This window comes from Carex rostrata, chromosome 33 (assembly GCF_964058835.1).
Source record: "Carex rostrata chromosome 33, lpCarRost1.2, whole genome shotgun sequence".
In the NCBI taxonomy this organism is placed as follows: Eukaryota; Viridiplantae; Streptophyta; class Magnoliopsida; order Poales; family Cyperaceae; genus Carex; species Carex rostrata.
The window spans coordinates 4,885,373-5,004,448 of record NC_135950.1 but is presented as its reverse complement, the minus strand read 5'-3'; the positions used below and the strand labels follow the sequence as shown (position 1 = coordinate 5,004,448).

At 33.1% G+C, this 119,076-nt stretch overlaps 5 protein-coding genes, 2 long non-coding RNA genes and 1 pseudogene across 14 annotated transcripts in view; 2 read left to right on the top strand and 6 right to left on the bottom strand.

Annotated features, from left to right (window-relative positions):
• The window catches only part of LOC144548732 (uncharacterized), a 2,075-nt gene extending 574 nt beyond the window's left edge, over positions 1 to 1,501 (bottom strand). Inside the window, exons 1-2 of one of the 2 annotated variants that reach the window (XR_013509440.1) lie at positions 1,188 to 1,501; positions 22 to 920 (exon numbers count right to left, since the gene is read on the bottom strand). This is a non-coding gene — a long non-coding RNA (uncharacterized LOC144548732). The remainder of the gene's footprint in view (positions 1 to 21; positions 921 to 1,187) is intronic. The other variant, XR_013509439.1, reaches the window with a different exon arrangement.
• The window catches only part of LOC144548404 (uncharacterized), a 5,572-nt pseudogene extending 1,929 nt beyond the window's left edge, over positions 1 to 3,643 (bottom strand). Inside the window, exons 1-2 of the transcript XR_013509345.1 lie at positions 3,022 to 3,643; positions 1,609 to 1,621 (exon numbers count right to left, since the gene is read on the bottom strand). The product of XR_013509345.1 is annotated as an uncharacterized LOC144548404 (transcript). The remainder of the gene's footprint in view (positions 1 to 1,608; positions 1,622 to 3,021) is intronic.
• A 19,498-nt stretch (positions 3,644 to 23,141) lies between these two features.
• LOC144548403 (uncharacterized) lies at positions 23,142 to 26,589 on the bottom strand (the record flags this gene model as incomplete). The annotated part of the gene is made up of 6 exons (XM_078297064.1): positions 23,142 to 23,425; positions 23,511 to 23,602; positions 23,682 to 23,767; positions 24,209 to 24,368; positions 25,031 to 25,215; positions 26,536 to 26,589. Coding segments are annotated over 6 exons (831 nt in total), but the record flags the coding sequence as incomplete, so codon positions are not given.
• A 4,054-nt stretch (positions 26,590 to 30,643) lies between these two features.
• On the top strand, positions 30,644 to 35,055 carry LOC144548587 (putative protein phosphatase 2C 3). The gene is made up of 8 exons (XM_078297290.1): positions 30,644 to 31,098; positions 31,323 to 31,494; positions 32,037 to 32,190; positions 32,743 to 32,806; positions 33,406 to 33,513; positions 33,613 to 33,738; positions 33,859 to 34,094; positions 34,651 to 35,055. Exons 1-8 carry the CDS (start codon positions 30,913 to 30,915, stop codon positions 34,871 to 34,873), a joined length of 1,269 nt encoding a protein of 422 aa, XP_078153416.1. The 5' UTR covers positions 30,644 to 30,912; the 3' UTR covers positions 34,874 to 35,055.
• Positions 35,056 to 60,342: 25,287 nt separating this feature from the next.
• Positions 60,343 to 62,680, bottom strand: LOC144548703 (uncharacterized). The gene is made up of 2 exons (XR_013509427.1): positions 62,534 to 62,680; positions 60,343 to 60,424 (listed from the first exon to the last, which is right to left on the bottom strand). It is a non-coding gene; the product is annotated as an uncharacterized LOC144548703 (long non-coding RNA).
• Positions 62,681 to 62,685: 5 nt separating this feature from the next.
• On the top strand, positions 62,686 to 64,345 carry LOC144548702 (UPF0481 protein At3g47200-like). Its single transcript, XM_078297435.1, has one exon. The coding sequence runs from the start codon at positions 62,686 to 62,688 to the stop codon at positions 64,162 to 64,164; it is 1,479 nt and encodes a 492-aa protein (XP_078153561.1). The 3' UTR covers positions 64,165 to 64,345.
• A 17,661-nt stretch (positions 64,346 to 82,006) lies between these two features.
• On the bottom strand, positions 82,007 to 94,766 carry LOC144548627 (uncharacterized). 6 transcript variants are annotated; one of them, XM_078297342.1, is made up of 3 exons: positions 94,595 to 94,766; positions 94,100 to 94,211; positions 82,007 to 84,321 (listed from the first exon to the last, which is right to left on the bottom strand). In XM_078297342.1, exon 3 carries the CDS (start codon positions 84,189 to 84,191, stop codon positions 82,263 to 82,265), a length of 1,929 nt encoding a protein of 642 aa, XP_078153468.1. In that variant the 5' UTR covers positions 84,192 to 84,321; positions 94,100 to 94,211; positions 94,595 to 94,766; the 3' UTR covers positions 82,007 to 82,262. The 6 variants fall into 6 exon arrangements, with proteins under 6 accessions (XP_078153468.1, XP_078153461.1, XP_078153464.1 ...); XM_078297335.1 differs by lacking the exon at positions 94,595 to 94,766 and adding an exon at positions 92,460 to 93,131 and having other exon boundaries at positions 82,007 to 83,584; positions 94,105 to 94,335; XM_078297338.1 differs by lacking the exons at positions 94,100 to 94,211; positions 94,595 to 94,766 and adding an exon at positions 85,817 to 86,053 and having other exon boundaries at positions 82,007 to 85,168.
• A 14,724-nt stretch (positions 94,767 to 109,490) lies between these two features.
• Positions 109,491 to 112,358, bottom strand: LOC144548402 (uncharacterized). The gene is made up of 2 exons (XM_078297063.1): positions 109,886 to 112,358; positions 109,491 to 109,777 (listed from the first exon to the last, which is right to left on the bottom strand). Exons 1-2 carry the CDS (start codon positions 112,356 to 112,358, stop codon positions 109,491 to 109,493), a joined length of 2,760 nt encoding a protein of 919 aa, XP_078153189.1.
• Positions 112,359 to 119,076: the final 6,718 nt, after the last annotated feature.

Here is a 119,076-nt window from a genome sequence, read left to right as displayed (position 1 = left end):
GAATACGGCACTAGTTTACACCTTGTGATTGCTACTCACCATGCTCGACTCCATCAATTATCTTCTCATTGTTTCCGTCATGTTCATCGAACAAACCATCAAAACTGTGAAAAACAGTAAAACATGCCATGATATCGCCATATGACCCAATCCTTGCTCCAAAGCCAAATTCAACATAAATTGTCTCTGAACGTAGCCAAATTAGTATAATTACGTCATTCCAAACTTAATTGCAACAAAAACCAACCCAATTTCAAGAAATCCAAACCCAAACCTAAAACCGAGTTGAAACAAACACAAACCTATTCAAACACAAATAAAAAATACAAACCTATTCGATGAATAAAAAAATAAATACCTGGACTAGAAATAGAGGGAAATGAATTGGCATTTTGTTGGAAGATAAATTAAATTAAATTATTCTACATAACAGAATATAAAAGAATAACGAGAAACCATGAACAATACAAGAATGACACTGGTGCCCAACTGGACAGCTATGGCAAACTATTTTCCAAGTATGACCAAAATTAGTACAAACAATATGCTACAATTGTTCAAAGTCTAAAACTAACGCAAGCTTAATCAATTATAACTTTATAACCAAGGAATAAAATAAAATGAACAGAGGATTAGAAAATTTTCCTAATTTTTGCAAAAGCATTTTTAATTTTGAAAATTGATTACAACAAACTTGCCCATAATCTCTTGTGAAACGGTGCCGATTCAAACCCCACAAACACAGTAATAATTACCTGACTAAACCAATGGAATTCAGATCCAGTGCATTATAATACCTAGCAGTACTTAATCAACTATTCATACTCAGCAATGTTTGGAAATTAAAATCAAACACAGAAAAGTACCTTACACAACACCTCATTCTTGGTGCTGATAGGAAAAAAATAAAGGGTACCTGACTGAATTAGCAACAAAGACACAGATAAAGCATATATCAGTAAAATTCTACAATTTAGACATAACAGCAAAGTAGATTTCGTGTCTCTAAAAATTCGTGTTTCATACTATCACTAGGCATGCAACCAGGCAAATCAGTAAAGATAGAAAAAGGCAACCAGGCATGCAACCTCGAATTCAAGCTTTAAGCTTTAAGTAAGCACTAATGGCTATTTTACCCAAATCAAACAAACAAAATTTTAAAAGACAAAACGAGAGATAAAGTTCACCTGGAGGAGGCGGCGAGACAGAGAGAGAAGCCGTGCACGTGGAGGAGAAGGCGACGACGGAGGGACGAGAGAGGCGGAGATGGGGCACCCTTCAGCGGATCTGCTGTTTTTTTTTGGTTAAACCTAAAACGCGGCGAGACAGAGAGAGAAGCCGTGCACGTGGAGGAGGCGGTGGCGGCGGAGGGATGAGAGAGGCGGCGATGGGGTCCGTCTCCGACTGATCAGCCGATTTTTTTTTTTTGGCTAAACCTAAAACGCGGGAGGAAGAAGACCCTTCAGCAGAGGCGCGCAATATTTCAGGGGTCCGTCTCCGATGTTATTTTCTTTTTCTTTTTTTTTTTCGGGTTTTTGGGATTTTCAGCGACCAGCGAATGGACCGGTCTCTGATACCGGTCGCTGAAAATTAGTTTTGCTGTAGTGCCTCTGACATCCACCTGCAATTGCAATTGATTGTTCATCAAACCTACCTTTGTGTATAGTTAATAGGTAATTAAGATGCATTGGTACAGAATTAGCGGTTGATTTTTAGGCATAAAGGTCGATGTTATGAGATCTTCTAGGGGTTTTCCTATAGAAAGTGTTTGTTTTCTTTTACTGTTTCTTGAACAACTATAATTTAGCTTTGTTAATAATAAAGGGGCTATTATGCCTTCCCATTCTAAATTGTTCATCAAACCAACCTATCTAGTTAATTATCTCAGTGATAACACTCGTTAGTACTTAATTTATCACAACCCACGTCCAACCTTCTACTAGATATATAATTTGAAATATTTTATTGTTTATAAAATTTTCATATTGTCAAAATTTTGAAATGCTTTGATGAAAGTAATCAACTTTCAAATGACAGTAAGTTCGACACACACATATATAGCATATTTAAATGTTAAGAATGCATTTATTTTGATACGACCCACCGGCCTTAAATAGGCTTTTACAAATTACAATCCACCTAGTCGTGTACTATGAATATAGGTCTTAATTATCTCAAAATAATTATGGGCCTTAATTGGGCCTAAAGTGAAAGCCCACACCAAATGAATAGCTAAGTCCTAGCATTTTAAGCTTAAATAATATCAATAATAAAAGGGGAATTTCATATATCCCCTCAAAATCTTCAATATTACGTATTCTCGCCTCAAAAAATTATAATTACATATTTATCCTTCAAAATATTAGAAACTGACATATTTACCCAAATTCACTAAACTAGTCAAATTTAATACTTAAAATTATATAAACAATATTGATTAATGAAATATGAGTAAAGCTTACATACACTTAAGTGTACTGTACTCTTAAGTTTAGGCCGTTCGATTTTTTTAAAAGTCATGCAGATTCTTTAAAAGTCGTGAAAGCACGACTTTTAAAAAAATCAAACTGCCTAAACTTAAGAGTACGGTACACTTAAGTGTATATTAGCTTTACTCATGAAATATAACTAATATGCCCTCCATCCCTCCTCTCTCCTCTTTCTTTGTAGGATAGTATCAGTACCAGTATCAGATCATTCTTCTCTACCTTTTCTTTTCGATCAGCAGCAAATACATTCGCTTAATTGATATGTATCATCGATGGATATTAGTTCTTGTATCCACGTTGCTGCTTAGAATATGTTGCACAATCTCTAAGCTAAACTTAATTAAATAAATCAAACTAATTGTATATTAATTAATTATATGTTGGTGTTTGTTGAAAATCACCAGGCGCCATCTCCTTTTCTAATTATGCATGCATGCATAAGTAATGAGTATTGATAAGTTGATAACAATCAGGCATGCAATATATAGTTAGATAAGTGATACAATAATGGTACATGTAGCATGAATCATACCTGGTGGAAGCCGGGTTCGCGTGTGAGGGGAATGCCGAGCTCGGAAAGACATGACTGGACTCACTGGTCGCTGCCGTAGAAGTAGGTATACCTCTCAAGGCAGGTGTCCATGACCCCGGCCAACTCGGCTACGGCCGGGTAGCTGATGGCAAAGCCTCCTCCACCGAATGCCATCCCGTAGCTGTGCATGAGGTCTTGCTCGACGCTCTCCGATGGCATCCCCACGTAGTACATCTGCTCGTGGTCAATACTTCTGCAGCACCCCTATTGGATTCTCCACAAAAAACACCGTGTCATCATCCCCCATCACAAACCACCGAACTTTCTCCCTTTCTGGCATCGATGACACTGACACCAGCTAGTAAGCCTCGACCACGGCAGCAGCAATTCGAGATGCCGATGCCCGGTTCCCATACCAAGACATGTCACGAGATATACTGTAAGGTGGGCAAGTGTCGGGCCAGGTGCCTATCGGTGTCTGGTCCAGCCAGACGTGGCCTCTTGTGTGGTTGTGGCGCCACCAGAGCTCGGTGTAGGCGCGTCGCTGGTCCCATGTCTGGGCTGAGCCACCTATGGCAAAGACTATGTGGGAGAGGTCAGTGGGGACGGAAGAGTGTGATGGGGGGGGGGGGGGGGGGGGGGGGGGGGGGGGGGAGATGTGAATAAGTTGATTGGAATTTGGCGTCTTTAATTATTCATTTGTGACTGAGACGGGCAGTTCCCGCGCAACAAGAATGAGACACTTTTTGCGAGAATAAAAAAATGACTTTTCGCGGCAGATTACTGTTCAATTTTTTCTTTTCGCGACGGTAAACTCGAGATGCATGTAATATATGATCTTTGATAATAAAAATTATTTCTTTATAATCAATTAATTAATTGGTTGGTGCTGTAATAATTGACTTCCAAATTAATTTCATTTAGCCAATAATAATGTTATAAATTAAAAACCGTACGTAGTCGTACTAGAAATTATGATTGGCCATGCCCCATGCCCATGCATGTATATATAGTTTCTGAAAACGGCCACATGCATGGTATTTATTACAATAATTATAGCACTGAATTTATTTATTTATTTATTTTTAACTTGAACGCCCTAATTAGGCAACTTTTTATTAAGAAATTAAACAGCGCTGGAAAAAGTAAATCCTAGATAGCATTTAATATATTGTCCTAATCTAGCCGTACGTACAAATTTAATTCACATAATTAAATCCAATGATATATGAAGTTGATAATTTCCAGTCAATTAAGATAGGAAATTGATTTTGTCTGATTTGTATAAAATTTAATGGACAACATGAGCCAATTAAGATACGAAATTTAATTGCATTAAATTCTGGGGCTTTCAATAAATATGATGTGTGTGTGTATGGAAAGCATATATTAATTACAGACTAATAACTCACAATAATTCCGTCATAATTAAGTCCATGAACGTGTTGTATGTCATTTTTTTTTCTTGTTGACTCTTATGTGATATTATGTTGTTTTTGACTAATTACTTTCAATTCCACACCAAAAAAGCAGAAAAATGACAAATAAAAAATGTCTCCATTATGAAAAATGAGTCAAATTAATTTTCCAACTGTAAGAGTTGACCCAATTTGGAGTATTTGCAAGGGAAGAGAGTGTGGGTCCCATCATACTATTTGCAAGGGAAGCAGACGTGAGTCCCACCATAGTATTTGCAAGGCAAGGGAACGCGAGACCCACTAGACTATTTGCAAGAATAGATAACATGGGACCTACTTGACTTTTTGCAAGGATATATAACGTGACTATTTGCAAGGCTAGTTAACGTGGGTCCCATATGTTTATTTGCATGAGAATATGATTTTGTTATTACATGGAAAGAATATGTAGTTATTACATGGCTGACAATTTGCAAGGATATGATTTGCACTTTTTGCATGCACATAAATTATCAATATTTGCATGGAAATCCGATGTCTAAAATGAGCTACATGGAGGCAATAAAGCATAATTCAATTTTACATTCCTTCCTCCTTATACTAATATAGTACCAACCCAGTACTGTTTACCAATTTTCAGATTACCATTCAATAAGATTTACATAAAACACATATAAGAGTACATACATAAAAAACAACTAACAAAATAAGAAGAGTAATTATCGGATAGTGTTAACTTATGTTTTATTGACTTGTACTGTGAAAGGGCTTGGTATGACTTGACTGTAATATTTGTAATATCAAACAAAATAATATGAATATTTATGTTGATTTTAATATATGGTTTTATTTTATGTTTATGTGAACTTTGGAAATAAGTGTTATAAATTGAATGGGCTTATTTACATACTGCTATTATTCATGTTGTTATAAAAATAATCATTGAAAATGAGATATCAAATAAACAGAAATGAATTTGTGTTCAGTAAATAAACTATTGCATGGCTAATCTTATGCAATTGTTTGGAACTTCAGTCCAGACTATTTACATGGACCTTCAATAAAATATAATATAAACGTGGAGTTAAGGAGTTGCATGGAGATGGAGTTAAGTAATTGCATGGACCTTTAATAAAATATAATATCTACTAAGTGGTTAAGTAGTTGCATGAGAAGCGAGTTGAGTTGTTGCATGGACCTTTAATTAAATATAATATATACTAAGTTTTTAAGTAGTTGCATGGTCATGGAGTTGAGTTGTTGCATGGACCTCGAATTAATTATAATATCTGACTTTCAAAACTTATTAGTATGGCTGAACATCACACAGTTGCATGGTTGCACTTCACACAATTGCATGCGATATCTGTTACATAGGGATTCGCATGCAACAAGTTTAAAAAGTCAACAAACGTCATTTCTTTTGCATGAGCCATCTCAACCATGCAAAAAATTAGTGCTGGACATGAAAAAATTCGCCAGAGGTTAAGAATATTCATTTAATGCAATCAATAACCACATATATATAGTGCTGATGCTAGTAGTGTTTTATTATAAAATGCAGCTACATAAGATAGCTCAATTTATTCCCTAGCTACTAATCTCTCGGCAAGTACCTACCTACTACTAATACAAATTTTTCCCTTCTAAAAACTAAAAGGAACTCATCAAGAATTACAATTTCAAAAAAAAACTCATCAAGAATTTAAAAATAGAACATACTGAATTTAATTGATAAGTTCTTCAAGAATTAACGGAAACACTAATTAGCTATCACCCCCTCTTCCATTACCGTTTCCGTTGTCACCGTTGTCTCCTTTGTTACCGTTGTCACCGTTATTTCCGTTATTCTCATTGTTACCATTGTTACCGTTTCCGTTGTCTCCTTTGTCACCGTTGTCACCGTTATTTCCGTTATTCCCATTGTTACCATTGTTACTGTTTCCATTGTCACCATTGTCACCGTTGTTTCCGTTGTCTCCGTTGTCTCCATTGTCACCGTTGTCACCGTTATTTCCGTTATTGTCTCCGTTGTCTCCATTGTCACCGTTGTCACCGTTATTTCCGTTATTCCCATTGCTGCCATTGTCACCGTTTTCATTGTTGCCATTGTCACCGTTGTCACCGTTATCACCGTTATTTCCGTTATTCCCATTGTTGCCATTGTTGCAATTAGGGGCTGGAGTTGGAGCAGGGGTAAGAGATGGAGTTGGAGCTAGGGTTGGAGTATGAATTGGAGCTGGAGTTGGAGCTGGAGTAGGGGTAGGTGTTGGAGTTGGAGTTGGAGATTGGGTAGGACTTGGAGTTAGAACTGGGGGTGGAGCTGGTGTTGGAGTAGGACCAGATGGCGGTAGTGGTGGTGGAGTAGGACCAGATAGCGGTGGTGGTGTGGAAGCTGGTGGTGGAGTAGGACCAGATGGTGGTGGTGGTGTGGAAGCTGGTGGTGGAGCAGGACCCGATGGCGGTGGTGGTGTGGAAGCTGGTGGTGGAGTAGGACCAGATGGTGGTGGTGGTGTGGAAGCTGGTGGTGGAGTAGGACCAGATGGCGGTGGTGGTGTGGAAGCTGGTGGTGGTGGAGTACGACCTGATGGAGGTGGTGGTTTGGAAGCTGGTGGTGGAGTACGACCCGATGGCGGTGGTGGTTTGGAAGCTGGTGGTGGAGTGCGTCCGATGGCGGTGGTGATCTGGAAGCTGGTGGTGGGGAACATATAGGAATGGGTGATTTTCTGCGTCTAACCGAAATGGAAATAGGCAACTTCGAACAATTCGGAGGCCTGCGCACAACATTCCTCTGAGGGTGATCTGTGAAACAGAATACAAAATTCAAGACATACATAGTTTAGTTACCATATATATAGAGAGAGAAAAAAAAAAAAGGGAGGTTGGCTAAGATTAAAATGATAGTTTCTGAATTTTGATGATATATATATATACACGCATGCACGCTAAACAAATCATAGTATATCAGTTTGGCTAGCTAGGGATAATTTAGGGACTTTGTAAGTATTGTGACTTTATTTAATCATTATCTATGATGTTTTTTTCTTATTAATAAAAGTAGAGTATTTCTAATTGTTTCGTTAACGATACCAAACTATTTTTGAAAATACCAAAACACTAGTACCTGTACAAAATATAGTTGAACTAAATTAACTAAAGCCTAAGCTATATATTTCATGCAAAAATCACATATCCAAAACATTGTTTGTCAAAGACTAAATCATAAAAATAAAAAAATAAAAAATTAGTTTCATGTTAAAGTTTTCTAATGATTAAAATGATCAAAGCTGTATCCCTGCATATTTCTTCATTGCTTAATCCAGAGCCAATAAGCATTAGTCATTATCTATATATGATAGTACGCACGTAGTTTTTTCATATATTAGCAATAATCAAGTTTAGGTTAGGAATTATTACCAATTTGTGAAGCCTCCTTATCAGAAGGATTCTGTCGTGCCATTACAAAAGGAACTAGTGCAATGGCTATCAACACGAGAAAACTTTTCAAGGCCATATATATATATATATATGCTCACTTCTAGTGATCTCTCTTTTGTTTTGATCTCCAACGCTCTTGGTGGCAATGTAGCACAGACAAGTGCGCTTATATAGACTTGGAGGTATGTTGGGACGCAGGAACAACTTAATTTGTTTGAGAAATTCGTAGTTAGGTGAAATATTTAAAGAGAAATATGGTACTATATCTCTAGAGTAGTAATTTCTTTTGTCCCAAATTCCCAATGCCACGTGAAATCTTAATTATCAACCTCAAACGTTGTAAAGAGATGAAGCATATTCTGGTGGCCAGGTCCCATTTTCATGGCATAGCCACATAAATTTGCCATAAATATACATAAGCACATTATTCTCTCTCTCTCTCTCTCTCTCTCTCTCTCTCTCTCTCTCTCTATCTATCTATCTATCTATCTATCTATATATATATATATATATATATATATATATTTCATTTACCTGGCAATAAGTTTTTCATTAACCACAGTAACTTGAGTGCTAATTAATTAATTACTTGCGATGACAATATTAATTGTATATATATTTATTTAAAATTTCATATACAAGAGAATTTTTCTTGAGATGTATACGCGCGATAACTTTGCCAAGATAACTCGAAGATCATGTTGCACGAATTGGTACTCAAATTGGGCACGCCATAGTTCTGTTGCATATTAGATCCTGGACAATACAACATAAGGCCAGTAAACCACCATGAAAAAATATTTTTGGTCAGCAAATTGTCAGAACTTGAACTTGAGCGATATCGATGTTGAGCTCAAAGCTTGCTTGCACCTGATTGACCTTATTGCACTCTTTACATTGGCACTGCATCATAGAAAGGATCATAGAATATTTTATTATTTTATGAAGAATACTCCACGCTTCAAAGGGCAGGATTTCATGCCTTTCTTCAGCAAGATGTACTCATCAACACTACTAGCTATGTACAGAAACGGCCTCCACTAAATTTCATTTTCTAACAGTTTAAACCGATATAAATTTGAAACCGGTAGACTAAACATGTTTGTGGCTAGTAAATAAGTTGGAAAACTCTTCTATCGGTTGCGGACTCAGTAACCGATAAAAAAGGTAGTCAACTTTCTTCCATCGGTTAAAGTTAGGTAGGGGTGTCAATGGTACCTTTTTAGCTGTTTACCCAACCCGTATCGTATTCGATAAGGTGAATATGGGTAAGATTTTTTTTTTCGTTAGCTTATTGGGTATGGGTATGGGTAAGAATTTTTTTTCGTTAAATAAATGGGTAAGGGTATGGGTAATGACTATTTCGTACCCGTTACCCTATAGGGTAATTATAAAATTCAAATATATATTCAATTCAATTTCCAACCCACTTAAATGTATATTCGTATTTTTGAATTTTTATTCTTTATAAAAAATAATTTAGTTGGAATTGATTGCACATTTATTTTATTTTTTATTAGAAATGCAATTATATATGTGTTAAAATGAATGAGTTTTTGATGTTTAATTTGTAAAATATAATAAAACTAATTATTATACTAGTATTATCCGTTATTCACCCGCTACCGTTTCGTTACCCGATAATATTAACGGGTAAGGGTAGGGTAGGGTAAGATCAATTTTTAATGGGTATGGGTAGGGTATGGGTAAGGTCAATTTTAATGGGTATGGGTATGAAAATGTCTCCACCCGACCCGTACCGTACCCATTGACACCCCTAAAGTTAAGGAACCGATAGAAAAGGAGTTACCTTAATTATTTTATCGGTTTTAAAGAAGCAACCGATAGAAGATTCTCTGGTAGTTCTTTTTTCAGTTCCAAACTTAATTAGTACCGATATAATATCGGATATACGTAGATATATACATAGATATTTTCATTATATATATATAGAGAGAGATATAGGTTAATATACAATCGATTGTTTCTAGCTTTCTGTACAATCAAGTCGTTTTCTGATTTTTAAAGTCCAAATGATCGATCCAAACCGTTAGATGTGATATCTGACAAAATTACTTGTATAAAATTAAATAACACATAACTCCTATGAATCATCCTTCCCTCCCATATTTTATTGATCAAAGAATATTTTGTTATTTTTTACATGGCACCAACTAAGGATATTTAACATCATGATTGAATCCTATTACCTCTTCTAATTTTAGATATAAGGTTAGATAATACAACAAATCAATTCCTAAATCATCGAAGGAAGGTAAGCTAGGAAGAGGAGCTGCTGGATTGATTCTTTCCTTTGCTTAATTGATTCTTTCATTCTTTGCTTGATATCAATTTGTTTCCCCTGCTAAATATTTTGTTTCCCCTACTGAATATTTTGTTTCCATTGCTGATTATTCGGATCCCATGTGATTATTTCACAATCTCCATATTAAAATGTGCTAGGAGACCAAATTTTACATTTTTTTGAATCTTTTTACTATTTATTAAGCCACTTTAAAATCTTTGATCTAATGGTGGCTTCTAATTTTACTGTTTGGTTAAGTCACCGTTGGATCAACAATTTTCAAACTATTTATTAAAATTCAAAACTATATCCATATCTTTTGTTAACAAATTTCTTAATTAATCAAATTGTCAGCTTTTGTTGACTTTAAAAACAAATTATATCCATATCTATATCTGCATGAATATTCAGACATTCATATTTAATTTTCAAATACAAATTCGAATACGGACCGATAATATCCGGTCCGTTTACACCCCTTCTGATATGACTTTCAATAAATAGTTTGTGTGCATGGCTTCTGAGTAGGCAGTAAATTATCCAAGCTCGCCACAATTTTGGACTCTATGCATGGTTAAAGTTTGTTTAGAGTATAACGGCCCATTATTTCTAATATATATCTTCATTTTGAAGTTAAACTTGTGAACTAGCTATGTCAGCTCAAGTAATTTATCCATGATGCACGCACACACATAAAATCTATAGAGCAAAGCTCGCTTAACTTAATTTACTCTCTATTAGAGTAAACCTAGCTTAGTTTAGCTTTTAGAGTTAAAGTTTAGGATTTATATTTTTTGCATTTGTATTGTAATGTATTGTAACATCCCAGTTTTTGAATTATTGAATTTATCCAACTTAAAGTAAAAATGTGTTTGATAAAATTAGAAATTTCTAATTGTAAGGTCCTTAATTAACAATTATAGATGAATAAATTTTGTAATTTTTGAAATCAGAAAAGTTATGATAAAATAATCTGATTAGTTATTGAAAATTTAATTACTTAATTGTAAAGTCTTATAATTAATAGAAAACTTCTACTCTAGCTTGATGTATTTGAAATCTTATAACTTCATGTTAATTAAAATATTAATATTTAAAAGGTCAAGTATATTTTCTTTAAATGCAAAGGTTTAAGTGCAAATATGCTAATTATTCAATTGAGACACATGACAACCACCTTTTCTACGGTAAAATTTAACATTTTTAACCCTCACCTAACATCTCCTTTTCACCCACGTGTCATTCCCTCTTTCCTCTAGATTTTATTCCTTTTGTCTCAAAATTAATCCTCTACTTTCTCTTTTTTCATTTTTACCTCTTGGTGAGTCCGTCCAATGTACTTTCCTCAATTTTGCAACGCCACCTCACTCTTATCAATATGTTTTATCCTTGGAGAAATAAGTGACAAATTGAGAGTAAGGCATTCCAGCGCAAGCAAAGGTCCGGAAAGGACAAAATGAGTGCTTAAGACTACTTGTTGTCACTAATTATTTTACTCATGGTATTTTTCACTCTTGTTATTTTCTTTGCTAGAATTTTGGGTTGCCATTAATAGTGCCTCATTATTTTGTTGTGAATAACACATGAGTTTGTGATTATTATTTTTATTTAGTTTAGACTGATTGCCAAGAAATTTATTAAGAGTCACTAGTACAGAATAACAAATTAACCATGGTCAAAAATTAAAATTACTCACGGATTCTCTACCGTGAGTAATGTGGACGTTTGTAAAAGTGAAGGTTTAATTATAACCACGGTTGTTGAACCGTGACAAGATTAGAGCTCCAATTGATTACCCACAGATTAGCGTTTCATTTCACCTTTTTAGCCACACCCTTTATCCACAGTTAACTCATTTCACCTTTTAGCCACACTCTTTCTCCAACCTAATTAGCGTTTCATTTCACCCTCTGACATGCAGTATTTATAATAGTATTTAATTTGTTCATTTCAGTATATTTATAATAGTGTTTTTAATTGATTAACAATATCAATATTTATAGTCATTTCAAATACCAAAAATCACACAACTTTGAATTCTCACTACAACACATATATACTAAAAACATTACATTAATTTGAACAAAATATCACTACATAAATAGACTATTTAGAGTTAGACAATTCTCAGTACAACACATCATATTTGCACTTCCATAAACATTGTCCTAAATATAACCCACATACGCATTCAAAAGTAGACGGTAAGAATTACAAAGTATTTAGAACTATTAGAACTAGAACTAGAATCAAGTATTTAGAACAGATCAATTTAAGTGCTCATGCATGAACACTCTAGCTCACATACACCTGATTTCATGGAACTAATCCATCGGGAGAGGCGCAACACCTAGCACAGGAAACTGTACGCAAGATTATAAAATGTTAAATGAACTCAAGTAAATTTAGAAAAACCCTATGATTTTATTGGAAAACCTAGGTATGCACTAAAGAGGGATATTGTGCACAGTGCATATGTTCAGTAAGCTTGTACCAAAAATTATCTATTTACTGAACAAGTTCAGTTAAATAAGTTTCAATTCAAGCACAACAAAAACTGATTAATAAGCCTAAGAGGTGACATATACACAGTGCAATTTTTGTATAATTATACCCAAATATATACTTACAAAACAAGTTTGGGTACATTGGTTAAATTCAATTCAAAATATTAGTATTAAAAAAAAAAAATAGAGCAAGTAGGTTACTATAGCAAGATACCAAATCCAGAGAAGCAAGACAATGAGAACAAGTTCGGTACCAGGTGGGTTCCTCTACCAGCGTTTTATAGCACAAATATAATAACATAGAACACATGGCAATTCTGTCAAAAAAAAATAATAATGTAAATAGAACTAACATACATTCTTTGGAATGGTTTTTTGATGCCTTGTGACGAATGAGTGCATGAATTTCATCACATTATAAGGACCGCCATTGATAGCAAAATTATATTTTTTGAAAAAAAAAATGTCATCCAGCGATAAATTCAAACTTTTTAGTCAGTATTCGACAGAAATTTAAAAGAAAAATGCATTAAATTTGATATATTATTCCTGACGTTACCCATGAAAAAATGTGCATATTTTGAATTTATCTTGATGCTTATTCTTATGGTATTGCAACCTTATTTAGTCCTTTTGCGTTCCTATTTTTGCCTTCTACGTGCCTAAACAAATCCATCATAGTACCATGCAACGTATTTAACTTTCTCAATATTAACAAAAAAATAAAAAAAATTCGCTGGTGATTAATAATATTCATGTAATGCAATCAATACCCACATATATATAGTGCTGATGCTAGTAGTGTTTTATTATAATTAAAAGGCAGCTACATAAGAGCTCAATTTATTCCCTAGCTACTAATCTCTCAGCAAAGTACCTACCTACTAATACAAATATTCTCCCTTCTAAAAACTAAAATGAACTCATCAAGAATTTAAAAATAAAACATACTGAATTTAATTGATAAGTTATTCAAGAATTAATGGAACCACTAATTAACTATCCCCCTCTTCCATTACCGTTGTTGCCATTGTTACCATTTCCATTGTTGCCATTGTTGCCATTTCCGTTGTTGCAGTTGTTTCCGTTGTTACCGTTGTTACCATTGTTTCCATTGTTACCGTTATTTCCGTTATTCCCATTGTTCCCATTGTTGCAATTAGCTGGTGTTGGGGCAGGGGTAAGAGATGGAGTTGGAGCTGGGGTAGGAGTTGGGGTGGGAGAGACGGTAGAAAATGGAGTTGGAGCAGGAGTTGGAGTATGAATTGGCGTTGGTGCTGGAGCTAAGGTAGGAGTTTGGGTGGAAGATGGAGTTGGAGCTGGGGTTGGAGTATGAATTGGGGTTGGAGCTGGAGCTAAGGTAGGAGTTGGGGTTGGTGCTGGAGCTAAGGTAGGAGTTGCGGTGGGAGAGGGGGTAGGAGATGGTGTCGGGGCTGGAGTTGGAGTATGAATTAGGGTTGGTGCTGGAGCTGGAGTATGAATTGGGGTTGGAGAAGGGGTAGGGGATGGAGTTGGAGCTGGGGTAGGGGATGGAGTTGGAGATGGAGATGGGGTATGAATTGGGGTTGGTGCTGGAGATGGGGTGGGAGTTGGGGTGGGAGAGGGTGTAGGAGATGGAGTCGGAGTATGAATTGGAGTTGGAGCTGGAGATGGGATAGGAGTTAGGGTGGGAGTTGGAGCTGGGGTTGGAGTATGAATTGGAGCTAGAGTTGGAGCTGGTGTAGTGGTAGGTGTTGGAGTTGGAGATGGGGTAGGAGTTGGAGTTAGAACTGGGGGTGGAGCTGGTGGTGGAGGAGGACCAAATGGCGGTGGTGGTGTGGAAGCTGGTGGTGGAGCAGGACCAGATGGTGGTGGTGGTGTGGAAGCTGGTGGTGGAGCAGGACCTGATGGCGGTGGTGGTGGGGAACATATAGATATGGGTGATTTTATGCCTTTAACCGGAATGGGAATAGGAAACTTCAAACAATGCGACAGAGGCGGTGGAGGAGGCCTGGGCACAACATTCTTCTGAGGGAGATCTGTGAAACAAAATACAAAATCCAAGACATACATAGTTTAGTTACCATATATATATAGTTTAGTTACCATCTCTATATATATAGAGAGAGAGGAAAAAGAGAGATTGGCTATAAGATCAAAATGGTAGTTTCTGAATTTTGGTGTTATTGCACACACTTTTAACAGGCACGCTAAACAAATCATAGTATATCAGTTTGGCTAGCTTGGGATAATTTAGAGACTTTGTAAATATTGTGATTTTATTTAATCATTATCTATGATTTTTTTTTTATTAATAAAAGTAGGGTAATTCTAATGGTTTCGTTAACGATATCAAACTGTTTTTGAAAGTACCAAAACACTAGTACCTATACAAAATATAGTTGAACTGAACTAACTAAAGCCTAAGCTATATATTACATGCAAAAATCACATATCCAAACATTGTTTGTCAAAGACTAAATCATACAAAAGAAAACAATAAGTTTCATGTTACAGTTTTCTAATGATTAAAATGATCAAAGCTAGCTGTATCCCTGCATATTTCTTCATTGCTTAATCCAGACCCAATAATTAGCATTAGTCATTATCTATATATCATAGTACGCACGTAGTTTAGGTTAGTAATTATTACCAATTTGTGATTCCTCCTTGTCAGAAGGATTCTGTCGTGCCATTGCAAAAGGAACTAGTGCAATGGCAATTAGCACAAGAATGTTTCTCGAAGCCATATCTCTCTTTTGTTTTGATCTCCAACGCTCTTGGTGGCAATGTAGCACAGACAAGTGCGCTTATATAGACTTGGAGGTATGTTGGGACGCAGGAACAACTTAAGTTGTTTGAAAAATTCGTAGTTAGGTGAAAGATTTAAAGAGAAATATATATGGTACCTATCTCCATTGTCCAAGTACGTAATATATCTTTTTAGGCCCAGTGACATGTACATGAAATCTTATCAACCAGTAATGTTGTAAAGAGCTAGATGAAGCATTAATTCTGGTGGCCAAGCCCCACTTTCATGACATAAATTTGCCATAAACATAAGCACATGATTCTGTATATATTTTCATTTACCTGGCAATTATAAGTTTTACATTATAACCACAGTAACTTGAGTGCTAATTAATTACTTGTGATGACAATATTAATTGTATATATATTTCTTTAAATTTTCATATATACCCAGCACGTACATAACAATTTATAAGTTTTTGCTCTTGGTTAAGGATGCTTAACTAGCAACTTTCTTTGAAACGAATGTTGTTTCTTGGAAATGATTTACTGTGTCCTTGTCAAATGTTGTCAATTTTCAGATGTGTATTATAAACGGAGACATTACGTGTGAACTGGAGGGGAAGTACACAAGTTTTCAGTGCAATTAATATATCAAAATTAAGCAACAATTGTAGCTATGGAGATCAAAGGAAAGTAGGAGTATTTTAAGAAATTTATGTACACGTGGATGCTCAATTTCATACACCCTATTTTGAACAGGTTTTTTTTTCTAGTTTTGAAATAATGTTTGACATTGTAGTTGTAGAACATGCTTCCAGCTTTCCACAAAATTTTATATCACATTATTTGGAGCTTGTACAGAGAAGTTATGGACAAAATACTAAAGCGTGTTAAAACGAGAATAGAAATAGTAAAAGGAGAAGAAGAATTCGTGTTATTTCATTTCAACTCAAAAAATCATTACAAGGTTCTAATGGTGTATTTATAGATCAGTTATACACCATTCCTAATTCTGTTACAACAACTCATTAGTTGGTAAACTAACTAACTGCTAACTGCCATCAGTTGCTTCAACTGCCTCTTTTATGGTTATCTTATTACGTGTCAAACAATAGCGGTTTTGGATTATAACAAAGTTAATACTGGAGCCATTATGTTTTTTTTTCAAGCACATCGATGTTCTCAAGGCCTGTTAAGAGACATTCCAAAAGTTATAATGACATGTCATTAGAATAATAAGGCTCCTTGATTGAAATTTGAAAAGGCATCATAACGGTGCAATCCGGACTGTGTCATGCATTCTCCCCTAATTGAAAAGAGCTCGTCCTCAAGTTGAACTCATCTTCTTCTTTTTTTCATCCTTGTATATAGATCTCTTTCATACAGTGTGCAATTTATGATCATGGACCATTAAAATTGCAAGAAGAGAATTTTTCTTGAGATGTATACAAGAACGTTGCCAAGATAACTCGATCGAAGATCATGCGCAACACAAATTGGGTACACCATAATTCTTTTGCATTAGATCCTGGACAATATAACATAAGGCCAGCAAACCACCATGCTTCTGATGCACTACTCCTTGCTCAAACAATATTTTTGAACAGAAAATTGTCAGAAATTGAGCTCGAGTGATGTCGATGTTAAGCTCAAAGCTTGCTTGCACCTTGTTAGCCTTAATTCTTGCACTCTATACATTGGCACTCCATCCTGGAAAGGAACAGAGAAGGGTCTGGATTTCATGCCTTTGTCCAGCAAGGTGTTTTCAGTATTCACCAATACTACTACAGAAATGGCCTCTACTAACGTTCATTTTCTAACAGTTTAAATGATCTAAGTTTACCGATAGACTAAACGTGTTGCGGCAATTAGCAAATAAGTTGGAAAACGCTTTTATGGGTTGTGGACTCAGTAACCGATCGATAAAAGACGGTGGCCAACTTTCTTCTATCAGTTGAAGTTAAAGAACCGATAGAAAAGAGTTACCTTAATTATTTTATCGGTTATAAAGAAGCAACCGATAGAAGATTATCTGGGAATTCCTTTTTTGGTGTCAAACTTTGTACCGATATAATATTGGTTTTGTTTTTACTTTTTAATATTCTTTTCTTTCGATGTTGGTTATGATTTTGCACCGATATAATATAGTGTCTTTTGACACCTTTGATATTTTTCTTCTTCTTTTTTTAATTCACATCCTTCACATCAAATCAAATAAATTTATTTTTTATCTCTCTCTTCTCCTATTTTTTTTTTATCTATTCTCTCTAGTTTTGCCTGTTGTAAATCCTATAGCTAGCATTTAATGGTCTTAAAACTGTTTGCATGCTTCTATATATACTACGTACGGTTCTACCCGTACAAATTTCACAGAATCAAACAGCATATAATGTATGAATGACGTTCATGCAAATTTCGGTTATTTAAGTTACAATTTGTAAATTTTCAGATGAAACAACTAGGCCATTTATTACATCCATCCACTAGGTGAATCGATGGGGATTAAAGTTGAATTGGTGTATGCATTAATGATACGCCTAAGCTTTTCCTTGCTAGTTTCTCTCTCTCTCTCTCTTAGTATGTGAAGTGCGCCGAATGATATCGAAGAAAGAGAAGCTGGCTAAGTGGAATCCATATCCTCTGAGGTAACATAATATTCCTGTTTAGATAAATGCCATCCGATAAGAATCTGGGCCAATCCAGATTCGGATTGAACGGTCCAGATCTAAACATAAATATTATGTTACATTAGGTTATTTGAATTCGTATAAATTTCACAGAATCAAACAGCATAATGTATGAATGACGCTCATGCTTCTGTACTATTTTAATGATATGTGAACGACTACGTACTAATAATATCAAAATTATTGCTATACTGGCGGCGCCATCACTGACGTCTCAGTAACATTCAGTAAATAAGTTTTTTAGCAGTCAGTAAAGAGGTTATTTGTACTAATATATGCATGCTATATATTGATGGCTCATGAGTCCATATATGATACAAATGTCATGGTCGATTGTTAGCAAGTCTCTAATTGAAAAATAAAATGAACCTTCGTACATATATATATATATGAACAAATTAAGATCTCTCTGCTTTAATGATGATCGCTCTATGAATGAAATTCTGAAAGGGCAGAGACGATTCAACTGGCAGCATCAATATATCACATCAATGTTAAAACCTAACATATCGATCGACACAATCAATTTCACAAGCATGCAGCGTATTGATTGTTATAATTACCAACAGTTTGCACAATATAGCCTGGAAAAACAAAAGTGAATTAATGTTACAGTATGTAAACAGGTAAAATGTGAAGTTCCCAGTTACTATTACGAAAAACATCGGCCAAATAACCATAACAGTATATTTGTTCATTATTACTTAAAAGTCATAAAGACGAGGGTTCAAAGATCTCATGTCTTTCATGCCTCACCGTGCTTCACATATTTTATATCTGTTTTCAAAGTTCAAACAGTCGATCCGAATCACTCAACATAATCTCCATATTAAAATATGCTTGGAGACTAAATTTTATATTTTTTGGAAATTGTTTGCTATTTTTAGATAGGTACAAAAATATTATAATTTTGTACTTATCTAGAAAAATAGTAAAAAATTTCAAAGAAAAATATAAATTTTGGTCTCCAATTAATATGGAGAGCATGTTCATGACCTCTTCGAATGGACTACTATATTCTTAAAGATAAAAAAAAAAATATAAAACATGATGAGACATAAAAGATACAAAACATTTTAACCCTCTTCTAAAATTAATATTAAATCAACCTTCGTAAAACCGAGCTGACAAATGACAACTAAAGGATTGCAATGAAGCAATTATTAATTGCGGCGGAGATCCGAATGACTATCGAGTTTATGAAATCATCAGAGTTGGACCAAAATATTAAGATGAAATTAATGTACGAGAGACCAATTAATATATAGGCCTTCAAGTCGTCCCCATTAATTTGTTTATGTTGCACAAGTACCAATTCAAAGTTAGATCGAGGGGTAAATTTCTGGCATGTACTGAATCAATTCGAAAATGTAAATTTTTTTGCATGTAATTAAATACAACACTCATAGAATAGATCGGTTTTAACAATTTGAATTCATCGTTTAAAATAAATATGATAGATTTTAGAGTAATGTTCATCAAACTTTCTTGATAAACATAGTGCACGATAGCTTTATTCATTTATCTAACATATCCAACAATAATATAAAAAATTTGGAACATAAAAAAATATAAAATTTTAAGAAAGAAATAGAGGTCAATTCACTTTTTTTTTGCCCGTTTAATGTATCCGCTCTAGTTGACACGTTAGATAGCACTTAAAACAACAACTTGCATGAGCAAAGCTAGCGTGTATTGTGCTCGCCAAGAGGGTTTGATGAGTACAACTTCAAAAATCTATCGAATTGACTTCAAATAACAAATTTAAACAATTGAAATCAATATGCTTCATTTCATGAGTGATGCATGTACATGTAAAATGTTGAAAGTTTCGAATTCATTTTGTACAAAGTCAAGCAGTAAAAAAAATGAAAGTTTACAAGTTTTTTTATGCATTCATTTTCATCATTTTTTTTACAATTGAATTTGTACTAAATGAGTTTCAAAATTTTGCATGTACACATATCACACATGAAGTAGATTGGTTTCAACAGTTTGAATTCGTCGTTTAAAACCAATCGGATAGATTTTTGAAGTTAGAATTGTAAAATTGTGCTCACCAATCAGACTAGCTAGTCCTAGAGTTGAAAATACAAATCTGGCTCATCTTGTGAGCACTGGTACAAGTGGTAGATGTGAGATTCATTCCCTAAGATCTTACTATAAATCAATGTTGTAATTAAATAATGATATGCAGTCGTCGGACAGACAGGATACCGTCAAGTGATTAATTGGAAATAATCAGAAATAATCGGTCATAATAAAAAACAATCGGCCAAATAATTGAAAAATCTATGAAGGTTTGGTCACCGCTAACGACTAATCGGCCAATTAATTAGACTAAATAACGGACGTTTTTTACAACACGGCTATAAATAAGTTGTCTCTAAAGAGACCTGGTTCCTTTTAATGACATCCTCTACAATAATAAAATCACTACCACAGAAAGGCAGTACCGGTAAATAGTAATGCCTTGCATATCTATATAGTTGCACATGACACAATTAATACTGGGTAACGATATCATTCGTTTTGTAAAAGATGCACAAATTAAATTAAACATGTCCCTGCATGCTCTCACTAACTATAGCCTATGTGAGAGGACCCGAGAGAGAGAGAGAGAAAATATGAGAATGGCTTTAAAACACTTTATATATTTTGTCATGGCTTTAAAACACTTTAGTTTGTGCACCTTCAGTAGTACAGTTTTCCTTTTTACTGGGAAAGTCTGGACCAGCAACAGCCTAGTACTGTGAGTATTTTTTGTCTATAGAAAATATTAAAAAAAAAAGGGAAATAGAAAGAGTATACGTGATTTTTGATGAGTAAAAAGATAAGTAGGAGGGGTACCGATCCGAAAAAAAAATATAATGTTAGAATCAGTGAGGTAGACACTGTTCCTAACCCAGTTCAGTTTTCTGCTTTTAATTTTCTATATTAAATATAAAAAAAAATTTAAGAAAATATGTTAATTATCTTAAAATTTAGATATAATAGAAATACTATCTATTTTCTTAAACAAATATTTTAAAAGAGAAAATAAATAACAGAAAACAGAATTGGGTTAATTAGGATCGGTGTCTCCCCTATCAATCCTGACCTTAATTTGTTTCTTCTTCTTTTTATCGGTTTCTCCCCTACTGATGTTTCTAGTGATGAAGAATTACAGTTACTCTTTCTATATCTTTCTCTTTATTCCGTTTAATTATAGCTAGATAAATTAAGTACAAACAAAGTGCAAAGTGCAAAGTGCAAAGTGCGCTTTTTTACTTCATGTCTAACAGAGAATATACTTAATTATTGTGCTTGTGAAACAAATAACATAAATGGAATATGATTTTAACATGATGTGTCAAAATAAAATCTTTAGATATGATTTGTTTTCCTCTCTACATGCACATAAAAAAAATATCACTTTTTAATTTTATTTTTATATGAATAATAAGTTAAGAAATCAAGGTTTACAAATAATCCACATCAATGTTGTATTTAGGAGTTTTTAGTACCAATCAAAACAAGATTGAATGTCATTATCTTTTATATGTGCATAGAGAAAATAATATAGTTCATATCTAATAGTTTTATTTAGATATTTGGTGTTTAAATTTTAAGTATAATATCTTTTCAAAAGAAGGAAAAACAAAGACATAAAAATTGAAGGAATTTAGCCTCTCATTATTTATATAATAATTCAAATACTATAAATACCAAAAGAATGATATGATATTTTGAGTGAGGCTATATGGCACGTGTTATTAACTTATATTTTATTTTTAAAATTAAAATAGTGGATCCAAACTATTAAATATGATATTCATCTGAAAATGTATTTGAAAACCAAATATTTTACATTTTCTTTAGAATTTTTTACTATATTTATAGATAGGTAGAAAACCTGATTTTTTTATTAATAGAAAAATAAATAAATAAATAAATAAAATATCGAAATAGGAGTAGGTTTATGTGAAATTTCAAAATATAAGAAGAACAAGATGATTTATCATGTCCGCTGGACTAAATAAACCACCCCCTCTAGCTAATTTAATCACTAATTACACAAAATCGCTAAAAAAAAAAAAATAAAAAAAATAAAAAGAAAATCCTGGACAGGATAGTCCATCCTGTCCAGTACTGTTCATAATTTTTTTTTCTTCTTATGTTGTTCTTCTAACTCCAAAAAAGAAAAAAACAATGAACGGTACCATCTCGTGTACCTGTGAAAATTTTTAAAATAGTCAATTTCCTCATAAAAACATCTTAATATCCAATATCTTCATAAAAATTTAGCATTCTTTATTTTATCCCCTTCTATTCATTAAATGGAGATGTCCCTTTAAATTAGCAACAAGATTGAATTGAACAAGAGAGAAAAGAAAAGAGATGTTTCATCTGTTTTATGTGTTTTATCTTGGTAGCTAAACTAAAGTTAAAGCTTCTCTATCAAGAGTTTAGGCGTGAAGATGAAGCGTCCCTTTTCTCTTGTTAAATTCAATTATATTGTCAACTCAAACACCTCACAGAATCCAAGACGGTGGGCCACATGTCAGCGGTCTCGTCAATGGGCTGGATCAATCCATCCCAACGGATTCAGGCAAGTTTTTAATTTCCACCTCTCCAAGAGGAAAGAGAGCTTGTCGAAATGGAGCATGGTGGCAGTGGGTTCCCACAAAGACAAGCATATATATATATATATTGTCTGAGAAATTAAACCGCAGCATTGAATCGCCACATGTTGCCATGCACCTTGAGGTAACTCTCCACAGAGCAGGTTATTACTTCCTAGCTAGATTAATTAATTAATTAATTGATGGCTATATATGATATTGGCATTGTTGTAAAAACTGGGCACGGAGACGGATGTGAATTCATAGACGACCGAGGAGGTGGTGTACTGTGTACTGTGTACATGTCCCTGTCTCTCAAATTAATTAATATGTTTGTTTAATTTATTATCTCTTTCAAAACAGGAACAACGAATATATTAAGATTAAAATGGTTTCATTCCCATTTCTTTCAGTTCAATTTCTAATATACATTTCTTTCACCGATGCTCCCTTCCCTCTTATCTTCTAATATACTTTCTCTCTTTATCCTGCAATTTATAAATGCGGCGCCCCTTATTAACAAAGAACACCAAATCAGGGTGTGCCACCTGTTGGATGCACATGTGATTGATTGCCGCGTCTTTCATGTGGAATCGAAGCACTGTCTCCTGCTGCTGGGTCCCATACCCTGACCTCCATATAGGATGGAAGAAATCGTACTTATAGGTAGCCAGCCCGAATGCCGGAACCAAAATCTTATTTGCTGGATGCTCTAATTAAACACAAACAAAACATCAAATTAATTAGTACAAGAAATTTCCATTTAGAACAAATTTTCTTTACAAATTAATTAGTACCTCTTTTCAGGGTAGACAGAGAGTGAAATGTGAGAAAGCTAACACGCAGATCACTTAGTATGTTAGCCATGGGTATTCTATAAATGGGATACCTAAAAACAATAATGTCAAAATCAATCAAGAAAAATTAAATATTTGCAAAAAGACCAAATAAAAATCAATAAAGCATACCATGAGACAGAGAACCAACTATTCGGCAACAGGTCACAGCTTTTCAGAGTCATCAATTCAGGAAATTCATCAGCAAGTTCCATGATCTTAAATGATGCAAATTTTTGTCAGATTTATAAAATTATTAATAGTTTTTTTAAATACATAAAATGACAATCTGATGATATTTTTAATTTCACTGTTTGCTTTTTCTTGGGGATAAATATAACATGTATTTTCTTCATTGTGAATATAATTTGACAGTTGGAATTATTCTTTATAGAAGAACTCTGACAATAGTAAGAAAGCATTAAATCCTATTTATCAGATAACCAAATATGGAAAGAATACCAAGAGTTTTGTAAAACAAAAATATAATACCAGCTGATAATAAACATCTCGGGCTCTGGTTCAAGGACCTTTCAATTTTTAAATTTTTAATTTAATACCACAAAACCCCCATCATATCATAAAAGAATCCAGAAATATACAGTGAAGAAAGAAAAAGAAAATATCTAAAAGGTGATCATGTGGGTATCAGTACTTGCCTTGTCAGCAAATGGTTTACGGTTAGCGGGTTTTTCATCTTCAAGATATTGATAAAGCAAGTCAGGTTTCATCGCTTTGTTTAAGTTTCCTCCATTTCTCAGCTCGTTCTGATTCTGGCAAGAAGCTGAGCTGCTTTCAACTTCACCTTGATTCATTCTACTGCAATGAGTAAAAATATAAATTATATTAATGATATCTAAAAGCTAGAAATCTTTGATACCAGTTTTGCAGTCAAATCTGGTACTTTAAGGCATTGCAGTACACCAATTTTTTTCTTTTTATAGGTCAAGACAGTAAGGTCCAATTATACAGTATTTTTAGTTTTATCTGGAGCAAAGACTGTAAAAATTTGTAATTGCATGGCTAGGGGTAAATTGGGGTGTATATTGATTGAGAATTAATCGAGGTTAAATTGCAGTTACTATTGGACCATTAAGCCCATTTGAGGAAACTAAACCACGCTATGCCATCAGTATAAGTTACAGTAAAAGTTGGCCAAATATGAATTACTTATAAAATTATCACATAAACTTTGAGTCATTTACAAACCCACCCAACATTTTTCATATTTACAAACAGTCAAACAACAACCCACATTTCTCATATTTGTAACTTCACAACCACTATGACAAAGAAAAATCAAACACAATAACAAAAAAATATCAACATAACAGTTTAACCCAACATAAATGGACTGATTCCCATTTCATTTGATTTTAAATATATTTGGCTTCAAGAAAAAGGGCAGTCAAATGTAGTGAACTTTCTATCATATATTTGGCTTCAAGAAAATCAAAGAAAAAGAAAGAGATAGAAAGTACCCAGAGAACAGGTTCATCGTCTCGCTTGGTGCTGGTGACTGGTACAGCCCGATACCAGACAAGAAAGGGACATAATACTGCACGACCTCTGCAAGACCTTCTGGGACCAGAGTCACCCCCAACCCATAAGTGCTCCACTCCTTGTAAGCCTCCCATAATTTTTTCAATTCAAAATAAGGCAGTACCTAAAAGTTTTATTCAAACAACCAAATCATATAATGATTTTTGTACTGGTTTCACCCTTAAATCATCTGCCAAACCCAATTTCAAGCTATTACTCAAATTTCAAGCTGGTGCATAGAAAAATAAAATTAACCCAATATGCAGCAAAAACCCAAATATTGGTACGAGGAGAATGCAGCAAAAAAACAAATTAATTCAAATAGAAAATGTTTAGCATGCCAAGAAAATGTACTGGTATTTCAAGCCTTAAATCATCTGCCAAACCCAATTTCAAGCTATTACTCAAATTTCAAGCCGGTGCATAGAAAAATAAAATTCACCAAATAAGCAGCAAAAACCCAAATAGAAAATGTTTGGCATGCCAAGAAAATGTACTGGCATTGCTTTTATAGCTGCGGGTACTTACTGGACGTCACTAATAGAAAAACTAAGATTACAACCAAGCTAGCAGTGAAACTGGATTAAAAAAGAAAGGAAATAAAGAAAAAAGGGACAAACATCAGATTGGTATTGAGCGTGGATAGAAGGTGTGACATGCTTCAGAAACCGGTCGAGGTTACTTGGGTTGTATATAGGCATAACTGGTTCAAAACCCAACCCCAGATTCATGTTACTCTCAGGTCTGCAACTCCTAATTGGCCTGTTTTTCACCATACCAACCTTCCCTTTTTTCCCGAAATAAATATATTGTGCAAATCCTAATTAATTCAAGTATCTGAATATTAGACAAGTCTAAAAATTAGTTAAACCCATCATGATTTGTAACCTAACTTCTATTATAGGATAATTCACTCCTACCAAATTGTGTTTTTAACATATATTTACAAACCAAGAACTTTCCGATAAAGGTAGAGAAATTATTTTAGCCAGGCCTGTTAATTGCACTACAAGATTATTTCTTGATGTGTGATTCTGAATTTATTAAAAGAAGAAAGAACCGAGTCGAACCCAAGCTACGAAAAAGAAATTGTGTTTTGAAATTTATAGAAAGAATAAGAAGAAATAAGTGGAATATACAATGCCAGGCCTGTTAATTGCCTAGAAATTGTGTTTTGAAAGGTACTCCTACCAATTGTTAACGTTTCTTTTCAATACAACTTAAATTAAGAGTGTTTGCGTCTTCTGATATCTTAATTTCAACATATATTTACAAACCAAAAACTTTTCAATGCCAGGCCTGTTGATTACACTACGAGCTAAACTTGCGACCATATAATTCGAGTATTAATTCAAGTATTAATTTCAATAAAAAAAATAAAAGAAACAAAGATTGTACCCTCCAAGATACGAAAAAGAAAGAGAAATTGAATATCTGAGCACACCTTAGTGTTCTTAGTGTTGCTTCCGGAAGCGAATTGAGAGGGAAGAAGGAATCTTGCGAATTAGCGGCTGAGGTAACAATGAAATGAACTTCACAGAGTGGAGTGAACTATACAATTTCTTTTGGGCGTTTAGAACTTAAAACGGGGGATACGGACCCTCTCCGGTTGTATCAATCGCATATCACAGGCAGATCCCAACCGTCTATATCAGATCGGACTATCAGTAGGTATCCCGATGTACGCGAATCATGACGGGAAGTTCACAGTGAAAGAGAATCACGTAAGAGTGGAGTTCGCATCCATCTCATATTTTGCGTGCGTTTTCGGAAATCTTAACCGTTCAAATATTCTACACGAATCTCAAAGCTCAAGTAATACTGGCCCCAGCGCTATCCCCGAATAGGCACCGGACACGTCGGTCACGCAAAATATGAGATATCTCAGAGAATGCGTACTCAATCCTAACCGTCTATATCAGATGTACGCGAATCTTGAAGTGACTCCGACGAATAGCGAATCGATGTTTCCGAATTCTCAAATTAAAATCTTTGCTTTCATACTCTGTAAACTTTGGTGTTGCGAATATTTGACATCACAGCACACGGGTAAAAAGTGTTACCGTTACTTTAGTCCGTTACAGTCTCCGCAGAAAATTACACGGGTAAAAAAATGCTGACGTGTGCCGTCCAATTGCAGAGAGACAACCCATGTGGGCTTTTGTCTTTTTGTTCTTTCGGATCTTCTATGAATTTCTATGTGTCGAAACTGTGTAGGAGCATATGAATAGTTAAGTTGTTTTCCGCAACACCAAATAATATTGAATAGTTATTTATTTTAATTTATTCTCTTCGGATCCGGCTGTAAAATATTTGCACATAAGTCCCCAGAAAAATCTTTAATTTTGTATATATACATCATACAAGTACTGAAAAAGGCTGCTCAAATTCTGTGAATTTCAGATTGAGATACCTCTAATTAGGGCTGGCAAAAAAATTCGAGGTTCGTAATTCGATTCGGGTTTGATTCGGGTTTGATTCGAGTTTGATTCGAGTTTAATTCGATTCGAAATGGGTTCGAATTGAAACGAACCAAACCAGGTTCAGTTCGGAATTAATTCAAACCAAACTCAAACCTAGTCTGGTTCGATCGAAATAGGTTCGTGATTTTTTTGTGGTTCGAATCTCATAAAATCACCGGCCATCCATTTACCTGATGAAATTAAAATCCAAGATAGAGAGTCATAATTTAACTTAGCCGATACTCCCTCACTCTCAAATCTCAATAACTTAGTTCTCTCTCCACCTCTCCCTAACTCACTCTCTCTCTAGCTCTAAAATCTAGCCAACGCTCTCGGCGACTGGCTGTCTCTCCGGCTGTCACTCATCTCTCCGGCCTAGATGACTGTCTCTCCTCTCTCTTCGGTCATCTCTCATAGTTAATACCAGGGAAGCCGTCTCTGATGTATTTTTTCATGAACAATTTTTCAACTTAAAAACACTTATTTCATAGTTTATACCGGTAAAAGGAAGCCATGTGAATATTGTCCCGCGAGAAAAAATTAATGTATAAACTACCAGTATAACTAGGGCTGCTAAAAAATAATTTAGTTCGTGATTCGATTCGGGTTCGATTCGAAAAATGTGTAGTTCGCAATTAATTCGATTCGAAATGGGTTCGGTTCGAAACGAATCAAACCAGATTCGGTTTGAAATTAATTCAAACCAAACTCAAACCTAAGGTAAGTTCGGTTCGGTTCGGTTCGTTGCCACCCCTACCTCTAATTCTAACCAGTGAAATTATTCTCATATTGTTTTTTTAGAGGATGCTTCAAAATATATCCATATTATGTCTTCGTCAAACCTTTATTTTCTAATTTTATAATAACAAAGATTGTAAAATTTAAATGTCAAAACTAAAATTGTTATTTGTCGGATTTTATTTTATATGAATCAATAAATTTAAAAAAATTAACATTAACATATTATCCACATTAATATATTTTTGTAAATTCTTGATATCAGTCAAAACATAGTTAAAATATCATAATATTTTCATACGCGTAGAAAAAATGGAGTAGAACTAGGGTGTTCCTAAGTTCATCAAATCTCTTTGTGAACTCAACTCTAAAATCTATCGAATTGACTTCAAATTATGATTCCGAACCATTGAAATTTGTCTACCTTATGAGTGGTGCGTCTACATACAAAAATTTTAAATTTTCGAATTAATTTTGTATACAGTCAAGTGGTCAAAACAATGTTGAAAAGTAAATATATTAAAATTAATTTATGAACCTTCTAATTTTGACCACTTGACTTTATACTAAATTAATTCGAAAGTTGATTTTTTTTTTGCATGTATACGTATTACTCATAAAGTACATGGATTTCAACAGTTCTGATGTGTCATTTAAAATCAATCCAAGATTTTAAAGTTGAGTTCACAAAAAAGTTTGGTGAACTTAAAAACACCTTAGTTCTACTCGAAAAAAATAATATAAATCATATCTAATGATTTTATTTTAATAATTAGGTTTTAAATTTTAAGTTATTAAGGTTTTAAAAATAAAGATGTAATAAAAGCACACAAAAAAATGAAAGGTATCGGAACACTCCTCTATATTTTATACTCGGCTTTATAATTTTTTATCCTTTCTTTTTTGACATAAGAATATTAATATTTTGTAAAAATAAATTAAAATTATTACTATGTTAGAAGAATTTTGAGTAATGATAACAAAATTCTTCTCCCACATAGTAATAGAAATCGTATTAAAGTTTGTTTAATATTACTTGAAATGATATGAACAAATGAGTTATGTGAAGTAATTTTGTTATCAATAATTTTGTGGGCCGTTCAACAACACAAGTACTTTGTGTTTGATTTAATTTTAATTTGCATTAAGGAGGTCATATTCGGTTGTTGGTTGTTTTAATCTATAGATAAAAGTTAAGGAGGTTTAATTCAGCAGTAGATGTGCCTTAAGACCTGAATAGGATCAAATTAAGATTTGGAAAAAAAGAGACTAAAAGAGGAATTCTTAATTCTTGCTAACAAAATCGATGTTTAGAAGAATTAAACAGCTAATAAAACTAAAGAAGATGATATTTATGTTTTTAAAATCTAACACAGTCCATCTGAATTTGTCAACATAATTTTTACATGAAAATATACTTGCATACTAAATTTTGTATTTTGTTCGAAGTTTTTTTTCTTAGTAAATAAAAAGTCACTGTTTCTTTCAGATTATTAAAAAAATTTACATGAATTGTTTTTTATTTATTTAGAAAAAATTAAAAATTAAAAATATTGTAGAAAGTGTAAATTTGATTTTTCAAATAGATTTCATTCTGAACAGTGGAGAACTGTACGGACCGTCAGAGAAAGAATTTGGCGTAATCCAATCCGTTACGGTTTCAACCCGAGCGGAATTGGAATTCGTATCACCAAAGGCAACAGAATATTTCTGTTTGGATCAGGACCGTCCAATCATCAACTTATGCGTTCCACCTGGCCAATTCTTCTGATCGAACGGCCATGATCCAAACAGAAATATTCTGTTACCTCAGAGGATATGGATTCGCGGAATTGACCGCACAGTTTACTTACTCGGAATCAAAATCATTCTATTATAATTATAGAAACAAAAAAGATAATAATAATAAAATCGGTGGAGATAGTGGAAAATAGTAGTAGCCAGAGTGGAGAGGATACAAAACTTAATTCAACTGGGATTCATCCAAAGGCCTTTGGACAAATGTAATCCAAAACAGAATATAGACCATTTGATTTGCATTAATATTCGTGCGTATAGAATTTGATACCAATCGAACGGCTTAGACATAACTCTGGTAAGATATTGTCCAAAACCCTTTGGACAAAATCATCACCGATAATTAATTAATTAAAAAATTAATGAAATAGGGATTTGTACAATGGGCTTTGGACAAATGTAATACAAAGCATAGTATAGACCTTTTGATCTGCATTAATAATCGTGAGCATAGAATCTGATACAATCGAACGGCTTAGATCCACTTTGGATTAGATATTGTCCAAAGCCTTTTGGAGAAAAACCTCACCGAAAATTAATGAATTAAATAAAAAGGAAAGGAAAGGAAAGGAAAATAAAAAAGAGGCAGCTTACCAAGCTGGAGCGGCCATTCTTTAATGGCGACCTTGCATCAATTGGGGATAGCACCACTACTCCATTAGTACTAGTAGTTGTAGTAGATCTCTTTCTCTCTCTTTCCCTCGAAACAACCTAAACCGCGTTCTCTTCACTTTCCCTCTCTGATCTGCGACAAATTCAGAAAAAAAAAATCGACAAAAGAGGGAGCAACAAATGCTTGTTCAGATCTGTGAAAATTGGACTTGATGAATCCAGTGATGGTGCCATTAGCGGCGTTAATAAAAGAGGAAGCGAGGAGTGAGAAACTGGAGAGGCCGTTACTTAGATATGGATGCGCATCTCAGTCGAAGAAAGGAGAAGATTTCTTTCTTATGAAGACTGATTGTGTGCGTGTCACTGGAAACCCTTCTTCCACCTTTGCTGTCTTCGCTGTAAGAAAACAAACATCTCCTCTCTCTCTCTCTCTCTCTCTCTCTACAGTTATAGCTTTTTACCAGTTCATTTGATGAATTGCAAAAATACTGTTATGATTCATTGTAATGCAACCAGTAATACCAGTAAAGCAAGCACTGAGAATAACTGATAATAGTATGCATGTTTCCAAAAATGAACAAAACAAAAAACAAAATTTGTGCTAATATTATTCTTTCAACAGGTTCTTGATGGGCACAATGGGAATGCAGCGGCTATATACACGAGGGATAATTTACTCAACCATGTGTTAAGTGCGGTCCCACGTGGTCTCAGTAGGGATGAATGGTTGCATGCTCTGCCTCGGGCTTTGGTTGCCGGTTTTGTCAAGACCGATAAAGAGTTCCAAACTAAAGGTAAGATCAAATGCATTTGTTTAAGAATGAATCTCTATATGAACTTATAAACAAAATTTTTGCTAAGGTATTAAACTCTGGGCCCGTTCGGAAACACATGGAATAGTGAAAGAATAGAGGACAAGTGGAATTTTGAATAGGATTCTATTTTGTAGTATTCCAGTCATGTTCGGTTGATGGTGGAAAAGTGGAAGAGTATTGGAAAATAAGCCAATTCCCATGGAACAGAGAATTCACTCATAGAGGAATAGATAATTGGGTTCTACTTTTTTCAATTCCACTCAATTATATTCTTGTTTGGCGGGAATAGAACCTCTATTCCGCTTTTCCACCTTTTCTCTGTGGGCAACTAAGCATTGAAAAAGTTTTGGTTGCTACCAAGTTTGCTTGTTGCATCTCTGATGCTTTTTTTTATCTATAGTCATGCAATTGTGCTTCAACTCAGACAAATAATCTATAGTCCTTGTTTATCTATAGTGTGTCTATTGCATGTCTGATGCTTTTTTTGGTATCTTTTTTGTTATTTTTGGCAACTGAAATAGGGCAAACTTCAGGCACGACAGTTACATTTGTAATCATTGATGGATGGACAGTTACTGTTGCCTCAGTGGGTGACTCGCGATGCATTTTGGATTCACAAGGCGGCACGGTGTCTCTTTTAACAGTTGACCATAGACTTGAAGAAAATGTCGAAGAGTAGGTGCAATTACAGTTCAAATATCCAGTTTGCAACAGTCAACTATTTGTTTCATCGGTTGTGATTAAATTTAGCCTTAAGTTCACCTAAATTGTCAGTGTACCAAGGGGTTGCAATTTTGGCAGTACAGTAAATTTGTTTTTTTTCCCAAGTTCAATCAACTAAGCCTCACTTATGCTCCAATTGGGCAATCAAATCTTGAATTGCTTAAAATGCGAACAAGACTCAAACTGCATTTCAATCTTGGATTTGATGCCGCCGCCCTTCTCTTAAGCCTCAATTTGAAGCACATTTTGCCAGATTATCCCCGAATGGTCACTTTTAATCTCAAGAAGTATAACAAGGCCTTATATAAGCATCAAGTGTCCTTGATATTATTCAATTTGCCTCCTTCCTTATTCTAACCATTATCAAGTAGATCCTTTTCTTCCAAGTATTCAAATTTCCTAGTCAAACTTGCATTCTAACTACCAACAAAGCTTAATATTTCTTTTTTCTTTTTCATTAAAAAAAAAAGCATCTCAGCTTAACTAATTGCATTTTTTGTGTAGGAGGGAACGTGTAACAGCAAGTGGAGGTGAGGTTGGCAGACTTAGCATTGTCGGTGGTGCAGAGGTGAATTCTATTTTCTTTATTTATCATCTCCATTGCATTAATTACAGTAGGAATTATATTCTGCTGGAGTGGTTTTGCAAATGAAGCAGGTAGGTGATAAATTTTAAGGGCCAAATTGTAAGGTTCCTGAAGTCTGATACAAGTTTTAGAAAGTTTTTGGACTATATCATAAGAGGTCTTGATTGGGTAATTTAAATAAAGTGAGCAATGGAACCGGACTGGTTTTGCTTTAGTCGCACAAAGGAAGAGAAAGTTGACAGGTGCCTACCTCTCTATATAAACAAGACTGGGTTCAGGAATTCTCTACCCTTTGAACAGGTTTTTGCGAGGCAATAATTACTCTGTGGCTTTATGTGTTGCAAGCATATCTTTTACTGTATCCATAAAAAATTTAATATTTTAATATTAGATTTACCTGGTGATGTAGCTAATAGGTATTGTACCTAAACCATACGAACATCCATATTAGATATACACCTGGTACCCATGGCAACTTTTCTACCATATCTAGGCAGCATAGACATGGCAACTTTTCAAACCATCAAATAATGTAAAAAAACTTGCATGCATATCTCAATTATTACATTTTGATTTTTCAGATTGGTCCTTTACGCTGTTGGCCAGGGGGTCTATGCCTCTCAAGATCCATTGGTGACATTGATGTTGGGGAATTTATCGTTCCCATACCTTATGTCAAACAAGTAAAGGTAGATCACTTAAAAACATGTTCCATTAAATCCATCAGAACTCTTAGTAGAATATGCACCAAGACCAGGTATTTATTTTTTTGTACCTGTTTATGATAGTTGTCAAATGCTGGTGGAAGACTGATAATAGCATCTGATGGCATTTGGGATGCATTGTCTTCTGAGAGTGCCGCAAAATCATGTCACGGGTTGCCTGCTGAGCTTGCTGCTAGACAAGTTGTCAAGGTATTCATCATTTTAAATGTTTCTCTTGTAAAATGTTATTTGGTTATTTTTTTGCAAAATACATCCAATTGATACTGTAAAAGTAAAACACAACTTGTTAAATTTAACATGATATGATAGGAGGCACTAAGGACAAGAGGGCTGAAGGATGACACAACATGCATAGTTGTTGACATAATACCGCCAGATCGATCGGTGAAACCGCCCCAACCTCCACCTAAAAAGATGAACAAATTCAAGTCTTTCCTTTTAGGAAAGAGATCCAAGGAACCTGCCAATAAACTTGCCAAGAAGCTTTCTTCAGTCGGAATTGTAGAGGAGCTCTTCGAAGAAGGCTCTGCAATGCTAGCAGAAAGGTTTAATTATCAATCTCTCTCTCTTGCTAGAGGTGTTCATCGGGTCTGATTTAATCGGTTTTTAACCGAACCAAGAAAGTTCGGTTTAAGTGGTTAGGTTTTTCAGTTAAATGAATTGGTTCTGTTCATTTTTTAAAACCGGTTTAATAGATTGGTTCGGTTTAGAAAATTTAAACCTAGTTAGACCGAAGTGCCAAACTGACCGAAATTTTTAAATCCATCCCCGTCCCTGTCCAAACGAAACATTAAAAAAAATTAAAAATTATGACATAATATATATTGCTTAGTTTAGTTTAAAACCGGTTAGACCGGAACCAAACAAAAAAATTATATCCATTTTAAAAAAATTCAAAAATTAACAAAAAAAATGTTTATTTTTATTATTAATTTTGTTAATTCGATTGGTAAGTTTATTTCGGTCGGTTTGGTTGTATTTTTGAAAACTGAATAAAAGTTTAGTTTGCCTATTTTATTTCGGGTTTAATTGAACTGAACCGATGAACAACCCTATCTGTTGCCCATTATTGAGAAGTGCTAACAAGAGAAAGTTGTTCAGGCTTGGGACAGAGTCATCAGTTGGGACCACAACATCGTCAGGTCTTTTCACATGTGCAATTTGCCAGGTGGACCTTGCCCCAAGTGAGGGTGTTTCAGTGCATGCCGGTTCGATTTTCTCAACCAGCTCTAAACCATGGGAAGGTCCTTTCCTCTGCTCAGATTGTCGAGACAAGAAGGATGCAATGGAAGGGAAGCGACCTAGTGGAGTTAAAGTGCTTTAATTTTTTTTAATATTGTTAATTTCTCTGGTTACTTGTTATTAATTTTTTTCTTTTATTATTATTTTTTTTTACTCGCCGCTCAAGTTTAGAAGGAGAGTTAGGTGATTGGTAATCTATGTAAAGTAAATCTATAAAGAAACAACAAATGAGTGATCATAATATTCTAATTATTTTTTCTTGCATATTTGTTTTTGTTTCTGTATTGACTAAGAGATCTAGCAAAAGACAACAACTTAATCTATTTTTATACTTGTTGAATTGTTTTGCTGTCTATCGCTAATTAATTATTAGAAAACTATTAAATTTAGTTTGGAATTGTATGTCGTATTTGACATCTTTTAATATTGTGAAATTTACTAAATTGAGACATATATGAATGTATTATGCTCATGTTTAGTTCACCCATCTCATATGAACATAGACTTCTAACTACAAAAAAAATTGAAAGAATACTAAAAAACCCAACATGTATTTATCTCTACAAAAAACCAACAAAGATTAGTTGAACTAATAATGTTAATGTCACATGTAAATACTAGTTGAACCAACAAATGTTAATTGATAAAAGTAAATGAAGTGAAATTTGTACAAGTATCTACATAATTAGATTATATTAAAAACGATACACAAATTAAGCATAAGATTATATTAATCTCTAAAAAGGAACAGCATAGAAGACATAATACGTAGTACGGAGAAAAAATGAATTCTAAAAAAACTGATAAAAGAATCCCACGTGTCTAAAAAACTTCAGTGTTTTAATTGAAAATTGTTGATAAATAAAACTTCACCAACATTAATTAATTACAACTGTATAAAACTAATATTATAATATGCGAATTACACTGAAAAAAACCCGACAAATTAAAGAAGGTTAAAAAAAAAATTGAATTCTTGCTAATTAAAAAAGAAAGAAAAAAAAAAAACTATACAACAAACTCAATTTAACTTCTTTGAACTATAGTTGCAATCTAATTCACTAATTTGAAGTGTCAGGAGTTGAAAATATTTTGATAGAAAATCGTCGCGAGTCGACTACAACATCTAAAAAAGAACACTTATTCAAATGTTGTATTTTTAGGAAAGAATATAATTTTAATTTTATACAATAAATTATACTTTGATAAAAAATTTGAGCGTTAGCTCAAAAAAGATAAAACCGAGAAGAAAATTCACTGTTTGAATTTCTATTTCCTATTTTTATTTATTTATTTAGTGATTTTATAGGCTTTATAAATTTATTAATTTCTAACAAGAGAAACATAAGCTTCGATATTTACTCCCTCAACAGGCCAGCTTTACAAAAAAATGTTAATAACTTTTCTATTTAAGAAGTTAATGTAAGACACAAATTTGTCAAACAGGTAAAAAATATGACATTCAGAATTTATATTCTCAGTAATGTAGGCATTTTTCTTTATATGCATGCTGGCAATCCGCGTGTGTCAAACTTATTTCATCCAATATATCAAAATTTACTTGTTTTCTCATATATCATAAGAGAAAACATAAGGAATTATTTGTTGAAAATATATTTAATTCTACATTTAACTAAGAATCATTGGCTTTTGGGATATTTATCTTATGGAATTGTTTTGTTATTCATATTGGTTTTCTCAAATATCTGAAAAGTGTTAGTAACTAAATATCGTAAAAAACAAAAACAAAAACATAAATATCATATAAGAGATTATTTGTTGGACAATATATTTCTAGATTTTTGTAAGAATCATTGGTATTGGAATATTTATATAAATAAACCAACACAATATATTTATTCACTATCACGACAATCTCATATGTAATCATGAAGTTGTGATGACTAGAAAATTATTTTCGCACAATCATTACAAGTTTTGGCCCATACAATTTTGGCGATGACACTGCTTTGTTCTAACAATTTAGAAATCATAACAGTAAATGCGTCTGATTTGATCCTTCTTTGCACAACCCATTTACAAGAGTGATATATCTCTTGAATTTAATTATATATAAACGGCATGTAGTTTAATTAACTCATCACTTATTTATATTGCAATTGGTAGAAACTAGAATTTTTTTTTTGAAATTCTAAGTCCACTTCAAAATAGAAATTTAACAAATAAATTTATCTCTTTGCTTGATCAATTATTTTTAAGTCAGAAACAACCAAGTGGTTTTCCCGTGCAACCGATAGAGATAGGCTAATATACAATCGATTGCACCACGCCTCTCGTGCAGCCAAGTGGTTTTCCGATTTTTAAAGTCCAAATGATCGATCCGAACCATTAGATGTCTCCTCCTCTCCTTGGCCGCTGTCTTTTGCTCTCCAGTCGCTCTCTCTCTCACCATTGTTCTTCTTCCTCTCTGGATGTTACTATTTCACTTGAGACAGCACCTGATCTGGTTTAATGTGCCTCATCTGTGCTGATATTGTTGGAAAAATATGAACTAACCAACTAATTTTAAATCTGAATTTTTATCAATAAAATAAATAACAATTATATTAAAAATATAATCAAGAATATAATTAAAACTTTATTACCCGGAGCTGCAAAATGCGGACCTAAGGCAACTTCCCGTCCTAAGCGCAGGAATAATCGGTTAAGCTTGCCCCAAGTTACGCCGGTATTCCTCTACCTTCGGGCGCAACCGTGGTAGAGGTTGATGTAGCTTCTTTCAACAATGATAGCAGAATAATATGTTTTTTTATAAATAAAATATTTGTTTGTGGGAGAATAAAAATTGAATTTATGAAATATGGAGCTAATAGGAAGAAGAGAGTAGATCAATCATTAGATAATAGCTCTTCAAATGATATGTGTTATTTATAGGCAAAATCATAGATATCAATCAATTTGTGCATTCATGACTATTAAAAATGATATTCAATTATATTACCGTTTGAATGATTTAAAGCAAATGAACGTTGAGATTGATGGATGAAACTCAAAACGGACAAATGATTTAATTGCTTGTGCATGTTTCAATTGAGTAATTCTTCAATTGATTAAAATAAATAGTAACCGAAGAATGGTAACATAAAGGTCATGCACAGCTCAAATACCACATATATTTGATTCGATCTTTTGTGGCAATGCATTAGAGAGCTTTCGTATGGAAATTGGATCATACAACTAATTCACAAATAGCTCCATAATTCATAAAATTAAAACCATTAATATTAAAATAAATATTATTTAAAATTTTGAGTTTTAAAATAAATTTCTAACAATCCCCCACAAAATTCAAAATTTAATTTAACAAAAAAAAATAAAACTAAAAAACATATATATAAATATCTCTGCTACCATTGTTTATACTGTGCATTGGGCAAAATGTTTTGATTTCGCTTAGTGTCAATAATTTCAGTCCGAGGAGATCGGAGTGAATCAGGTCTTGAACAACGATTCCTTTGATCAGAACTTACATTATTACACACACAGTACAGAAAATTACATCGCGGGTTGTGCGTTTGAGGCCATGCACATTAACTTGATTTTTTCATGAGAATATTCTACGGGTTGCCTAAACTCAGTAGCCGCGGCCTTTTATATACGGTCATTCTCATATAGAAGAGTTCCCTCTGGGATGTGTGTAGAGTCACATCTCGCGAATTACCAACTTGGGACACTCATCTTATTACACTACACAGAAGCACTGATCACCATAGGGATGGGTTTGGAACAGAAGTTCCATATCTAAAATATTATTGTGCTTCTTGGCCAACCTATCTGCTTGTTCTTACCCATTGAACCCCCTTCAAGGGATCGCCTATCACAGAGGTTGGGTTCCCACACCAGATTGGCCCATTAGGCTAAATCCCATCCCCCTCGATGACTATAGGACTTTCGTCCTATATACACATGGACTTTAACTTTTAGTCCATCATTAACATTTTCATGTCAATGAATTATCATTTATTGCTCAAGCATGCAAGTAATTTTTTTTATTTATAAAAAAAAAACTTGCAAAATAATATTCACCAAATAATTATAATTAGAAATAATTCTTTCAAAAACATATCATTAATTTTGTAGCATCATGTGACATAAAATTAATCACACATACTTTAGAATAAAATATATGAGCTAACAATAATTGTATTTTCAATAGAATGTAAAAAACATGCATTCTAATACAATCAAAACAATTTAAGACATCAAGATAGATTAAGCATGTATTTCTCAATAAATTTTTATCACCTCATGTCATGATCATATATGATAATTTAAATTCTCACATTTGTTTGCAACATACGAGAAGACTATAAAGTAATCTCATTTAATACATATTAGCTAAAATCATAATCAATATATATATTAGTTATCATGATCAATAATTAAATGAGTACATTTTATTTCACACCCCCACATTTTGTTTTCTTATTAAACTTTATCATAATTCCTCATAAAATTAAAATCAAGGACATATATTCAATATTCATGCCATACATATCGTAGGGTTAATGTAATATTTCTTTAACATTTTAATCTCCACAATTAACTATATATAACATATTGTTAAAGCATTCTATAAACGCATAATCAATATTAAAATTTAATTTATGCATTTATAATTTCATGCCATGTATAACGTAGGGTAGGTTTATATATATTTTAATAAACATTCGAACCCTCGTATTATTATGTTATATATCAGACAATAAGATAGACATCTTATTTAACCATTTCCTAACATAACATTTCATGATTAATTGATTAAAATTGAACCTCAATCAATAAAATTGGTCATGAATTTTTTTTTTAATTATTTCTTTAATTTACACCCCCACATTTTATACTATATATGATATACAAAACAGTATCTATAATCACTTTCACTAGAGTGTAAAATATCATACATCTTAATATCTCTAAATTTAATATAAGTCATTACGACCAGCTGAACATTAAAAAAATATTTGATCATAATTATTTTCATTCAAAATTTCTTTTAATTACTTCCTCATTGTTACTTATTGACTTCATTTTGAATTTTATATAAAATATATACACAATTGATTTAGCTTGAGTTAAACAATTTACTGTTATTAATCACCATATCAATTTAGCACTTACATATTGGATATTGAACAACAGTAATTAAATAACTCTCTATATATTACTTGCGTAACCTGTGTAAACCTTTTAAGGCCGGAATTCCAGTAAGATTTATATGGGTTGGCTTTGTTTCCATGTTAATATTTTGAAATATAACTAATTCTAAAATGAAATGCCCGAATAATTATAATTTATTATTATTTCAACGTTGGGGTGTTATGACTCGATTCTCAAAATGTATTTTTTTTTTTTATAACTTATAATCAATTATCATAGACTATTAAAGTCATGTTAAGAGACTTTCAGGTCATAGTGAAACAATAAAAAAAACCCGATCATTAATGAGATGGATTTATTTATGATTTGTTTTAATAATCATAAAAGTCGTTTAACTAGCATACAATAGGAAGTTTTAAAAGTTAATAATATTAAACTGTCATTACTATTTCTCCATTCAATTTTTTATGATCATTAAAGATTAATAATTAAGATGTAATTATGGTGTTCAAAATTGAATTAAGAGAGACAGTTATATAATTCAATTATCCCGTTGTAAAGATAAACAAATAAAGAAACTGGAAACAAAATTTATTGGAAATAAATTGTAATATATATTTTTATCTTTACACTCTGATCGTATTATTAATTATGAGATCAAATTGGAAATTCAAAACATATTATTATTATTTTTTTTTTTATCGGTTGAGAGCTGAAAATAATAGAAAGAATATATATTTCTTTTTCTTCTCTTCAGATACAGAGTAACCATAAAACAAAAGATATTAATTAATTTTATTATCATTATTGTTTCGGTTACTATTAGAATTAAATAAGAGAGTCGTTATTACAATCAATAGATATCTTAATTAGTCAATTTATATTTTTCTAACGGAAATAATTTATGTGAAAAAATAACTGAAATATATTGAGTAATAGAATTTTTTCAAAAATTAAGGTTTCAACATTAAGGGGCACATACATCATAACTATAGTTTCTGATATTATTATGCTATATGTTGTTCACAATATATATTTTTATTGCAAATCAATGCAAATAATTTAAAAATTGAAAATTCCCTAACCCTTTGTACAATTTGTAAACTGAAAACAATAACTATCTATTTTATTTTTATTTTATTAGTTAATTCAATTATACATTTCATATACGAAAGAATCACTAGTAATTAGTTTAGCATTGATGTTCTTATTTTACATAAATTATTATTTTATTTGTAGTAGTTTTTCACCGATAACCTTGAGAATTTATTTGCTGGCGATCTTAAATTTGTTTTATTACAAATAAGTCTAATTACTATACAACTATTTTCGTTATTTTATTTTTATGACAAACATAATTTTTTTTTTCTCAATAAATTAATAACCAAAAAACTAACTCCTTATTCTAGAAAATAACAAATGCAAGACTTTTAAATCTGTTAATGATTTTCAGATTAACAAATATTATTTCATCAATGGACTTTGTTAATTTTTTTTTTTTATCAAATAAATGCTAACGTTTGTTAAGATTTCTGATAACAAAAAACACCTTTGTAATTAAGTATTAAATTAATCAATTTAATACTGAATTCATTCTTCGTAACTTTCTATTACGATTTCAATTATATAATATTTCATTGATCAACAACTACTTCAACTTAACTCATTTAGTTTATTATTAAAATATCCATTTACTAAAATCAAATTTATATTTTAGTAAGAAATCTAGAATCTCTAGTAAGAAATCAGATTTTGATTTTCGGTTATGATTGGAATCAAAATAATATAAACAAATCAAGACAAAGTTTTGATTTTATTATTATTTTTTTATAGCAGAAACCATTATCATACTTAGAAATTAATTAACAAATATAATTTCCTAATGCATTCAATACACAAAACATTAGTTCATATATAAGGTACTTAATTTAATTTCGTATATCGCTACATCTATTCAAACTCAAATTTATATTTCTAACTTCTCTGATTATAATTTAAATCATGATTGAATGCAATTTCACAGTAACCGTAACGGTTAAATTTATATCACAAATCTTTCATACAAAATACCATTTGAGGGAAATAGTTTTGTTATGATCGAAATTTTGATTTTGATTTTTTTTTATCTTTCATTTTGGTAAACTAATTAATTCTACAATTTATAAATAATTAAAATCAGAATTTTAATTTGATCATATTCAGATTACGGGTTATTGCCTTAGATTGTTGGAAAAATATGAACTAACCAACTAATTTTAAATCTGAATTTTTATCAATAAAATAAATAACAATTATATTAAAAATATAATCAAGAATATAATTAAAACTTTATTACCCGGAGCTGCAAAATGCGGACCTAAGGCAACTTCCCGTCCTAAGCGCAGGAATAATCGGTTAAGCTTGCCCCAAGTTACGCCGGTATTCCTCTACCTTCGGGCGCAACCGTGGTAGAGGTTGATGTAGCTTCTTTCAACAATGATAGCAGAATAATATGTTTTTTTATAAATAAAATATTTGTTTGTGGGAGAATAAAAATTGAATTTATGAAATATGGAGCTAATAGGAAGAAGAGAGTAGATCAATCATTAGATAATAGCTCTTCAAATGATATGTGTTATTTATAGGCAAAATCATAGATATCAATCAATTTGTGCATTCATGACTATTAAAAATGATATTCAATTATATTACCGTTTGAATGATTTAAAGCAAATGAACGTTGAGATTGATGGATGAAACTCAAAACGGACAAATGATTTAATTGCTTGTGCATGTTTCAATTGAGTAATTCTTCAATGAGGAGGGTTCAAATACCTCCATGTTTTTGTGCCTCCATCATGCCTCCATCTCTCTCCATCATTTTCAAAGTTCAAACAGTCGATCCGAACCGTTCAACCTAACCTCCATACTAAAATATGTTTGGAGACCAAATTTTATATTTTTAGGAATTTTTTTACTATTTTTTTAGATAGGTACAAAAATACTGTTTTTAGATGGTTCAGATTTACTGATTTTGTACCTATCTAAAAAAATAGTAAAAAAATTCCTAAAAATATAAAATTTGGTCTCCAAACATATTTTAGTATGGAGGTTCGGTTGAGCGGTTCGGATCGACTGTTTGAACTTTGAAAATGATGGAGAGAGATGGAGGCATGATGGAGGCACAAAAACATGGAGGCATTTGAACCCTCCTCTTCTTCAATTGATTAAAATAAATAGTAACCGAAGAATGGTAACATAAAGGTCATGCACAGCTCAAATACCACATATATTTGATTCGATCTTTTGTGGCAATGCATTAGAGAGCTTTCGTATGGAAATTGGATCATACAACTAATTCACAAATAGCTCCATAATTCATAAAATTAAAACCATTAATATTAAAATAAATATTATTTAAAATTTTGAGTTTTAAAATAAATTTCTAACAGATATCCCATGGTAACCAGGCTGTGCGCGAGACAGAGAGGGAAATCGTGAGACGGAGAGGGGCGACAGGTGCAACAACGGTGAGAGGGAGACCGCGCAGAAGCCCTGACGGTGGTCGGGGAGAAGGAGAAAAGAGCAACGCAGAAATCGAGATGGAAAAGATATGGAAATAAAGAGGGACTATATATATATATAAAAGTATTTTCTAATACAAGTATTCACCAGTTACACTAAATTCACAAGTATTCAGGGATATAACTAAATGGATCGGATTGACCGGAAACAACATATGCATAGAAGAATTCAGGCAAACACTATCTCATGAGAAACAAGCTAACAATATCATAAACTGCCTCGCTCTCACAGCCGGCAGCTGCATCCCTCAACAAACGCCACCTCCACTGCCTGCACCGCCTCCTCCACCACCTCCACCGCCTCCTCCAATCACGCCAGGGTTGATGCCTCCTCCAATCACGCCGCTGGCAACATGGGCATGGTGTAGATGGTGTGCATGGGCATGGTGTAGACCGCCCAAATTGTGTTGTCTACGGCCACTACTACTACCTCCACCGCGAACAGTATATATAATTATCACTAGTATACCAAAGCCTAACAAACATGCTAAAGCAATTATAAAAATTTTAAGAGCCTCTTCCATGCTGTCGTAAGTTTGTGTGTGTGCGTTCTGGGAGGACTAATTTTGTATATATATGATCTCTCTGATCTCTATATATATATAACTAGTGCACCACCGAGTTGAAATTTCCATGGTTCAATTTGCATTTCATTTCATTATGAAATTTCCAGGAACTTCCATTAGATTAATTACAAGGTGGAAAAGGTCAACAGCAAAATTACTGTTCGTATACTAACTTTGTAAGAAAAGGAGTAATAATTCATCAATTAATATGCGTCCAAGAACGATTACGGCAATTAGTAGATTTTTTTTTTCAATTAATTGACAGCATAGTTCATCTAATCATCAAATATAATTTGAATTATATGAACAATAATATTATATTTTGAATGCAATGATCGATGGATGGTTGCTATATATGATCGGCTATTGAGCTATTTGAATTAATGCATATCATTATCAAAATTTGATTGGTAAATTCCCTATAAAGGGAAAATTGGTTATTTGTCACTCCAAAACTTTAAAATTTGAAAAATACCACCTCAAAATTAGAAATCATTCTAATGCCACTCTAAACTTAGTTAATTTTTAATTTTGCCACTCCAAATAATTAATAACTAAAATACTCTCCTCATCTCTTTTCCCTCTATCTTTCTTTGAATTTTGTTTGAAACCCAACACAATCCCGTACCAGTAGGGTTTAGAAATTGAGGTCGGTGCGATTTCATGTTTGTCACGATTGTCACTGCCTGTTAATAACCCAATTAAGTTTGGGCCAATTGGGGATTTTATAGAGTTTGATTCAGATTTGCATCAATCAGGTGGCGTTGGGACACTGATTTCTAATTTTCTTCGAGCATCCAACTATAAATATTATCTAGTTTTAAAGGTTTATTGTATATAACTATTGAAAGAATTTCGTTCTATCAAATATATACAAAGAATTTTCCTATAAGTTGTATTTCGTTCTAATCCAGTTGCTCTGAATTTTAGTACTGTAGCGTTCTGTGTTTTGTTTCCTTTTCCACTTACCATAATCTTCCTCTCATTGGCAGACTTAATTAAAATATTCATCCTAGAAGTGCGAGCTTTTACTCTTGTCCTAACATATGATTTTATGACTGGTTCAATTTAATACCTAATCCCCATTTGACGCACCAAACAGTGGGTTTGAATCTGTGGTAAAAAGTCCAGCTTGGACTAAATTTGACATCTTCTTATGCTTTTGATTTTCTGTGATAGTTTCTCTTGGCTTCTCATATATGATTATAAGCTTCGTAATAGAATAGCAGTTCATATATCGTGAACTTCTTTGAACAATTTTGTTGCGGTAGTTAACAGTTTGGGTTTGTTTAGTAATTTATTTTTCATTTTGCATGTCAACAGAGATCAGGCTATGAGGTCTACTTGCTGGAAGCTCCTTACAAGGACCCAGTGGTTAGCTATTCATTTACCAGTATACTGGTAAATGAAACCTTTTATGATAAAATTAATGCTGGTACAGGATTATGTTGGGTTTCAAACAAAATTCAAAGAAAGATAGAGGGAAAAGAGATGAAGAGGATATTTTAGTCATTAATTATTTGGAGTGATAAAATTAAAAATTATCTAAGTTTAGAGTGACATTAGGATGATTTCTAATTTCGGGGTGGCATTTTTAAAATTTTAAGATTTTGAAGTGGCAAATAACCAATTTTCCCAATTATAAACTTATTTTGTTTTTATTTTCTTATGAAATGTATTGTCATCATCATCTATATTCAATTGCAGAAAGGTCTCACTTTGATTCGTTCAATGGTTTAATTTTTACTTTTTCAATGATTTATTCACCGTGAATCTTCCAGGAATAGTAATTCAAGAGGATTACGTTGATTAGTAGATTTTTCCAATTAACTGACTACATAATTCATCTAATAATTAATCAATATATAATTTGAATTATATGAACAATATTACTATATATTTTTTTACTTCAATGTTAGCTGCTAATTAGGACTAATTTGCTATATATGTTAATTAATGGATACCTAATTTGGCATGATCACCCACATTTTAGTGTGGTGAACTATAAATTATGATATTCAGTGTTATAAACTTAATTTTTTTTCTTGTGAAATGTGTTATCGTCATCATCTATATTTTATTGTAGACATGGTAATAATATATATTTAAATTTATTGTAAATACAAATATGTATATATTGATTAAAAAAAAGTCAAATTAATTGATGGCAACTTGCAAATATTATGTTGACCTTCTGACGAGAAAATTTCAAGAAAGCTTCATGGTGAAAAGATGGCATTTACGTACACGAAATAAATTTTAAGGGAAATTTCAGTGTGCCCATTCAAACTTTTAAAATAGCCAATGTTTTCATGAAAACACCATAATATCTAATATTCCCATGAAAACTTCACATTATTTCTCTTATCCCCTTTTATTCATTTAACTTCTTATTTAATTATTTTAAAAATAAAATTGACAAATATAACCTCATTTCTCCTTTCTCTTCTCTCTTTATCTTTCACTGTATACAAGCTTTTCCGTTTCTCCCTGTATACCCGTATAGAAGCCATGAATGAAAACAAAGCAATTTAGAAGAACTCGTTATTTTGAAGCAGATTGACAGGCTTAACAAAAATCTATTATTGTTCACAAATTTGCTTCTAGAAAAATAAAGCAAAGAAGAGATTGAAGTAAATTGAAAAAATAAATTAATAAAGCAAAGCAGACATTGTAGACGGTTGTAGAACTGTGTATGTATTTTCGAAAACAACGCTGATAAACATTCATACATGGTTTGACCTTTAATAAAAGCATTTGCATGCATGCCATCAATATGCATGGCTATTAATGAGACAGAATATTGATAGAGGCGGGGAGACCATTAATGAGTAACATAGAAAAGTCAATGGAAAGTGTTGCATAATTAATCGGATTCAACATCTTAGAAACTAATTGTAGACAACTATTAAAATTCTGAAACTAGACTTCACAAAGGACACTACTATACAAACATTTAAAAAAAAAAATCATATACAGTTTAGCAACCTTGTCAGCGGAAATTGTGTATAAAAGAGTTGATAAATTGTACACGGTTGAGAACTGTATATGTTTTTTTGAAAAACAATGCAATGTCGAATTTTTTCACCATTTTGAGTAGAAAATAAAAAATTGAAAATGAAAAACTTAATCGGAAACATTAAATCTGAAATGTTATACATTAATTTATATGAATCTCTCGTATTTTGGAACTAATAAGTCAATATCTGATATATTTCTGAAACTCGCAGCTTTACAATTCAACGACAGGATTCATATATATACACTCTAAATCAATTTACATAGTGAGTGTGGAACTAATTTCTGGAACTCTGCTCCGGACCGCTCCTCATTTCCATTCACGCGTGACTTGAATTGTCGCTGCTTTTTTTTTTTTTTTCTTTACATCGTTTTTCTCTTTTCTTCGATCTCCTCCATTCTGGCACATTCATTTAATTATCCCACTTAAGTTCACATAAGGGAGTTGGCACTGGATCCAGTGCAAACTGCTAAGTATATTGAATCAATATTATTGATTGAATATCCAGTGCAATACGCCAATACCTGCTTATACATTTGTTTTTATTTTATTTTTTATTTTTTTAGAAAAGTTCTACACACACACTCATGATGCAATTATCTGACAGTTATTCGTTTCATATCCGTATTTATGAATTATCCACTCCGTATCCGTTTAAAGTGGATTTGATTTTACATTTTGACATTCATTTACTATATATCCGTATCCATATTCGTATCCGCTCAATAAAACGTGAATATGAATATGGTATCAGCATTATCTGCTTCGAATTTGCTCTGTTTACACCCCTACTTATATGAAAACTGTTTATATGGTAAACAAATAATAAAAAATATATGAAAACTGTGATTTTAAAAAATCCAAAAAAATGTAAAATTCGGTATCCAAGCACATTTTAATATAGAGAATACGTTGAACACTTCAAACCGATTATTTGAACTTCGAAATCACAAAAACCCAGTTGGTATAACAAACTGCTCTACACCAACGTTAGTATATTAGCCAACCTCTCAAATTAAATTCAAATTAATCCCAACTGAAATTAAGCATGAGAAATCACCTCCAACACATTCAATAATATTTTGTCAGAATGACGAGAGCGGTATATTAAAACCATTTTCTAAAATTAAATCTGATAATGACACTCTTGAGCACAAACAAGTGTTCAACACAATGCAACAATACCAGTAACAAAATTGTTGTAAAAAAAAACAACAACCGATACTTCTAGAAATTCAGATAGTTTGATAACAATTACTAATCTTTGATCGGCACGACAATACGTAAAGAACCACACTGCACATATCAAAAAGAAACAAAAAGTTGTATGATTAAATAAACAAACAAGCAACAAGTAAATGGTTCCACAGGTAAACAAAAAAAGAGAGCAGTAGCACAAAAATAAATTCAATTACAAGGAAAGTGTCCATGTTATATTTTACAATCATTTTGTGTTCATTTCACATTGACATCAAGAGTTCAGAGAATGAATAGATCAAGTTAACTATGAAAAATAAGTTTCAGTGCATTCATATCTCAATTTCTTGATTTTTTGCAAAATGAACTCAAAATTTTTATTTTACATAAAAACATCCCTTGCGAATGATATTAGAGGGAGGTGCAAAACAAAATATGTGAAAATTGTGCGTGTAAAGTATTTAACAGTTAAATAAATCACAAAAATAGCAACGCATTTTATAAACAATAGACAAAGAGAGTATGCATGCAAGATATGGAATTAAACATCCATAATAGAAAACACAGTAGTTCGATTTGGTTTGGAATCAACGACCGGCGCTTTAACTTTCTGCGACCGATTTGGCCGGTCGCAGAAGGATGCTTTTGCTGTACTGATTGAATCTCTTGCTGTCTGTGTGTGTGCTTTTTCTCTTTGAGCGCTTCTAGCACGACTATTGGGTATCTCGTTTTATCTCAGTTCTATCTTTTTCTTCTCATTCGATGAAGACTTGAAAATATTTGAGAATTAAGTAATTAAGCAAGCTCTATAAGACTGTAAAGCGGTTAAAGATGTTTGAATAAGTAATTGAATATATATATATATATATCTTTTCCTTTTTACTTGTTTTTCTTTTAGGGTTGAACCTGTTAATCATGATTGGCTTCGTTACTAGTCACGTTTATGATACTCTACAAAGTTGATAAGGTTGATGATACAAAGGGTTCAGGGAGGAAAGACTGTGAGTGACCTTGCCAATTTCTCTACGTTATCAGGTGTGAGGTTATTGGATTAGTCTGAGATTTATGATTATGAATTAAATCGTAACTCGCTGTGCATTTTGAATATTTGATTGACTGCATTGATTGAATTGTTGCATCATGTGCATAGCCCAGCACAATTGAAACTGAATTACAGGTAAGATTGTTGACCGTCATGTTGATATTATTTATCGATTGATTGATTCTTATTGCAAATGATTGATTGAGACCACAGTGATTGAATTGATTGAATATTGAATACTGTAATCCTTAAACCTCCATATAGTGAAGAAAAATGATTAATATATTGTAAATTCTCTCTAGCTACTAGACTTTACTCCAGGACCCTTGTGCGCATATGGTGAATGGCCCAAACTGAACCCAGTACCGGTTGGGTAGGGGATACTGAGTAAATGTAAATTGTGACTTTAATACTAATAAACTGTGGTAATAACTGTCTTATCATTGATTTTCTTTCCGATAATGACAGCATTGTAATATTATTTTCGTATTGGTTCCATTAACAAATTGTTTCATATTGTTTTGTATTGTGAAAAAGGACTAATATTGAATACTGATTTCATATTATTTCTGTTAACAAATTGTCAGGATAGTTAGAACAGTATAAGTCCTGACATGACAGATACATGTTATGGTATATGTCAGTGTTACCAGACTAGAAATTGTAAAGTTAAGAATCTAAACGTTACCATACTTAGTGGTTCTAAAGATTAGGTCCCAAACGTTAATTACCTGACTTTATGGTTTAAAGGATTTAGACCCAAACTATTTATTCTAATAATATTTTGAGAGTTCTGATTTATTTATGTAATTTTTGTTGTTCAATTGGATACTGTTATTGAGCATTTGCATTCGTCATTATGAATATGAATTTCCTTCAAATCCAATAATCTGAGTGGCAGTCAACACTGAGAAATAATTTATTATTTCTCACTCGTTTCCCCTTGTGGGTTACAGGTTCATTATGCGAAGTCAGAAAAACGCTTTCGGGTTATAATTAACAGCAGGGCCACCTAAAGGTATGGGATTTGGGGTTATTTTATCTGATAGGGTGTAGAGAGTATATCTCTAGCATCATCCCCTATAAAATATAAGGTAATTCTTGTTAAATAAATTGGGATGTGACAAAAATAATGGATGCTATTGGCAATGCATAAAAATATCCATTCCTTGTGTTACATATATTGAATGGTAAATAAACGCGGTAGGTTCGTCGCACCTCCGGATTGGGGGTATGACAATAACATAGGACTGAAATGGTCCATGTTGCTGATGGGGATGGGCTCATCAGTAGGGTCATCTGCTGGTGCTGCTCTCCTAGGCCGTCCCCTAGCCATCCTACGTTGAAAAATAAATTTAAACATGCTACAATTGGCTAAAATTGGTTTACTAAAATTGGCTAAAATAAGTAAAAATATACTAAAATTGGCTAAAAAACTTGAAAATATGCTAATTACGGTAAAATATGCTTAAATACGCTAATATGCTAAAAATATGTTATTCCAATAAAATATGCTAAAACAAGCAAAAATATACTAAAATTGGCCAAAAAACTTAAAAACACGCTAATTACGGTAAAAATATATATGCTTAAATACGCTAATGTGCAAAAAATATGTTGTTCCGATAAAATATGCTAAAACAAGCAAAATATACTAAAATTGGCTAATAAACTAGCAAAAAATACGCTAATTATGCTAAAACAAGCAAAAAATATGTTAATTGTGATAAAATATGTTAATTATGCTAAAAAAATATGCTAATATGCTAAAAATATGTTATTCCGATAAAATATGCTAAAATAAGCAAAAATATACTAAAATTGTTAAACAAATTGAAAATACGCTAATTACGCTAAAAATATGCTCAAATACACTAATATGCTAAAAATATGTTATTTCAATAAATTATGCTAAAATAAGGAAAATTATAGTAAAAATGGCTAAAAAACTTGAAAATACGCTAATTATAGTAAAAATATGCTTAAATATGCTAATATGCTAATATGCTAAAAATATGTTATTCGGATAAAATATTCTAAAACAAGCAAAAATATACTAAAATTGGTTAAAAAACTTGAAAATACACTAATTGTGGTAAAATATGCTAAAATTATGTTATTCCGGTAAAATAGGCTAAAATAAGCAAAAAAAGAAATACTAAAATTGGCTAAAAAACTTGATAATACGCTAATTGCAGTAAAATTTTGCTTTGCTTAAAATGCAAAATAAAATTAAAACTAACTTTGATAACTTAATTATCACTAATTACAACTAATTTTGTTACCTACATTAACACTAATTATCACTAAATTCGGTACCTTAATTAATTAACTAACCCTGATTAACACTAATTAGCATAAATTCAACTAATTAAATATAATTAACACTAATTAAAACTAAATTATACTAATTTGGTACCTTACTAACTTAATTGGACTAATTTACAACTATTTTTATACTACAAATGAAATTTTTTAAAAATATAGAGACTTGCAAATATGGATAAGGGAGGAGAAAAATTGGCGAAATTTCAGAAGTGAGGAGAGAGAAGAGAAATTTGAGAAAATGAATTGTGAGGAGACAGAAACCGTTGTGCACCTCTTTATATAGGCCAAATCGCATGAAATATTTGCAGTTTAAGTATTTTTAAAAAAAGTTTGAAAACTTGTGTTTCATTCTGTAAAAATATGAATACAAAATTAACTATTAGATTCTGTAAAAATATGAATATGAAACTAACAAAGTTACAATTCAATGTAATATTCCAAAATTTTAAAGAATTTTAGAATTTTGTTTATCAATTAAGGAAACTTGAGGGTCAATTTATAAGAAGTGTTTTATAAAATTATTTGAAACAACCTTGGATATATTTATAAATTAAGGAAATTTGGGGGTTTTTTCTATAAAATTTCTTAAAAAGAAAAAAAAAAAAAAAACGTGGCATTTGAGCCACGCGGCTCTCATGTATTAATCGACCCCCTCTAACCGACCCCACCAATAAATCAGCTTATTTGTACCTCTATTCGATTCTCTTAAGAAAGAAAAGAAAATAAAATAATAACAGAAATAAAATCGAAAAAAAGAAAACAGAGAGAATGAGTATGAGGAAGAACATGAGAAAATGGAATAAAAGATTTACATTACTTCTAATTGGAAAATATTAGGATATCATGGTACCATATGTAATTATGAAATAGATCGGCGAGACAGACATGATAGAATTTTTCGGAGTAGCATTGCTTATGAGTTTATTGTTTTTCCTACGATATCAGGTGCATGGTTATTGGATTTGTTTGATATTTTATTTTTAAGAATTAAATTGTTATTTAATTGTCATTTTGAATGATTGTTTGTCTGCATATTTTTTAACTGGTGCATTATGTCCATAACCCAATCAAATTAATACTGAATTTAATGTGATATTGTAGATCTATTATTTTGTATGGTTTACCGTTTGTATGAATCTCCTATTCTGAATTATGGTTGAGTCACCATAATTTTATGTTTATAGAAATCTGTTGAGCTATGCAAAGTCTAGGAGCTATAGATTAGATTTTGGTTACGGAATCTTTATGTGCATATGGTGAACGGCCCTCGCTAATTCCAGTACCGGTTGGGAGGGGGAATTTGATTCTAATTCTGATTCTATTTCTGACGGTGACTGTAAAGAGACGTATGATTGATGTGATTGATGTCATATCTAGTTTGGGACTGGAATGACAGGTTTGTTTAATGTGCTCAGAATTACCGATTCTGAGTTTATTGCATACAAAATATTATCTGACTATTAACCACACTTTAATGAACGGTATAAGCCTAAGCACATTAAATGAGGGTCAGTGGAGGGTATTGAGTACCGGCAGGTGTGAATTTAGCGTGGCCACCTGTGTGACAAGTTGGTGGGTCATCTGTTTGTGTTACGAGACCTAATAATCTGAGTTTAAGTCAAATATATCTCTGTTGAGCTTCATTTGAAATTCTATGAGTTGAGATTCGATTAAATATTGTGATTGAGCATACGCATTCATTTAATATATATAAACTAAATTGTTAATATCAAGTTGCGAGGATTTAATTCTGGATATGGATTGATTGCAAGTCCAGTGGCTTGATTGTACCAAATTCGCACTGGAAGCTAATATTTATATTATTTCTCATCCCCACCCTTTGGATTATTTTCTGGTTTATTACATGAATACAGAGAGACGGTTCTAGATTGCATCTGACAACATAACCATATGAAATTGGGGATTTGGATTGTTGAAACTGACATGATGCGGGAGATTTCTAAAATATAGTTTGTCGTATTCTGTCATAAGACAAGTCGGATCGTGTTCGGGCTAGGTTTGTTTGACTTGAGTTATGACTTCAGATTGGTTCTGGTAACAAAGTAGGTACTTTTTGCGAGAGAAAAAACACATTTATAACGGAACTCCGTCGCAAAAAGTACCGCCGTGAATAGAAAAAATACGTTTATAATGGTACTCTATCGCGAAAAGTAACTTTTTGGGACTCCGTCGCAAAAAGTACCGTCGTGAATAGAAAAAATACGTTTATAATGGTACTCTATCGCGAAAAGTAACTTTTTATTCTCGTGAAAAGTGTCTGTCTTTTGTAGTGGAGTCTAGTTATACAATTTCTTAAAGATTGTATCAGAGTTTGCGACCTCTCGAGAAGTTGAAGGATCAATTTAGTATAAAATCTAAAATATTTTGTATGGAACTTTTGCATTAATTTTGAATGTTAGAAAGAGTTAGAGGCTTAGAGCGAAGAACGTAGAACAAAATTGGTAATTAATATATTAAGATGACCCATCCAGTCAAGCCTCTCTAGGAGTGTCAATGGGTACGGTACGGGTCGGGTAGAGACATTTTTATACCCATACCCATTAAAATTGACCTTACCCATACCCTACCCATACCCATTAAAAATTAATCTTACCCTATCCTACTCTTACCCGTTAATATTATCGGGTAACGAAACGGTAGCGGGTGAATAACGGATAATACTAGTATAATAATTAGTTTTATTATATTTTACAAATTAAACATCAAAAACTAATTCATTTTAACACATATATAAGTGCATTTCTAATAAAAAATAAAATAAATGTGCAATCAATTCCAACTAAATTATTTTTTATAAAGAATAAAAATTCAAAAACACGAATATACATTTAAGTGTGTTGGAAATTGAATTTAATATATATTTGGATTTTATAATTACCCTATAGGGTAACGGGTACGAAATAGTCATTACCCATACCCTTATCCATTTATTTAACGAAAAAAAAATTCTTACCCATACCCATACCCATACCCAATAAGCTAACGAAAAAAAAAACTTACCCATACCTGCCTTATCGAATACGATACGGGTCGGATAAACGGCTAAAAAGGTACCATTCACACCCCTAAGCCTCTCTTTTTCTTTTGAATTTATAAATGGGTGACGCTATATTAAAGGCACAAATTTTGCACTGATATATTTTTTAATTTATACCGAATTTGTCCTTCATTTAAAATTTTCATCTAAAAAATACAATACATCTTTTTAAGAAAGTATTTAATACACAACTAATTCGTGTATTTTTGTGGTCAGTACTATCAAGTATTAAGTAAAGTAATTTTTTATCGCTCTTCACAGTTTAGCATTTGGTAAAATTAGTTTTTTTTTTTTTTGTAAATTTTCAAACTTAATTTAATTTTTAGAATGATTATTTTCGTTCAAAATATTTAGTATGGTATTGTAAACAAATAAAAAAATTGAAATAAAATTGGATGATTAAACAAGTTGTCACAAGAAATATTTTTTTTGAAAACTGTCACAAGAAATATTAGGCTCTAAACTTCACTAATTTATCAATTTTTTATTTTTTATTTTCACGAGAAATGATCTCTTTTTCTTGTGTTTGCCTATTGATTTCAATAGCATTTTTACTGCTATGTTTTTCTGATTTTTCTTTTGCTAAATTTAAAGGGTTTTGTAATTAAAACATTTGTTGATTTATCATCTCATACGAGTTTACAAGAAATTATAAGATATACGAACTATTATCAATTAAAATTATTTTTAACAGTCTCAATATATTTTTTATACTCCATTGTAAGATGAATTTTAATGAACCAATCATTTCTCTTGAAATTTAAAAATAAAGAACTTTATAAATTAGTGAAGTAATTGGAGTCTAACATTTTTTGTGAAACTTGTTTAATCACCCAATTTTATTTCAATTTTTTTACAATACTATACTACATATTTTGAGCGAAATAATTATTCTAGAAATTAAATTAAGTTTGAAAATTTCACAAAAAAAATAATCTTACCAAATGCTAAAAATATGGAAAGCAAATGAAAATTACATGACTTATAATACTTGTCATAAAAATACGCGAATTAGTTGTGTATTAAATACCCTCTTGAAAAGATATATTGTCTTTTTTGATGGAAATTTTAAATGAAGGGCAAATTCGGTATAAATTAAAAAGATTTGCGGGTGCACTCAAAATTGTAATTTTTGTCCTGAGTATAGCATCACCCTTTATAAATATGCTTAATTATTTTAGTGTTCTCCATTTTCACATTATATTTAGAATAATATGTTTTATAATAATCATACATGTTTTAAATCCAATATGATAAAACTTTAACTAGTTTTATATAACTCTAAATTCTTAATTTATGAATATACTTCATTTTTTTTTTTGTAGGGAGATAAAACTCTAACTTATAAAAATAGATCCAACATGTTACTTATATGATTTTCACACTTTGTACATAACAATACTTCTTGCTAAGCAAATTTGCATGACTTATTATATAATGTTTATTTTCAACATTATATGACAATTAAAGATTGTGTGTGAATTGCATTTTTAAACGGGAATGAAGGAGTTAATTTTTGCTTACGGTCATCCCCTTCTGGCTACTTAATTATTTTGATATCCTCCATTATATCATTATATTTAGAATAATATATTTTAAAATAATCATACACGTTTTAAATCCAATATGATAAAACATTAAGTAGTTTTATATAACTTTAGATTTTATGAATATACTTTATTTTTTTTTGTAGGGAGATAAAACTCAATTTATAAAAATAGATCGAACATATTATACTTGTATGATTTTCACACTTTATACACAACAATACTCATTGCTAAGCAAATTTGCATGACTTATCATATAATGCTCATTTTCAACATTATTTGTGTGACAATTCAAAATTGTGTGTAAATTGCCTGTTTCAAGTTATTTCTATATGGATACGGATGAGTATAATATTAATACAGATACAATAATACAATATTTTTTAAAATACAAAGAAACAGTACATCATATATGTAAACAATTATTTTATATAGAAAATAAGCGGTTAATTAATTTCTATATATCTAATTTTTCAGTATAGACATAGGCGTTTGTATTTTTGGATTGTGCATGTTATATTTAGTATATATAAAAGGCGGCTATACACGGTTAATGGCAGGTACGTGTTTCTTGAAGGAGAGCCCATATAGACTGGGCCTTTTAAAGCTCAAATTGAAGGTGTTCCTTGTAAAATAGATAAAAGAAAAAACATCGATAAATGTTGAGCCCAATAAAGCCTTCCTACTGAAAGTGAAAAGTGGGAATGTAGGTAAAAATGACCTTATATATTTAAGTTGTAACTGTACCTTTCTTTTCCAATAATTATGGGATTAATTGAATTACCACAAAAAATTACCTCAATCAAGTTGAACAACATATATAGAAGAGAAGAGAGAAATAGCAAAAGCGTGAATGCGTGATGCGTGTGCAATGACGTCAAAGTAGATTGAAGCTTTCTTAGTTTATTCAAAGTCATCAAGCCAAGTCTTCCTCAAATCATTATTTTATTAACCCACTAATAATTGTTTTTTTTTTTTTGTCGTTTTGGTCAATTGAAAGTCTATAGTAGATACCATCAGTCTATTATCACTCACACTTGTTCAGTGAAATGAAAATCACATTAATAAAGACATACATACATATACACATATATACATATTTCTCACTTGGTGTGAAGCATTTTGAGTTGAGCTCCTACTAGATTCTATAGTAATTTTGACTTGGAAGTTGAAGCCAACAAGGAATTAATTCTATCTTCTCCCTAGTCCCTAGCATAGTGACAAATGAATTATTCGGGTTCGGTTCGGCGAGATCAAAAATTCGTGATTCGGTTATAATTCGGATATAATTCGGAAATGATTCGGAATTATCCGGATCAGAAATCTCATTCTTGCAAGGGAGCAAAAAAATAATTGTTCTTGGAAAAATTCAGGAAAAATTCGTGAATAATTCGTAAAATTCGGGAAAAGTTCGTAAAATTCGAGAATTATTCGGGTTTAATTCGGTCAAAGTTCGGTCAACCGAATAATTCGGTGTTCGGTTCGGCATCACCCCAAAAAAAAATTAAACGGGTATAATTCGGGTATCTTGTCACTATGGTCCCTAGTACTGGGAGAATCTAGATTTCTTTTTTGAAAAATTCAATTTGAAATTCACCTTTATAAGTTGGGGATATTAGTTAGAACTCGATATGAACAGATAAAATTGATTGAATTTGTAAAATAAAGAAATCCCCTTTTAAACCACTTCACTTGGCCGTACTAAAACATCATTTGGCTCCTGTTACCTTTACCACAAAAGCATAAATAAAACACATGCAAGAATATTCCCAACTAGTGGGGGCCGACACTTAATTTAGACCAATTTAACCCAACTCAACTATTCATAGATTGAACTGTATTATCCAAAACAAGATTCGTTTTGTTGGTGTCCTTTTAGTCTTTTACTTTACTATCCTCCTTTTTTTTTTTTAAATTAAACTTAACTTTTTTTCTTCCACTAGGGACCTATTTAATTTGTGCATGTTAGCCGGAGTGGTTAGGAGAATTACTTATTATAAATTTAATGATTCGAATATAGTATATCATATTGTTCACAAATATGGTTTTTGTTTATAATGCATGTAAGTGTATTAAAATTATGATGTTTTAAAGAAAAAAATATATTCTTAGAATAATTTGGATATAATTTGTCATCGACACAAAAAAAATTTAGAAAAATATATTGAAATTCATTGAATCCATCTATTTATTCAAAAAGGTACCGAAAATTAATTATTTGCAAATAATATCATTTGCTCCTAAGTCAAAGGTCTGTTCTCATATTTACTTTTGTTATTAAAGTTTAATTTTCAATTAGTTTGGTTTTTCTTTGTTTTTTTGTTTTGTTTACTATTTAAAAAGGCGATTCTCGTAGAGGTGTCAATGGCGTCCTTTTATCCGTTTATCTGATCCGTATCGTACGTATCCCAAAACATGAGTAAGGGTAGGATTTTTTTCGTTAACTTATCAAGTACGGATAAAAGTGAAGATTTATTTTTTTTCATTATCTTACCTGTTATTATATAAGATAATTTAAAAAATAAAATTATATATATAAACATATATTTGTATGAAGATGATACATGATACAATAAAGTTTTATATTTTATTAAATTTTCATAATACAAATTAGTTGTATTCATTATTCTTTTCTTTTTTTTGAAAATATATTATCGAAAATACAAATTAAGATGTTAATGACACTTTTTTATTCATTTATCTGACCCGTACCATATTAAAAAAAAAGATAAGAGTAAATATTTTTTTTCATTATCATAACGGGTACGAGTATTAAAATGCCTCTATCCAACCAGTATCATATCTGTTGACACTCCTAATTCTCAGGCTCGCATTCTATCTTATTTACTGCAAACAAACAAAAATGTATAAAATTATGTACTGTATATCAAAAGTTTAAATAGCATTTATCACGTTATAGCAGAACAGTTAAAAAAATGACGCTATATTCATATTGCATCGTTATATAGCGCTGATAGCATCATAGCTTTTATGATCTAAAAATACTATAGCATTGCTATAGCACACTATTTATAAAGTTTTGTTTTCAATGATTCAAAGATGGCTGCAACTTTTTTTTTTTGAAAGAAACAGTTATACTCATCGATTTCATTTGAAATCACAAAAATATTATTTATCTCATACAGAGATGGCCCCAATTAATAGGACATAGCACTTGGGTGCACAAAAAGCTCATGATTCGAAATTTAGTTCGGAATCAATTCAAATTCAACTCGTCAATAACTTGAGTTGAAACTGACTCAAGTCAAAATTGATTCAAGTTTATTGACTCGGTTGATTTATGAGTCGAATCCAAGTTATCTCCAACTCGGTTCGGAATCAACTCAGTTGGACTCACACCAAACCCTAATCCATATATTCCTAATTTTTGTGTCCCCGAGCCTTATACTTGTTTGTAATATTTGATAATTTGATAAACTATGTACTATTTCTTTTGTTTTGTTAATTTATTACACTCTATACTATTTTGTTAGACTTTATCTGTTTGGTAATTTTTAATTATGTACTATTTTAGTATTTTCGTAATTTTTAATTATGTATTGGTCATTGTCTCATTATGTATTATATTTAATTGTGTATTATTTTGGTAAACTATATACTATTTTTTTTTGTTAGAATTAAATTACATTGTCTCACTATGTACTATATTATGAGTTACGAGTCGACTCGCTTAGACTCGAGTTGCTCATGAGTTGATTCCAAATTGGAGTTTCTGACTCGAAACTGAATTAGAAACTTGGACTTAACTCGACTCATAAGTTCATGAGTAGAATTTCAGTTGTCCTCAACTCGGACTCAACTCGGCTCATGAGCAGCCCTACATAGCACTGAACAGGTAAAAGTATAAATATCTATTAGCAACTTAACCTGTGGTCCCATCAAAGAATATTTTGAGTGCACATGTGAACCTAAAGCTAAGAACCAATAACCATCAACTTAAACAAAACAAAAAAGACAAGGTCACTTAGCTTCCTTTACCACACTATAATTATTATTGAGCTTTGGGTCTTTGACTATTCAAACAGAGAGAGCTTATTGAGTGAGACTGTAAGAGAGAGAGAGAGAGAGAGAGAGAGAGAGAGAGATGAGGTGAAGATGAGGAGAAATAATAGATTGCTCAAGAATTCCCCAGGAGAGCTCAAACTCTAAATCCTAAAATACAGGTACACTACTACATTTATATTATTTCCTCTTAATTTTAAGTTAGAATTGCTTGGTTCTGTTTTAGTTTTCAACCTTAATTTTAAGTTACAACTGAATTCGATGACTTCCTCTCTAGAGAGAAACTACTTATTCATATTACCTAAGGTAACTCAATTTTTGAGTATGGATCCTCACCGTCGGACCTGCTTTGGCACAAATATTGGGCCCCGTGCATTCCACCTCGGGTTGGATTCGCCTGGATCTAAATTCAAAATTTCAGTTACCTCACACACAGAGCCCTTAAAAATTTTATTTGATTTGAAAAATCATCCTCTCAAGTTTGCAAAAATTGCTTAACCCTACCCCCTTTTCAACATTATTAATTACAGATAAGATCAAGAGATGAGAAATGATGTTTTATTTGTCTGAAACTTTTCATCATGTTATGTATTGAGTTTTGTTTAATTGTCAGATAAATTTAAAAAAACAAATATTGAATCGTTATTTAAGTTTGCATATATTTTATGAAACAATTTTATTTTACATATTAATACATTATACCATAAAATATAAATTTTAAAAATGGTTAAAATCCAACACTTTTAACTTCTTCTTTTTTCAAATTGGAAGTTTAGAGAGGAATTGTCCAAAGTAAGAAAGTTTGTGGTTGTTTTGTTCAATATAATAATTTAGATGATGGAGTTATTGCCCAAAAAGTGATATTTATTTTAGTGATTAGCTAAACCAAAAAAAAAATTAATTGGACTCTACTTCAATAATTATATATATGAGGAGGGACGGTTTAAATATATCATGCCTTTCATGTCTCATTGTGTCTCATATCCTATATCTCTCTTTACAAAGTCCAAATTATCGATTCAAACTGCTAGACATAATATTCAATTAAAATATGCTTGGAGACCAAATTATATATTTTTTGGAACTTTTTTACTATTTTTTAGATAAGTACAAAATAACTGTTTTTGGACCATTAAAAAATAGTGATTTTGCATATCTAAAAAATAGTAAAAAATTATAAAATTTAGTCTCCAAACATATTTTAATATGGATCTACAGTTCTAAACTTTGAAAATGAAGTATAGGATATGAAGTACAATGAGACATTAAAGACATGAGTCATTCGAACCCTCCTCTAATTATATATATACATATAGAAATATCAGTGTTCTAAATAGTGTGCTATAGCGACGGAATAGCGTTTTTGGACCTTGAACGCTAAGCTATAGGATAAAAGTGCGCTATTTCAACTACGACCGCTATAACGGTAACAGTAGTCCGCTATTTGCACTACACGCTATAGCGCACGCTATGCTACATAGGCTTTTATTTAAAGGCCCAAACTGCAATTTTTTTTCAAGGTCCAGATTGATTTTATTTTTAACTAAAAAAAGATAGAATGTTTATTTCATGATGCTTGCTTAGATTTTTTTGAATAGAAAAAAATTATAGTTTATGCCAAATGCTTAGGTTATTTTGAATGGAAAAAGATAAATAATTTATGATAATATTAAGAATATTTTGTCTAATAATTTGGACTTTGTACTGGTTCAATATGAATATTCTAATTCCTTAATCAATTTTGTGTTACTTATTGCTTTATGAGATTTTAGATAATGTTGATAATTAGTAGAAATATAAAATATAATTTTTTAAACAAAAAGATGCTATGTAGGATAGCTTCCGCTATAGCTACGCTATTCGCGATAGCTTTTTTCTTAGCATTTCCGCTATAACGCGATAATCGCTATTTTGAACCTTGAGAAATATCATATTTTCTGTTCCAATAGGAGATGCCTATTGACAGTACACTCAAAGCTACCTTTGCATCATGGAATTCAAACATAGAATGAACAAACAAAGTATTAGTACCATCTGTGGTGCTGTAAATAAGATTATTTTTCTTTTGGTACTGATGGAATTAAAAACAAACTCATAAATATTTGTTCTTGCCCACAATTTATAAATTTCCCTTGGCACTGTTATCTTGGAAAAATTATTTTCTTTGATACTACAAAAAAAGCATTACATTGATGCCAGAACACAGTAATTATAGTAGCAATTATCTAAAATAAGAGTACTGAGTTCCTTTTTTTGCTCATTTTTCTTCAGGAAGGACTTCCTTTTGCACATCCACCACAGTTTACGAATTAGCGGGTGATTAGATATAAAAATTAACTCTGTTAATAGAGGGAAGCACAACAACAACAAAAAAGAAGAAGTACCCTACAGAGATATCAGTACCTTGGTAAAATCTGTGAAGATTCAGAGATGACACAGAATCAGCACATAGCTATCCAAATAATCGGTGATCCTCTGGCTTTATCTATCCAGAAAAAACTTGATCAAGTACTGTATAAATCAACAACCGCAGAGAAAGAGATCACAATTTTTCCCGTGCCTTCTCACATTAGAGAGAGAAACAAGTACTTCTATGAGCCACGGGTGGTCTCAATCGGCCCGTACCATAGGGGACGTGAAGACCTAAAATGTATGGAAAGCGAAAAATTGCGGTACGTGAGGAAAATGCTCCATGAAAATCCTGACAAGACCCTGGAAGATTATCTTGTGGAGTTGAGAAAGTTGGAGTCAACAGCACGAAAATGCTACTATGAGAGCGTTGAGATGAAATCTGACGAGTTCATCGAGATGCTGTTGTATGATGCCTGTTTTATTGTTCAACTGATTGTGAATTGTTCTCCAGATTCTGATATTATATCTGAGATCAGCTGGAATATTCCTCTCATAAAGAGCGACCTCCTGATGCTCGAGAATCAGATCCCTTTTGTTGTGCTGCAGTGTGTGTTCGACCTTTTTTCGACCAGAGATGAGAACACCTCTAACTTAATTTCTCCGTCCAGTGACAATTCCATTACTGAGTTTGATAAGGCATCTAGCCTAAGTGAAGATAGTGAGCCTGAGAAAGCAACTCTGTTTGATTGCTTAGTTGTGTTCTTACAGTACGGAAACGAGACCTTCTTGGCACCAGAAGGAGATATCTGTTATTACCATTTGCTCGATTTCTACTACCAGTGCTACATGAACACACAAGGAATTACCACGAAGCCAAGGAATAAATTCCTAATTATGTTCAAAATTCTCGGGCAACAAAAAAAGGTGTTGCCCCTAATTTCCTCTTTTAAAAAATTAACAATGCGAAGACATCGTCTTCCCAAGCCGGCGAAGCGTAAACCGCGAATGATTCCCTGTGCAACCGAGCTTCAAGAGGCAGGGATAACTTTCAAGAAGGCCAAAGCACAGAGCATCTTCAGTGTACACTTCTCCAATGGTGTGCTCACAATCCCTTACAGCTCGGTTGAGGAAGCGAGAAGGCCACAGATAATGAATCTCATAGCTTTCGAGCAATGCAATGGTGTGAACATGAAGCCCTTGACAAGCTACGCAGTTTTCATGGATTGTATAGTGAACACGCAAAGGGATGTGACGATTCTACAACAGAATGGAATAATAGAGAATAAGTTGGCGAATGAAAAGGCGGCCGCTGAGTTTTTCAACCAGCTCAGGTATTGTTCTTACCTCGACTATGACAATCACCACCTGGCAGAGCTGTTTAAAAAAGTGAAGACCTATTGTGATTCCCCTTGGCAGAAGCACAGAGCAAAGTTGCACCGAGATTATTTCAGCAACCCGTGGTCAATTATATCATTTATTGCCGCTATTGTTCTTTTGCTCTTAACTTTTTTGCAAACTATGTATTCTGTTATGGCGTATTACCGTCCATCAAACTAACGGTTAGCGCGAGTTGAATGTGATGTGTTTTTTTTTATGGTTGAATGTGATGTGTTTGTAATACAAAATATTTAGTGGTGTTCATTGAAACTGTTATGTAGTGATGATTGATGAACACTAAATAAATTTGGAATGTAATGAGACTTTGTATTTTTCTTGTAATTTTATTTTTGACATCCAACTTGCATCTCATATATATTTGGGCATATACTTAAAGTTTGGGCATATAGAATTAATGAAAAGAAAATATCCTACTATATATATATATATATATATTTGTTTGGTGAACTAAAAGATGTCTAAGAAAAATTGATATCATGTCATTGTACTTCTTTAAGTTTAAAGATGTTGGTTTAGTTGCTATAAAGATAACAATATGGTTGAGTTTAAACTAAATATTTCACATAATACAATTCATGAGCTATTCTTGATGTTCCTAATTTGATCCGAATCTTTAGACATCTGCTAACATAGAAATACAGCATTCATCAAATGTATATGATTGTGTGCTGCAATGCACAAACTATAGAATAAAAACAACACTGTATATGATTGTGTGCTCATGAACTGCTCTGTTAAAATCGTTGCCCGGAAATTGGACCGGTTCCTTTACACCGCAACTGTAATTAAGAATGAATCCTCATAGAAGTTAGCAATAAACTTCCTGGTGAATTCAATATCTGGCAAGCAATTTCCGTTTCGATCACAAATGCGCTGGTGGCCATCCCTTTGTTGCAACAAATAGGTTATAGGAGTTAGTAATTTTCCAGGCCCTGTAAGGAAAAGATGAAGATATCAGCAAAAGACAGCAACCCAGGACCAGAAAAAGAACTCCTCAAACAACAAATAGGAGTTAATAGAGGTATTAGCTAGGTTTTATGTCTTCTGAACAGTGACAAAAACTAATCTAAATAGGGATTGCAAGCTTTATTAGCATATATTATCACTATTTATCAGGTCCAGAAGGACAATTAAGTGTGTTAAACTAGTCAATTCAACGCAAGAAAACTTCAAATCCAAATCGAATCCATGTTTAAAGGTAGGCACATAAATAGTTGGTATATATATATATTGTCACGGCTTCAATATTGCAATCTTTTGTTCCTTTAAACCAGCTGCGAACCACTAAACCTTCCTACTTTTCGTGGCGTAGAGTGAAGCCGAGCCAAGCCAAGCCAAGTCTTTGTCAAATATTATTTTGCATCCAATAAAATGATGGCCTAGGCCTACCAGATGTTGGCAGGCCGGGGATCTCAGATATATTTTTATCAGATCCCAGCAATATATCCAGTATATATACTTACTGACTCTATATATTTTTAATAATGTACAACCCCGGATTCTTCAAAATAAAAATTAATTTGCAGTGTTTGTTATAAATGATAGGTTTAGGGTTTAATATGGTACTTTGCAATGTGCGGACTATTCCGTGTATTAGATTCTTATTTTTGTCGACCTTCAAAATACAAATAGTCAATCCGAACCTCTCAATATTATTATCATATGAATATATACTTGGATACCCAATTTTATATTTTTTGGAATTTTTTTACTATTTTTTTGGTAGGTATAAAATCACTACTTTCGGCCTGAATTTTTAGATCAAGTGATGTTCTAATTGTCTCAAAAAATAGTAAAAAGTTTCAAAAAAAATATAAAATTTGATCCAAGTTAAAAAGTTGATCTTTAGACATATTTTAATTGCAGCCAATCCAGCAAATACAAATGCGCTAATCATGCTATTAATTCAAAACAAAAAATGGCGAGAAATCAGCCAAGGAGCTTAATTGTAACTGCCCTACTTTTCTTTCTTTTTAAAGATAGAAATACTGAGTGCCAAAAAATAATTATTTTGAATCGTAAAATACATAATATGTGTAAATGTATAACGTGTAGTCATTAAAATTTGAATTAAATTTCTACAATTACAAAGTAAAAATTTAATAATAACTAAGTTACGGTACAGTACATTACAAGGTTGGAAAAATAAATTATTATCTTTATGAGGTTGTATATAAAATACCTGCTAAAGTAAGACAACAATTAAATAAATTAGGGAATAAGTTTTTGTGATATAGAGATAATTATTTAAAGAAAGAAAAAATACAGTTATCCATGGTGGCATGCATGGATTCTTTTAATATTTGTGTCAAATTGAGATTGAATGGTCCGGATCCAAACTCAAATTTTAAGTTACTATAGTGCATCCTAATTCGTAAATATTTGATGGTAAATATTTTGATTTTGAATGAGGCCGCATAAAAGATCACTTTTCAAGCCGTAGTAAATGAAATTTCATGAAAATATCATTCAGGTATATATAAGGAGACAAAAGCATGATTAAAAGCTTTTGGATGATATATAAAAAATTTTGTTCCCAAAAAGTATTGTTTAATATCGCTACTAAAATTTTCATATATAAATTAATTTGCATATAGAAATTAAATAGCTATTGAAATTAATAGTATCTATTTTTATTCATAACTATTAACTAACTCAGAAATTGGAGGGAACTAATAATTTGAGAGATTGATTGTTAAAGGGTTTTAGAGAGATGGTCATGAGAGTGGTTCTGTTACACGATGCCCAAGGGTTCTGTGTCATTTGTTTCACGAGAGCTTAGCAGGTGGGCTAGTGTTGTGCTCTCGGGTAGGGTACGGGTATCTCGGGTAAATCCGGGACGGGTAACGGGTAGGGTGGGTACGGGTAGAACGGGTAGTTGGATAAAACGGATACGGGTAGGATGGGTATTTTTTTTAAAAACTGTACCCTACCCGTTTTATACCCGTGCCCGTCTCAGGTAACGGGTACGGGTAACGGGTACCTCGGGTAAGGTACGGTTTTTTTTTTTCTGGTTTTTTTCTGTTTTTTTTACTGTTTTTTTTTCTGTTTTTTTTTTTTACAAACCGGCAGGAAATTTTTTTTCAAATTTGAATTTCAAAATTAAACGGGTTAATGGGTACGGGTTAAACGGGTAAAGGGTGCGAGTAGAACGGGTAAAGTATGCGGGTTCGGGTTCAGATAAATTGGTGCGGGTACAGGTACAACGGGTCCGAGTAGGCGTGTTTCGGGTACGGATTGGGCGGGTTTTTTTCTCAAATATTAGTGTCCGGTCCGTCTCAAACTCGTACCCGTTTACCCGCCTATACCCGGGCACAAGTACGGATACCTCGGATAACGGGTACGGACGGACCGGGTTCGGATAACCCTAAACGGGTATTAGCAAACCTCTAAGGTGGGCTCTATAACACTTCTTTATCATGTGCCCACAGTTATTTGAACCCTTTTCAACTAATTTGCTCCATCAGATTTTATACAAACCCCCCCTCGTATAGTTTTCGTGTAGAGATTAATTGACAACCTGTGTTAACTCAATTGAGGGTTCAAGTTAGGGCTGCACAAAAAATTTGTAGTTCGTGATTCGATTCGAGTTTGATTCAAAAAAGTTTGTAAAAAATTCGATTTAAAATAGTTTGAAATTAATTCAAACCAAATTTAAACTGAACCTGATTCGTTCGAAATAGGTTTGCAAACTATTCTAGTTAGAATCTCAAAGTAAAATGAACCGTTAATTTCTGCTTATTACTTATATTCTAGTTATGACTTAAAACTTAAAAGTCATAACTCGTAAGTCGTAATCCTCGCTCTCAGTTCTAAAATTCATTTTAATTCTCTCTTTTTGTGTGAGCGAACTAATAAGAAGGCCCAATGGTAAGTTTTTTAACTCTTTTTTTTTCGAGTATACTTTTTTTTTTTAACTTTTTAATAAATCTTATTTTAATTAAAAAAGACGAATGATAACAGGAATATTTTGGATTCATTTTACTTTGTTCTGATTGTATCCTCTACTTGTGCACATTAAATAAGAGAATAAAAAAACAAAAATTGGGATTCAGAAATAAATTAGAAAGCTCAGAAAATACCAAAATGGAGAAGATTGAGTAGACCCATTTAATCATAAAGTCGCTCTTGGTTATAAGCTAAAATAAAAATTAAATTGATTTGGGTTAAAAAAGAAAAGAAAAAAAAAGAAAGAAATAGAAGAAGAGTTCGGCATGGGCTCCTGAAGTAAATTATAAAGGTCAAAATAGAAAAAAAAATGAAATCGTATTTGATGATTGAATGAGCTGAAGAAAACAAGGAAACGGGCTGGAGCTGGACCCAAATAAAAGAAGAAGGGATTCGGAAATATATTGACAAATGGGGTCCGCAAGTCTGTGTCCTATATCCTAGCGCAAATCTCCTTTTGATTTTCCAGCGCACTTCTCTCTGTACTCTTGGCTCACAAGTACCACATCGGAGCTTTCTGTTTGGTTCAAGTCAAGGCATTGCAATTTTCTCCGTTTTTTTTTTCCTACCACCCTCAAAAATCAGAATTAAATGACTACCACTCGAATAATCAGATTTCAGATTCAGCCACGTTCGCACCGTGGATCTGCGGACTGACTCGCTCGCACCGTGGATCTGCGCACCGATCCGTGGATCTGTGCACTGACACGCTCGCTTTGACCCGCTCGCGTCATGACCCGCTTGAAGGATGTGTGTTTTGAAAGTTATCTTTTAATAATAATTTATGTGTTATTCATGATTTTATTACGAATATTATTATTCTTGTTCCTTGAGATTTATATGTTATATCTTTGAAAGTATTCAAGAAGATGCTCTTGGTCTTGAATCATAGAACTCCTAAGATGAGAAACATTTAATCACTAAATAAGTTCACAATCGTGGTAATTAAGGAGGAACATTAATTACCGAGGAAGATTGTCATGTAGATTAAAGTACATTGAAGTTCTATAAATGTTGATAAAGGATTATCATTTAATTACATGAATATATAAAATATGTATTTTATATATTGAACATGACCTAAATGAATGAAACATTATATGGATTGTGTTTTGTGTCATTAATGTTTCCATTGTGTCTTTAGAATCTTAGATATGAGATGTGTAGGTTTTTCACATGAGAAGCATATAATGTGATTGCTATTTAAATACTATCTTATGATAGGAATAAAATAGCAGTTCGTTGTGTACAACTTGTGCGGGAGAAATCTATATGTTAATATTATCATTGTCCCTCAATTTGAGTTATGATATTACTGGGCCCCTTGGTAAAGTGGAATTATATCGCATGCAATATAACTGATGTAGTTATAATTATAATTCACTTGAGAGACCAAGAAAATGAATATAATGCAAAATTGACACGATCCTATTTTGCATATTATTCATAATATCATGTGACAAGGATAGACACAAAATTAGTGGATTGAGTAAATGATTACTATGTCATTTGGATAACTATAATGTAATGATAGAACCTCTTATAGTCAATAATATAAAGATTTGTATTATTGCCAAGATGACATAGATCATTTATACGGTCACACCAACTGAAGAGAAACAACAAGTATTTTACATTTCATAATAATGTATAAGATAAAATACATGTGATGAAATGCTAAAATAAAATGTCATAATATGACATGCTTAGACTAGAAATAAATTTATGAAGTTATGCAAATATTATTTGGTATAATGTTTGAATACATTATAAGAATAATATAAATATTGTATAATAGAATAATATGAATAATATTATTTGTTCATAAATTAATTTATTAAACCAACCATAAGATGAGATTAAAGAGAGCATGAGATGGCTAAACAAGGCTAGTGGCATTTGTGTAATTAATTCAAACCTTACACAAAGGGTTGCCCTAACCCTTGCCTATTTTAGGGGGCTCATTTGGGAGAAAAATATGCTAATTTTCTGCCTATAACACTTGCCAAAATCAGCCCCTTTGAGCAGCCACGTTTTTCCCTTTCTTTGGCCGAAACTTTGAAGGGGGGCTCTCATCTCTCATCTCTTCTTACTAGGTGGTTGGATCTAAGCTCTAAACTTCACATCCATCTATCTAAGAGGTGTGCTAGTTTGTTGTTTAGGTTCAAGGTGAACCAAGATGTGGAGAGGCGCTTCAATCGAAGAGGTTGTTTCCAAGAGATCTAGAAGGGAAATCGACTTCCCTCTAATCAAGAGATTTGACAATCTCTTTAGGTATAAATTATCATCTCCTCTTGTATAAGAAATGAATAAATTTATTTATTTTTTATTTAGTACACATTAGTAGGGATGGCAAAAAAGCCCAACTGACCCGGCGGCCCGGTCTTACCCGCCCAGCCTGCCCTTTACCCGGTCGGCCTGACACTGTGATGGGCCAGGTAAGGGCGGGCCTAGAGCCCTTATGTCGAAGCCCACAGGCAGCCCATGGGCCTTTGCATTAAAAAAAATAAGCAGACTAGTCGCCTTTATTTGCTATTAAACTATAAATTATTTTCTTGCTCCAATAGCAAAATCACATTGTTGTTTGTTATTAAACTATGAATTATTTTTTTTCCATTATAAAAAGCACATTATGAATTGTTTTGTTTCTTGTACAGTTCATTTGATGTGGTTGAATATGGATGGGCCAGCGGGTATGGGCGGGCCAGGTAGGCCCATGGGCTGGAACAGGCAAGGACGGGCAGGCATGGGCTTGGGGGAAAGGCCCATGGGCGGGCCGGGCATAGATTTTCAAGCCCATCAGATTGGGCCGGGCAGGCGGGCCATCAGTTTTTAACAGGCAGGCCGGGCATGGGCTTAGTAAAATACCCGTGGGCTCGGCCCATTGCCATCCCTACACATTAGGTGCTTAATGAAACTATTAAGAAGTTTCTTGTTTGCTATTGTCATATAAATAACGTCCTTTGTTCATTGAGCCAAGTGGTGATAGAAAAAATTTAAATTCTCACCACATAGGCATACACATGAAATCCCTTCACCGCTCGAGTGACCCGTTCGCACTGTGTATCTGCGCACCGACCCGTTCGCACCGTGGATCTGCGGACGGGTCAACCCGTGCGCAGATCCACGGTGCGAACGTGGCGGAATCTGAATTCCGATTTTTCGGATGGTATTCATTTAATTCTAATTTTTGAGGGTGGTAGGAAAAAAAAACGGCAATTTTCTGTTTGATTTTTTTTTTTATTTTTTTTTTTTTTAACTAAAAAAAGAGTTAAGGCATTGCAATGTTTGTGTGAAAAACATAATAAATAATCTTTTATGATATATATAGATATATATATATATATAGAGTTAGGCTGGGGTGCTATGGATAGCATAGTGGCCTCCCGTGCTACGGCTCAATATTCAAGTTTTCAAAATCCAAACGGTCGATCCGAACCGTTCATCTTATTCTCCATATTAATATCTGCTTGGAGACCAAATTTTATAATTTTCTGAATTTTTTTACTATTTATTAAGCCACTTTGAAAATCGCTAATCCAACGGTTTTACTGTTTTGTGCAGCCACCGTTGGATCAACAATTTTGTAAAATACTTAATAAATAGTAAAAAAATTCATAAAAATGTAAAATTTTGTCTCCAAGCAGATATTAATATGGTGAATAAGATGAACGGTTCGGATCGACCGTTTGGATTTTGAAAACTCGAATATTGAGCCGTAGCATAGAGGCCTCTATGCTATCCATAGCACCCCAGCCTAACTCTATATATATATCTCTATATATATCTATATATATATCTATATATATATATATATTCCAAAATATTTAATTACTAACACCTTTTATGATATTTAAGAAAACCAATATAATTTGTTGCTGCGCCACATTATTTTGATTTAAGAGATTAATATTTGAGAAATTTTAGATAAATTTTTTAAAATATTTTGCTGGTTGGACGTTAATGACATTCTCGTTTGAATTGAATAATTTAAAAATGATCTGAAAATTTATTTTTGTGTAAATGTTAACTGAATAATTAAATTTAGGGCTGAAATTGCATTAATAATAGCTATTTCATATTCTTTGGAAACAAAAATCATGAAATAAAATGAGATACAATAATATTTTACAAAAATAACTAGACAGTATTTGACACGTCACACGCTGATTTGTCAAAAAGAAAAAATATAGTAAAAAATAATATATTTTAATATTTTTTTTGTAGAGATACTTTGATTGTATTGAAAAATAGCATTTCATTTTTTTATGTTTTAGCATGTAATCAATTAGTAAATTAAATAAAATATTTTTTTCTTGGATATATTCTTTTACATTTCTTTTTATAAAAAAATGTGATTTTGCAGTAGACTGATTTTATATCCGATTAAATAAAATCGGCTCAGAAAAGGGACAAGAGATTCTAGCGTGAAATTTCATTCAATTTTATTAAATCTTGCTAGAATGCATATGCCCACAAAATATATTAAATGTATTAATTTTATGCCTACGGCCAAAGAAAATGCTAAACAGATCTTGAATAAACAAACTTTTTGATGAAAAACAAGGTGCATGTCGACATTTAATTGATAACTTAGGTTACAAAGTGTTATAATCTGAAATTTTGATATTTAGTAATTAACTACAAACCATAAATTATGACAATTTAAAATTTTGAACGATATAAAACCTTAAGAGTTAATTTGCAATGGAAATTTTACAAATCAAAATAGAATATAAAAATATTGAGGATTTCAAAATCTAAAAGTAAATGTTAAAACAATTTTAACAAAATAAAATTTTGAACAAAGACACACAGATAGCCAGCGGTTTAGTCGTACATCTTATGCCGAAATTACTTGTACAAATCCTCCTGTCTCCTGGAGAGGAGTCGAACCGTCGTCCTTCTGATGGGAGGCAACGGACGACAGGGATCGGGCCAACGAGCGCCATGGAGTGATCAAGTGCGGTTGGGCAGGAGGAATCCATTTCCTCTGAGGTAACATAATATTTCCATTTAGATCTAGACCATCCGATCAGAATTGATCGGACTGTATAAATCTAAAAAGGAAATATTTTGTTACCTTAGGTGAAATGAATTCAGGGGAGGTGCGCAAGAGCAAGCTTGGTTTCTGGCTCATGAGACAGTTTAATTGTGATCTCTGTTTTATGCAAAATATTTCCAGTAGATGGTGCAACAGAAGACTCAGAGGAAGAAAAATATCTGCGGTTGTTTTAGTTTAGTTACTTGGTCATGTTATTGGACCAGTAAAATTCATCAAATATTATTAAATATGAACATGTGTATAAGTGCAAGTTTCAAGTTGTAAAACTTGTATTATATTTCATCGTTTTTCATATGGCTCACAAGTACCACATTATATTGGAGCCTTCTGTTTGGTTCAAGTCAATTAGTCAAGACATTGCAATGTTTGTGTGAAAAAGCATTTTCTAGTCATCACAACTTCATCATTTCATTATATGTGAGATTGTTGTGATTCTCGAATAAATATGTTGTGATGTTTTATTTATATAAATATTTCAATATCAATTATTCTTACATTAATCTACAAATATATATATTGTCCAACAATTAGTTTCTTATGATATTTTTTTTGTTTAAATATTTAATAATTAGCACTTTTATGATATTTGAGAAAACCAATAAATATTCTTTCTTGAAATAATCATTGTTATTATTCTATTATTCATATTCTAATTCACGTTATTATTTTAAGCTCTCTATATTTTATCAAGGACTTAATTTATGTTATTATAAAAAGAAACATTAATAGAAACTATATTTTTTATTTTAATGTTATTTTTAGAATAAATAAATCATTATTTGTGCTACACAAACTACGAAATTACAATTCTCATAATTGCACTTACACCTCATGCCTGTAAAATAAATAGAAATGAAAATAGATAGAAAAGTTGGATCTAATTTCATATGAAATCATACATTAAATCAAACATATAGTACATAAAATTAACGCTTGTCATTAGTATAGAAAAGTTTGGTAACCATGCAAGTTCGATCGCATGTCATTAAGTATTGTTTGTTGGTATTATCATCTTTATACAAAAAACATTCATTAGCATATTCGACATACATAAATTACATATCTATAAATCAATACAAATGTTACAGTACTTTATCATTCGTCTTATGTAATTAATAATAAGATCTATTAAAAAGTTATCACATTAGAGCCTTCTGTTTAGTTCACACGCGTCAGGTTCGCTCACACGAAATAGAGTATTAAAATTTGGTGAGCATAGAGTATCATGCGGCTCACATGGTAATACCGGCTCACACGATTTAAGTTAACACAGGTTGTCAATTAATGTACACATGAAGACACCACGAGTAGGGTTTTGTATAAAATCGGATTGAGAAAATTAGTTGTGCTGAGGTTCAAATAATCTTGGTCACAGGAGAAAGAAAGTGTTAGAGAGCCCACCCCAAATCCCTTTTCATACCAATTCGCACCAATAGGAATTTTTCTAAAAAAACTATAATTAAAAAAAAAAAATTTAGAAAACCAACATGATTACGTTTTTTTTTTTTTAACAAAACCAATAAAAATTGCAATGTCATTTCGGTCCACTCTTGTTTTTTAGGCACTGAAATGACATTTCAGTCCGTCATGGTTTCACAGTTTTTCAGAAAAAAAAAAAATAGTGTAGCTGTTGGTGTAATGCCTCCGGACTGAGATGTTATTTCAGTCCAATATATCTTCTTTTTAGCTAAGACCGAATTGGCATTTCAGTTCAATGCTTTCTGTGCAGTTGTTTCGGCCTCAGTTTTGGCCTTGGCCGAACATACTGTTTTTCTGCACTTCTAGAAACTGACCGGAACTTTCTGCTTTGGCCGGAACTGTTTCTGTTTCGGCCTTCATAAAACATGTTGTTTTTTAGCACTTTGGTTTTGGTCAGGAACTGAGTCCGAAACTTCCTGGAACTGACTTTGTTTTGTCCAGGAACTATTTTTGTTTTAGTTAGGAACTGTTTCTATTGTTTTTATTAGTTTCTTTTTTAATTGTTGACTTTTGTAATGAACTAAATAAATAAGAGGACTAGCTAAATTAATATGGGATCAACAACTAAATATACTATATGAAAAAACATACATCAATTTGTTCAAACAAAACATACACTAAATAAGCTTCAAACAAAACCTACATTAGGCTGCGTTTTCTCTTATGTTTTTCTTATTTTTCTCTCAAAAATATACAAATCTATGTGATTAGAATAAAACAACAATAGAATGTTGAGACTTGAAAAAAAAAATGAGGGTTCGAGTGGAAATAAAAGAATAGAAGGTAGAAAGGAGAAAGGAGAAAGAAGGGAAAGGGAAGAGGGAGGCTATCTCAGTAAAAAAAAATAATAATAATACGGGAGTGAAATGTCATTTCAGGCTGGAGATATTTACGGATTTTCTGTGGTCGTTCGTATGAGTATCTGTGAAACTAAGATGGACTGAAATGATATTTCAGCCCGAGAAAAGAAGAAGAACGGTTAAAATTCTTATGGTTTTTGTAAAAAAAAAAAAAATCACTGGTTTCCTAAAATTAATTTTTTAATTTTGGTTAAAATTTTTTTTTTCCACCAATAGCACCATGCTACACACCAAATATGTTTGTTGATGTGTTATTTATTTATTTATTAGTATTACTAAATATATATATGTCCATGAGTGAAACTTTATTTATCAATCAATCCAACAAATGGGGACTTAATTTGATCCCTATTTTTCTTGAAAAATAAAAACAAAAAAATGTTGCATTTATTTATGACATTTTAATTTGGAAGGAAAGTGTTAATTGTTCTTTAATTATACCTCAATCTTCTGATTAATAATTAATGAACGGTTAACATTTATTTTAACTTTTCCCGGAGTTCTCCTCAAGATTAATTATGTGTCGTCACAAAATAAGCTAGAATATTGAAATAATTAAAAAAAAAATAATCAAATACATACTCCATTGAAGTTGTTGGCTTTTAAGACTTTTAGTCATACCACGTCACGTCTAATATTGACCATTTGATATGTTTTTGTTTTCGCAAGTTGAGAGATTGAATCGGATACGGGTTGATTTCGTGGTCAATAATTGACATCCCTAATTTCTAATTTCATGTGCAGCAAAAACTGTAGCATCTGGATCGATCGTTGGGAAACAATTAGCTCGTGATTTGTTCTGAAAGTTGTTCTTAAGAACAAATCGTATCCATGCAATTCAACATATATAGTTGGTTACTATGAGGTAGAATTTTAGGATAACAAATGGGCAGCTGATGTGGTGCAAATTGAAGTCTTGTAGCATATATAAATAACATTCTCGTCTAAAAGACTGTAGTGGGCAAGTGGGGTTCAAGTGCTTTGGAAATATGGGCTTCAAAACCTGTGTTAAACTCAAATTGAGGGTTCAGGTATTACCATAGAGAAGAAGAGTTCGACGTGGTCTGCTGAAGTAATTTATAAAAATCAAAAGAGAAAAAGAAAAGAAAAGAAAAGAAATTGAACCGAAACAAAAGAGGAAGGGATTCAGAAGTATACTGACAGATGGGGTCCATGAGTCAGTGTCAATATCCTAGCGCAAATCTCCTTTGATTTTCCAGCGCACTGCTCTCGGTGCTCTTGGCTCACAAGTACCACATTATTGGAGCCTTCTATTTGGTTCAAGTCAAGACATTGCAATGTTTGTGTGAAAAATATTTTCCAGTTATCACAACTTTATCGTTATATATGAGATAGTCCTCATTTTTGAATGAATATGTTGTGATGTTTTATTTATATAAATATCTCACTATCAATTATTCTTACATAAATCTAGAAATATATTGTCCAACAAATAATCTCTTATGATATTTATGTTTTTTTTTTGTTTTTCAAAATATTTAATTACTAACACTTTTAATTACTAACACTTTTAAGATATTTGAGAAAACCAATATGAACAACAAACCACTATAATTTTTGTCACGGCACATCTTTCCGGTTTATGAGGCAAACTAATAACAAGGTGAATTGCCTAAAAGGAAATCAAACCAAAAATCTCTCATCAAATTAAATCCATTTTGCAGATATCTTAATTAATTTTGGATTTCAGAAACTAAAGCGGATGTCAAAGTTTCTTTGATTTCATGATAATGAAATAGAGTACGTGTGTGTTATTTCTGTAGAGTAAGAAATTAAGAGAATAATTTTTGTATAGAATTTCATTTAATGTGAGATATTTATAAGAGGTGTATTATCGTTATTTATGTTTCTATATTCCATAATTTCACAATTTTGTTCTTAATTATCGTTATTTATTTTTTATTTTCTTATAAACTCCAACGCTCTTAGTAAATATATTTACCTCATTTAAGGTGTCAAAGACTCCAACATATATATCTGTTTTGTCTCGATTTTTGACATATCTTGTTGTTGAGAAAACTAAATTATTGGCATTGTCATATTTTGTTCAGAATTCAAAATTTTCAGATACCATAAGTTTTAATAAAATTCAGAATATTTATAAAAATGGAAATTAAATTCATAATATTTATTGACAGTGTAAGCATGCTATTTAAAAAGGTGTTAGATAAATAATAATAATAAAACAATCCAAGCAACTATTTTGTTAATTGGAGTTAATGGATTATGTCAAAATAAACGCTAATATGAATTTAAGCAAATGCGTTTACTTCATTATAAACGGCAGTAGAAAAAAAAAAGATTAGACATGTTATCTGCATCACAAATTGCATCAGACAGCGGCCTTTTCTAATAAATTACAATTTTTTTATTTTTCTATCATTTTCATCTATTTCTCTCTTCCTCTCTTTTTTTTTTTTTTTTTTTTTTTTTTAAGAGAATCGAAGAGCGGAAACTCATTAAACGAAATTAGGAAGCTCGGTTAGAGGGTGGGCTTATTGCATGAGTGCCACGTGGACCAAATGCCACGGTGTTCCATTCCATTTGTTTTGTCTTTTCTTTTTAGTTTGCATATTTTATAAGATGAACCCTCGAATTTCTTTAATCAATAATTAAATTGCAAATTATTTGAAAGAAAGTTTATTAAACACTTCTTTATAAAATAAATGTCTCTCTTTTTATGTCATTTTAAGAACTTAATCCTTAATTGGTTAACTTCATATATACTTATTATAAAACATATTTTAATCAATAACTACATTATTAATTCTTGACTTCCAAAATTCTAATTAATTTCTAAATACTTCAAAATTCCAACCTTAATTAGTATTATACTCAATTATTTTGTTTCTGCTTAATTAATTTTTTGATGATTAATTTAACTTCAATTAGCTTCAAAATAATTTAGCTATTTCACTGATCTGTTCAAGAAACAATATTACTTCTTTAAAAAAAAAACTTATTTTACTAAACCAATACAACAATACATACGTTCATTTTGTTATTTTAATTTTGTTATTAATATCATATATATATTTTGCGATAATGTTACAACGGATCAGACGGTGTTGTAGCTCATTGTACTCAAAAGACTTCGTTCTCTTGTTAGTCACCATTACAAATAATTCTATATTATTTCGGGCGAGAAAATTATATTATTATTAATTTTACTTGTACAAATATGATTGAACTGCATTTATTTTGAATTTCATACTTAATTGTCAAATAAATTATTTTGAATTTCATACATACTTATCAAATAAATTATTTAGATAATCATGATTTTGGAGTAGGTAGTTTCATAATTAAAATACCCAATTACATAATGCCATGTTGGCAATCCAGGGTTGAGGTATTACAATCACTAGATAATGTATGATTTGGTTTGGATTGCTAAAATTTGATTGTTAAAGGGCTTATGGTCATGAGAGTGGTTTTTTGACTTGAATAAGAATGTAAGATACGTGTTGATTAGACCACTTAAATTTTGTCGTGCACCACCGTGTCTGGTCAAAGGTTAATTGAAAGTTCAAAATTAAGATGTATGATTGTTTTTTGGAAATATGTATGGAGTGTTGTTAGACCCAAACCCAAAGCAAAAAATTATGATGGAGACTCAAGTTTTTCAAATTGGACCGTTTTAGTGATGACTTTAAGTGATAATTTGTTAAAAACATTAAAATTCTTTAAGTGATCCATTTTCATTATTTTTATTAAAAAAATTAGCTATCATACCTCTTTCACTGACTTTAATTTACATTTTGATATCAGTTTTCTCAAATATCCCATGATTTTAATCACTTGCGTCGTGCATTTTTAATATCATATATTTAATATCTGATTTTTTAATGTCATATATTTTATTATTGAACAATGTAAGAATTATAGATTTGAGCACATTTATATAAATAAGCCAACACAACAAATTCATTCAATGATCATGACAATATATGTATTGTCCACTAAACACATATAAACATGAAGTTTTGATGACCACAATATGTTTTTCACATAATCATTGCAATGCCTTGATTCAAAAGACATGATCACTGTGTCTATCGAAGGGGGCTCATGCATGATAATCTCTCATGTTGTTTTGATTTGTATATATAATTCATACATTGTCCATGATAAACTCTCAGAATGAATAAAATATATAGAAAGTAGACAGTAATTAATTAATAAAAAGATGCAACTTATTAATACATCAAAAGTTATTGCTATATCCCAACCCAACGCAAAAAGAAAATGCAAGTCTCCACTTGCTTCTTGCAGCTAGAACAAAAAAATTGTGGAAAAATAACATTACAAAGGAATAAGTACCAGTGACCACTGATATGACAATTTATACACATTGATATGACAATTTTAGGTTTTAAATAAAAAAGATTTGACCATTATTATTTGAACTGTAGGCACATGCAATTATTATTTCTATATCATCAGATTGCAACTGATTTATGATTTGAGAATTTATAAATCTGAAAATTAAAGTTATAAATTATTAATTCATAATTTCAAAATCTATCAAATTAGCTTCAAACGATGAATCCAAACTGTTAAAAGTTAAAACTGATCTACTTTATAAGTTACACATGCAAATACAAAATTTTGAAATTTATTTAGTATAAAGTCAAGCAGTCAGAAAAATAAAGTTTTAAAAGTTATTTTAATAGATTTATTTTTTATTGTTCTTTTTGTCGCTTGATTTGAAAAATATATTGTCAAGCTAAATTATTGTCAAACTGATCTCTCACATTATCTAAATAAGAGATATAAAATAGTTTTTTTTATGTATACAAAAAGCTAGATATTGACTGACACTTGTACAATTTCATTAAATCTTAATAAGTAACAAGTAAAGAATAGTGCGTACTATTCGAATTAGCATGTCAAAGTTACGCTAATCATGCTATTAATTGAAAACAAAAATTGTCAAGAAATCAGCCAAGGAGCATGTAACTGCACTACTTATCAGTGTTGTAAATAACGATATGTGTTTGTCGGACGAACGGTGTATCGTTAAGCAATTAATCAGTATACAACCAATTAATTGGAATTATGTAACCGATTAATCATTTTCATTCAAATAATGTGTGTATATATTCCTAATTTGTTAAAAATAATTTATTTAACTCATCAAACTTATCAAATAAACTTAATTTATCTTACTACTATTATTATAGCATGATACTACACTTATTTAATATTAACAATACATACGCACTTTACATGTGTAAGTAACACATTTATTTAAAGCAAAAATAATTTCAAAAATTAAGGTTTTTCAAATACTAATAACATATTATTTGAAAGAAATCAAATATCCTAACATAAACCACTAAATTTAGTTTATAATAACAACTAAATTTCATATTTGAACATGTTGTACTAATTGAAAAAATTATATCAATAAGTAAGAAAAATATATACTGAAGAATTATTCAATTTCAAAATCAGTAATAAAAAAATATATAAAAAATATTGAATGTATATCAAAACACAAAGCACAAATAGAATTAGATTTATGAAACTTATTATCACACAATCATAGAAAAAAAAATAATGTAAAGATAATATTTACTGGAATAAATGGATATAAGTGGGAATAAACAGATGATTAAACGAGAATAATCGACCGATTAATTGAAAAATCCTTCAACAGACTTCCGATTAGCATTTTCGTAATGGTTTGACCGTTGTTAACGATAAAGAGGCATTTAATCCTTTAACAAACAGTCAAATCAAAGCACATCCAATATATAGAAGAAAGAAAGATCTAGTATGGGGACACTATACTGGGCAATAGTTGCGGGTGACCCAAGGCCTTATTTTAGTTGTACCAGTTTTTTTATGGCACTAACCGTTTGCGGTAAAATATAATTTGTTCATACGTCATGAATTTGAACTTTGGAGAGAAATTCTACATTTTTCGGAACTTTTTTACTAGCTTTTCGAATATTTTGAAAATCAGTATTGAATTGTTTAGATCATAAAAAACCAATGATTTTCTAAAATTATGAAAATATCGATTTTTTTTTTTTTAAAACTTAAAATTTGGGCACAAAGGAAATTTTAATATGGTGATCATGTTGAATGGTTCAGACTGACATTTGGTGCGAATTTATCCATGATATCTCCTTTTATAGCATAAAACAAGTTCTGGTCATAGCTTAGAAAATCTTTCTCGTGCCTCATTCAAGTAATTGAATATCTCAGCAGTCTTATTACTGGATCAGATATAGTACAAAATAGTGATTTTGAATTAAGGGTAAAATAGTCCGTTTAAATTTGTATCACGAGTACACCCTTTCAGAATTGTTGGAACTCTAAAATTGGCCTAAATTTGCTGTTGTTGAACTTTTAGAATTTCCTTTAATTTAAATTCTTCTGTTTTACATGATCTTTTGTAATGCGAGGTTTAGGACCAGAATTTGTACATTTAATTAATTACTTTGCATCCATATGCAGCGCAGAGGTCTGAACTATTTCAATTAATGATATTATTATTTAAGTAGCTTGATATGAAATACATCATTCCTCTGCAATCAGCGATTAAAAGGAAATACAAGTAGGACAATGACTGGTACTTGTCAGTAGGAAATTAAGACATTTGGTACGAACATAAAGCCAGCTCCATCTTACATAAAAGCCCCCTGTGACAAACATACATCATCTACAAGCCCAAAACATAAAAGATAAAACAATTGAAACTTACATTAAGCCCCTTGGGAATAAGATAAAACCCATACCCCTGTGAGAAGCAAAAAGCCATGACAGTAGCTGAAAGTCTCGTCTTGGAGAATTGCAGATATACCCCCCCATCAACCCCTGATAAACATAAATATACTAAAAAAGAGCCATCTTCAACCCAATTTAACACATCAATCATGAGATCTCTTGCCACTTGTCTGCTCCATGAGATCTCTTGCATCATCATCGCGTCCCATTTTCAAAAGCAGTTCTAATACTGGTGCAGAGGCAGCCAAATCGGGTTTCACCCCTTCTTGCTTCATTCTGCTCAACACACTCATAGTCGCATCTACTTTTTTCTTCTTAGCATATGCTTTCAGCAAGGAAGTGTAAGTAGAGAGATCTGGCGCTACATGATTGAGATGCATTCTATCTAGGATATTCATCACGCCATCAATATTGCCATCATTTACATAGCCGAGAAGTAAAAATCGATATGATACAACACCTGGTTTTATACCTCCCCTTACCATTAAATCAAGCAACTTTTCAGCTTCCTTACTTTGGCCTTGTTTGCACAAAGAATCCATCATTGATCCATAAGTAACCTCATCGGGCAAAATGCCGTGATCAATCATATCCTTCAAAACTCTAATAGTCTCTTTCCAACAGCCTAGCTTAGAATATCCATTTATAACACTAGTATATGTGATAAGATTAGGTCTGACACCTTGATCAAGCATATCATACAATAGTTTCTCTGCCCTATCAGGTTCCCCCCTCTTGCAAAGTGCATCCACAATTATAGTGCAAGTTACAGTGTTAGGCAATAATCCCTTTGAAACCATTTCATTCAGCAACTTCTTTGCCTTTTCTAATTTGTCCAACTTGCAGAGCCCATCTATAAGAGTATTATAGGTACGAACATTAGGATTTGTACCTCTAGAAATCATATTACATAGCAACTCTTCTGCGTTTTCAGTTTCCCCCTCCTTGCAAATTGCATCTATGATGGTATTATAAGTCACAACATTGGGATCATGTCCATTGGAAACCATGGACTGGAGCATTTCCACTGCCTTTCCCAATTGCCCTTTCTTGCACAACCCATCCACAAGAGTAGTATAGGTCACAACATCAGGTTGAAGTCCTTGAGAAGCCATGTAGCACAACAGTTCCTCTGCCTTCTCAGTATCTCCTTCCTTGCACAGGCCATTAATCAGTGAGTTGTATGTGACTACATTTGGTGCAATATCCTCTGAAAGCATTCGCTCAAACAAACTAAATGCTTTACTAATAGCGCCTTCTTTAGAAAGGCCGTCAATCAGTGAGCTGTACGTAAATACATTTGGCGCAATACCCTCTGAAAGCATTCGCTCAAACAAACTAAATGCTTTACTAATAGCGCCTTCTTTAGAAAGGCCGTCAATCAGTGAGCTGTACGTAAATACATTTGGCGCAATACCCTCTGAAAGCATTCGCTCAAACAAACTAAATGCTTTACTAATTGTGCCTTCTTTACAAAGGCCATCAATCAGTGAGCTGTATGTGACTACACTTGGCACAATACCCGCTGAAAGCATTTGCTCAAACAACCTAGATGCATTACTAACTGGGCCTTCTTTACAAAGGCCATCAATAACAGTGTTGTAGGATATCACGTTAGGTGTGCAACGCAGCTTTGGCATTTTGTATAGCAACATGGCTACGGCCTCACTAACCCTATTCTCAGAACAGAGGCCCTTGAGTAGAGGAGTGAAGATGAAAGCATCAGCTCTCTGACCCTCCTTAATGAACCGCCCAAAGAACATCAACCCAAGTCCCAGATGATTCATACGGATACAGTAGCCGATCAAGACACTATAGGTGCAAACATCGGGTGAGGGCGAAACCCCTTTAGGTTGGGTTAACCGGTTAAAGAGTGAAAAGACTGTTGCATAATGGTTGTTCGAGTTCTTCATACGAGTTAAGGCTGTAAAGAGTTGATTAAAGGAAATGATAGATGGTGCTGGACTCTTAGCGGCCAGCAAGCGATCAAAAAATTGAAGAGCATCTTTAATAGTAAGGGTGCCCGACCGACAGCGTTCACTTACAAGTGATTCCAGCTGGCGGGTCCCCATGAGAATGTGTTGGAATTGGTCACAACTCCACTTGTAGATGATTGAGTTGAGGCTGTTGGTAGCCTCACAAAATGCAGTGACCCCCCTTGTTCAACTATAATAGTGTCCTAAGAATTTATCAATACATTCCCTACAAAACATAAATGAAAGGATGGTGAATAAATTTTGCATAACATGACTGAGGCAATTGGTACCAACATAGATAGTACTAGTTAGGCATCAATCCAGTACGTGATGTCCAGCTTTGCTTAATAGTCAAACACAAATATATGAAGTTTTCCAGGTTGGTACAGTTTCAATTTAGATCAGCTACCATTCGTTGTATTTCTTATTTGAGTAAGAAGGGCTTTATTGAGAGTAGTGAAGGTCAAGTTGGGCTCTTCCAGAAGGGCCTTTTGGTCAATTTTAGTGGTTAGGTATTTCATCAGTGAGCAAGTGATCTAAGGAATCCAGGAGCAACAGGAGACTTAATACATGGAAATCAATAAATCACAATATCATACTAAATGTAGCAAAATGCTAAATAGAGAAGCACGGTAGTGGTCAATACTCTTATACCAGTAATTACTGAGCTTGTAGTGGTCTAAATCAGACAAACTTCGACTTCATGAACCAGATTTTGTCCAATTTACAAGTTGGTGCTATTTTGAGGATACTAGATATAATTCCTACACCATACTAAAAAGGTGATGTATCCAAATCTGGTACAACTGGACAAATACTAGAGTCGATTCCTCTCACAAATTATGAATAAGAATTGTAATGTCAGCCTAATTTATGTCCCAACAAACCAATTACTCCTGGATATAATTAAACGAAAGAAATCTAAAGATCAAGATTAACCTTACAAATTGAAACTGTAGCAGTAGATAGTGTGCATGCACAGTGGTCACCAGCACATGCCAGTACCAAACTTGATCAGCTCAATAGCAAAAGAACCTGATATTGGAGTCCTTGACTGCAAATGGTACTGTAACCTGCTCATAAAGATATTATGCTTAAGTAAATACTTGATGAAATAATAAATTTCCTTTTCATGATTCAATATAATAATATGTCACCATTATGCTTGTAACCTTCAAACTAAGTTTAGATGCTGTGAGGAACCTTCACAGATCGTAAGAACTATCAGAACCCTAATTAGCTCATAAACTAGTACATATTAAAATAAATATGTTCTCTTAGTGTTCTCTCATTGTCTTATATTTTTGTATTAAACCTTACTAAACTGGTTGTTCTGGTTCATAACCTAAACCCCTACTTCCTTCTTAAAAAAATCCAGGTTCACCACTGCAATTAATTAGTTTTATTTGTTATTTATCCATTTGGGAAATGAAATCTAAATGATACTTCCCAACAGAAAGGTTAAAAAATTGAATCCATAGTGTAACGTCTGTTTGGGACATTTTATCAAGCAACTAACGTGCACGGCCAGAGGACCCCAAATTGTTCATGTGCAGTACCAAATACAGGACACAAAATTAGAGAAAAAAATAAGTCAAAATAATGCAGCAAGGTGCTAAATTTCTGGCATAAATAATTTGGCGAATCCCCATGAACGTGTATTTGAAATGGTCACAACTCCAGTTGGAGATGGTTCATTCAGGTGGCAGATCGGTGTTTACCTTAGAATTGCTTATATAAGATGGACAGTGCCAGGTTATCGCGACCAATAGTGTGGGTGCCCGACTGACAGCTTTCTTTTACAAATGATTCCAGCTGCTTGGAGAGAGTAAACTTCTCAAGAGCATTTTGACAAACAGTTGAAGTGCAAGAGAGAGTTCAGCTGCGAGCCTGAGAGTAGGGGAACTGGAGAAGTGGCGGTGTGGCGCTGTGGGTAATTTTATTGAGTGGGGGAACTGGAGAAGTAGAGTGCTACTTCTGGTCGGTGGGATTCACGGGCCGAAATTTTTAAAAATACCATTTTTTTTTAATTATTAAACCAAAACACCAATTTCGTGTGGAATTTCTATATTTCGCATGGCCGCTTCCCCTGAAAGCGGGCACCTGGAACTGGGCCGCTTCGGGGGGAAGCGGGCACTTATTTGGGTCGCTTCTGGGCTCAGCGGGCTGGGCCGCATTGGGGGCCAGCGGCCACAGTGGCCGCTTCCTGGGGGAGAAGGTACCCTGCGAAATAATTTATATTACAGAGTTGGCCTGAGTTTAGTGAGAGATTGATTTCACGTTCTTTTCACCATTCTTCTCAGCAGAACCGTAAGTTTTTTATTTTCTATCTTTTAAAAAAAAAATAGTATTTATAATTAATTTAATTAATTTTTAATTTTAGGTTTTCTTATACTCATACTAAATGGCTGTTATGGTATCTATTTACACTGGTGGTGAGATTTTAATAGGCCCTAATGGGGTTTATTACAGTATCGGGCCTGTTTCTGTGATACCGGTAATCTCGGGTACTGATTTGTTGGTTCTGAAATCGATTATTTCTCAGAACCTCGGATTGAATCAGGATCGATATGACCTTGATATTCAGGCCAAAATTAGCATGCCCACTGGTTCAGGCCAAACTTGGTTCCAACTTTTTCTTGTTCAGAATGATGGAGTCTGGCAGGTACTGTACAACCAGACAATTAGTTTTTCTGGAGGTGAATACAAGATAATTGAACTCTTTGTGGAGATTAACCGAGTCCAGCGTCCTAACCCCCTTGCAAGGTTAATCCGGGGTGTTAGTCGGGCTAATGCGTCAACCTCCTCAAGTCCAGTGGCCCAACCCCCTTTCCAGATTGACATGCCTGAAAGTAGTAATGCCCCAGTTCAGGAGGGCCGACGGTCTACTAGTCGGCCCTCCCGTCGGTCCCGAATCCCTTTGCCGATTGACATGCCTGAGAGTAGTCATGCCCCAGTTCAGAGGGACCGACCGTCTAATAGTCGGCACTCCCATCGATCCCGAGCTCAGCTTTGTGATCCGGAGGAAACTGAGGAGACGGTGGATCCGGAAATACAAGAGGCAGAGGAAAATTGGGGGGATGTTGATCCTGATTGCATGAGCGATCGTAGTGACACAGCAGATACGAGGCATGTGCTCGGGCAGACAAAAAATGAGAAATGACGTAGATTTAAGTATCACTTCTGTCATAATAGCTTGTGCACAAACGTACAACGGTCAGGTACCAGCGTACAATAAATTGTGGCGTGGAAGGGAGTTGGCAATTGCCCGCCAATTTGGTAGTTGGGAGGGGTCATATGCGCTTATAGTCCCCTTATTGGAGGCCATTAAGCGAAAAAAATCCAGGTACATTGTTTGATGTTACCTCATATCCAACTGGTGAGCCTGGACCTTACAGGTACTTTAATAGGGCGGCTTGGGCATTTGGACCATGCATAGAGGCTTTCCAACACCTCAGACCTGTCATCACTGTTGATGCCTGTTTCTTAGCAGGCCGGTACAAATGTAAAATGTTGATTGCAACCGGGTACGATGCAGAAAATCAGCTCCTCCCGTTGGTTTTTTCATTGGTAGATACAGATAATTTTGAAGATTGTGCATGGTTCATGCAATGATTGAGGCGCAATGTAATTCGCTCCAGGTTTGTGTGTGTCATCTCCAAAATGTATGCACGCAAGTGCTGATCAATGGTGGCCTGTTATTTATTTTAATTAAAATACTATTTAGAAGAAAACTGAAATTTTGTATAAGTAAATAAGATAAAATTTACATACCTGAGGGGGACGACTACTAGGAGTTGGAAACTCCTTGAAGGCGGATCTCAGCTTTGCCAAGCTGATGATACCTGGGGAGATCTGTGTTTTTGCGCCTCTCTTCTTCTCTTTCTGCAAAGCAGCGTGCGGTATCCCCAGCAGGTCCTCGCACAAGGATCTGAAATCTCCATACTCGACGCCCGTCACAGGCTCCCCGACAATGGTCATGCCCCATAGACAGCTGACATCCTGTAGGGTGACTGTCATCTCAGCGCGGGGGAGATGAAATGAGTGTGTCTCGGGACGCCATCGCTCAATGAGCCCAGAGCACAATCCCGGATCGGCAATCTCCTCGGCCATCTGGGATAGCTGGTACAATCCCATGGCACGCAACGTCCCTGCATAGGCCTTCTGGTACTTAAGCCACATTTTGTTGTGGCGTACTGTAACTGTATCTAGTCCCTAAATTAAAAATATATATTATTAATAAAATTTGAAATAAAATTATAATTTTATTAATAATATAAAACTTACTCCAGTGGCAGCCTCTAAGATACGGTGCTCCGCATTCGGGTATCAGAGAAAGTCTGATACCTGATTAGTGCGGTGCCGGATACCGAGGACCACAGATGTCAATGCCGCATCGACATACTGTGACATCTCATATGGAGTGGGTATAACTGGTGAACCTCCACTGGAAGAAGGTACATCCCTACTAGAAGACGGTCCAAATCCCATAGATGCCATGCTGTATTTTCATATTTTGGTCTTATTAGGATTTGAAATTAAATTTCAAAAAATAATTATAGTTTGGGTATTAATTATTATGGTCAATAACTAATTTTCATAATTTTGGTACAATACGATAATTATTTTAGTGAATAATCAATTTTGGTACAATACGATAATTATTTTGGTCAAATAATCAATTTTGGTACAATTTTACAATTATTTTGGTCAATAATCAATTTTCATACCATTTCATAATTATTTTGGTCAATAATTAATTTTGATACAATTCCATAATTACCTGATCCTAAACCCTAAATATTTATCTTACTCCTACTCCTACTCCTACTTTAAACTAAAATTTAAATTTAGAAAGAAGAAGAAAATTACATGATTTGAAGGGATGAAATGAGGAATGAATCGTATCAAAAAAACGAGACAGCGGCCACCTCCAAAGCGGCCAGCCCGCTTCCCTCCAATGCAGCCCAGCCCGCTTCTCCCCAATGCGGCCCAAATAAATGCCCGCTTCCCCCCGAAGCGGCCCGGTTCCAGGTGCCCGCTTCTCCGGAAAGAGGCCATGCGAAATATAACATTTCCACCCGAAATTAGTGTTTTGGTTTAATAATTATCAAAAAAATGGTATTTTTAAAAATTTCGGATTCACGGGATTGAAATGCGAGACCTAAGACCTTTACTTAGATTTTGCGCTGCAGAGCATTTATCTTTTTTTTTTTTTTTTTTTTTTACTTGATTAAAAATTTGATTACGTCTAGTTATTAATTTTTGTTGTCAATCAAGTTTTTCAATCAATGCACATAATTATTATAAGTTTTACTTCATCTTCTTAATTCAAATTAGCCCACTAAAATAATTAATTGAGATTTCACTATGTTAAACTTTACTATACTGGTTGAAGTCATCAATTTTAGTATTATGTCACTTATCAATTGACTAATTAAATACTAATTTGAACCAATATCAAAATATAAAAGAAGATTGTCAAGAAAAAAACTTAAACTTTAATTGAAGGATGTGAAATAATTGTAAATTTAGTATCATATCAAGAATGTTGAATGTGCAACAGCCAAATTGAAAAATTATATCATAAATATCCAAAAATTAAATGTGGAAATAACTGCATCTTGACTATAGTAAGATACTAAGTTAAACACATTATATGATTAATGCTTTCGAAATGAATGAACTGGTACAAATCATGACCGCTTGTGCTAAGAAAATTTCCAATGTAACACGACCGGTACGATAAATCGTCCCGATCAGTTAATTAGCCGTAAGGTCACAAACAAAAGGTGCCGGTATGAATCATATTTAAGAAGATGTAGAAAAATATAAACATGGTTCCCGGGGAAATTAATTTAGAGTTATTCGGCCATTATGATTATAAATTTATAATGGTACCATACGTCAAGACTGAGAAGATGTAGAAAAATATGCATTAATTAATTACTGTCTAAATTTGCATTTTGCAATCATCTTGTAGCAGGATGCCTCCTTTGCATTTTGCATTTTCACTGTTCATCCGCTTTTTTTGAAAAAAATCGCACCAACTTGAGAATCGGGCAAAAATCGACTCGGTCCAGTCTGATTCCGAGTTGAATCGGCCGATTTGAATCGGAATCGGCCGATTTTTCGAACTATGCCTCGTACCATACCAACTAAGACTGAAAACATCAATATTCATTCTCCTATCTTATTACAGACATCAATAACATGAATCTTAAGTAGTTTACAACTGAAACACATTACAGCCCTTCTCATCTAGCTAATAATAGTAGTACAAGTGGTATCGGGCTATCGGCGCATCCACTGGATCAAAGGCAAGTTCTGCTGAGGTAAGCACCGAAGAGAAATGGCATCCAAATCATAAGGCAACCAGTTACTCAACTGTGAAGCAGTGCAATTCTCAATTCTGAAACATAACAGCAAATTAAAAAGAAAATTAAAAAAAAAAAACCTTGCCCTCCAAAGCAAATTAAAAAAAATTAAAAAAATTGCACTTTGTACATACTTTGGAAATGTAAACCAGTGTAAAATTCATAAAGACCAAGTCCTCCAAAGAAAAAACCCAAGCCCTCCAAAGCAAATCAGATCGGATTTTTACCAGAATATGACAAGGTCATAATTATAAAGACTCTTCCCATTGTAAACACAACATTTACAAAATCAACATTTGTAATTACTAGCAACGACAACACATACCAAAGCAATATTAAACAGAAAATAATAGCTGGTTCATTCCAAGCATAATCAAGTAAATAGAAAACACACATTAATATGCAAACATTTTAAGTCAAAAGGTAACAACTAAAGTACTAATTCTCAGCAGAACAAATTAAATTGGACAAATATTTCACGAAGTCTCATTTCTACTAAAACTTGTAATAAAATGCTTCTGTAGTACATACTAAGACATCCAGTGGCATTGATAATACAACACATCATATTGACCCGCGTTTGCTTAGTTGGCAAATACCAACGTTTAATTGGAGCCCTCTTTATTATGTAAACTTGTAGGGGATCGCGCACAATGAACCGAATTTATAGAATATAAAATATAAGTTGGGAGGATGAGATACATTAACTGGTAAAATCAAATAATGGCTCAAATCACTTCACAGAGAATTAAACATCAATCAAGTAATATGCAGCAGAGCAGTACAAGCCCTTCAGTTAAATAGAATAGTAAAATGCCCAAAGTACATAAAATGATTACCTAGATTAAAAAAAACAATCTTCAACCAAACTCAGCACTTTAATCATTAGTCTTACTAATTGTCTGCTCCATGAGATTTCTCGCATCATCATCTCGTCCCATTTTCAAAAGCAGTTCTAAAACCGGTGCAGAGGCAGCCAAATCAGGTTTCACCCCTTCTTGCTTCATTCTGTTCAGCACACTCATAGTCGCATCTACTTTTTTCTTCTTAGTATATGCTTTCAGCAAGGAAGTGTAAGTAGAGAGATCTGGCGCTACATGATTGAGATGCATTCTATCTAGGATATTCATCACACCATCAATATTGCCATCATTTACATAGCCGAGAAGTAAAAATCGATATGATACAACACCTGGTTTTATACCTCCCCTTACCATTAAGTCAAGTAACTTTTCAGATTCCTTGCTTTGTCCTTGTTTGCACAAAGAATCCATCATTGATCCATAAGTAACCTCATCGGGCAAAATGCCGTGATCAATCATATCCTTCAAAACTCTAATAGTCTCTTTCCAGCAGCCTAGCTTAGAATATCCATTTATAACACTAGTATATGTGATAAGATTAGGTCTGACACCTTGATCAAGCATATCATACAATAGTTTCTCTGCCCTATCAGGTTCCCCCCTCTTGCAAAGTGCATCCACAATTATAGTGCAAGTTACAGTGTTAGGCAATAATCCCTTTGAAACCATTTCATTCAGCAACTTCTTTGCCTTTTCTAATTTGTCCAACTTGCAGAGCCCATCTATAAGAGTATTATAGGTACGAACATTAGGATTTGTACCTCTAGAAATCATATTACATAGCAACTCTTCTGCGTTTTCAGTTTCCCCCTCCTTGCAAATTGCATCTATGATGGTATTATAAGTCACAACATTGGGATCATGTCCTTTGGAAACCATGGACTGGAGCATTTCCACTGCCTTTCCCAATTGCCCTTCCTTGCACAACCCATCCACGAGAGTAGTATAGGTCACAACATTAGGTTGAAGTCCTTTAGAAACCATGTAGGACAGCAGTTCCTCTGCCTTCTCAGTATCTCCTTCCTTGCACAGGCCATTAATAAGTGAGCTGTACGTAAATACATCTGGTGTAATACCCTTTGAGAGCATTCGGTCAAACAAACTAAATGCTTTACTTACTTCACCTTCCTTACAAAGGCCATCAATAACAATGTTGTAGGAGATAACATCAGGTGTGCAGCCCAACTTAGGCATTTTATTGAATACCATGGCTATGGCCTCACTGATCTTATTCTCAAAACAAAGACCCTTGAGTAGCGAATTGAAGAAGTAAGCATCACCTCTCTGGCCCGCCCTAATAAACCGTCCAAAGAAAACCAACCCAAGTCCAGGCCGATTCATTCGAGTACAGTAGTCAATCAACATAGAATAGGTGACGACACTGGGTGAGGGGGAGAATCCTTTAGTTTGGGTCCAGCGGTTAAAAAGTGAAAAGACAGTTGCATAATGATTGTTGGAGTTCTTCATGCGAATTAAGGCCTTAAAGAGATGATTAAAGGAATAGATGGACGGTGCCGGGTTCTTAGCAGCCAGCAAGCGATCAAAAAATTGAAGAGCGTCTTTAATAGTAAGGGTGCTGGACTGACAACATTCTTTTAAAGCCAGTTCCAATTGGCGGATCCCCATGGCCATGTATTGGAAATGGTTACAATCTCCACTTGTAGAAAATAGGTTGAAACACCTGTTTGTTTTGACTTGTAAGGACAGAAATCCAGAGAACTCAGCTGTCACAGTTTGAGGAGAGAAGTTGGTTGCAAGGGCCTTTGAATGCGTGCTATAATTTAAGAATGGTTTACCTAAAAAACAAAAAAAATTGAAAGAATGGTGAATGGATTTTGCATGAAGTGCTAAAGTAATGCAGGTCAGTATATTAGGCTTCAGTATTCTGGAGCTAGCCCTTGCCCCTTCATACAGTACATGACGTGTGTTTAATGGCAATGCACAATGTAAATAGTCCTACACAATTAGGTAGTCTTGAAAGCATGATTTCAATCAGATCAGCTACCATGCTATTAGGCTACAGTTTGGTACTGCCAGATGTCTTTTTTGTGCTATACATCTTTTTTTTTTTTAAATTGTGCATAGGCAGGAGCAAAGCTCTTCCAGGAGGGCTTTTTGGTCATTTGCCAGCTAGGGATATGGTCAATGAGGACTGCTATTTACTTTATTAATGTTTTAAGTTTAATACTCCTATACTAGTCCATACTAAGCCTGAAGTAATATGTATCAAACCAAGTAAAAATTTCAAGGACCAGAGCTTAGTAGTTAATTGGGACTATTTTTTTTTTTTTGCTTTTTGTTAATTCCTAGTATCATAGTAAGAAGCTCAGGCCTCTAGAAACGATACAAGTTGACCAATAAGAGTGTTGATGCCTCTCATAATTACAAATAAACATTGGAACACCAGCCTAATTTATGGCCCAACAAATTAATTACTCTTTATTCTTTAGGAAGGGAATAAAGAAATAGCAACTAGAGGTTCGAAATTGACCCTACAAATTGAAACAAGGCCAAGAAAATTACAAGTTGTGTTTGCTTTTTGCTAAATTTACAAGTTGGTGCTATATTGAGGATCTTAAGTAATTCCTATACCATACTAAAATAGTGAGGCATATAGGTTTGATATGACTGGACAAATACCAGAGCCAATGCCTTGCACAAATTAGGAACAAGAATTATAATAACCAACCTAATTTATGTCTGACAAACCAATTACTCCTATTGGAGATAATTACACGAAAGAAATCTAAAGATCAAAATTAACCTTACAAATTGGATCTGTGGCAGCAGATAGTGTGCATGCACAGTGTTGACCAGTACATGCAGGTACAAACTTGATTAGATCAACTGTGCTTGATTGGAACTGGTATTGTAACCTGCTCATAAACAAATTTTGATTAAGATAATATTTGATCTAATAATATATTGCCTTTACATGATTCATTAAAATATAATGTCACCATTATGCTTGTAACATTCAAACTAAGTTTAGATGCTGTGAGGTAAATGTTTAATCCAAGGGGATGTGGTTCAGTAGGTCCTTTTTTAAGCATTGGGTGAGGTGAATGTTTAATCCAAGGGGATGTGGTTCAATAGGACTTGGTAGCGGTTGGTCACTTTAAAGTTTAAATATTAGTATAGAATCTGGGTAAGGGTTAGTGGCTGCTGCTTTAATACTTGGTACTCAGTAAGAGGTTTCCCTATGAATATGAAAAAAGGGAATTTGAAATGGTCATGCAGGTGCAAGATCGGTGGTTACCTTAGAAGGAATTGCTTCTAGAAGACGGACAGTGTCAGGTTCTTGCGACCAACAGGCGGAACAGCTTTCTTTTACAAGTGGTTCCTGCTGCTTAGAGCCCCAAAACTTCCCACGAGCATTTTGACAAACAGTTGAAGTGCAGAGAGAGTTGAGAGAGGAGGTGAGGTGAGCTGAGAGTTGCGTGGGAAGAAGAGAAAGAGGCGCTGGGAGTAATTTTGTTAAGTGGGGATTGGGGGAACAAGTAGACAAGTAGAGGAGAGTGGTACTTTGGGTGGGATTTTTAGAACAGTCCTTGCTCGGAAATCGGAATGAATGGAAAGCCAATTCTCAGTGTACTCATCTAAAAATTTGAAATAGCCAATATTCTCATCAAATCACCATAATATCCAAAATCTCTATAAATAAATAAATTTCTTTCTTTTATCCCCTATAGTCCTATACTCATTTTATCTTTTATTTAATTATTTTAAAATTTTAACAGACTATTATATTATACCCTTTATTTTTAAACTTTGTTTTTAAACAGAGTGTCCAGTCCAAAACATTTTTTGTTCTTCCTCTCCTTCCCGATCAAGCTGCTGATCAATGATATTTCTTACTCTCCCCTTCTCGTTCCCGTCATCGCTTTTCCCTTCTCGTTCCCGTCATCGCTCTTCCCTTCTCGTTCCCGTCATCGCTTTTCCCCTTCTCGCCTCCCTCCCTCACGGATCGAGCATGCCTCAGCCTGCGGAGATGTCTGGACAGCGGCCCAAGGCGGTGCGAGTCATGGCTGTAAGAAAAACGAAGCCGGTGTCACCACAAAATGGATCTAGCTACGCAATTTCTAGATTAACTTTCGATCTCAGAGCTTTTATCTCTTCATTTTGTATTTTTAATTTAGTTGATTGGGTCATGTTTATGCATTTCGTTATTTCTGATTGGCTGAGGTATGTGTTCTTATCAGTATTGAGCTAGATTTTGACTAAAATTAGAGTACATTTAATTGTACTTCTAAGTGTGGTAGGAGAATCGAGATTCTGTGGATGCAAAATTCAACTGAATTGAGGTACAATTGAACACTATAGCTTAAGAAAGCTCAATTGCACGATTATATTTTATCTGATGCTCGAGTGGGAGTAATTTGGGTTAAATGTGAAGTAGGTGATGCTTGTGCAAATTTTGTGCTTTTATTGCTTTACCAGGTCTGCACAGCTATGGTAAATTGATGTCTGATTATGATTAATTATAAATTTTAGACCATAAGTGAGGTGTAATCATCTAAAATTTTAAGGAACTTAGTACCACCATGTGCCAGTAGAGCACTTATAATCAACCAAAATAAATCATAGCAGTATATAAATGCAAAAACTTGTTTAAGTTGAAGTTAAAGAATGAGATCGATCTTTAGCTCAAATATTCGGGCAGAGTCCCTGAATCTTCAGGGAGATGGTTCGAATCCATCAAGATCCTTAAAAATACATAATTTGAATTATGAAATTTTACCCATAAAAATGTACTTAATTGTCTACTTGGAAGAGTATATCTCTATCACGATTGAATAAGTGCAATTACTACCCTCGATCCTAGACCTACAAGGAAAACTTTGAGTAAACAGTGATGGTAGTTCATGATTAATTTGAGCAAACTGATCAGCTTGAAGCATTTTGATTGTGTCTATCCAAAGTCCAAACATATGGTACAGGGAACCTCAAATGTCTCAGAAGCAAAAGACATTACTACTTCGATTTGCAGTACGATGATCATGAATCAAAAGAACTACGGGTATGATATATGATGGTACATATCTTCTTGTACCTACTGGTATGATATGTGATGGTACATATCCTCTTGTACTTGCATGAAAACCCATAAATATATAGTAAGTTTGAGCATGTATTTGTAAATTTTCACAATTTAAATTGTGTATTATGTAAGGATTTTAATGGATTCGAACCATCATCCCCCTGAAGATTCAGGGTCTCTGTCCTAATATTTGAGCTAAAGATCCATTTTAAGTGCGTTTAAATCTACAATCAACACATTTGTTATTGTTTGTACAGTCTTGTATTGTAAATTATTATATCATATTATATAAATATTAAACATAGGGTTTATATATAAATTTTTATTCCCTTTTAATGACTTCTTATTCTCTGGATCTGATCTCATGTGCAAGTTCAAACACTCAAACATTGCTTTGCTTGTCAAAGCCAAAATCAGAAATGAAAAGCTACTGTTAAGAGAGAAGAAAAAGAAATTTCAGTATTTTTGTGTTTTTTATATTCTAATCTAGCCTAAGTATGATTCCTTTTCATGAATAAGTTTTTTTATTAATACTACATGGCATCCAATAGGATTGATTTGCAAATCTTCCTTTAAAGAAAATGCAATAGCAAAAATGATATGACTTAGTTACAATTTTGAGCATTGATGTTCTGACAAGATGAACTGTTGCAATTTGAAATCTTTATAAATTAACCTTCAAATTCTAGTTTCTTTGAGTGATGATATTAATCCAAATTAGAAAACCCTAAGTTTTTGTTAAAAATAAAAACCAAAACTTGTTATCAATCCCAAATCTCTGTACCAGTGTAACAATGTTGTACCACCACTACACTCAGCCACAAACCAATGAAAAAATTAATGTTAAACCAAACTTGTATTAGGTCAGAGAAAAAACAGCCAACTAAATAAAAGCTCATAATTTCTAAATTTTCTTGAATTAAGCCTCAAAACTAAGATAACAAAACTAAGATAACATGTAGAGCATGATTAAACCTTAGCATTTAGGTTGAATTTTTTTTATTTTTCAATTGACAGATTAAATAAAATAGTCTAAAATATCTCATCTTTTAAAAAAACTGAAAAAGTCAATTGTTGTGTTGACTGAACCCTAAAATAAAACCCCAGAAATTTGTAAACACATATAATCACTCAATTTATACACTTTAGAATGTTTTTATTGCAAATATTATGTTCAGAACTCCAAAATTAAAAAAAATGAGAAGAAAATCTGATTTCTTATGTTCAGAACTCGTCTTTGTTCCCTTTATCCTGCCCAAAACATTAAATGAATATATAGGCGAAATAGATCAGTTCTCCAAATCTAATTTTGAAAATTGTAAGATCAGACTTTTGATTAGTTCAAATGAGATCAAAATCCCACAATGTAGAGAATAAAGATGCAGAACCTAGGCTGTGAGAGGATAACCTTTGATTATTTCAAAAGGAGCAAGGCACGAGTTAACAAAATGAAGAGGAACGGGGAGGAGGAGAGAGAGGTGGAGCAGGAGTAGCACCGGAAGGAAGAAGATGAATAAACTGGAAGGAAATATTTGGCGCTAGCTAAGGAGTTCTGCTTGGGTCCGATGCCCATTGGATGGTTCCAATGGATTCGGTAACCGTCAGATCTTCTTTAAAATCCGTACACACGAATCCTAAAGCAAATCTGAGGTTACCGAACCCATTGGAACCACTTTGGGTCCAATGGGCATCGGACCCAAGCTGCTTCCCTAGCTAAGTCTTTTTGTGATTCAACGCTCCTGTAAATTTAATCATGTTAAAAATTCAATGGACATCTCCATTAAACATTAGAGGGCAAATTGGTCAATATAATGTTAAAAATAATTAAAAAACAGGTTAATTAATTCAAAAGGGATAGAAGAAAGAAAATAATTTTTTTATGGGGATATTAGATATTATAGTGTATTCATGGGGATATTGGCTATTTTGAAATTTTACATGGATACACAGGAAATTTTCCCATTTTTTTTTATCAATCAAGTTTTTCAATTATTGCACATAATTATTATTAAGTTTTAATTAAGATTTCACTATATAAAACCTTACATTACTTGTTAAAATCGTCAATTTTAATATTATATCAATTATTAGTTGATTAATTAATATACCATTTTGAACCAATTTCAAAATATAAATAAAATGATTCTAAAACTTTGATTGAAGGATGTGAAATATATAATTGTGGGGCTTATTTTGTTCATTGTACATAATTATTTTTGGCCAATTAAATTTTTCAATAATTGCACATAATTTTTATTAAGATTTACTTGATTTTTTTAATTCAATTTTTTTAATTAAGATTTCACTATGTATAACCTTACATTACTTGTTAAAATCGTCAATTTTGATATTATGTCATTTAAAAAAAAAAAAAACCTTTGTAGAGACTACAAAAGAAATTATACCGAAATTTTTAAAAATACCATTTTATATAAAATATTAAACCAAAACACCAATTTCGTTTGGATTTATCATAATTCGCATGGCCGCTTGCCCTGGAAGCGGTCACCTGGAGTTGGGCCGCTTAGCAGGGAAGCGGGCACCTTTTACGGGCCGCTTCCTGGGGGAGAGGGCACCCTGAAATAATATATATATATTAACAGAGTTGTATTATAGAGGAGAGAGAGATTTATTTCAATTTTCACCGTTCTTCTCAGCAGAACTGTAAGTTTTTTATTTTCTATCTTTTTAAAAAAAAATTTAGTATTTATAATTAATTTAATTAATTTTTAATTTTAGGTTTTCTTATACTCATACCAAATGGCTGTTATGGTATCTATTTACACTGGTGGTGAGATTTTAACAGGCCCTAACGGGGTTTATTACAGTATCGGGCCTGTTTCTGTGATACCGGTAATCTCCGGTACTGATTTGTTGGTTCTGAAATCGATTATTTCTCAGAACCTCGGATTGAATCAGGATCGATATGACCTTGATATTCAGGCCAAAATTAGCATGCCCACTGGTTCAGGCCAAACTTGGTTCCAACTTTTTCCTGTTCAGAATGATGGAGTCTGGCAGGTACTGTACAACCAGACAATTAGTTTTTCTGGGGGTGGATACAAGATAATTGAACTCTTTGTGGAGATTAACCGAGTCCAGCGTCCTAACCCCCTTGCAAGGTTAATCCGGGGTGTTAGTCGGGCTAATGCGTCAACCTCCTCAAGTCCAGTGGCCCAACCCCCTTTCCAGATTGACATGCCTGAAAGTAGTAATACCCCAGTTCAGGAGGGCCGACGGTCTACTAGTCGGCCCTCCTGTCGGTCCCGAATCCCTTTGCTGATTGACATGCCTGAGAGTAGTCAAGCCCCAGTTCAGAGGGACCGACCGTCTAATAGTCGGCACTCCCATCGATCCCGAGCCCAGCCTTGTGATCCGGAGGAAACTGAGGAGACGGTGGATCCGGAAATACAAGAGGCAGAGGAAAATTGGGGGGATGTTGATCCTGATTGCATGAGCGATCATAGTGACATAGCAGATACGAGGCCTGTGCTCGGGCAGACAAAAAAATTCAAGGTTGATAAAGGGTTTCGGATAATGGGTCGCGGGGTTGAGCACCCGATTGCAGCTTTCAATGACCTGTCAGGTTTTCAGGAAGCAAATGTGGGGTTATTTGGTAAACTTGCAGAGTTTGAAAATGAATTGTCAGAGGGACAAACCTATGATTCAAAGGAGGAAATGAAAGCTGCAATTTACAAGTTTCACATTCTTTGTAATAAAGAGATTAAGAATACGCACAGTGACAAACAACGGATTAGGTTCAAGTGCAAGGACCCCAGATGTGGTTGGTACATTAATGCAAGGGTCACTGGTTTTGGTACACAATGGAAAGTATCAAAGTGCCCAACAAAACATGTTTGTCATGCGGATGCCACAAGAATAGATCATGCACAGTTGACCGCTGCTATGGTTGCCGATTGCATCTCGGCACACATGAGAAATGACGTAGATTTAAGTATCACTTCTGTCAGAATAGCTTGTGCACAAACGTACAACGGTCAGGTACCAGCATACAATAAATTGTGGCGTGGAAGGGAGTTGCCAATTGCCCGCCAATTTGATAGTTGGGAGGTGTCATATGCGCTTATAGTCCCCTTATTGGAGGCAATTAAGCGAAAAAATCCAGGTACATTGTTTGATGTTACCTCATATGCAACTGGTGAGCCTGGACCTTACAGGTACTTTAATAGGGCGGCTTGGGCATTTGGACCATGCATAGAGGCTTTCCAACACCTGAGACCTGTCATCACTGTTGATGCATGTTTCTTAGCAGGCCGGTACAAAGGTAAAATGTTGATTGCAACCGGGTACGATGCAGAAAATCAGCTCCTCCCGTTGGCTTTTTCATTGGTAGATACAGAGAATTTTGAAGATTGTGCATGGTTCATGCAATGGTTGAGGCGCAATGTAATTCGCTCCAGGTTTGTGTGTGTCATCACTGATAGGGGTAAGGGCATAAAAAAGGTGTTTCGACAGGATGATCTGGGATGGAATGAGGAAGATGAGGATGAGTGCGTTCACCGTCTTTGTGCTACTCACATAGCAGAAAATATGAAAAAGAATCATTGCAATGAAGAAGCAATCAAGTACTTCAGGATATGTGTGGCGAAGAGAAAGATGAGAAGATATGAGCAAGGAATGCAAGCAATGAGAGATGTATGTGATCGGGCTCTGAATTGGTTGGATGATGTAGGTAAGTATCTAGATCAAGATGAGAACGAATGTCCTAAACCATGGAAGATATTCCAAGCGTTGGATGGGGGTTTCCGTTGGGGAATTATGACGACGAACTGGTCCGAGTCGCTCAATAATATTTTTAGATCTTCTCGTAGGTTGCCGGTAGCAGCAATAATTGATGACACGTTTTACAAATGTCAACAATGGTTTACTCAAAGGATGGCAAAAGCGCAATTTGAAGCAAGCCAGGGTCAACAGTTCTCATGCCGTGTGCACGAGGTATGTTATTTTCATTAAATTATTTTATTTGTTGTAATTTTTATTAAATTGTTCTTTTTTTCGTAGTTGATTAACAAACGGTGCGAGAGGTCACAATATATGACGACGCTCGGTGGATTTGGCAACTGGAACGAGTTTGAGATAACATCCACACAAGAGAAAGTTAATGCATACATTAAAGACGCTTCTGGCCGGTTTACCAAAGCGAATTATAAATACACAGTGGTAATCACGGATGAGAACACGGTTACATGCACATGCCAGAAGCCGCAATTAAACAGAATACCATGTTCTCATGTTCTCGCAGTGTGCCGTCTCCGAAGCATTGACCCTGGAAGGTTTGTACATTACTACTACCACATACAGACACTTATCAACACATGGCTGGGTGAATGACATGTGTATGACAATCAGTCCGATTGGCCGGAAAATAAAGGCCCAGTCCTTGTTCCAAACGACAAAAATATTACCTTGGGTCGAAGGTGAGTTAATAGGATTCCGATGTGGCTTGATTTACTTCATAATAGAAGGAGAGGACATCAGACTCGCCGGGATACGCAAGAACAACAAAACAGAGCTACTCGAGATGCACGAGGTAGTTAACTCATACATTTTTGTTATTAAATTTTCAGGTTGAGAAAGAGGAGTAACAATATATTTTTGTTATTAAATTTTCAGGTTGAGAAAGAGGCAAGCAATGTATTTAGGCGCACTATTACTGTTTATTGTATTTAGGCAAGCAACAAAACAGACTGTGATTGCATTACTCGTTTGTTCTATTAACATGCAGACACTTATTAGGCGTACTATTATTGTTTGTTTTGATTTATTTGTGATTTATTTGTTGTTTTATGGTTTGTTTACTGTGACTGTCAAGTTTAGATTTACTGTGACGAAAAATGATGAAAGATAAAAACAAAGTAGTATGATAAATAACAACATGAAAGATAAGCATCATGATATAACAAATCACAGTATATGACAACACTAGAGTAAAAAAAAGTGACAAATCACCATGGAGGTGTGGCCGCTACCCCCCAAAGCGGCCCAGCCCGCTGAGCTTTAAAGAGGCTCAGAAATGTGCCCGCTTCCCTCCGAAGCGACCCAGCTCCAGGTGCCCGCTTCCCAAAGAAGCGGCCATGCGAAATATGATAATTTTAGGCAAAAATGGTGTTTTAGTTTAATATTTATTGAAAAATGGTAATTTTAAAAATTTCGGGAAATTATAGTTGACTAATTAAATACTAATTTGGTACTACGTCAAGAAAAAGGAATTCTAGATTTAGTACTACGTCAAGAATGTTAAGTGTGCAACAATTAAATTAAATTGTTTTTTAAGAAAAAAAATTAAATTAAAAAATTATATTATATATGTTCAAGGATTAAATGTGGAAATGACGCATCTTGACTATAGTAAGATGTTGTGAGGGATCAAATAAGTTAAACATATCATATGATTCATACTTTCATTTATGTGAATTCAAAAATATTTTCTTTATACTGGAAAGTTTTCAAAAAAAAAAAAAAAATTCTAATTTTTTTCAAGCTACAACTAAAAAAGTTATTCCAAAGAGGAAAAATAAGAAGCAAGTATCATTATGTGACCTCTCCCAAGAAGAATCTACAAGTGCAAAATTTTAGAAAAATAAATGCCACTGTAATGTGGGCTCCATCAACAGAATCACATGATTGTTACTCACTTCTTACTGAAGCTTTTTACAACAATGCTCATTCCTTGCTCTAGAGTATTAATTATACCCTTAACGGGTATACCCGACCATACCCGCCCGTACCCGCCGCCCGGGGTACCCGTGCTCGAGCCCGGGTATGGGTCGGGTACTCGGGTACGCGGGTACGGGCAAAAACCGGACCGGACCGGTTTTTTTGGACAAATACCCGACCATATCCTACCTGACCATACCCGTACCCGACTATACCCGTACCCGACTTTACCCTACCCGGGTACCCGTCTACCCTTACCCGTACCCGTACCCTTATACCCAACCCAAATTCAAACCCCAAATTCAAATTTCCCCCCAAACCCTTAATTTCTATTTTTAAAAATCTGTTTTTTAATTTCTGTTTTTAAAATTCTGTTTTAATTTCTGTTTTTTAATTTCTGTTTTTTAATTTCTGTTTTTTAATTTATGTTTTTAAAATTCTGTTTTTATTTCTGTTTTTTAATTTCTGTTTTTTCATTTCTGTTTTTTCATTTCTGTTTTTAAATTTCTGTTATTAAAATTCGGTTTTTATTTCTGTTTTTAAAATTCTGTTTTTTAATTTTTGTTTTTTAATTTTTGTTTTTAAAATTCTGTTTTAATTTCTGTTTTTTAATTTCTATTTTTTAATTTCTGTGTTTTAATTTCTGTTTTTTAATTTCTGTTTTTAAAATTCAGTTTTTAATTTCAGTTTATTAATTTCAGTTTTTAAAATTCTGTTTTAATTTCTATTTTTTTATAATTTATTGTTTTAAAGTAAAAGAAAACACATAACAAAAACAAACAAAAAATATCAGGAAAGAAAACGGAAAAAAATGAAAAAAAAACAGCAAAAAAAAAAAAACTCGTACCCGCCCTACCCGTACCCGGACTGCCCTACCCTTCAAGGGTACACGGGTATTGGTATAGGACGGGTAGGGTATGGTTTTTGAAAAAAATACCCGACATACCCGTACCCGTATACCCTAGTAGCCGTCATACCCGTACCCGAGACATATCCGTACCCGTGCCCCGGTATACCCGGAGTACCCGTACCCGCCCGACCATTAATACACTACCTTGCTCCAGCAGCCATCTTTACAAATTTAACATATTAGTACTTTAATATTGTTTCTGATTAGATGGTCAAAAGTTTTTCCGTCAAACATAACACAATGCATTTGGCCCTGTAGTGAGTTCATATCCAGTTGGGCACCCTACCGATCGAGCATAAATGCATTTTTCAAAAATAAAAAAGCCATGTCTTAGCTTAGTATAATCAATTTACTCGTAATGACATGATGATCATGAATAATATGTAATAACAAAATATGACAATCATGAATCGGATGGCAAGATAGTAATAACTATTGGCCAACAATTGAGTAGAAAAAGATATGACAATTATTATTTGAACTGTAGGAAAAAGTTTTGAATGAAAGAATAAAATGTTTTACAAAGAGATGATGATCTTACAATGTATATCAAGCCTCTTTATATATAGATTGATGAGAGGTCTTGTAGCCGTTAGCTAATTTCCTAAATTACAATTAATAAATTTGTCTATGCTCAAATATTCCTAGGTATAATAGTTACAAGGCTCGTGAATAATTTATTTTTTTGGTGATGACGAACCAAATGCAGAATTATTCGGTTGACCAAAATTTGACCGAATTATTCCTGATTAATTTGCGAATTTTACAAACTTTTTTTTGAATTTTCTGAATTATTCGCAAATTTTCCCAATTTTTTTTCATAACCTTTTTTTTTTTGCTTCTTTTTAAGACTGAGATCTCTGATTCGAATTATTCCGAATCATTCCCCAATTATTCCTGAGTTATTTCCAAATCACGAACTTTTGAGCTCGCCGAACCGAATCCGAATAATTCATTTGTCACTATGCTAGGAACTATAGTTAGCTTAACAGCTATTACATGATGCTAGCTTAATTTGTTCTCTAAAATGGTCAATAATGATCTTCTAAGACTTATTCTCTATTTCTCAACAAGGAGTCAGAAATCAAGGTACTCAATGTTCTTTTCAAATCTCTCTTATTACAACAATAAATTAATCGTAACATACAGAGACATGACTCAGTACGTAACATAAAAAAAAAAAAAAAGGAAACTTAATTTGTCTGGTTCAGACAATCCGCAACATTGCAACTTTGCAATTGGCTAATAAATAAACATTAATACACACACACATTTATAAAAATCAGTGATTTTTAAAAATTCTAAAAAAATAGTAAAAGATTTTGTCAGATATCAGAGCTGAATTAGGGCATGCTCCAGAACTAACGCTAGTAGAGGAAGGGAAAGGGACGGGAGGAAGAAGAAACCCCTCCGAACAGTAATTTCTACACCCCGATTCGGGGGTGACAGATCTGGCCAAAAATCAACGTTAAGGTCCTCTCTTTTCCCCTCCGAACAGTAATTTCTCCCTTCCTCTACCTCTCCGTTTCCCCTCTTCTGGAGCAGGTGAAGACGATGGGCAGCCCGAAAATCAGCGAATTTCCCCTCCCCTCCCTTTAATGAAAGGGTTCTCCCTCCTTCTGGAGCACACCCTTAGGACAATTCTGGTTAATTTTGACCTGGTCAAAGGTATTGAAGAAGGAGGGATAGAACTGGGCAGAGCGGTCAGCAAATCGGGCAGCGACAATTTAAAAGAAAGATCGCCGAGCGATGGGGTCCGCAGCAATTAAACGAAACGACCATTGAAGTAAATAAAGGTGCTGACAGGAGGGTCCCTGGGTGTCAGAAACAGTAGAGTCCGTTGAGTTCGTTTTGCCAAATAAGCGGAAGAGACACACTGGCGGCTGAGATGTTAGTTCGCTATGCATTTCACGCATCCACAAGTAGAAAGTTGTAATTTATTTTCAAGGGAAAATTTCTAGTGTACCTGTACAAAATTTCAAAATAACCAATATTCTCATAAAAACATCATAATATTCAATATCCCCATACAAATTTATAATTCTTCCTTCTATCCCTCTTTCACTTATTCAAACTATTATTTAATTATTGTAAAACTGAAATAGACAAATATACCCTTCACTCTTATCCTTCTCCTTCACAGTTCAATTGATCCCAATCAAACTGAAATAGACAAATACTTGTGCCAATTTTCCTTTTATTTCTCTTTGCTGTTGAACTGAGCTGAAACTCAGTCTGTGAAGATTCGTCCAAGTAGCTGATCTTTCGGTTCTATTACGAGTTGAGACGTGATCGTCGATCAGATCGTGTATCTGACATATTTCTAAAAATTGTAAAATTTGATCTCCAAACGCAATTTAATGTGGAGATCAACTTGAACAGTTCGGATAAATGTTTTGAACTTTGAAATTGAAGATATAGACGTGAAGAAAAACGCTCGCTTTACTTCACGAAACACTGTAGCCCAACTCTATATATATTCACACACACATACATACATTGTCTTTGATTAGGTTTCTTTCCTCTTTCATGTAACATCCCTGTTTATTTGTTTAGTTATTTTGAAGTGAGCAGTTTTGATTTTGATTTTATTTTAAAATGCTCAATTTGACCTCTTGCCTGGAGTAGAACTAGGCTGCTCTTAAGCTCATCAAAACTTTGGTGAGCTTAACTCTAAAACTCATCAAATCGATTTCAAATGACAAATCCGAATCGTTGAAATCTGCCTACCTTACATGTGATGCATCTACATGTCAAATTTTTAAACATTCGAATTAATTTAGTATAAGGTCAAGCGGTCTAGAAGGTTAATAAATTAATTTTAGTGCATTCATTTTTTGAATGTTTTTAACCTCTTGACTTTATACTAAATTAATTCGAATGTTTAAAAATTTCACATGTAGATGCATCACACATAAGGTAGGTGGGTTTCAACGGTTCGGATTCGTCATTTGAAATCGATTTGATGAGTTTTAGAGTTAAACTCACCAAAACTTTGATAAGCTTAAGAGCACCCTAGTTCTACTCTCTTGCCTGTATATCAATTTAGTTGTTCATAAGTTTTCAGGATCATAATGATTGTTCTATGGCTCTTTATTACAGATTTATAAATCCTCAATATTTTTATATTCTATTTTGATTTGTAAAATTTTCATTGCAAATTAACTCTAAGGTTTTATATGGTTGAAAATTTTAAATACATATTTAGACTAAATTTTAAATTTTCATAATTTATGATTTAGGGTTAACTATTAAATTTTAAAATTTCAGATTATAACACTTTGTAACCATAGTTATCAATTAGATATGAGCATGCGCCTTGTTTTTTCTCAAAATGATATTATTCAATATATATTTAGATTTTTTTTAGTGTAGACATAAAATTAATATATTTAATATATTTTGTGGGCATATGCATGCTAGCAAGGTTTAACAAATTGAATGAAATTTCACATTGGATCTCTTTTTCCTTTTCTGATCTGATTTTCTTCAATCGGATAGAAGCACAGTCTACAATTTATTTCATTTACTAATTGAAGAGTGTGTTAACAACTGAGTTAAAGCTCAACTTCTGGTTACGTGTCTAATCTAAGATTCTGATCGAGTCGACAAGATCTTGTTGTGCCACGTCGAGCTGCTTCAACAATGTATTAATCTATATTGGTTTTCTAATCAATTTATCCACATTGATTTTCTCAAATATCATAAAAATGTTAGTAACTAAATATTTAAAAAAAAACAAAAAAAATATATCATAAGAGATTATTTGTTGGCCAATATATTTCTAGATTTATGTAAGATGATATTGGATATTTATATAAATAAACCAACACAGCATATTTATTCAAGAATCACCAACAATCTCATTTGTAATCATGAAGTTGTGATGACTAGAAAATGATTTTCACACAATCATTGCAAGTTTTGGCGATGACTCTGCTTTGTTCTAACAATTTAGAAATTAATTATAACAGCAATTGCGCTCTGATTTTATTCTTCTTTCATAGCCCATTTACAAGAGTGACTTTACATATATATAAACTGCATGCAGTTTAATTAACTCATCACTTATTTTTATTGCAATTGGTAAAAACTAGAAACTAATATTTGAAAATCTAAATCCAGTTCAAAAGTATAAATTTTATAAATATATTTATCTCTTTATTTGATCAAGCAAAGGTAAGAAATTCTTCGGTTTGGATTTGGATAGAGCAATAAATTACAAGTAATAATTCTTATCAAATAATAAATTATATAAAGAGGAGGATTCCAATACCTCATGCCTTTTATATCTCATCATACCTTATATTTTATACCTTCGTTTTCAAAGTCTAAATTATCAATCCGAACCATTCAACATGATATTCATACTAAAATATGGTTAGGGATGAAATTTTTTTACTGTTTTTTAAGATGGGTAGAAAATCACTGTTTTTTGAACGGTCCCAAAACAGTGATTTTATATCTATCTTAAAAAATAGTAAAAAATTTCCAAAAAATATAAAATTTCATCTCCATGCATATTTTAGTATAAATATTATGTTGAGCAGTTCGATCAACAGTTTGGACTTTGAAAACAAAGATATAAAATATGAGGTATGATGAGGTATGAAAGGTATGAGACATTGGAACCCTTCTCATAAACTTAATTATATAAAATTGAAACTAAAATTGCAGAATTGCGAGAGAAATTTTTGAACTAGATTTAGATTTACTTAAGCATTGATTGTTCGCTCCAAATACAATTTCAATCAGATTTTAATACAAAATTTCAAACTAAAATTGTAACTAATTCATATAAAGATAAAAACAAAAAATTGCAAGGATTTGAACTTTCTTTTTTGAAAAAAATGAAGTCATTATTAATTTGACATGTAACATGAAGCTATAATTTACTCAATTTCAAGTAATAATTTTCAGTACATGGTCCAGCAAAGTAAAAAATAAAATAATTTTTACTAATGACTCCAAGTAAAATTCAATATTCTAATTAAAGAACATATATTAAATCGAAAATAATCATTTTTTTTTTATAAATTATAGGTAGATTGGTAGCTTTTCTGTTAAAATAAAAAACTGGGGAAAATCTGTATATTTCATTAGAAATCAAAATAGTGTTTGCTGATCATCTGGTACACTATTAGTACATAGATGAAACAGTGTTGTTCTGGTACACTATATATATATTATCACACAAAAGCAATGCGTCATTTGCCAACTTTTCTCATACTAGCTAGACAAGCTATTTCTAAAAGAGATATTGTGAATAATATTGGTAATCACGTACACATAACATGTATAGAACATATTACAATAATATTATATATATGCACGATGAATATTTATCGCCACACGCGCGTACATAGAATAAGTAAATATGAATAAAGCATAAAAACTTTGAAATACAAAATATAAAAATAAAGCATCACGCTCTAAAACGGAATTCTAATTACCAACAACAGCAAACTGATCTCGAAACATAGAAGCTACTACCAGAATTTATGAAGCATGCAGTTGGCTATTCGATCATTTGCACATATTATTCACCACATCTTGCATTGTTGGACGGAGTGACGGATTATTATTCAAACACTCATACGCAATCCGAATCATTTTGAGAATCTCATTGATGACTTGCCCAGTTGGTGGATCAATGCGTTGGTCAAGAATATCTTGGAGTATGATTTCATCTTCATCAGAAGACGATAGATTGATCATATCCCCTGGGTGCTTTCCCAAAAGCAGTTCCAACATAACTACTCCGAAGCTGTATACATCACATTTCTCAGTCATCCTCATGGTATAGGCTAGTTCTAAATAAAGAAAAATAAGGTAAGTCAGATTGCAATAATGTTCATTTTTTTTCAATACAATTAAGTATGTTAATGGAAAGCACAAAAATAATAATAATAAAAAATAACCTGGTGCTATGTAACCGCATGTTCCCGCAAGTATGCTCCAATTAGAAGACTCTGGCTTGAGAAATTTAGCAGTGCCAAAATCTGAGATACTTGCTGTAAACTCGGAATCGAGCAAGATGTTTTTGGAAGTTACATCCCGATGTACTATTGGTGGATAACAATCATGATGCAAATGTGAGAGAGCACATGCAACATCTCTCAATATAACATTTCTCTTTACCCAATTTAGTTCGATTGCTTCCTCACTATTGAGAATATTATGTAAATCTCTCTTCTCATAATACTTATATACAAGAAATTTATTTTGTGGTGAGGAACAATAACCATATAATTTAGCAATGTTGCGGTGTCGAATCTGGGTTATAGCACGAATTTCTCTGTAAAATGGTTCAACATCTAGTGAGGTTTCACCACCTGCTAACTGGATCTTCTTAACAGCTACTGTGAGGTTGTCTGGTGGTAAAATTGCTTTGTAAACTCTCGCATAACCTCCACTTCCTATGCAGTATTTCTCATCAAAATTCTCTGTGGCCCTTATAATTTCCTCATATGCATCTCTCCCATCAAAATTCCACACGGAAAAAATGTCTCCTGATCTATTGGGATTGCCAATGTGCCCAAATTTTGCTTTTCTCTTTCTTGAGTATAGGAGGTAAAGTAGCCAGAGTAAAAAGGTTATTAATCCACCACCACAAGTTAGAGTTGCAATTAACTTAACCATTTTTAGTCTAGTTGAGCCACTCTTATCTTTAACAAATCCATCACACGAGGGAAAACCTTGAACAATGCCACAAAGATTTTTGTTGTGTACAAACCATTGTTTTAAGGCTTTCTGAAAAAACTTTTTGTCAGGCACTGGACCCTCGAGTTGATTATATGATAAATCCATGGTTAACAAGCTTAACATGTCGCCCAATGAAGACGGAATCTGACCGGTTAGATTGTTGTGAGATAGATTAAGATTTTGTAACATGATTAAGTTTGCTAACGTTTTTGGTATTTCTCCTGTAAAATAATTTGAGCTTAAATCTAGGAGATCCAATAAGTGTACCAAGTTTCCAAATTGAGAAGGAATATTTCCAATCAACCTATTATTGCTGACGTTTAATAATTCAATATTAACACAATTGCCTAGTTCTTCTGGCAAACTTGTCAGACTGTTTGACGATATATCAAGTTTTCTTATAGCTGACAACATTCCCAACTCTTTTGGTACATCTCCCATGAAATTGTTGTGGCTTAAATTTAGTTCATTCAAATTTTTTAATCTACCAAGTTCTGTCGGAATAACCCCCGATAGAGAATTTGAGGATAGACGAAGATATACTAACCCATGTAAGCTACCAATCTCAGGTGGTATGATTCCGCCAATTTTATTTCCAGACATGTCTAGAAATGATAAAATGTGACAGTGGGCCCACGTGGATGAAAGACTTCCTGACAATTGATTGGAGCTCAAATCCATGTAATATAGATTCTTGTAGACCCCGAATTGTTTAGATATGTCTCCACGAAATAGATTTCTTTGTAGAGTAACTAGTATGAAACTGCTACAATTTTTAAAACTACTGGGAATTGGACCTTCAAATTTGTTATCATGCAAAACAACCCACTCGAGAAGTCGCCCTTTGCACAAATCAGTAGGTACATATCCGAAAAGGTTATTGTAGCTAAAGGAAATTTTAGCTAACCTTATTAGATTATTCATTTCCTGTGGTAAAGATCCAGATAATCTATTGTTTGCCATATTTATGACTTTAATCATGGTCAAGTTTCCAATACTAGTAGGAATTTCTCCGCTCAAAGAATTCATAGACAGGTGTAAAAACAACATCTTTGACAGCAAGCCAATTGTAGGAGGGATCGGTCCAGAGAGACTGTTATTTCTTAGATCCAGATGGAAAAGATTGGTTAAGTTTTCTAAATTCTGAGGTATTTCTCCACTTAGAAGGTTACCTTGTAGTTCTAAATCTGTTAAATGGGTAAGTTTACCTATTTCAGGAGGGATCGTTCCAGATAGATTATTACTCCAAAGGTACATAAATTTTAAGTTTGTCAAGTTTCCAATATTAGATGGGATCAAACCGGAAAAAGCATTATCACAGAGATCAAGATCAATGAGTTTTGAAACGAGACCTATTGATAGAGGAATTACTCCACTGAGTTTATTAGAACTGAGATCAAAAATTCTAACAGAGGGAATAGCAGAGAAATTAAACGCATCTAATTTCCCAACTAGGCCCTTGTGGGAAAGAGAAATTTTAGTAATGACTTGCCTTCTTTTGTTAGTGTCGCGGCAAGTGATTCCAGTCCAGTTGCATGGATGGACATGTAAATTCCAAGATGAAAGTGGCTGTTGGGTTTGGAGAGTGGATTTCCAATGAAGGAGAGCTTGTGCTTGAGATATGAGAGAAGACTGAACTAGAGGTAGTAGAAAGATGAGTGCAAGGAACAAGAGAGTACTGCCCCTCATTGTTGTTGAAATGCAAGGAGTAAATATGAATGTAGCTATAATGCATCAGAGCTGGCCTTCTTATAAACTCATGACTTATCAGTTCTGCACAAAGCTGGCCTTCTTTTGTTGGTACGCACTTTCAGAGTCTCACGTGAAAAGTGGGTCCCCTGCCTTCTCCAATATTTTCTTCGGATTTATTGTGTCAGCCTCTCAGTGCAAATCTGTAACAAATATTTTCATATCAGAGACTATTATTATTAATAAAAAAAAAGAGAAAATCCATCTAGACTATACACATGGTTTAATTTGCATTTCATATTCTCAGGATTGAGTATTTTATTTTATTTTATTTTATTAATCCGTAAATTTTGTTTTTCGGTGAATCTAATAATTTGAATTTAGTTTTAAATATATTTTTTAAACGGAAGTTTTTTTTTATGATGGTTAATTGAAATAATTATAATTAAAATTGTAGAAGAAAAGAAGAGAAAAAACATGTTAAAAAAAAAAAATAACTCTTTGGTAATGGACCGCGGTCACAGTTGTCAAATATAATTTTTAAGAGAGTGATCATTAAAATGAACCTGTATATATGTTCATATTTTATCTCCCTATCAAAAATAACTCTTATAATTCTTCATTTTATATAACGGAAAAATATTAGTTATTTCTCACACTATCTGAATAAAATTTAAGAAGACACTTCCTGTAGTACTTCTATAACTATCTGTCATAACCGGAGAAATACCAAATTAATTCTTTTGAAAAAAAAACTTGATTGCCACTACCAAACATCATAATCTAACTATAGTTTGTCTATAGCGACATAAATCTGCTCCATATCGTGATCCAGTCCATACGTTGACGCCCTCAGGTCGAAAGATTAATTATTTTATTTTTAGAAATATATATATTATATATTTTATCATGAAGGAGAAAGATTAATTATTATTTTCAATGCATGAAAATTCAAATTGTTACCATTTCTCCGCAGATCTTAGTCATTTGTAACAAAAAATTACCGAAATTTTTATTAATATCCGAAAATTTTATAAAATTTCAAAATATGTACCAGTTTTGGGTTATTTCAAATCTGTCTACTACTTGGGAGAATAATTCTCCAATATTCATATGACAAGATATAAACATCTGAAGATTATAATCGTACTTTTCAGAAATTATCCGTGATTATACAAGTTGTGAGGGTCTGATATGCAAAGATAAACAATCTATGAGCAATTTCCTGTAGCAGATAAAAAAAAAGGGTTATTGTTATCAAATTTCAATACACAATATGTGAAGATCATGTCATAGAGAATCTGAAGATCGACAGATAGTGGGTACGCAAAGCACAGACACTTGACTAATAATTAGTAAAAGAAGAAAGTGAAGAAATTATAGAACCAAAGAGAACAAGAAATGCTTGATATATTTAGTGGTCAAATCCACTTTAAAAGAATAATTTTATTCTTATCAATTCACTTTTATCTTTTGCTAAATATAATTTGTAACAGTGGTCAACAAAATTACACTGGTTTTTGCATATTAATTTAATTTTCCTATCAAATATACTCTAAGATATTTTTAAAAGTGAAATGAAGTAATTCATAAATAAAAAAGTATATTTTATTACTGTGCATTATACGGAGAGAAAAATTATTAATTATCTGTAACATTATGTGAATAAAATTTAAGAAAATACTAGCAGTACTATTAACTAACCGTTCGCAATAATAGAACCCAATAATGCAAAAAGATCGCTTATGGATTGGTTAGTAGTAAAATCATATATGTATATGCTTTTATTTTTCAAATAGGGATACGGATCAGATATTTGACAGATACGAATAATAGTAAATAAGATAAAAAAATTAATAATATATATTAAACTATATAATATATATCTTCTATTCAGATATGGATAATTAAATTTAAAACCATATAAGTTTTTATATCTGCACAAATTTTAGAATATTAGATATCCGTATCTAGCTAATTTTCGAATACAAATTCGAATACGTTCGGATAATATCCTACCCGTTTGCACCCCTGGAAAGATCCGAGTCTTTCAGATAAGATAAAAGAGAGGTTGAGAGTATTCCTTACGCACAGATAGAAGTCAGAAGTCTTAGATCTCCATATGTAGCTCAAGTCTTTAATTGGTCATTACGATCGACAAGCCCTTTCGTTTGGTAGCATCAAAGTAACCGGTGAAGTCAATTTTATCGGCCATGCACCTAAATAATGTTGTCCTTTCGTTTGGTAGCATCAAGTAATTAACCGGTGGAGTCAATTTTATCGGCCACCTAAATAATAATTACTGTTATACATTTTCAAAGAAGGAAAAATTAATGAACTACCATTGTGGCAATATCGCAAAGACGGATACATCTATTGCTGCTTTTTGTATATTTAATTGTTTAATCACGTATTGTAAGTATTGGTTTATCAGTTTTCAATAATTTAGACGATCAAATATTGAGTGATTTTTTTGTGAACTGAGTTCTAAAAATGCGGGGTAAATTAACTAAATGCAAGTTGAATTATAAACTAATGCAGACTAAATTTCAGAACCTCAGCCTGAATTCCAGACTGAATGCAGGGCGAATTATCTGAATGCAACTTAAATTAATATAATGTAGATTGAATTCCAAAAACAATAAATGATGAGAGAAATCACATCATATAATTACCATAAACTTAATAGGAAATAATTGTATTGACTGCTATAAATTTAAGGTCGGACTTGTTTAATTACATGTTATACTTTAAACTTTGATTAGACGCAGATCGATGCAGGCTTATTTAAGTCTCTTTATTATTTTAAGTATACTTTAAACTTTGATTAGACGGTCCATATTCTTTCTGTATTAAGTCAATCTATGAATTCGACCTATCTGCGTTCCTTCAAAAGCCCGTATGCGCGCATATTACAACTGTCATTTAACAAAAAGGTATATATATATTTTTTTTTTGTTCTTCAAAAGCCCGTATGCATATTACAGCCACATCAAATTCTTCAAACATTTCATCTTAGCTACATATTGACAAAAAAAAATATAGTTAAATGTTAATATCTGATTAACTGTATTGCATGCATTTCACTAAGCTTAATTGAATGCTTGCTTCGTTGCAAAGAAAGCGTATGTGAAAAACTCAATTCATCATTTTTTTTGCTTCGGCGAAGAAAAAGAAAAAAAAAGCTTGAGAGTCACCGGCACCGCACGCTCCTCCTCGTCAGTCCCCGCCTCCGCCCCACTACTCTACCACTGAGCATTAATGTTTCTCCTCCACCTCGCCAACTCTCTCCATCATTTCTCTTCACCGATCCACCCCTCTAGCTATTACTGAGTAAGCACTTCCGTTTCGGGCCTAGACTTGTCTTCTCTTCTTCGATGATGGAAGAGAGAGTGATCAAGCTACATCTAACATTTGCATCTAGTCGCAGCTTTGTCAATCGGGCTCACTGCCTCTCCGTTCTATCATGGATCGTGTTGCTCGGGTAGTATTTATCTTTTTCTTTTTTGTTAATTTCTGTAAATTAGGTATTATGTTTTTATTTTTCTGTTTTGGGTCCTGATGATACTAGTTTTGGATGATGACGTTCCTCTTCCTCTCTTCTATCTCTCATTCCCCGGTCTCTTCTCTGTCTCTCTTCCTCCTTTCTTTTCTTCTCTTCTTCCCTTCGTTCTCTATGTTTTCTTTTAAATTAATCAGGCATAAACCTCATCTGAGTACAAAAGGCTCGTTAGCAGACCCCTTCCTAGCTTTGATTACAACATCACTGTTTTGTGCTAACGACAAAAAATTATGTAGACTCACAATCTACCAATCTGAGCATGAGCGTAAAAAATTCTGCAAGCTCACTATCTACTAATTTGAGCGCAGTAACCTTTGGTTCTACTTTTTTTTTTTTTTTTTTTTTCTTGTCTACTTTTGTAAGGGGGGTTTCAATTATAATAGTGTAAGTACTAGTACAAATACTATAAGTACTAATGCAAAATGATGTATAATTGATTTTGCCATGATTAATGAAATATCGCCTATGGGCTTTTGACCAAAAAATAAGCAAAAAAAAACCTCAATTCATAGATCAGCGACGGTTCCAATGTCGCTTACTTCTTATTTGAATTTTCGAAATTCAAGACTGTTTGGTACACTGTGCAGTGAGTTAAATGATTTTCTTTATTGTCCATTACGGTTTTCAATAATCTTTAACAATATATATATATATATATATAGTTAAATAATAGTACTCAATATGTTCTTTATATTAAGATATGTATATATATATATATATAAGTATTTTCTAATACAAGTAATGACAAGTTACACTAAATTCACAAGTATTCAGGGATATAACTAAATGGATCGGATTGACCAGAAACAACATATGCATACAAGAATTCAGGCAAACACTATCTCATGAGAAACAAGCTAATAATATCATAAACTGCCTCTCACAGCCGGCAGCTGCATCCCTCAAAAACTGCCTCCTCCACTCAAGCCACCGTTGCCGCCTCCTCCAATAACGGCAGCGTCGACGCCTCCTCCACTGAAGCCAACATCCCTAGCAACATGGCCAGGGTGTCGATGGCAAGTACTACCGCCTCCACCACCAACAGTACTACCACCTCCACCGCCAACGGTTTTTATAATTATCACTAGTATACCAAAGACTAACATACATGTTAAAGCAATTATAAAAATTTTAAGAGCCTCTTCCATGCTGTCGTAAGTTTGTGTGTGTGTGTGTGTGTGTGTGTGCTGGGGGGGAATAATTTTGTATATATATGATCTCTCTCTCTCTATATATATATATAGTCAGTATAGGTCCTCAAAAATGACAAAAATTTGTGCTAAAAATGACAAAAATGACAAAAATGTTTTCTTTTAAATAGTCAGTATAGGTCCTCAAAAATGACAAAAATGTTTTCTTTTAAATAGTCAGTATAGGTCCTCAAAAATGACAAAAATTTGTGCCCCACTTCTAATTAGCTTTTATGAGAATAATTATCTTGGAGAATATCGCTATACTACAAGAATGAGAGAGTATCCACCAGGGTACACTGACAGTATCCCTTGTGGATACTCTTCCATTCTTGTATATATGCTTGAACATAACAGTCAGTATAGTTTACATTCGGATTGACAATTAAGGAAATTAATATTGAAAAATCATTTCAAAGAATTTGTTGATAAATTCACTACAAAAGCAAATTCTATGTCTGCAAAAGCAAATACTATAAGTTATGATTTGTCTTGTTGATTTCTATGCCTGTAAAAGGAAATTCTCTGTTATAATTAATTTATGAAGCAACAAACAAATATTAATTAAGGAGCTAAACTTAATCACGTAACCTGATTCTATCCCTTCAATTTATGCAATGAAAGAGATTACCATTCATTCAGAGCGCTTGAAATGTGATTTCTCTTCTAGAAAAGACTTGTTGAGCTTATATACTGCCACACATTCCTATCGTTCCATTATTCATTACAGTGTTATAAATAATGGTATGCGGTCGTTGGACATATAGGTACTGTCAAGTGATTAATCAGGAATAATCGGTCATAATAAGATAAAATCAATTAATTAATTAGAAAAATTAATAACAATTTGGTCACCACCAACAACTAATCACCTGAACAGCCGTTTTTTATAACCCTGATTCATTGTAACTTGTTACAAAACAGCCAAGATTGGGCTGGACTTGAGCAAAATAGCCCAGATTAAGACGGGCTGACCGGGCTTGAACAAAATAGCCAAGATTGGGCTGACCGCAGCCTGACATTTATGTATCTTGGAGAATTGAATAGTCACTCAAATGTTATAAATCCTGCGCGTACAGAAGGATATTAATTGCTGCTGTCTCGATCGGTAAGGCGTGATGTTCCCTTATCATAGTTTTGGTTAGCCTACTTTGCCTTTCACGTGATATTTTCAGAACCTCACCTTGCCATTTCAGTTAAAGCATTTTTACACCCACTCCCCTGCGGGTCCTACACAAATTAATTTATCAGTCTAGTCTAAATCAGAGAACTGAAGGGACCAGTTTGTAATTATGTTGCAAAGACAAGGGCACTTTTATACCATTCCTTCTTTTAACTTTTGGTTTCTCACTCCAAAACCCTCAAGAGGAGGGGAGACGGGGTTTCCGATGAGCATCGGACCAAATCCTGTTCGATGGGCTGTTGGAACCGTCGGATCTGCTTCAGGATTCGCGCCTGCAATTTCGCGTCTGCTTTAAAATCCATACACATGAATCCTGAAGCAGATTCGACGGTTCCAACAGCCCATCGAACAGGATTTGGTCCGATGCCCATCGGACACCCCTAGACTGTAGAACAGAACTAAAGAGAAGGGAGGGAAGAGAAAGAGAGAAGGCAGGGACACGGAGTGTTATCGGATCTGGTCCGGTCAGATCCGTCAACTGCTTCCCTCAAACAGAATTTGAAGGTATTTTTTCAGCCCGATCCGACAGACGGATCAAAAGTTACACCCCTTTTCGTGAAGCATGCGCAGGACCATATTGCATCAATCACCCACATTTTAGTGGTGAACTATAAATTATGATATTCAGTTTTATAAACTTAATTTTTTTCTTGTGAAATGTGTTATCGTCATCATCTATATTTTATTGTAGACATGGTAATAATATATATTTAAATTTATTGTAAATACAAATATGTATATATTGATAAAAACGTTAAATTAATTGGTGGCATCTCACTTCTC

Bases quoted from the DNA above. Each gene is read 5' to 3' on its own strand.
- LOC144548702 (XM_078297435.1), top strand. From the start codon at position 62,686: ATGACACAGAATCAGCACATAGCTATCCAAATAATCGGTGATCCTCTG.
- LOC144548587 (XM_078297290.1), top strand. From the start codon at position 30,913: ATGAATCCAGTGATGGTGCCATTAGCGGCGTTAATAAAAGAGGAAGCG. The intron at 32,191-32,742 runs GTAGGTGCAATT...TTTTTTGTGTAG, and splicing joins CTTGAAGAAAATGTCGAAGA to GAGGGAACGTGTAACAGCAA. The intron at 32,807-33,405 runs GTGAATTCTATT...TTGATTTTTCAG, and splicing joins GCATTGTCGGTGGTGCAGAG to ATTGGTCCTTTACGCTGTTG.
- LOC144548402 (XM_078297063.1), bottom strand. From the start codon at position 112,358: ATGAGGGGCAGTACTCTCTTGTTCCTTGCACTCATCTTTCTACTACCT. The intron at 109,778-109,885 runs GTTATTTTTTAT...TTCTTTATTTAG, and splicing joins ATGCGGTTACATAGCACCAG to AACTAGCCTATACCATGAGG.
- LOC144548627 (XM_078297335.1), bottom strand. From the start codon at position 94,219: ATGAGCAGGTTACAATACCAGTTCCAATCAAGCACAGTTGATCTAATC. The intron at 93,132-94,104 runs GTAAGGTTAATT...TTTGTTTTTTAG, and splicing joins TGCTGCCACAGATCCAATTT to GTAAACCATTCTTAAATTAT. The intron at 83,585-92,459 runs GTGAAGTAAGTA...TTTGTAAAGAAG, and splicing joins TGATGGCCTTTGTAAGGAAG to GCACAATTAGTAAAGCATTT.